This window comes from Buteo buteo, chromosome 7 (genome assembly GCF_964188355.1).
Source record: "Buteo buteo chromosome 7, bButBut1.hap1.1, whole genome shotgun sequence".
Lineage (NCBI taxonomy): Eukaryota > Metazoa > Chordata > Aves > Accipitriformes > Accipitridae > Buteo > Buteo buteo.
Genome location: NC_134177.1, coordinates 15,303,059 through 15,413,663, shown reverse-complemented (window position 1 = coordinate 15,413,663; position 110,605 = coordinate 15,303,059). Strand labels below are relative to the sequence as shown.

Here is a 110,605-nt window from a genome sequence, read left to right as displayed (position 1 = left end):
CAGCATGGTACAAGGCTGTTTAGGAAACAAATAGCACATAGATCTCGTAAGGGCCAGAAGGGATTGAGCAGCAGATAATAGCTACCTGATTAGTAACAGGAGGTGTTACACTCTATCACCTCTTTTGCAGTGGCAGCTTGCTCTCATGAAGATCAGGTCTCTGCTGCACTAGGCAGTGCAGGCAGAAGAGTTGCTGTACAATGCCTTGGTCTTGTGCTCTTTCTGCTCTTGTTGGTACCTGCCAAGGAGCCCACGGGGCCAGCTGAACCTCTGGGCTGTCTCACATCTGTTCTGCAGAAGCAGTCCTGTCCCTGAATGCTGGCAGGGCAAGGAGCAGTAAAGAAGCGACCTGCGAGGCAAAGTGACTTGACCAAGGTCACCTGGCAGATCAACACCAGAGCCACACGCAAGGCTCCACTGAAATGAGTGGCTGTGGTCAGAGCATGGTGCCCTGAGCTCACCATGGGGCAGCCCGTTTGCAGCTGGACACAGAAGTTGCTAGTCTTTCTTTAAAACAGTCCATCAGGTAACACCCTTTAAAATTCTTGCAGAAGAGAAAGAGCTGCAATTCCTCACTTGGAGCCTCTGTTGACCCTGCCAGAAGGACACAGAAGGGGAATGGGATGAGGCCAAGCTCCACCAAAGAAAGAGGCAGGAGACATACGTTGTCTGTGTCCGGTACCCTGGACATATGTTCAGGCAAGCTCTATGGGACACTCTTTCACACCATCTCACGAATGAAGTAATTTGCTATTGCTAAGAGAAAAAACAATACGTCTGTACATGATGCTTGACTTAATTTTCTTATTCTAACACAGCACCAAATAATTGCTTTATATAACACATATTAAAAAGTAGGGTTTGTAACAAATCCATGTTTTACATTACTTTCTTTCATTCAAATGTCACCACGTTGCATATGCATCTCTGCAGTCTGCCTGCCTTCTCACTAAGCTTATATTGCCTCTTCCCAGAGGAATGGGAGCAAGAGCAGCTCTACTGAGCTGCAGATTTCTTTGTGACTGTCCCTGATGGATGATGGTGACATAAGCTGGCTGTCTTGGGGATTTCATGTAAGCTGAAGCTTGGAAGGCTGAGCTACACAGAAGAAGCGTCAAAGCACACCCAGGAGCCCAAAATAGGAAGGAGAAGGAGGCGCATGGACTGAAGTGGCTCAGAAGCACCAGATCTGGATAGCAGATTAAATATAAATTGCTGTGAATGGGGGTTAGTCTAAACCAGCTCCAGCAAGGCAGGGATGAGATGTCCTGCAGCACACCACAGGCACAGAGAGCAGAGCGCTCCTAAGTAAAAATTCTCCCTCCAACCAAAGCAAGAAATCCCGAATCAAAACCTAGTTTTGCTAAAAGCTATCAGTACCAGAAATATTTTGGGGGCAAGTAGAAAAGATAAGTTTTGAAGTAGCAAAACACAGGCAACAGCGATCAGAAAGGAAAGAGAAGTGAGTACAGAGGGTCCCAATGCAGTCTGAAAGCACTGGTTGCTACCTCCTATGCTGTCAAAGGGATCTGGAGTGACATCCAGATCCAAACAAGGCTTGCACAGACTATTTGAGAATTATACAGTTTCAGTCTCAGTTACAGTCATGCTAACATTACTGCAACCAGGAGTGAAGGTGTGTGGCTGCAGAGCCCCATTTAGGGAGGGATCGCCAGCCTGTGTGGGGAGAGTCAGACAGATTATTTGCAAGACTTTTTCCTTATACACTCCTCAAAACACCTATGGCTAGTTCCTCCTTTCATGTAGCCAGGTAACAATGCAGGCAACCAACCTACTGACTACACATTCTAGGTGACATGCAGAAAAATCATAGAAAAATAACAACACCCATACATGAAAATTCATAGCTTTGACTTGCTAATACATCCTCACACAGTGTGAAGCTAGGGCAAGAGCATTCAGGTGTGTTTTACAGATGCTTGTGAAGAGGGCACAGATGTAATCACTGAACTGCAGTCGTCACGTTCAGGGATGACTGGCAGGTTTCAGGAAGAGGAAGTGTTCATCTTCCCTGATGAGCTGTATGTGAACAGCGATGAGAAATGCTGTCACTTCATTGCTAAATCCAAAACAACACATTCACCTTTAATCTAATGCATTTTAAAAAGCATTAGTCAGACTAGGCACATGACACTGGTTACCCCAGAAGGAAAGGTGAGCAAAGCTTAGAGTTTCGTAAGCAGTTTATAGGCTATATGTTATGCTCCAGTGCCTCCTCTAAGTAAAAACCCACAAAATCCTTCATCTCCAAGACCTTCGGGAGCAACAGAACCAAAAACCAGCTGCACAAGAAGCTGACACAAGTTGCAAGGTCAGCACCCAGCACAGTGGTACTACAGTGTCTCCACGAAGCAGAGCAAATTTCCCTGCAGGACGGTCCCACCACCAGCACAGGCACCAAGGCACTTTAATATCTTCCTTGCTGCCTCTGTTTCTACATCAGCATGTGCTGCCTCCCAGACCTCCAGGACTATACATCTGTACCTATTCCACCACAGGCACTCTGCACTCTGTGGTTCAATGTCCCTGAGATCAAGCGAATTTATACCTGGGTGAGATCCTAAGTAACTAGGCAGAAATACATGGTCATGAAAGCATGGTAGAGAAAATAATCCTAGAAGGAATTGGGGGAGCACTCCCAGCAAGGAACCAGTTCCTGCCTGATGCCTCTGTTGGGGATGGCTGGACACAATTCCCTTTGCAGATCAACGTTATTCATATGTAAATCAAAAGCTGGTTCAAAGGCTTCTGTTGAATTCTTGATTCCCCCTGACTCCAGCTTTCAGTTTTCCCCTTTATGCCAACAGCTTAGTCAGAAGTCTTTTAAATCACTGGAAACATCTCAATTATATAATTAACCAGAATGTGAATATCTGCAAGCTTCAACAAGGGAAGGCTTTGGCTGCCCAAGTTTGAGGGTATGGTTGAAGCTTGTATGCTATTAATTTTTAACTAAAGCTGATAGATAGGAAGCTAAAACCAGACATGGTCCTCTCTGCCAGTGCCTCCAAGGACATGGCAGCCACAAACGTTGCACCATGCCTACATAATCACATGCACCCCATGGCTATGTGGGGACGTTTGCATCCCCCTCTGTTAAGGGAAGGAATTGCACAGGAGGTGGCTTTTGCATCCTTAGAGGCAACTTGGCAAGCCCCAAAAATGCTTTGTTCCCCAGGCCAGGCTTTGCAGGAGTGCCCCATCACCTGATCCGCGTGAATAAGCCTTTTCCTATTTAAACTTCTTTCTCAGCTGATGGACCATGAACAACTGAGCCCTAAATGAAAGCGCAGGGCCAATGGAGGCAGGAGAGTGAAGGAGTTAAGCAGTCACCAGCCAAGGGCAGTGAACGGGAGAGCAGGGATTTATCTGCATGGGAAGCAGCGACAAAGATGAGAACAGTTACGAAGGCAGCATAAGTGCAGAGACAGGAGACTGCAGTGCCACAAGATACACATAACCCTTGAGACAGGCACGTGGTGATGGTTGCTCCAGTATATAGTGTCAGTGGCAGAGCTTGTGAAAAGGGAATGGATAAAAATAAATTATTATCCATTTAGCACATATGAATTTAGACCAAACCTCTAAGAAAAATAGGTCTGATTCCAAATTTCCAATTCCAAAAGGCAAATTGATCCACTATAGGAAATGAGAAGTCAGGCTGAGGAATTGAAGGACCAAAAAGTGGAAGCAAAGCGCCTTAACTACTCCAAGATTTGTATCTCATGCAAAAAGGGGTAAGGTCTGGAGCACCACTGCAAGCCCAAGTCCCCACTCCACCACCTTAGAAGAGTAGTTGGAGCACGCAGAGACTCCAACTGGAATGGAATAGGGAATAAAAGCAAAGGTACCAATACATGGCAGGTCAAAAACATTTGGTTATTGCCTCTGGCAATCCTCAGTCCAAACTACACCTCACAGTAGGTATTAAACAAACTGAAAAGTTTAGTCAGCTATACAAGAAAAAGTAGATCAAAGAAAGGAGAAGGGAGGGTCTTTTTTACAGAGAAAATGGGATAAATACTAATCTCAGGATAGCCCCAAGCTAAGTTAACTCTTTGCTTACTTTTCAATAGGAAAAAAATAATGCTGAACATGAGGTAAAAGACAAGATGGGTAATGGGATAAATCTGATAAAGTAATTGGCCATTTTTCCAGCCCAGATAATGAGGAAAAAAGCAGTTTCACATAGTCAGCTGAGTGGACTGGCACACAAAGCTGCAGAAATAGCAGTATTTGAGCACATCTGAGACATTACCATATGACTAGGGAAACGCAAAACAATATCTGTACTTAAGAAAGGAGAAGTGATGAGGTAAGCTTGAGGCCCACTAGTCTAACTGCAGTAGAAAGCTAAGTCTTAAACCAAATTCTGAAATAGTACAAGATAGTGAAAAATACAACAACATTAAATGAGGAGTTTCCAAAGAGAAATTTTGTCAGACTTTGTTCTTCCTTCCTTTGAAACCAAAGGAAGCCCCTTAGCGCTCATCTCTTTGGACTTCAGAGAAGCAGCTGACGTGGCATCAAAGGGGGATTAGCAAACTTAAGATGCTTCTGCTAAAAGACAAGATACAAAGTAGGAAGGAACTGGCTACAAGGGAGGCAATGAAAAATCATGTCAACAGAGACAGGACAAGCCTGAAGAGGAATTACTACCACAGGTCCTTCAGGGTCTGCCATTGAGTTTGATATTTCATTTGTGTCTCCGGCACAAGAAGTGAAGTTTGGTCTTGAGTTTGCTCAAGAGAGCTGGATTAATTTCAACAGACACAAAAGAGGGTACCACCAGGAAACCAGCCTGCTTCAGAAAGGACTAAATGGCTGGATAGTTCAGACTGCAAAAAAGAAAAAAACCCAGAGGAGACCTCGTTCCTCTCTAAAACAGGCCAGGAAAGATGCACAAGATAGGAAATGGCTATTTCAGCCACTGACAGCAGCGGTGCAGGCTGGCCAGGGTACGCCAGGCACGCATCAGCAGCCCTCTCACCACTGGGGCAGCAGGAACAAGCAGCCAAACTCATTTCTAGATCAAAAGGGATTCATCTGTGAAGAGCAGCAGACAGGGCAGGGTAGTGGGTGCAGTTACGCAGAGACACCCACACTAGCAAAGTCATCCCATTCCCTAGAAACACACCACTCCTCTCTCTTGCTGCCTGCTTCTTTCTGCCTGCGTTTGGGCAGGGTTTTACCTCTAAGCGTGCCAAGGCGCTGTGCAAATTGTCCAGGGAGTGCTTGCACGGCTGCGGTACCTGCAGCACTGCCAGGGAGAGGCTGGGAGCTGGCAGAGGTGCTCCGCTGCCCGGTGCTGCCAGGACAGACCCCTCGGTGACAGCGGGTGTCCTGGGAGCGGCTGCTCCCAAGTAATTCAGGAACATTTCTAGCAGCATTAGTCACCACCCTTGTCCTGACATATTCTGGGCTGCCTAGCCAAGTTAATGACACAGACGTTGCTTCACGGTGGTCAAATCTCTTGGCTCATAAAATAGTAGCTTGAGTTTCCTGCCTTTCATAAAAGTCAGGAGCCTTTCAGTATCGAGCTCATTCATGGAAGATAAAAATCTCTTGGCACAGGCTCCTTCCTCACTTGTAGGTTAATTTCATTGTTCAGGCTCTGCAGAGCACTTAATACATCTCTCCCCTGTTAATCTCCAGCAAAGTTTTTGAGTGATGTGGCTGTGTATCAGCCAGGCACTGTCAGTTAAGTTGGAGGGGGAGTTCTTCACCAGTACATTCATTTTCTCCCCCATCTCCACAACCAGCAACACACTGTAGAATTGCACAAACCCAGCCTGTCATTCTGCCCCTTGCATCTCTAATCTGCCTCATCCACCACCAAATACATGTCCAGTGTCTTGTAGCACCAAGAAAGTTAATGACTTGTCCAGCAGGGTGGGAAGCAGCAAAGGGACCCAAAGGTGTAATGGCAGAGTGCAGGAGACAGCAACAGCCATGCATCAGGGAAATGCTCCCAGAAACACCATGTCCCTGTAAGCACTAAAAGTACCCGGGGCTTCTGGTTTTCCTCAGTGACTGCGCACAGCAACGGTTAGAGCCAGACACACCTGATGCTGGCCTTCTGTTCTGCGAGATAATGGCACCACTCCAGCGAAGTCAGTACAGTTCAAAGAAATTAAGCAGCACAATTTTAATTAAAATTATAAACTAATGAACCAGGTTCCCAAGGGACATGGTAAAATATCCATTGCTGAGCTTTCACAGCAAGGCTAATTGCATAGCCAGAAAATTAACACTCCTTGGTCTGGAACAAACATGGGAATGGTGCAGAGATATCTGCATCTCTTTCAGAGACCAAACTTCCCAACATCTTTGCCCACCTAGTCATTCCCTCATGGCTTGCTGTGGATACCTACCAGTTGCTTCCCATCACTACTGAACTAATGTGATCATACAGACTGTCCAGTCCTCATCCTAAAGCTGTATCCCCTTTGTAGCCATCTTCTTATCTCCATGAATCTGCAGAGCTCATTTAAACCTGCTGCTGCCTGCTAGTGGTGTAGTGTTTTGTGTCAGGCTGGTAACTGAAAAGCCTTCTACTATCATAATTTAGCCTTACGTAGAAGTGTAGTTAGTCATGGATGTGCCTTTGCAATTCAGAATTACAGAATTAACCCTAAAAAGCACAGTCCTACAAAGGACATTAATATGCAGAAAGGGGTTTGATCTAAATGGGGCCATTTTGTGTGCCCCAACACGGTCCTGTGTCTGTCCCTGCAGTGCCACAGCAACGGTGAGAGCAGGAGCATTCCCTTTGGTTGTTGCTTCACCAGCACTAGTACCTTTAGAGGCTGAATATTATAATGCAGTGCTAAATAATAATTAAAAAATCAGCACCTCTGCTCTATTAGGCAGCTACAAGGACACCTAGCACTGCTCAACCAGTTTGGTTTTCGTCGAGGTAGCACTGGGCTCTTGCACTGCTCCTGCAGCTGTGAGCTAGCAGTGTCTGGAGCTCAGCAACCTCTCTACAAAGCCTTGCTAATCACACTGGCACCACTGCCACACTCAGGAAGGAGAGCCGAGCTTTCCTCAGCCTCCCCTGGTGTTGCCCACACCAGGTCTCTTAGGTCTTGATTGCACAGGGCAGAAATGGAGAGGCTACATTTGGTTTATGAAGCTGTCGAGGGATCATCTGCAGGGTCTGAGCAGCAGGTCATTTTGCCATTGCACTGGGGCAGCTCACCGTGGGCAGCTCTGGTCTCCAGGCTGTGTGTGCCTGTAGGACCTGACCTTCAGTTATTCCCTGCCTTCAAGCTCTTCAGTCCAAGGATCAGTCCCAAGCTGTGTCCCCCAAGGGCCCCAAGCTGACTATGCCTGTGATAGTACACATAGCTTTAGCTCTCCCAGGCAAAAGAATGAAGTCACACTGAAATACACGGATTAATTCTGCTCCCAATCTATAAACCCAGCAATGTGGGACAAGTTTTGCACCTCCTGAGCCCTGTCTCTTGGTGTTGCCCCAGTTCCTGCTGGTTAATGGTCTCCATCCCTTGTGGTCACAGTGAAACTGTCAAACAGCTCAGGCCTGGGGAAGCAACAGTTTTGGAAAGGACGCAGAAGTGAACAGAAGAACACAAGCTTCCACTGTGACACTACATCCAGACTTGACAAAGTGCTAGCTAGACAGCTAGGGAAGTATGGGAGCAGAGACATTGCTGTCCCAGACATTGCTGCAGAGCAGCACCCACCCTTCAGGAAGAAGAAATGAGCTCGGGAGTGCCAAAAAGCTTCAACAGGGAAAAAATAACACCAAGAAACTCGTGAGATACCACCTCTCTGCATTTCTGTAATGTACTTGCTGCAGCCTATCATGGGACACAGGATGGAGGGTCCCATCTGCTCCAGCTGGGCTCCCTGGGGACAGGACACATGGGGCAGGGAAGATTATCATCACTGCAGTGACAGCAAACACCAGAAGCCAAAGTGAGCTGCCCCCTTCCTCAAACAGGCCTGAACCCTTCTCAGAACCCTAGGGTAGGGGGAAAAATGGAAAGTGCAGCATTGTTTCTAAACTGATGACAAGCTTTCTTTCACTTAGAGCAGCAGTTTACATAAATGCTTCTCGGAAGAGAAATGTTTGCTTCTTTTTCAGGAGCCAGCAGGCAGATACACATGCAGCATTTGGGGCAGAGAAAGGGTTTGTCCAGGGTAATCATGTTGCCCTGCAAGCACAGCAGCATTTTTCTGTTTTGCTGCCCAGCAATCCCTTACATCCCTTGTCTCACACTCAGCAGGAATGGCCTCAGGCAGAGGCCTCTGGAAACATCTGGGTAACAAACTGATACATGTTTGTCCTTTTTGCTAAGGGAACACTCTTGCAAAATAATAAAAACCCACTCCTCTATAGAGAAGTTCACTTTTATATTTATGTCTAGCCACTAGTACTTGTATTCACAGAACTGCACAGTACATCAAGGCACCTTTGTTCTTTTATTTGCCTTCTTGTGTGCTTACTCCAACAATGGTTATAACTCATTGCAGTGCCAGCTGAATTAATACCAAAATATTTGTACAGTGTCAAACTACTAAGTCCCCTGGAGAATCAGAAAAATATTCAAATAGTTGATTTCATCAAGTGACCTATTTCTCTAGAGAGAAGTTTTTAATAACTTTCCACATCACGAAAACAAGTTTTCATATGTAAATTCACATGAACAATTCCTAGCCCAAATTCTCATTTTTATTTTTCTCTGAAGAAGCAATTATTTGCCAAAAGTGTGACTCTACTCTGGTCTGTATTATACGTGAGAAAGTAACAGGTAGAGAAACAGCTTTGATTTAAATCACCAAAGCTTCCTGATGTACTTCCTACTAGAAACACAAAACAAAAATGAGGACCTCATGAATGCATGCAATAGCTTTTCTATCAGCTGACTTTAAAAAAACAGAACAGAAACATATTCGTTCAGTGGAATAAATGTTAGTGTAGCACCTTGAAAGTCCACTTCTGTAAGCACATAGTAATAAAATTTGAAACATGAGGCCCAGTTCTAGCCATAAAAAAAGATCCAAACCCCAAAACCCCACAGAGCTGTTAAAGCTAACATGAGCTGAGGAGTTCATCACCTCTCAAGAGCAATGCTTTTAAAGACCACCAAGTGGGCATACGAAGCCAGCTCAGGAAACTCTGCAGTCGGCGTATTCTCCAAACGGACAGATTTGAGTCAGCCCCTCAAGACCTGGTTTCACTCCGTAGTCCAGCCTAACCTAGTCTTTTTCCACACCAAAACATCATCCCCAGATCCAAACATGGCTCTTCAGGGCCAACGGCAGCAGCACAGATTGTGCATCTGGATTCCTATAGCAATATCTTTTGTTGCCTGTCAGCTTCACACCCCGGTCCCCCCCCTCCATCTGACACTTCCAGGTTAGAGGAATTTCTTCTAAAGTAAAAGTACCTGTGAACAAGGGTGTCCTTTAGTGTAAACCCAGAAACATCAGCCCTGTTCTCCGGTAGCAAAGATGTAGACACAGCTGTTCCAACAAAATGCCCTGGTTACAGGACCATCTTGCTCCTGGAATTTGGTCTGACCATCACATATTTTAAGATTGTTTTGCAGGTGACATGCATTTTCTGAATTGCTGTAGGTAGTCGATAAAACATGCTTACTCAGCTGTTCCAAGCACAGAAGGTAGCTGCAGAATGATCCATTGTTAGAAATGTTCTTCACTGACATGGCTTTTTCATGAAAAATGCCTTTATGTAATCCACAGTAAGGGCTTTTTTCCAATTTATCTGGTTTGTCCAAGCCATGGCCTATAGTATAGCCCTCTGGTTGAAAAATAAGGTCAGCAAAAATTAACATATCCAAAAAGTATATGAATTTTTTTCATATTGAAATTTGTTTGCTGCTATACCTGTGCCTATTTGTGCAGATACCAAGACACTCCTCCAGGTAATGATACACAGAGGAGCAATGCACTGGGATATTTTAAAGTACCACCACAAAAATAAGCCTTTACTGGAAGTCAGGAGGGTTGCCCAGGATTAGGTTTGAACAGAATCCACAAAATAAGGCATTCTCCTGGGCTGCTAGTCAATGAACTTTATTTTTTGCAAGTTTTTCTTGTGTAAGGCAAATGCTGCCTGCAGAACACTCAGCAATGCCCTGGGCACAGCAGCAATTGCTGTGCTGATGGATGGACAGATCTTGATGGTCATCAATGCCTCTGGTCATGCAGCAGGTGAGGACAACCGCTGGGTTATGGGCTGCTCTCTCCAGGTGCCCAGCACGACAGGGCTGCTTCCATCGGCTGTGGCAGGAGACTGATGTCAGAGAATATTTTGAGCCTGGCACCACAAATGGAGGTAATAACTAGTATCATCACGCAGGAGCTAGAATTAGGTAGAAAGAGAAGCTTTGTGTGGGTGGTGAGAGAAAAAAAAAGGCAGATTAAGGAGACAAGGATCAGAATCTGCAAATCACGCAAAACCAGTTCTGTGTCAGGCAGGGGATAATTAACTTGCTCTTTTTTTTCCAGACAAGCAGCACAGGTGTTGATTTAGAAACTCCCTTTCTGACACCAAGTGAAACTGGACACCCTTGAGGATGTTTTGCTTTGGACTGTCGGTGGGTTTAGTGCATAGTTCTGCCATTCACTCGGTATCAATATGGCACTATAGACATATGGTAGATGCTAGCTCCATTGCATATCCAAACCTGCTGGCAAAAACACAAGGCCTTGGTGAGGGGCAGTTCCTGGGGAAATGGTTCAAGACAGTTCTAGTGTCAGACATCAACCCCTATGACAGCCAGGAGGGGTCTCCTGTGAGTGTAAGCAGAAGAGGGAGTTACTCCCAAGAAAATTTTTAGTATAAAAGATTCAGTGGTATTTCTGTTACTTTATTCATTCCTTGCATTTTTCTTCCTCACAAGGTTTTTGCACTATTACATTGGTGCAACCTTGAGGATGGGATTAAGGAAACAGACATGAAGGAGGGAGGATCAGGAACAAATATCTGCCATAGCAAAGCAAAAACAAAACCAGCCTGCTGGCAGGTGAGCTTCCCTTTCATGGCTCAATATAGGCCTGTTATTTCTGTATTACTGCCAAGGGTTTCTTTCTGGTTGGAATGAGACATTTTCTGAAGCTGTAGTTATGTCCCATGTAAGAAAACTGTCAGTGCAGGCTGTACTGTTATGCAAACCTTACCTGCTCTTCATGGGCTTGGCCATCAGCTAGCCATGATCAGGCTGCATTCATCTATTTTCTGCTAGCTACAGCACTGAGCATAGTTAGTTCTGTTCATCAAGTTGTAAAATAAAAGCTCAGTATCAAGAACCAGAAGTCCCTGACCTACACCCTACAAGCATGACACACATCACCAGTATCAGACCCGAACACACACCGCTTCGCTGCCGCGTGCAAACCCATCCTTCCCAGGCACTGAGCCTGTTCCCAGACCAGCACAACAAGAAAGCAGCAGCTGTTTGTTCTTTATACACTTTCAACATAAGAATCCCAGTTTCTGCAGTGCTTATTTTCAGGACACATGTGGGAAGTAGGTAAGTGTCCCAGGCATAAACAGAGGCACAAAAAGGATTAGAGGACTTGACTACCTGACCTCTGCAGAAGTCAACTGCAAACAAAATCCAGGAGCCTTTACACTTTGTCCTCTGTGCTAAGAGCGGAGGTGGAAAGACTCATTGCATGTTTTCACACATCAGAGAGGACAAAATCATCCTGCATTTAAAAAACCAAAGATATGCAAAGGCTGCTGTTTTGAGAAAGAAATTGTTCCAGCTCAGAAAAAAGACACAGGCAGCTATTATTCTGTCTGTACAGGACTTAATAACCCTGTGTCTGCAAACCATAACTTGAAAATTTTCCCTGTCATACAACTTGCCAGACCACAGCTGCATAAAGTAGAGAAAATCTGTTATAAGTGACCAGAGCCATTGGAAAACTGTGGAAATATTGCCTCAGGCTGCAAGGCCCTTTCCTGTGGAAAGAATATTTTGCAATTGTCTATTAATGCTGTTCCTTGCTGACAGCTAGTGCTCATACATTCTGGATTTCATCAAAAAGGCTTACATATAGGCTGTTCAAAATTCTGAATGCAAATAGAGCAAATTTTCTTCCTCATTATTCCAATTTACCCATTTCTCCCCCTTCTCTCCTACCTCATGCATCAGACATTGAAGAGAATCAGAACTCAAAAGCATGGGAATAATGAATGCACAGGAACAGGATGCCACATGGCACAGAGGCACCATCACTAGATTCTCCATGTAATAAGGGACATTGCTGGATTAGGGTATGTAGGAAGATGCTAGAGGAATGCTTTAAAACAATTTTTTCACCATTACATCAATACTTAGTATTATTCTTTAACCAAAGCAGCACTCCACATAAGTTTTTTGCAATACATTCTAAAGACATCAAGTGAGTGAGTGGAAATCTGTGGCTGTCTGAATATTAGAGCTGCAAAATTCACAAAAACCTGCAAAATGCAAGTCTATGTGCAGTGCTCCACTCCCCCCTCCCTCTGCGAGGCTGCTCCCTTCAGGGCTCTAACTCAGCATCCCCTCCAGTGAAAACTGCCCCTTTCCTGCCTCACAGCCCCATCTGTAATGAATTGTCACCCCCCAGGTCTCTGCTCCATTTGTGTGCTGACATTCATCAGCACTCATTGCTTTTGAATGAGAACGAGCCAAGGCCTTTGAGCTGAATAATTCACATGCTGATTTTTGCAATTACTTTTTCTGAGCAATGTACAACTGCAAGCTAACAGATCTGCAAAAGCATTGAAACAATTAAAGCTGCGGTTCAGGGTAAACTGAAAACTGATAAAGGGGCCAGTTAAAGATTTAATATGGACAAAGGTTCTTCAAAAGCTTGAGGATGCTGGTTTGGGCCCTTCCATAGCATCTGGGAGAACACAAGCTCAGCTTGCTTATCACACCACCATCAGCCTTGTCAGATAGTCCTCACTTTTCCACTCACTGGAGAGTTAATAACCTTCTCTAGGTTCGAACATCCACAGACCCTGCCAGGAAATTCTTTACTAAGCTGAAATTATATTGTTAAATTTTTCTGCCAAAACCAAGTTTGCCAGCAGTCCCCTTGCTGGGGCCCATCGGAAGGAGTGACACTTGCTCAAAGGGGTGTAAGCCAGAAGGGTCACAAAAAAACTCAATCCCAGACTGCGAGCCCTCGCAAGTAAAGACAACTCAGTGTATACAACCGGTAAAGACACTTGCAGTCCTTTGGCACCCCACATCCACAGGACAATCACCATCCTGTTTTCTGGTTGCACACCTACCAGCAAATGTGCCAAGGAGCTCATGGGCATACATGGTAAACAATTGCCTTATGGTACGTAATTCCCCTTCATCGTGACTGCAGTCAAAGCAGATGTAGTTTTCCCATTGTGTTCCTAAGTTATACAGCATTGAGGATATAAGCACCAATGGTTTTAATGAGAAGGTTTCTGGCAGCAGATTATAGTAGTCAATATAGGGAAGACTGATCTCACAACTGGACTAAGATAAGCAGAAGTTTTGGGGCATGACCAAATAGAAGATAATTACAAAAGATTTAAAAGAGAAGCATTATTTCCAGAGCATATCCTAGCCACTGTTTCAATGTGCTTTGCTTGTCAGCTCAGAGCAGGATTAAAGCAGCAGAGTGGGAAAAAGCAGCAGGGGACAGGAGCTAATGAGGGCCTGATTCACTGAGCTGGGAGGAGACGAGCAACCTGGAAATAACAGGACATTTTGAAAGGTGAGAGCTGTAGCAAAGCCAGAAGTGTCAGGAAACACAAGGGTCTTCACCAAGGCAGCAAAAAGAGCAAACCCAAAGTTATACAGAAGGCAACACCCATGGCATCTCATAATGGTTGTAAGACAAGCCACCCACTACAGTATACCCCCCCAGACAGCTCTTGTACTGCCATCAGGGACAGGTTCTCCTGCCTGCAGGACAGGATCTACAGCAATGCAGGAGTGTGGAGGCAGAGGTGAAAAAGCATTTGACGGCAACAGATGTCAGTAAAATCTGAGTAAAGTTTCTGTTTTCACAAGTCTGTTGCAGCAACATAGCATAGATTAGCAGATTTCTTCAATTTGCCATTATTTTGAACCCCAGTTCTGTCCTCCAGCATGCTTGCTATCAGCCTAGCACACTCCACACCATCTCCTGGGAGCCAGACTTCTGATGGAGCCACAGTGGAGAAACAGACCTGGGGCAGTCCTCCCTGCTTGCTGGTACAGAGCAGTGCTCCACACCTGGGCAGCAGGAGCATTTGCAACATCTCAAAGCCTTCAAACACTTCAGCAAAAACCAGCTTTATACCACTCATCAGAAGCTGAAGCACAAGTCCACATAGTGCAAAGAAATCAAGAGAGAAGACCTTGAGATCTTGATGAAGAGGGTTAAAAAGGGAACGCTAACTAGTGTGGGCTGCCAAAGGGGCGAGCTCCTGCCCCAGTTCAGGAGCTGCCAGAACCAGCCTGGCTGCTACCCAGCAATCAACCATATCACAGCCCAGACCCCTTCCAACAGCTCCTCACCTATCTCCTCCCAGCAAACATCCACCCACAGACCTGCCCATGTTCAACTAGTTCACAGGTCGCAGTCAACCCATGCCCCAAGCCAGCTCCAGCACAGAGCAGGCTCACTGATGTCCTACCATGCCCTACTCCCTGGGACGAGAGGGGAACCGCTTGCCTTCTCAGGCAAGGCAGGCTCCTGGCAAAACACCAGGAGAAGGGAAAAGTCAGAGTAACACGGATGCAAGGAAACCTCTTACACAGCAGAATCGCAGGCTGCTCCAGACCACAGGGGCAGTTTGCAGCACCGACAGCAGCCAAGCAGCTCTGTGCTGCACAGCCCAGGGAAAACTGAACCCAAAATAAAGAGGAAAACAGACTTGCTGGTAAGACAAGAAAAATCCACACAGCCACTTCCAGCTAGTGGGGGAGGGAGCCCTGTGAAGTTGCACAGCACAGGGCCAGATGGAGAGGTGGAGCAGTGGGCAGTGCTGGGCTTGCAGCAACAGTTAATCAGTAAATAACACCGGGATTTTTGGCCGTGCAAACAAAGGAAAGCAAGGAAAGAAGTGAGGCTGTGCCACACTGATGCTGGGGCAGAACTAGAGGTCTTCCAGGTCCACAGGAAAGAAGCATTTTTAATTACTTTTCTCTAGGACAACAATGGTGGAAATAGGAAAAGGCACAGGCTGCTGGGAATGACCAGGTAAGCAAGGAAATAACCACATTGGAGGCAAAAGGAAAATTCTGAACTTCAGCATACTAGACCAGGGGAGGTCAGGCAACAACAGTCCTGGAGAGCTAGAAGGCAGCATATTGACTCAAGTCTGACAGCAAGGATTTCCAGCAGAGCCATGAACTCACAGCATGACAGATGCCTAGGAGAAGTTTTCCAGGCTAAACACAGGTAGATTCAGCTTTAAAGTCAAGGCCATGGTGGATGAGTGGCTTCCAACAAAAGGTCTGTGCTATCCTGAAGGTTTCAAGATTTGGGGCTATATGGCTGGGGATGAGGGTCTTATTTTCTACTCCCTTAACTCCTCTGCTCCCCCAGCAAGAAGGGGCCAGAGCTGTCACACAGGCAGCCCCCAGTGCAGGGGCTGGACGAGGGGCAGGGGAGGCACAGAGGCACCGCAGAGGTGAGCAGGGTAGGATGGGACCCAGCTGGTCCAGGGAGGTGCAGAAGAGGCTCAGGCAAGGGGGATATCCCTGGCACTACAATACATCACTGCCCACAAACTCCAGCTTTGCATAGATGCGTATGTAACGCAGGTGCTGCCTGCTGGCTGTGAAGGAGCTGTATACCCTGTGCTTTGCTCTCTGGGAGACAAAGGGGCTTTGCCAGAGCTGCTGTGCTACAGCTCCCCGGAGTCCGCTCTGGAGAGAGGTAGCCCTTTCCTAGCAAGGAGCTGAACCTTAACGCTCAAAGTTTTGGGGATGCAGCATGGGGCAGGCACAGAGTCAGAGATGCACTAAGCATCTCCAGACTCATGGCAGTTTGGGAGACCCTGAGGAAACAGATAACACCCACAGCACAAAACAGAGCCAAACCCAGCCCTAGAGATGGAGCAGGGGAAAGACTTCCTAGAGATCCAGCGGGCTTGTTTCGGACTTATCTCAGGACATAATGAAATCTGCTGAATTAGAAAGCAAGACTGGCGTTAAGTACCTTCTATCACCCCCCAGGACATAGCAAGAGGAGATAAATAACAAGGTCTAATCCCAATTCACTCATGCAGAAGATCTGTATTTAGACTGTTCAAAGGGTAACCTTGCTTTGGTTACAGCAAAGCACCATTTTAGGGGTCAGAAACCTTTTGCTGCCTCTCTAATACACAAGATGGGGCAGTTCTACCTCCAGCTATTGCAGAGACCTTTCTCCCACCTTCTATGGTACTTACAGCACTGCACGATGCTGCTGTCACCCCCCATCACGTACTCACCCAGACAGCAAACTAGTAGTCCAGATGAGCTCCCATTAGTCTCACACCTTCACTTATAGAAATGAAATTGAGAGCAGAAGTAATTATATACTAACAGGTACCTGAGCAGCTGGGAATGAGAAGAGCTGTCTAGGCTGGTGTTGCCACAGGAACAAATTGGTATCATCTGGCCACAATTGAAAGTCAGGCTGTGATACTTTTTTTCCTCAAACAAGGTTTCTATCCATCAGAACTGTGGGTCTCTGCAGCAGCTTCCATATAGGAATAGCACAGACCAAGCCCCACTGTTTATGAAAGGGGTTACATCATCTGGTTGCTTGAGATAATAAGCGATCAGATTTGAGGATCCATGAATTTCCTCCTGACCTATTTTCTCAGATCTGAGGAGAGGGTGTTTTTGCCTTCACGTTCAGAGATGGTTAATTCAGAGAACGCCTGCAAAGAGACCAAAGAAATCTCCCCTTCTGCAAAGGCACTCGTGCAGACTCCTAGACTGTAACAAGGTTGTTGTGCAAAAATGGTACAGAAAGTCCTGAGCAGCACCTGGCAGGTGTCAGGTAGGTAGGAAGGGAGAGTTCCATCCTTCCTATGGTTTCTGCACATGGAAAGCATAAAAACTCCATACTCAGCGTGAGTCATTTATTACTGGTCCTGCAAAGCCCTAGACAAAACAGATGAAATCAGCTGGCAGTGGGCAAGCCGACAAAACATCTGCTTGTACCCATGTGGCGTGTGAAAACAGGGCTGCTATGTTCTAACATCTTAATGGTATGAAATTAGAGCAAAACCACATGATGAACAGTTAAATGGTGTTTTTATCTTATAGAGAAATGAAAATGTATTTATGGCTCTTGTTGTGTACAGAAGGAATCTCTTTGTAAGTTGCTAGCAATTAAGGAAAACACACTCGAATTAAAGAGCAATGTTGGTTTTAATTTTGAGATTTTGTTATTAGATTGCAGGTTTAATTGAGAGATAAGTGCTGGCCTGTGCCCTCTGCATCTCACTCTGTCTGTTGGATCTGAGGATGAGCCTGACGCTTTATTTCACACTTGCACAAAGCTATGGCCAAGGCGAACCCAGCTTGGATTTTGGGGTGCTGCTGTCACTGGGGGCTGAACCAGATGGTCAGAAGGGGAGAAATTTCCCTTGCGGGATCTCAGCACTGCCCAAACGAGCTCACCTCCCCTCTCTGCCCAGGCAAATACAGGGACTGCCTTCCTCACGGTTGTTTTGACACAATCAGGCAACAAATTATTTTTATTCTACCAAAATGAAGCCTCTTCCTCAAAGTTATTACAAGGGTGGCTGTGATCAAAGGCGACTGGGAAAGCTGCTGGTGGAAACAGCCGTCAACGGTTTGCATGACCCAGGGATGGTGTAGACTAGGGAGAAGATGAAGAAGGTCCCGTAGCACCTCCTGCGGTCTATTGTTCAGGACTTCAAAGAGCCCAGGGATCTGTAGCCACTGCTAATAGCTGTTATCTTCCGGCAACAGTAATTATGAACCGAAGGAGACTCGGAGACAGCGACTGTAAAGGGCCAATAAAGCTACACCTTTTCTGCTTCATTTACTTGATTGCCCCCATTTTCATTATATCCACCACTCTAGGATGTGCCTTTTAATCCTCCAAGCTGATCTATCCCTATGAATATTCACTGTCAATAATACACTTATTACTGCTGCCTGAATATCCTGAAGCTGCTATCAGTCATGCATTAATCTTACATGCAGCTCCTAGGACTTCATCTAAAATGCAAAATATGTAAAATGTAAAGAACCAGAAGAAAACACTGAAGTAAGTAAATGCTGATTTAAGCTTTCCCTGTTCAGCTTCATGTTCATTTTGCCATTCTGGATTTTGGAGTAGTAACTGATCAGGCAGCATTTGTTGAAATTCCACATATTATATATGCAGAAATCTATAAACTTCACATGTATGTTGAGCAAAGGAATGTGGAAACAGTCACAGTGGGTGGGACCAGTGCTGCATTGCCCCAGTGCGTGCCAAGGGAAGAGTAAGTGTCCAGGGGAGCTTGCAAAAATGACTCCTGAATGTCCTCCCCATGTCTGCTGGCACTGGATTCAGGCACTTCATAGTGGGATTCTATTTGAATTAGTGACCACCAGGTATTTTCTTCCATGAATCCTATGAATCATTTTTTGAATCCTTGTAAAATTTTAGTAGCCTCTATGCCCCAGAGCAAAGAGTTTCACAGCTTAGCTACAGATTTTATAAACGAGTATCACCTCATTTGTTGTTGTGAACAGGCTTCTGCTAGTTTCGCCTGATGCCTCCAAACCTTGTATGAGAAGAGGCAGAGGATAACCATTCCTTATTTGTCACAGCACTCAGTATTTAGTAGAATTCTAGAATATTCTCCCTGGGTCATTTATTTTTGTGGTCTGTAGAACTGTCCTAACCTAACAAACCATTCCTTGCAGGGAAGCCGTTAAAACCCCAGATCACCTTCGCAGCGCATGACTGTGCCATGTCCCTAATAAACCACTTTGTTGGGGTGATGCTGGATGACATTTGCTGGTGCAGTCTGCACGATGAGCTGGTGTGGCACTCCTAGGCTGCCACAGCAGAGCGCTCCTCTGTCTGCATGCACTGAGCTAGCTCCCATCCCTTCTGTGTGCTGAGCTAGCTCCGTCCCTCGAGCCCTGAGCTACCTCCCGTCCCTCGTGGGCACTGAGCTGCTCCTGGGACTGGTCGTGCAGCAACAGCATCCCTGGGCGAGAGAGGGGCTGGCTGTTTGCACAGCACGCTGCCCTGGCATTCAGGGTAGACCAGGAGAGCCAAAGGGTGTTCCGTGAAGCAGGGACTTCACTCATCACCATTTTACACATCACTTTTTGTTCCTATTTCTTCTACAATGAAATGTCATAAGAGGGGCAAGAACGCTTTTGTCATCAGCTGATGGGGAGAAACAATAGCTCTGCTCACTCTGTCACCACCCCGCAGAGGCTGAATCACCATCACAAGGCGAATTATCCTCTTGCCTGTTGCTCAGCTCCTTCATCCCTGTGACTCATTCTGGAACAAGGACGGGAGCGAAAGGCGGATGCTACAACCTCCTCCTCCTATACCAAAACGTGAACCAAATAGTAATCTGTGGTTGGGATCATCTCCGGGCAGGGGACAGTGAGCAGAGCTGGCAAAGGAGAGCCTGGGAGGCAGCGGCAGGGCTCAGAGGCTGGGGATGCTGCACGGCCGGAGGCAGAGCTGACGCAGGGCACGGGGAGCAGCAGTTTTGCTGGTTCCGCGGCCTCTCTCAGGGGTTGGCTTCCTCATTAGCTAACTCCACCAGCCATATACAATCCATAAAAGCTTGTCTTCCCTTGCTCAGCAGAGGTTCCCCACAAGCAATAATATTTCTTCTGGCTTCCTTCGGGGAAGCAATGAAGACTGTTTGGTTTTCTGTACCTGGGGCCAGCAGAGCACCAGCTGCTTTGCAGGTAGCACGGAGAGCTGCTCCTCTCTGCAGACTGTTTTAAATAGATTTAAATGGGCTGTAAGTGCCCACAAGGAGAAATGAGCCTTCTCCTGGTCTAACAAAGCTCTTGTAGCTCATTCTGGAGGGCAGACATACCAGTGAATATCTGACCATGGGCTGAAGGCTTTCCTGAAGGGATGCAAGCCCCATGCGTACCCCCAGGCTGTGGGCAGCCAGGCTGGACCCCGAGCTCTGCCTCACACTTCATCCCCAGGGCACATCCACCCAGCTACAGAGCCATCTCACCTGACACGTGATGCGTTGTAAAACAAGCACTGGTGATTTCATGTTAAGGAAGCTCAAAACAGCCTGACGGGGGAAAATATGTCTCCAGAAAAAGGGTACCATATGTGCCTGCCAAGAAGAGCTGCTCTCGCCGCTGCAGCGAGGCTTCTCGTTACTCATCGGCAGTGAAACGCACTGCCAGGCTGGTGGCGAAGAGACATTGCATTACCAAGATTAGACACAAAATGTATTTTACAGGAGGGCTAAAACTAGTCTGAGGGTAATGAATTTTACAGCATGCTGCCTTTTGGAGCATGCCGGAGGGCAATTCCTTCTTCCTGTGGCTTTGCTGTTACCAAGGGAACTCCAAGATCGAGTTGCTGCAGGGGCCCTGTGAGCACCCGGTCACCCCTGGGGTTCAGGTGAGCAAGAGCATCTCTCGCAACAGGGCGAGGAGGGCGCAGGCAGAGCCCTCGGCTGACCCGTGCTGAGGGGCAGCAGCATCTCCACTCCCTACCCGCCCCCATGGCACCCTGCCAGGGGAACCCTAAAAAACAGCCCACGGGCACTTTTCCGCTCGCTGGGGTAGATCGCTCTGGCTGAAGGATTTGTACTGGCTAAAGTCTTCCTATTTATGTCTCTCCCGTGTCGCCGCTCGCCTTCCTGGTCCCCACAGCCACTCCTCCCCCGGGTTTCCTCACCTCCATCACCACCCACGCCGCAGCTCTGCTGTACGTGCCGTGCCTCGTGGAGGCTCGCAGGAGTGCGGCACAGCTGGCAAATGGCCTTTCCTGAGCACACGGTGCTGAAGGAGGAAGCAGCAGGCGTCACAAGCTGCTATGGGATAAATTAATTGTTGAGGCAAGAAGAAGGTCATTGCGTTATCTCGTTGCTAACAGAAAAGTTCAGGCAATTAAGCTTTAAGACACATTGGAGGTACTAGCAGCGATTACAACTGTCAGACAAATATTTTGTGGCAATAAATAACAAATGAACACAGATTCTTACCAGGCTTTTTAAGCTTGGGAGAAAAGGTCTTTTATTTATTTTTTCTTACCAACCTCCCCTCCACAAAGGCAGTCAGTAAATCCAATGTACAAGCCTTTGCTGGGAAGGAGAATCTCTTCAATTTGCAGCCCCAGTGTAAGCTCATCTGTGTATCATCGTACCTTTAATTGTGCCTATTATGCTCAGAAATCACCTATGTTTTCATACAAACCATGTAATATAAGGCACAGAAGTGTCAGAGTGTTGCTGAGGAGCAGAGGGAGCTCTGCAGGCAGCATTTCCATTACAAACCGACTACTCCACGGCCCGTGCCAGCTTGTGTTGTGCATGTTGGACCAGCCGGAGCAGAACGGCCTGGTGCAGGACCCAGCTGCTGTAGCCGGGATGCCCCATGGCCGCACGGGCAGAGAGTGAGCATCCCCAACCGGCCAGCCATTGCCCCCAGCAAAGCCCAGCAGCCAGCATAGGGGCTGTGATGCGGCCAGTGCTGCTGTTGGGGGAGGACTTGAGATGCTTTGTCCATTAGGGCTAGCTGTGATCCCTCCTGTGGTGGCCACAGAGGGTCTAGGAGCTTCCTGAACACCTAAAAGGCGAGTGAATGTGCTGAGCTTCTCGCCTGACTCTGCATGGCACAGCTGTCGCTGCAGGGAAAAGCTCAATGGCAAAGACCCTGCCAGGCAAGTAAGGATTCCCATCGCAGGGTATGAGGTATTGTTGAAAAAGCCCAAAGCATGGTCCAGCTCAAGTGCCAGCCCCCTGTGAGCTGCAGAGCAGCCCTGTGCCCTCTCAGAGTATTTTCTGAGACACCCAGAGCAGGGGAGAACCTCTCCACAGCATCACCAGCATCGCTGCAAGGCTTGAGCGGGGAATAGTGTGTTCATGAGGCCAGCTGCCTCCACTCCCTTGGGGATTAATGGCAATCACACGTGCTAGTGAATCATTAAGCTCAGGAGAAACAGTTCTCCCACAGTAATTGTCTTCCTGTTGCGCAGTAGTATCTGCTAATAGTACTGACAGCCTTCACCTTTGGGAGGCTTATAGTGTCAGAATTAGAAAAAGGGTATTCATGTTCCTCCTGACCCCGTGCAGACTTCAGCCTCTCTGGATAGCCAATTTTATCCCAGTAAATAACGGGCTTGCTTAGAGATATTATAAATAGACTGATAAGTAAGCATAAATGACAGGGCTGCTATTATAACAGAGGGTTATGTTGATATTACAAACCGATGCTGAAGCTGGAGAAGTGATGTTGGGGTCACTGGGCTCCCAGGCAGGATGTCGGTGATGCCCGTTGCAGAGGTTCACCTTGAGATACTTCACATTGCTTCAGGATGTATTTCCATAGCTATTCACTGACAGCAGTTTCCAAGCTATTTTTAGTACAAACAAAATAAAATAATAATGTTTTACATAAAAGACAGTTCCCACAGTTTACAACTGCTGCAAGCCTCTTTAAGCCTTTAAGTACTAAGCATTTTTGAAAGCTGGGAACAGTCTTGGAGGATGCGGAGGCCTTGGTGACAGTGGCAGGACTTGGAGCAGGGAGCTTGGGAGAGCCAGCTGAGCCCGAGGCGCCCATCCCGGGGAGGAGGCTCACGACGGGGTGATGGGCAGAGGAAAGACAGGGAGGGATGGGGGGGACATCTGAACTCCTGCATGGTCACTGTCCGCTGCAGAGCTGGAAGATGCTGCAAACACTGCGGGGCCCAGACAGAGCGGTACCCGAGCAAACCGCGTGGGAGAGCCCACCCAGTGCAGCTGGTCTGCAGGAGCACCAGGACCTGGCCCAGCCTCAAACTGTGTGGCTGGCTGGGTCGTGGGCTTAGGAGACCGGGGAGCGGAGGACACATCTGGCAGCAGTGCCTTTGTGCCGGGGGACCGAGCTGCAGGTCCCCGCCTTGGCACAGCACCGCGCTCTCCCCAAACACAGCACACCACATAAAAGGCAGCGGCACGTATCGCGCAGATAAGACATTTCCTTTCTGAAGCGCTTTATGACTGTAGCCCGGTCAGGCTTCCTCTCACCTCCCAGATGTTACGTGACCTCTGGGGCGACACTCTGCATACCAGAACTGCCGCTTCTGTCCCCAATGGCGTGAGACAACGCTTGCCGGGAGACCTGAGGTCCTGCGCTGGCCTGGCAGACGAAAGGAAGGGTTTGCCTACCCGAGCGCTTGTCTGTGTCCCCCAGCTGTAACAGTCTGCTTAATTAAAAACCCGCCTCTCCCTGCAATCCCGGCATGGCAGGAACTCCTGCTGGTGGAGGGGAGCGAGTTTGGCAGGTCTCTGCGCTCCCCGGGAGAGACAAGCGGCTCTGCCCACCTTGGGGCCGGGAGAGGGAGCACAGCAGGCGCCAAGCGCGGGACCCCGGGAGCAGATGCCCCCGTACCGGGGGTCCCTGGGAAGCCCAGCCTCCCCACCCCCCACCTCAGGGGGCTCTTTACGCAAAAAAAAGAGGAAAGGTCTTCAAAATAACACTTGAGACTCTTACTTGCTCCCCCTGAGCCTGCTCAGAACACATCCCAACTTCTCTCCACGCATCCAAGGGCTGCAGATCTGCTTCCTCCGGGCGAGGAGCCCGACGCTGCCAGCTAACCGCTTCAGCCCGGAGAGCCTGGAGTTGCAAGGAGAGAAAAGCCACCAAACCTTCTGTGACTCACACCGAAACCATGAGTTGTCTGCATTTCCAGCCAGGCCTGTAATCAGGCTGGAAAAGGGCTGATGCTGAAAGGGTGGGAGGGTGCCAAGGACCCGGCTGTCAGGGGGGTGACAGCCCGAGCTAGGTGACCCACAGTCCGTCCCCAAGGGTGCAGACCCCCAGGCTGGGGGGAGCATCTCCAAGCAGCCATGCCTGCATTTCCCCCTGCCTGCTCAGGGGCTACTGCTGCTGCAGAAGCTTCAGTAGGTGTTGCTGCTGACAACACTCCTACCACCTTCAAAATTAGGTATTTTAAGGAATGTGATGTTTTAAAAATTCTGCCATGGGGGTGCAATGTGCGCTGGTGTGGTTACAGCTTAAGACACATCCACCGCGTGGTTACCAGCTGGCTAAAAATCCAGCCCTGCTCCTCTGCTGCCTTTGCTTACAGAAGTCCTCCAAAACAGTTGCGATTGCTTTGGGAACGCTGTTACTAGCTCAGAATCTCCTGTCTGCCCACTGCTCGCCGCTGCAGCGCTACAGCAGCTCCTGCGAGCTCTCCCACCGCACTCCACTGGGGATCAAAGCCAGCGGCTCAGCTCAAAGCACTGCTGAGAGTAGGTCTTAAAGAGTGTTTCAGCCGAGCCCTAAAAAAAGCTCATCTGCTTTCATCCTCGCTGTGGTCTAGCCGACATCTACAGGCCCCCGGGTAATTCCTTGCAGATTCCCTTTCTCTCTGCTGTATCAAACCAGAATGAATCCTGTCGAAAAGCACATTTCAAAGGTCTTGGTGATCTCAGCAGTCCCATCTCCACTGGCTGGGAGCTGGGTGGCTGGGAGGGAGGCAGCGCTGGAGCAGTGTTCTCCAGGAGCAGGAGCCCAGCCTGGCAGGCATGCCCTGGAGATGCCAAGCACAAGGGCTGTATTGTGTGTCCTGCCTCCTCGGAGAGCTGGCTGTCAGCTGGGCTGGGAATTCAGGTGTATTGTTTCCATCTCTGGGATGGAATTAGCATGCTTGGTTTTTTTCTAAAGAATTACAGAAGAGGGGAAACAGCAGTCAGAAGATGCAGTCCTTCAGGGTGCCAGCATTTCCCTGGAATGGGAAAGAAAAATGCCCAGTGTTATTTTCAGATACCAGGACATCTGTCCCACTTCTGCTTCCCTGGTATGATCCCCTGCACATGCCAGGCACAAACCACCACTGAGCCCAGCCTAAGACCACCTAAGCCCTGTTTACACACAAGTAACAGCATTAGTAGCAAATCCTCCATCCCACGGAAGGCCAAACAGAGCAGCAAAGAAAAGCCCCAATGCTGCTGGGCAGAGCTGTGTACAAGCATGCACCCAGGGTCAGGTTAGCTCCTGGACACAGACCTCAGGGCAATATGAGCAGTTCTGGCATAGGTCTGGTGACCTTCAGCGCCATGTGGGACGTGACGTTCGGATGGGATGCATGTCCTGGGAGAGCATCACACCCCAGACACCGGCACATGAGGTCTTCTGCCCAGCACAGCTTGAAAGTGGCCACATCTAGAGCAAACCCCCCAAATCACATGTTGCTGGTGCTCTTCTCTTCACTCTGAGGGATTTCTGGAGGATTTTGGCATGGCTTTCAGTTACGGTGCAAACCAGAGCATGACTGCAGCGGGTCAGAAAGTCACAGAAGCATCCGTGTGCAGGATCCTGCCACGAGTGGGGGACCAGGAGTGGAGACGAGCGGTGCAGGGTCCAGCCGCAGCAGCCAGGGCCACAAAGAGCCTTTCAGGGTGGCAGGCGGTGGCTGGGGCTCAGCCCGGTGCTGCAGTACCAGCCTGTGCATGGGCAGCAGCACCGGCGCGCTGCTTGGCTCTGTCTGCGCTTTGTGCTGGCTGCTGAATCGTCTCTGGCGGATGCGTCGCCCCTTGTTCTCATCTCCCAGGGCTGAAAGGGACCTTTTCAGGACCTGGGGACAGTTGCTCACCTCTGCCCAGTGTTCAGGACACCCAGTGCTTGTGGCACCCGGCTGGGCCACAGCACCAACGCCCATTGCATCTGGGGGGGGACTGCAGGGAGCAGCACAACTGTAAAGCACCACGTACTGGGGCTCCACCGTGTGCCTGGGCTCGCAGACAAGCTAAAAACCCCCTTGGGCTGCATGGGGGGAGGGACGAGCAATGGCTTAACACTTAGAGCCAAGGAGCCTGGGTATTTATCTACCGCATTCCCACAACCTCCTCCACACAGGAGAGCTGAGCTGATGCACAAGAGAGCCTTTGCTACACGCTCGTCCCAGGAGCCAGGGATGCCCTGCCAGCTCCCCTCTGCGTGCAGGCAGCAGGTGGATGGAAGGGCCCCGGGGGTTTCAATCCACACCAGCACCCTGGGGACAGCCCGTCCTCCCACCCACCACCCCACGGCCCTCCCGTGGCAGCCAGGGTGGGAGCTGGCTGGAGGCGGTGGGGCAAATCTACTCAGGTCGCAGTGCTGTGTTGTTTTCAGTAGCGGATTAGAGCTAGGTGAGTTCTGGCAGTGCTGGCGTGGGAGGCTCTGGTGTCAGCAGGGCATGGGGCCGGAGCTTTTCAGGGCTGCTCCAGCCAGGGGGAAACACTGCAAATGAGAAAGCTGTTCTCAGGGGGAGCCTGCTCCCTGCCACCGCTAGCAGGGCTGCTTCAGATTTCCAAACACCTTGGGAGCACACAGCGACTCACTCTTCAGCCACGCACACCCACACCCACCCTGCGGCAGGCTGCCCTGTGCCCCTGTAGCCTCCCCAAGATGCCACATTGTCTCTCGTGGCACTCCTGCCACATCCCTGTGTGCCTGTCTCACCCCGCAGCATCCCTGTACCATGCTGTCCCCACGGCACCCGCACCTCCCACCAGCACCGTGGTCCCAGGCCAGCCGAGTCTGCGAGGGAAACCTACTTTAAAGAACAACATGGGAAAAAAAAGTCTGCCAACCTCTTGAGGTGCTCTTGATGTCCCTGCCAGCAGCTCACCTTCCCCAGTGTAGGGGCCACCAGCTGCGTCTGTGGGTGCATCCCTGGGTTTTGGTGCAGAGCGCTCAGAGAGCTCAGCCAGGGATGGTCACTGTCCCCCAGGCACAGAAACGATTTTGGATGGCAAACTACACCTGAGCAAAATCTTTTAAAAGACCCTGTGCACCTGCCTGTGCATTTCTGTCTTCTCTTCAGCAACAAAATGCAGACTGGGGACCCCCAGAGCCATGGGGTGCTGCAACACACAGGGGCATCCCTGCACCTGCAGTCACCCCCCAGCCCCCCAAATCCCCAAGTCCTGAACATGTCACCCTGCACAGAGGAGCTGGCCTCTCCCCTGTGCCCACCAGGGCTTCCCACACACCAGTTACCCCCTGCACTGGTGAGCCCCTTGACGCAGACGGATGTCAGCCTGGCACAGCACAAAACCGCGTGTACTGTGACAAAACACGGCCACTGCCGAGAGGAGCCTGGGAGCCACTTGCTGCCCCCCGGGACATTCACCCCTCCGAGCCCCTCACTGATGAGTGCCAGAGCACAGCTGGAAGTGAATTATCTGGCCAAGCAATTAACCTGAAGGATCTTGCAGGAGCTGAGAAACAAAGGAAGGGTTCAGAAGGAAGCAAGGGACGAGGAGGAGGAAGAGGAGGAAGAGGAGGAAGAGGAGGAAGAGGAGGAAGAGGAGGAAGAGGAGGAAGAGGAGGAAGAGGAGGAAGAGGAGGAAGAGGAGGAAGAGGAGGAAGAGGAGGAAGAGGAGGAAGAGTTGCATCCCTGGGGGACGCTGCCTGGCCAGCAGCAGTACAAGCAGGGCTGGCCTGTGCCATGCTGGGGGTTTGGGCCCCTCTCTCCTGCGCAGAACCCTGCTTTCCATGCGTGCCAGTGGCGTTGCTCGTGACAAAGTGCTTCTCCACAGCAGGTGAGCTGGAAGAACAGCACGTTGCTCCTTGCTGAGGGATTCAGTGCTACAGAAAACTCAAAAGTAACACAGAGAGGCAGAGCTGGCCCACAGCATCAGCGAAGGGAATGCAAATCCCTGTCTCCGTGAGATGGAGGCCAATTCCCTCATCTGCAAAGGTCCCTGCCAAGCATGGCTAATCCCCACCAAGCAGGCTCAGAGAGGCAGGGAGCAGGGTAGCATCCAGAGGGGCTTCAGGGAAAGCACTGGTGAGCCAGAGGAAAGCAGCTCCCTCTGCTCTTGCTGATCCAGCACCCTCTGCTGCATGCCAGCACCCAGCCAGAGGCACATCGGCCAGCTACAGGGGACAGCAGGGACCGCTCAGCAGTGAGAAGCGGCAGCAGGGTCAAGAAGCGGAGGCAGGATAAGGAGGGAGGGGGTGAACTCCAGGCACCACCGGGACCACTCCCAAGCACAGCATGTTGAGCAAGAGCAGTGTCAGGGCTGCCAGGAGCACCCTCATCAAAATAGATCCATCCTTTGCCCCTGACCACTGCTCCTGCCCTGAGCAGGATCACAGGCTCTGCCCACTAGAAACAGGGATACGGGGCGGGAGGTAGGGGCTCAATCCAGCCCAGTGGCTGAAGACCAGCACCCTCTACCCCAACCCCAGTGGGGACAAACAGCCACAGGCGGGGCTGAAATGGGATCCTGGGCCATGGGCAGGGCAGGGGATCGCAGCTGGGGCTGATCAGGTCCTGATGATCCATCAGGGAGTAAGATCCTTCTCAGTGGTTTTAAACTCATTGCAGGTCCAGAGGTGACACACCAACAATAACTCAAAGCTTCTGTTGAACCAACTGGTAAGTTTTCTGGGTCTCTCCTTCAGACCGTACTTTCAGTCTCACGACAGCAAATACCTTAATTTCATCGTGTGGTGGATTGGATCTTGGTAAGGTTTCCCACAATACCTCCAAGATCTCACGGTAGGGGAAGCAGCAAATACTTACCCTGTTTTCATGGGTACAACAGAAACCTGCTGCTTTCTGCACTAGCAATGCCTAGCCCTGGGTGGGCTGCTTCAGATGCACCAGCAGCATTCAGACTCCTAAGGCGTGAAAAACTGACTGGAAGTCTCTGTGGCAACATGTTATCTCGCAAGATTTATGGTCCATCCTGCTCCAGGCGAAGTAAGAAATACCATTGCAGTGATAGCTCTGGATATTACCGCATTTTTATGCTAGTGCTCTGATGTTCACAGCTGAAGGATAAATGAGGATGGGAACATTTACACTTTCACCCCTGCCTACAGCAAGGAGCTTTCTGGGGGTTTGGTGTGTGGGTATTCAGGGAGGGGGAGAGCAGGCTCCTGTTACTTCCCAACTTGTGAGTCTGGCTGGAAAATAAAGTAAGGTTGTGCTCTAGGATGAATATCTGTGCAAGCACAGGAGGGAGATTTTAATCTTCTATGTCCTCCTTTCCCTTGGGGAAGGCATGACCGCTCCTCAGTGCCCGGCCCCATATGCTGATGGAGAGGTAAGCAGCGAGGGGAGCAAATGCCTCAGGGACCAGCACATTGAAGCTTGTCAGAAATGCAAAGGGAGAACGGGCCGAAGTCCCTGCTGAGGGCTGCATGCGTCTGGGGTGGCTGCAGTGAGGCCGTGGTCCCAGGGTACAGCTCCTCAGCACCATCCATAGTCAGATCACAACCGGTTTGCAGGAGGGATGACCTGCTTGCTGCATGGCTGTGAAACTGGAGCACCCCCACTTTGGGAGAGCTCTGTTTCCCCAGGACACGTGTGGGAGGTGAGGACAGGTCTCCCAAGCTTTTCTGCTAAAGATGTCCCACATCACACAGATAATTACACCATCTTGTGCTAGAGAAGGGAGGGGAGAGGATGACTGAAGGAGCCTGCAGACGGGTCCAGTTCCTCTTCCAGTTCTTTATGGTGGTAGAGCCCCAGAAAGACAGACTCATTTGTGATTGGGGACAGATGCTGACAAAAAGGCATCTTTGAATAACCACACTGTAGAGAAATTCTATGCGGGGACAGACGACAGGACACTAATATGATGATCAAAGTTGCCAGTTTATTGAGCCTAGCTGATCATTTTTATACAATTCTCTAAGTTCCTAAGAAGCTTTGATTGGCTGCTGCACGCAAGCATTTGGTGTCCACGTGCACAAGCATAAAATGTGATTGGTTATATCGACACTGTACACGCATATAAACATAAGATATAGTTAGTTATACTCACTCTGTACACGCGCATAAACACAGGACATAATTGGCTATATTAACTAGAGCATGTGAAACTTGTCTCAGTCTAATTGGTCAAGATAAGCCCCCGAATTGAGGTTGGTTGTGCCAAGTTCCTTTTATCGTGGAATGCGCACCTGTGTTTTTCTAATTGGGATCTTTCTTTTTCTGTCTTCTTGTTTATTCTGTTCAAGGCCTTCTAAAGGCATCTGGAATGCTCTTGCGACCATGAGCTACTTTCAGGCCCAGTAACTATGTTCCATATAATTGACCCCTACATCTCCCCCTTTTTTGTTTTTTGTCAATTAACACAGCCTTACTTGATCTATCAATTAATTTTTAAACACATTGCAACATACAAGGATGGACCATCTGTACATTCTTGTGCCGTCTTGCTCCGCAAACTCAGCCCAGCAATTGGTAGGTGTCAGCTTTATGCGGGCGTCCCCACGGAGGCAACGATGGCCTTGCCGTACACCAGCCCGATGCTCTTTGGAAAATCCCGGTATTTATACATTTGCAGAGGAATGGGTTTCAGCACACGTAGCCAGCGGGTGCCAAAATCCGCCTCAGTTGCAACCTATGACGCATGTGCTCGCTGGCCAGGCGCGCTGCACAAGTCATAGCCATCCTGTCTATTGGTTCATGGGCTTTGTGATGCGGTTGCGATGCACAGAGAATCTTGACCTGTTATGTTAGCCAAGGTGACCTACACGTTAGTTTTTGGCTGAGGTGGTATTCATATTGCCGCACCATCTAGGATGTTCCAGATGATGATGGTCGTACAAATCGAACGGGAGTCCATTGTGGGCCTGCACCTGTGGAAACACAAGCATAATCTCGCCCCCAGGTTATTAATGAAAATGGACCTTCCCATTGCCCTGTTTCTAGATTCTTAACTAAGACCATGACCTTACCTCTAATTTTGGCTTTAGCTAACTTTTCTTGTGGAGAGAGATTCCCTACTCTTTTTTTTTTTTTAGAGAGCATTAACAGATCTAGTCATCATCATTCACGAGCATTGAAACATACATAGGATAATAGCTAAGAGTATGAATATAGGAGCCACCAAGAAAATCAACCACTTTAATATTTGCCGTATCCAAGGCCCAAACCCCAATGGTTCTAACCAGTCACTAAACGGGTCAGTATAGTATCCAATCCTGTTTAGGTTCTCTTGTAATTGATTTAATTGTTTGTGAATGCTTATAGAATGGTCCGGCAGGTTCATGCAACACATTCCTTCAAACTCTTCACACCCATGTCCTATCTCCACAAATCAAAAACACTCCTAGGGGCAACAACTTTCCCCCCACGGTATTTACTTCCAAACTTGCAGTATCACCGTCAGGCCATAAAGGTAACCCTGTTATGTTCTGCCATCCTATAAAGTCTGACCCTGATCGCTCTTTCTCCTTCTTTACCAAAACAGTGTCCCCCCCCAAAATAACACTCCTATACCATTATATGGCTGTACCATGAGCTGTAAAATTTAGGGTTAAAGTCTTGTCGTGGTTTAACCCCAGCCAGCAACTAAGCACCACGCAGCCACTCACTCACTCCCCACCATCCAGTGGGATGGGGGAGAAAATTGGGAAAAAGAAGTAAAACTTGTGGGTTGAGATAAGAATGGTTTAATAGAACAGAAAAGAAGAAACTAATAATGATAATGATAACACTAATAAAATGACAACAGTAGTAATAAAAGGATTGGAATGTACAAATGATGCGCAGGGCAATTGCTCACCACCCGCTGACCGACACCCAGCTAGTCCCTGAGCGGCGATTCCCCCCCCACACTTCCCAGTTCCTATACTAGATGGGACGTCCCATGGTATGGAATACCCTGTTGGCCACTTTGGGTCAGCTGCCCTGGCTGTGTCCTGTGCCAACTTCTTGTGCCCCTCCAGCTTTCTGCTGGCTAGGCATGAGAAGCTGAAAAATCCTTAACTTTAGACTAAACACTACTTAGCAACAACTGAAAACATCAGTGTTATCAACATTCGTCACATACTGACGAACAGCATAGCACTGTACCAGCCACTAGGAAGACAGTTAACTCTATCCCAGCTGAAACCAGGACAAGTCTGGATACCCAATTAGACATATGCAAAAAGGATCCCCTGGTGTAGCTAAGGACAGACAAAATTCAGTCAATTTTAAATACAGATCCCGTGACTAATGTCATCGCAATCATTATCACTGCCATTTGCTTTTCCAAATCCCTTTTTTTTTTTTTTTTTGTCTTTATCATAAATGACTACATATTGGGGTATCTTAATACTACTTCCACACTTGGCTTTTATGAGTAATGTTTCGCAGGATGCCGATCAACATTAAATCATATATATTTGCTGCAATAGCTCTAAGCTGCTTATTCTCTATACAATTAGTTATCGGTTAGTTGGTTAGTTAAATTTCTATCACAATGATCACACAAAAAATTTTCTATCCCTTTCACCCACTCACACTAAGATGCATATCCAGGGCCGGCACCGTACTCCGTGTTTTTCACACGCGTTCTTAATTTCCGCATTGACTGCCCGTCTCCGTCGTGATTTGTCTAGGCAGTCTATCTAGGGCTTCAGGACCTGCTGAAGTCTCCACTGCCTCTTGTTCTCGATCTTCTGAGTTGTTTGTGACATCTGATTGCTCAATCCATGGCTTGACCCATTTCGCCGGTATCCAATGGGGCTGTTCGTTACCTGTGGAAACACAAGCATACCCTCTTCCCCACATGAATAACTTGCAAGGTCCCTGCCATTGTTGTAAAACTGGATTGAATATTGAAACTTGCGGCTGGTTTTTATCAACATTTTTGCTCCCACACATATGCCTAGTAATTGGGATCTGATCCTCAGTACCACGTGGCTGTAGCCAATTCAAAACATAGAGTGCTTTGCTTATTAACTCTTGGGGGGTATAATGCCGCATGTCTTCCCCTGTTTTTAAAATGTTTAAACGATCCTTTAAGGTCCAATGTGCACGTTCAACAATAGCTTGACCAGTAGAATTATGGGGTACCCCAAAATTATGAGTTACCCCCCATAGCTGTAAAAATGTTTCTAATGACTGTGCACAATTTCCTGGGCCATTGTCTGTTTTAATTTCTGTTGGCACTCCCACGGCATCAAATGCTGCCAAAAGGTGCTTAATTACGGATCTGGCATTAGTTGATACATGAACAGTAGCCCACACAAGGTTCAAATATGTGTCAATAGATACATGAACGTGTTTATATTTCCCAAAACTGGGATACTCCGTAACATCTGTTTGCCAAATTTGTAATGGTGATAGTCCCCGGGGGTTCACCCCTTGTGGTTGTAAGTTTGGAATGTTCGCACAGTCAGGGCAAGCAGCAATAATAGTTCTGGCTTGCTGCAATGGGAGATCAAATTGCTTACTCAGCGCTTTTGCTGACTGATGATAAAATTTATGGGATAGCAGTGCTTGTCCAGACAAATCAGGTTTGGGTGTATTAAAATAGATGTCTGCATTGGCTACTACCAGTCAATCCGCGCGCGCATTACTTTCCACAATAAATCCCATCAACGTTGTATGGCTATGAATATGATCGATAAAAAATAAGTCTGTTCATCTTTCTAATAACGTCCATAATTTCAAAAGTGCCATAAACAGCTGCTTATTACTTACAATTTTTAGCAAGGATCTATGCATACGTTTGACTATCCCAACAACATATTGAGAATCCGAAACAATGTTGACAGGTGTTTTATCCCATTTTTTGAAAACAGAGCATACGGCTAATAGCTCAAGCACCTGTACTGACCCCTCTGACAGAACGACTTTGGATTTCCAGGATCCATCCTGAAGATATACAAATCCCGCTTCACCTGTTCTGCTGCTAGCATCAGTAAAAACGGTAATTGCTTCCAGTGGGCTTTCACTGTAAATAGAGCATGGTTCCATTGTTAACATTGTTTTAAACAGTGGGTGAGGGGGATAGTGATTGTCCACTTCCCCCTTAAAACACATCAGAGCTACTGCAAGGCAGTCATTTTTCATCATGGCATTATTCACAATATCAAGCGACATAGGCAAAATAATTTTGTCCATTTGCTTCCCTGAAATTTGCGTCGCCCTTGCCCCTGCTTTTTGAATGCACATTCCCAGGGCTTCAATTCTAGTGACTACCATTTTTGACATGCTAGCAGGCAAGAATATCCATTCTATTATTATCAATGGGTTTTGTTCCCGTCGCTGATCCCACTGACCCAAAATTCCCGCAACTTCCTTATCTGAGTTATATACATATAAATTTATGGACAAATCAGGAACGTATCTGCCAGACACGGATGATGTGATTTTCTGCTCAATTGCTGTCAAGGCTTGTCGCCCCGATACACTTAGTTGTCTTGTAGAAGTTAAGCTCTCGCTGCCCCACAATAAATCCAGCAGCGGCTGTAAGTCTGTATTTGTAATACCACAATAAGGTCGAATCCACTGTAGGTCTCCAAAAAGTTTTTGTACACCATGTATATTTCATATGTCTTTGTGTAGCAACAGCTTTTGTGGACAAACAGAGGCTTCCGCAACTTGCAAACCCAGATATTTCCAGGGTGCCGTTAGCTGAACTTTTTCTGGGGCTAAGCCATACGCCCCAAGGTATAATTTGAGGTCAAATAATACCTGTTCATGTAAAAGTTGTTGTGCACAGACCAGCAGGTCGTCCATGTAATGATAAATCAGAGCCTCTTTCCATTTTTTGCGAAATGGTTCGAGAGCGATGTCAACAAACCATTGACATATAGTTGGTGAATTTTTCATGCCCTGTGGTAAAACGACCCAGTGATACCTTTTAGCCGGCCCATGTCGATTTATTGTTGGAACGGTAAAAGCAAATTTCTCACAGTCATCTGGATGTAAAGGAATTGTAAAGAAACAGTCTTTAAGGTCAACAACAATCAAAGGCCAGTCTCTGGGGAGCATAGTAGGGGTTGGAATACCAGGCTGCAAGGATCCCATATCTTGCATTACTTTATTCACTGCACGCAAATCCTGCAGTAAATGCCACTTCCCAGACTTTTTCAAGATGGTAAATACAGGAGTGTTCCATGGGCTTGTAGAAGGAACCAAATGCCCTGCTTCCACTTGTTCAGCCACGAGTTGCTCCAAAGCAGCGACCTTTTCTGTTGGAAGCGGCCATTGATCAACCCAAACGGGGCTGTCCGTTAGCCATTTTAGTCTCAGGGTTGGTCACTTGTCAATGGCCACTGCTAAAAATGCGTGGTCAATCTAACTCCCCATTGCACTAAAGCGTCCCGACCTAAAAGCCATACAGTAGTATTTAACACATAAGGCCTTACATGTGCTGTCCTTTTGTCTTCAGAGTCTTCAACTGTTATAAAATTCACGCTGATTTGTGTGGATTTCTGGCCTCCAATACCGGTTACCACAGTGTCAATATTTTGTAATTCCCAATCCCCGAACCATTCTTCCTTTGGAATTATGGTCACATCAGACCCTGTGTCAAGGAGCATACGTTTATGGCGTAGAGATTTTCCCGAAGGTCCATATAAATTAAAATGATGAACAGGTTTGGAAGATCCAATTATTTCTGTGAAGGCCACTAATGGTGTGTCAGTAGATCCGAATCCCCCGTCCCTTCGTTCAATGTTTCCTACACAGGGGACGCTAGCCTTGAAGGGTACCAGTTGAGCAATCCGGGTTCCAGCCATAATTGTTACAGGAGGAACAAATACTTTCACCCTGATTGAAATGTTTCCCGTGAAATCAGCATCGATAACTCCAGGTAAAACAAATATTCCTTGTTTAGAAACAGTAGAGCGTCCTAAAAGCAATGCACTTAGTCCAAGACCCAAAGGCCTGGTAGCATTCGAGGGAACAACATGAACTTTATCATCAGTTATTGTTGTGTCAGCGGCTACGGCCAGGTCAACTCCTGCACTTCCTTTTGTGGCTGCCCTGAGTCTTGAAAGACAGCCGGGCATGCCGTCACCCCTGTTTGAGAGGCACTTGATATCTTGGCGCCCCTCATCCTGGCGCTCATCATTCCGTTTCCCTGGTTGTTGAATGTTAACGGCGTTCCGTCTTTTTTAAACCTTGATCGACAGTCGCTGGCTTTGTGTCCGAACTTGTCGCACTTGTAACAGACCCCAGGAAAGTTTGACTGACTGCCGTTAGTTAGTGCTGGCATAGATCGAGGCTGTGTTGCTATGCGTTGAGGGCACATACGTCTCAAATGCCCCGGTTGACCACACCGATAACATGCTAAGGGGCCTTTGTGTGGGCTGCGGTCTCCTTTTCCCTGTTGCACCATCAGTCGTAACACTACAGCGAGTGCTGCAGCATAAGCTTCAGCATGTATTTTAGCTTTCTCTTGTTCTCGTATTACAGTAGCCAAATCCTCGTTTGCATTATTGGAATCAGGACATAGCTGATTTTGAGCTTCCTCAGTATTTTCTAAGTCCCGTTGGGCCCCCCAATCATCAGAGTCCATGGGCAGGGGAATGTCTTCCGCTCGTAATAGCGGCTGACTTGTCTTTTTCGCAGAAGGATTTATCATTGCCTGTTCCTTGGGTGTTAATGGGGCCATGGGAACATTGGCGTTATTTCCCCTCCCCCAAAAATTCAGCTCTTATACAGGGAAAGCCGCAACCAGTGTTTTTTCTTCTAATGGCGGCGCCGTTGGCGGCAGGGGGGGTTCCTGTGCTCTGCATACTGTCTCTGCTGCCGAACAATACGTCGGGGGAGCAGGAGCATTAATAGTTTGATTTTCTGCCGCTAAAGCATGTTTTAGTGCATCCTGAACAGCAGTTTCTGATGTTATTTGCCGCATCATTTGGAGACACTTTTTCCAATGTGCTGCCAGACGCGCAGCTATTTTATTTCCTTCTTGGACAGACTCCCATATTTCCCTTCCTAAGTTCTCCCAAACAGACAACGAAAAGAGAGCCTCAGAGTCCTTAAAAAATCCTCTTCTTTGTCCCCACTGTAACAAATCCTCTAACTGATCCTTTTTAATATCCACCTCTGTTTCTTCAACCAGCCTCATAAGTGTCTTTACAGCTGCCTTTTCCTTCGCAGATGCTGCGATACCCATGCCACCTTTTATCACGTAAGCTTATGATTCCTGCCTCTCTCGAGCAGCCCGGCGCTTCTCTTCTAAGACCACTGGCATCCACGGCAATTTCCCCCACCTTTTCAGTTGTTAGCGTTCCCCTATTGTTCCTTACCGGATCACGTCGGAGGTCGCCAGATGTAGGGTTATTCCATGCGGGGACGGACGACAGGACACCAATATGATGATCGAAGTCGCCAGTTTATTGAGCCTAGCTGATCATTCTTATACAATTCTCTAAGTTCCTAAGAAGCTTTGATTGGCTGCTGCACGCAAGCATTTGGTGTCCACGTGCACAAGCATAAAATGTGATTGGTTATATCGACACTGTACATGCGTATAAACATAAGATATAGTTAGTTATACTCACTCTGTACACGTGCATAAACACAGGACATAATTGGCTATATTAACTAGAGCATGTGAAACTTGTCTCAGTCTAATTGGTCAAGATAAGCCCCCGAATTGAGGTTGGTTGTGCCAAGTTCCCTTTATTGTGGAATGCGCACCTGTGTTTTTCTAATTGGGATCTTTCTTTTTCTGTCTTCTTGTTTATTCTGTTCAAGGCCTTCTAAAGGCGTCTGGAATGCTCTTGCGACCATGAGCTACCTTCAGGCCCAGTAACTACGTTCCATATAATTGACCCCTACACCACACTCAGTAGCAAACAAAACACTGTGATAGCAAAAATTATTTTAAGACAGCAACCTACATCTTAGCCAGACTCCTCGCCCCTACGCTTCCCACAGACCACCATGAGCTGCCTTCTGGCTATGGAAGCAGAGCAGCCTGATCTGCAGTCTTCCAGGCAGTCCTGAACTCCTGGGGCCTTTTAGAAGGTAGAAGGTGGTACACCACTACCTCTGCCTGTCCCTCACCGGTTGCAGGGGAGCTGCAGAATGGCATCTGTGCCACCACATGTTCCTCTCTGCATGGTTGTGGGTGGAAGTCCCCAGTAACGCAAGCCAAGCTGGGACCCCCGTGTTTGCCACAGCCACCCTCACTGCTCTGCTGACAGGGGGTGACGGTGAGCCCATTCCAGGCACTCAGTCTTTCCAGCTGACAGAGCGTGTGCTACCCCAGCTGACTGCCAAAATTAGGGCACATTCACAGCATCCCTTTCACCCACCATCCTGTGCGGGTTGTGACGCCCAGGTGATGGGTGGTGTCGAGCAGGGGGTGGCACTGCCAGCGCTACCTGCCATCTGTGTGACGGGTGTACGGGCTGCCTCTGGCCCTGGCATCTCCCGCTGCTTGTATTCATGCACGGCGAGGAAGAACTCGCTGCTCATTGCTTTGGTGGTACCAGGCTGGCACTTCATCTCACAGAGGGAAGCACCAGTTTAAGTCTGCAGCACCCCAAGGCTGCATCCCAAGCCTTACATCGCTGTTGGGAAAGAGGGAAGAGAAACTGGTGCTGTGCTCCTGAGTGGTATCTCCCCAGGGAGGTGTCATCAGATCTTCTGTGAGTTATACTTGCGACTCCCTTCTTGTTTGCTGGGAAGATACTTTCTTTTCAAAGCCATAGTCCACAAAGTGCCAGCAGATGCACATATGCTTTGCAGCAAGGCCCCTTGGCTTCAGTCCAATCTCAGGACAGACAGGGATTTGACTTTGTAGCTCAGCAACTGAGCCACTCATATATTTAATAGAGTACCTACTTAGTTGTTATATTTAATTAAATTGGGGAAGGCGCCCTGCACTTAGCTATTTAACACTGCCTGAACAGGAGTGGTCCTTTCCTCTTTTCTGTTTCCAGAGCAGTCCTGTTCCCAAACTGCCAGCCCAGGACCATGAGTCTCAGCCAGACTCACAGGGCTGAGGCCTGGGAGGGAGCCTGGGCCAGACCTCTGCCAGGATGTGGGAGCTGAGGCACAGGCTTGGGACCAGCTCTCCCAAGCTGTCTGACTTCCTGGCTGTGAAATTATGTTCTGTCTAACTGGGAAATCCCTGCACTTCACCCAGATAATGTGGCAGTAAGGGGTCACTAAATGCTGGTCTCAAATGCAGCATTCATCACCCTCATGACTAGGAGCAAAAACTTCTGAAGTGGGCAGGACTTCACGATTTCCTTATTAAGGCTCAGAACAAGATGTAACAGCTGTAGTTAAAATTACCCCATCATCTCTGCTGCCTCCCACCACACAAGGGAAAGTTATTTTTAACTCCAGGTTGCCCAAGGGATGCTGCATGGTGAGATCTGTTGCATCCTCGCCAACAGTCTTTGCCTGGCAAGCAATGTGGGGAGAGCTCTCCCTCCAACCAGCTGGGATCAGACTAGAGAGCCCAGGGGTGGGCACCTCTGCAGACTGACCCCTCCAGGCTCCCCAGCTGCTCCCGAGGGGGCAGAAGCTCCCACTGAGGCAGCTTTGGGAGTGCAGAGGACCAGGTGCCCAACTAAGTCCTCCTTTGCTATGCTTTCGTTCTTTTTAGTTTGCAAATAAACTTGGTGGGCTGAACCTATTCCAGATGCCGCAGGGGCACCATGAAGGCAGGACCTAGAATGCACTGAGTCGCAAGGACAGTCAGGCAAAACCAGAGGGGATTAGCTTTTAATGTGTTTCTCAGGGCAAACCCTGAAATTGTGGGATTGCCAAGATCCCAGCAGGAAAACTAGCCAGCTTGCTGCCCTCCTGGCCACGTATCAGCTTCCAAACTCTCACACTATCAGGAAAACTTGCACAGAAACCTAGGAACAGCCGTGATGCACAGGAGCACCCTAGCCATCACCTTCCTATTGTATGTGGCCACACAGTCCCCTGTGAATCACACTGCAGGGCACAGCTACCATCACATCTCCTCCAGCCCCAGAGTGGTGGCACGGCTTCAGGGCTCCCTGTGGGCACCTAATGTGAAAGAGTTCAGAAGCCTCCAGAAGAGATGCTGTGTAGATGTGAGTGCAGTTATCACTGTTCAGCTTTATCTTTCTGGCTGGGAATGAATGTGGTACTGCTAAATATCTGCTGCATTTGCTCTCAGGGGTCTCTGAGCTAAACTGAGATAACTCAGCTGCGCACTCAGTCTTTTCCATACCTAACTTCATTGATGTCTGTATTAAAACCCAGCAGTGTGTAAAATTGGGAGCTAGGATCCCAAGCAGAATTACATGATTTTTTATGTTACTTAGCATCTTGGGGTTAAATTTTTGGACTACAAGAACTTTTCTTGTAAAGTCTTTTCTCTGTTGTGTCATCTGCAGTAAACATCATTATCCAGGTGTTTTGCTCTGCCTTGTGAGTTAGTCCTTGTGCCTGCCGGGTCTCCTGTGGTTCATATTGCTACATTTTGTCCCAGAGAGAAGTCGACTTACTGGAAAATGAGACAATACTCCTCCCTGTACCAGAAGATGCAGCTACCACTGCTAGGACTCTGGAGAAGATCACAAAGCCAACAAGTCTGTCCCAGGGTTTTATTTTGGGTCTGTCAGTGACCTGCTGTGTGCCTGCCTTGCTGAATCACCACCATCCCCCTCCCCTCTTCAGAGCTCAGTTTCTCTTCCTGCTCCCTGGGAATAATCCATAATAATCCTTTGTAAACTGTGGGAGTCCGGTACAGATGCAGGTTTAAGAGCTGTGAATACACAGAGTCCAGGGGTTAGACATATTTGGCACAAGGTGCAGGATACATCTAGTACTCCTATAGAAGCCTTGCACTCTCCAACACAGACATGTAAGATGCAGGACTGCAAATCGGCCGCTGAATGCAGTGTGTATGCAGGATGGGCATGAACCTCAACAAATTAAAAAAACCACCACTAACAAATATGAGCTTTTCACCTTAAATATTAAAAAATAAAGAGAAGGAGCCTCTGAACTTTATTACCATTCATGTATACATTTATTAAGCCAAAGGAGTTTGATCATACCACCGTATGTTACTAGAGCATGTGAGATCCCTTCTCTTTAACTTTGCTAACAATGGTATTTTAAGTACTTGTTTGCTTTTTGCCCTTCAAGCTTAAAAAATTAATCCTTTCCACATTTTCCCATGAAAGGATCTTTTTTTTTTTTCTTTTCTTACTGTACAAAACAAATGTTTCTCAGACATGTAAACAACCATCACAGAAATGAAACTGCTGTTAAAGTTAACTTTATAGTTATGGACGTTCTGTTAGATTTGTATCATGTTAGATGTATTTCAGCTCAGTGACTCCTTCAGTGAAAGTTATTATTGTTATCACCACCTGCACTGCCATAGTGCCTAGAGGCCCTGGCCAGGGTTAAGGCCCTTCTGTGCAAAGTGCTGTACAAATACTTCAGTGTAACTCTGAGGTCCCTGGTAAGAACGGCATTCACTCTGCCTCCCTCTGCTCAGTGGCGATCCTCGCAATTAATAGGAGCTGGAGTGAAACTCTTTCCAGACTAAGTCTGGAGTTGATGTTCAATTACTGTTGAAGAGAAGAGAAATGTTACTACAGGCCAATCCTGACGCCTGCAGTCCTGTGCGTAAAGCTGCTCACACTCATGGGAATGCTCATATGAGTAAGAAACTCCTGTGGGAAAGGTCTGCAGAGTTGAGTCCCTGGATCATTGAACTCTTTTGCAAGAAAGCATGCAAGAAAAGCAGACTGATTCCTTTTCTCTAAGGTTTCATCAGTATAATTCTAAGAGAGAAACGGACAGGGTCAGTTGCTCAGTTTCAGCACCTCAAGCATTTTGAGTTCTGATCCCCAAATTAAAGAAGCCTCTGCTCTGCCTTGGGCTATTGTGGCCAGGCCTGGAAAAGTCTCTTGGATGCTCTTTGTCATCAGGAGGCAGCAGTTTGCCGTTACAGAATGGAGGGCCTCTGTTTTATGGTGTGAAGGCTGCATCCTAGGCAGGAATTGTGAAGATTGTGTTTGGCCATCAGTAGAAATTATTCTGAAAACACTCCAGAGCAATTGCAGCTTAAATAATGATTATAACTTGGTATTTGAGGTGAAAAAAAAAAAAGGATTACATGAAATAAATAGCAAAGAATCAATGTCCCTGCACAAACAGTGTATTCCTGCCTATGAAGCATCCCTTGCAAATTACCGCCCTTTAGGTTATGTCAGATGTTTAAATGAACCCTTTAGAGCTAAAATACAGTACTCTGAAATGAGGTTAGAAAATTTTCAAAAGGACTAATGGGAAGTGTGTACAATGCTCTCTTTAAAACAAATTTCCCACCTGGGTAGCCTAGGAGTGCGAGGCCTCAATAGACATAGAGCCGATCTGAAATGGCAGCAGGCATGTGTGTCATGATCTGCATGCGCAGCCACCAGTAGTAATCCATGGGGTGGTAGCGGGTGTAGGGGGTTGTGGAGGTCAGTGCGTGGGCCACGCTTTCGATGACCGGCGAGGTGTCTGTTGAGCCGCTGTTGCAGTATGTCTCCATCTTGCTGACCTGCTCATCGAAGTACTTCCTGCCATAGTCTTTGCGCACTATCTCAGGGAGCTCGTCCCACATTTTGTCGGCTATGGCTTTGATTCGCTCAGGACTGTACAGGTTGGTGGCAGCTATGAAGTTGCCAGGCTCCACGATGCTGACCATCACCCCCTGGGGCTGCATTTCGTACCGCAGGCAGTCGGAGAAGGCTTCCACGCCAAACTTGGTGATGCAGTATGGTGACCGGGCAGGACTGCCCATCCGACCCATCATGCTACTGATGTTCACCACACGACCTAGACAGAGGCCAGGCAAAGCACAGCTGAGCTGCGGTACCTGATCCAGAGCAGATACCTGACACACACCACCCAACAGATTCCTGAACATGCATCCACCCGCCCACCGCACATCTGTAAGGTCTGCCTGGCAGACCTGCTCGCGGCTCTATCTGACCTTTGCTGTCCTACACAACAGCCTTCAGGCAAAAGAACAGGCCCATTGCTTGTGCTCCTTGGCTCATTATACCTGAGGGAACAGGCACATGATAACACACAAAGCTCAGTGCTACAGGGAACACAGAAGAGGCCGGACACAGCCTGCATGGTGGGAAACAGGATTGCTCAGCAACAAATCAGGGCTGAGCCCAGACAAGAGGAAGCAGCAGCAAAGAAAGCCTCTGGCACCAAGGCTGAGCTCATTTATTTGCAAGTCAAAGGCACAAAAACCAGGAGCCCAACGGTGGCTTACAGTGTCTGCACCACAAAAGGTCAGAGCAGTCTAAGTGCATTGCACCCTTTCCTGTGTGACAGCTGGATTATAGCTCCAGGCACAGAGCAGGGGCCTTTCTCCTCTCCAGAAGCCATCCATTGTGGCTGGAGAGAACGCTGCTGGGAGACTGTGGATGCTGCAGTCTAATTAGAGGTTGCAGTTCTCTGCACTTTCTATCGGTGCTCATTGCTGAGTTGTGTTAGAAAGAGAAACTTTGACCACAGAAGTGGATATCCTTCCATGGTGGAAGAAATGCTGCCTGGGCCACATACGGCCCAGGTCTGCAGCACAGGACAACAATGTTAATGTTTGTGGATGACTCAAGAGTAAAAAATATTCTCATTTAGTCAGGTAGTTGGCCGCAGTACATGAAAGCTTTTGCCCTTTTATGCCGAGACCCACGCAAGCTCCACGTCTGCATTCCTTTGCTGTACAAACCCCACCTCGCATCTGTTACAAGCTCCCAAAGTAACACAGCGCACAGCTGACAAGTTCCCTGCAAGAAGCATGTCATAATACACTGCTGCTGCCCACCCTGCCAGCACTGGCACTGCTGGTTTTTGTATAGAGGGGAGGATTGCTCCTGACACTGGAATTTATGGTGAGCTGCAGCTTCTGAATAGGTAAAAGAAGGTATGACGGATTACTTCTTGCGTGGGATGTTGCAGAAGAAGGCAGCACAGATGGGAAAGAGAAATAATAACGGGTTTTCAGGACTGCTGCCTTGCTGTATAACTCAGAGCGGTTAAGAAATCTGTCATTTGTGTGTATGCTGTGGGCCACATTCTGTCTGTACAGGTATGAAGGTGGCCAATGGTGCAGAGATAAACATAATAGACCTTTTAGCCTCTAACACAGCAAGACATGGGGCAGGATGAGGGACCTGCTCCAGGGAGTGCCAGTCAGGAGGAGATCACTCACCCTTTGACCTCCGGATGAGAGGAAGGAAAGCCTTGGTGGTTCGCACAGTCCCCCATAGGTTCACTTCAGCTACCTCCATGTAGGTGTCCATGCTGGTGAACTCGACTTCCCCAAATGTGGAGATGCCAGCATTGTTAACCAGCCCCCAGAGCCCTAAAAGACAAAATCAAGCAGAAAGCTTTCCCTCTGTGAGACTAATGAGAGCAGCTTGGAAAAGGCCTTGCCAATAGATTACTGAACTATACAACAGAGCTTTTCATTACGACTTGTAATGATGGAAGCCAGACAGAAGAGAGTCTACAGCGAACTTCAGTCTCCTGAGCAAATATAACCACAGTCAGGATCTGCCTGTACTGCCCAACACTGCAGCCACAAAGTATTGTGTATAAGGCTTCCCAGGAAGTTCTGAGCCTGCTAGAAGAGAATTTCAGCCTTGTTTAAGCTGTTCTCCTTACCATTCTCTTTTTATCCATCATGATTTTTTAAAAAAAGCAAAATATAGTCTCTAAATGCAAATAATAAGAATAGGAAAGACCTTGTAAGAAACAAAAGAGCCATTATTTCAAAGTAAAATCCCTTGTGTCACCATAAGAACTAGAATGTGTGCAATGCTGGGAAGGGGGATGTGGGCATGGGTGGACATGGGTGGGCACGCATGCCACAGCCTCTCCCTTTTATTCTGCTGCAACCAAGATAGCAACAACTGAAGCTACCAACTCATTTGGCAATGAAAAGAAAGATTAAAAAGGAATTTGGAATAAAATGAACTCACTTCATATAATATTCTAATTGCACAGGAAACAGACTGAGAAAGGTCTGGGATGGCTTCTCTCTGCTGTTTAGAAAAATTCACTGTTATCTGTTGACTGACTGTGTCCACATCTGTGTTCTAAGAAGCAGCCCAGAAAAGGCAACTTCACCCTGGCGTATGCTTGAGAATACAGGGCTAGAAAACTTAATTTATATAGAAGATCCACATATAAAAATTAAACATAAAATAAAAGAAATACGTTTATGCAAAATCCAAAATAAAACATCACCAGTTGTTCTGCTTTTAAACAACCTTCGTGTGTTGAAGTATGGATGTTCTTCAGGGAAAAAAATGTAGTTCTCGAAAGGGTGGAAAGGTTTCAGGAATGCACGAGCAACTGGGATTTTCACAGTACTGGAGCAGAATTTGCTGTCATCACCTCAGTAGAATGAGGTAGGCAGGCTAAGAAAGTCAGTTACAGCTACACCCTGAACTCTGAAATCTGTAGTGTATGGTAATATCCACAATGTCATTAATGATACTCAGCTGGCTTCATGGGAAATCCTTTGGAAAACCTCTCCACTTTCTTAGCCTTTTGAAAGTTTTGGGGAGACATTTCCTTTGCTAATGCCCAATCTTCGGGCACTGGCCAGGTTTTACAACATAAAGGGAGTCAACTTCAGGTCACAGGAATAAAGCACTAATCCCAGGGCCTTGAACACCACCCTGATTTCTGCTAATGTCCCTATAGGAGCTAGTGCAGAAAAAAGCAGTTGTCTTTGTAGATGTTGTCTTAAGTGGGAAGCTGCTTTCTGATACAGCACAACATTTAAACAGGCCGTTTCCTGTGCACTGCGGCTCCTCAAAGCTTTGTGCGCCCTTCAATCATATGCTCAGCTTTTGAAATATGCCCTGTAAATGCTCTCAGAGCCCAGTTGAGGGAGCTCCTGCCACCTATGTGACCTTAGAGCCCATTGCATGCACCTACCTTTCTCTGGGTCCTCCAGGCTGCTATTCACGTGCTCCACCGCTCTGTCCACTTCTTTGCTGTCACAGACGTTGAGCTGGACAGTTCTCATTCTGTCACTGTTCATGTTGTCCAGTTCCTTGGAGCCACCATCTCCCTTGTCCTAGAGGGAAAGAAAGCGCTGGTCTGAATCTGGCCAAAGACCTTGTGTAGAATATAAAATGCATAGCAACCATCAAATTGAGCAAAAGAGAGTGCATAGGGCAGTCACAGAATAATCAGGACAGTCCTGCAGCTCTAAGAGGAAGGGGAACAGACAAGGATGCTCCTGCAGAACACCATTCCTCGAGCATCTCCATCTGACCATGAGCCCTGCCACCACGTCAGTTGGTACAAACTGCTTCGGCCACCAAGAAAGCAGCCAGAACTGGATCTGCCCCGGCAAGGCAACTCCTGCCCAGTACAAGCTCCTGAGATCAAGCTATACCCCACTGTAGCGGTGGTGGGAATGGGCTGCCATCCTCACTTTGGCTTGCATAAGGGGCACAGCAAATAGCTTGGCAGGGGTATGGTATAAAATAGCCGGTGAGTGGCTGCACATGTACGTTGCATGTGCTTCTCAGTCACGTTGCCAGCTCTGGAAGCGACAGTCCTAGAAGAGGGACTGCCTGCCCACTGCTCTCTCCCTTCAGCTGATTTACGCACACAGCTCCCACTGTCTGGAAACCTACCTACTGCCTCCGACATACTCCTACAGAGTCCACTCATCAAGTGCCTGGCCAGCTTCCCTGCGAGCAATTCCCCCCAGCGCCTTTTCCAGCATCTTGCTCTCTTCTTTGCCTCCCCCCATGAGCTTTTTCTCACTCCCATTTCCCATCTCCACTCCTTTTTTCTCAGCTCAGAACAACAGATTCCCCCAGTATACACATATCCACTCACAGCCCAGACAATTAACTGCAGCCAACCCCTGAGATACCTTTCACATGGGCCAGACGCTGCTACCAACATGGCTGCGGCACCCAGACCTAGTCCCTTCACAGTGGTGAAGCCTGCCTATGGTGCTTCCAGGACAGAGACATGGGATATTAATATGAGTTTGGGACTATCCCTGAATCGCTCCTATGTTTGTAAGCTACTGGACTCTGCTGGCCACTCCAGGGTACTTCTGTAGATGATGGTGAGGTCTAGCTCTGAAAATAATGACTTTTGGGAATTTCCCTGTCTTTACTGTAAGAAACTCCCTCTGTCCCCCCAGTATCATCCCTCACTAGAAGTCTTTTACTCTCCACTAACAGGCTAGATATGAAGCATGTCCCACAGGACCATCTGATAGCTGCTCAGCATTTCTTCCCCCTCCGCTCAACCCTCCAGGTAGCCCGCTCACTGTGTCAGCATCAGCAGGCAAGCATGGGAGTGCTCTTCACTCCTGACAGACGAGGCTTTTTTGGACAGATAGCTTTTTTTTCCTCTGACCTGAAACAGGCCAGGTCTTCATAGCAGGGCTCCTTCCTGACTGCTGAATGACATTAGATTGTTCTAAACATCTTGAGCCACAGGCGCTCCCTGTCAGAGACTGCCAGCAGTCAGTTCTCAACGAGATGCTGCTCATCTCCGCAGTCTGAACCCCAGCTGCCCATTTGCCCACCCTGGAGCGACAGTTCCCTTTAGACACCATGCTTTAGATACCACAAGAAGGTGGCCATACGTCCCTGTCTCCGTGCCACCTGTCCTCCAAAACAACCTTCTCCTGGCTCCTCTCATTCCTGGGCTTAACCACTGTGCTCACAGACAGCTTACTAAAGTTAAGTACCTGACATCTCCTCTGTCTTCTCCACCCTTCCTTATTCCACCACAGACTGTTAATACTGGTTAGTGTTTGTCCTTAAGAGAAGGCATCTACTACACTCTCTTCACATGGAAGCATACTGCATACAAAATGGAGCAGTTAAAGTCCCATGCACAGCTTAGTGGTACTTTTTTTTTTTTTACAGTGACTGAAAGTAGAGTTTCATGCTAAGTTTGCGACTCACTCAAAAGCACTGTGGTGCTGAAGCCAGTGTGTATGGCAAAGCATTGAAAAGCATACAAATGGCACATGTGGGAATGCCAATAGGGAATCAGCAAACACAAGCATGCAGGTCCCTTGGAAATAGCAGATACGGCTAAAGGGAAGAGGAAGAACAATAAGGCCAAGGTGCATCTTTCCCCGATCCTAGGTCTACAAGGTGCTACAAGATCTCTGGGCCACAGCAACATGCCAGCCTCAGAGGCCTCGTAAGCTCTACTGGGACCTTCACAGTGTCCTCTCCTTCCTCCCTTACAGGGTTGGCTCAGCAAGCCAATATCCCTCCCGCTCCCCCACCCACATGCAGTTTGGTGCTTGGACAGGGACCCTTGGGGCTGGGATCCTGGCTAAGAGTTGGACTCTGGGCATTAACCCAGACCCACAGGGCTATTCCCTTGGCTCTTCAGAAAGGACAGATGGGTGGTGTTTAAGTCAGGCACCCTGTGACTGTGTCATGCTCTCCCGGCACGGGACGCAGCCTGTCCCACAACCCCAGGGCCCATATGCAGCAGAGGAAGGACCTTCTCATGCTACACCGAGAGACCAGCACATCTCTCCTGTCAGCCCCAGAGTCCACTGTCCCATGGCAAGAGGACCGAGCTCTTGCATATGGAAAAAGTGCACCACTGCCTCATTTTCCTGTTTCCATGGTCACCCTCTGGGGCCCATAGCTTCAGCTTGTATCTTTATCAGTGTGTCCTTGAAGTGGTATGTAACACCCTATTGCTCTGAGTACCCTTGCTGAGTCCTACAGTGACTGGCCTGCATGTTAGCTTGCTCAGATAAACTCTGCCTTCTCATCCCCCTGCAAGCCCCAACAGGCCTGAGCACACAAAGCAAAGCAAACAGGGCTTCCACCACACGCCTGACAGCTGTGGCAAACATCACATATGTCCACGGGTAACAGGTACTGATGGAAAAATACCTTCTTCATCTTGTGTCAGCTGGCTCCTCCAGCTATTAACCAAAGAAGAAAAAATAAGACAGCTGCAGCGTGATCGTTCATTGGATCCAGACTACCACTGTCTTTTGGCAATGAAGCATCAACATAACTCTCACAGGAATATATTTGCCAGTGAAAATGTTATGAAGAAACCGTGTGTGAAATAGCACACTGTTAGCACAGATCCATCCTTGGGCTCCCCTCAGTCGTGACCCTAACACCTCTCTCAGGTTTCCTTCAGTAAAAATACAGTCAGGCGCTCAGGATCTGGCCGCTCTAGGAAACCTTTCCTGATGAAGAGTCAGTGCTGCACACACTTTTAATCTGCAATAAGGACGTGGCATTCCTAAGAACAGTGCATACCCTGAGGATACAATGGCTCCCCAAGCTGGAGTACGCTTCTGATGTGCAGGTGTGCTGTGAAAAATAGTCCCATGAAAATAACACTGAAGTTTCATAGTCATTTCCTCTCTGTCAGGGCTAGGACAAATATACCCAAGAAAAGCTGATGCTTCTTATTTCTACCTCCACTTCTATCTAGCATCTAAAAACACACCAGGCTTTTTCTGCCCCTAAAATCAGCACCAGCAATAATTACACTCTGATCAGAATTCTGCTTATGGTTCTGCTCATGAAACCTGTGGCACAATGAGAAATCAGCTCAGTCTCCTGGACTCGTTTTAGTTCTAAAGAGCAGTTCGACATAAAGTATACGGCCTGAAGACACATAGGAGGCCAACCTGTTAACCAAGGAGCTTTCACATTGTACATTGGTTTTCTGATGACAACTGCTGTTACCGGTCTTGCTATAATCACATAGATTTTCGAACATGGGATGTGAGTCCAGCTAAAGAAGCAGTATTTATTTACACAGTGCTACAGCAAAGCTTTCTGCTGATTTTTGGCGAGGAAATACATATCGATCAAAGCCTAAAAGAGTTCTGGCATGCTGCTGCACGTTAGCTTATGCTAAAATTGTCAGAAGCCAAGATTTTCCACTAACATGCATTCAGTAGAACGAGTACTGAAGACATCAAAATGGAAGGGAGGTTTCAGTGACAGTTAAAAGACACGCTCACTGAAAATGTGGTCTTTCTGGCAGCTCAGACAGAAGAAGTGAAACCCAGAAGTAACTCTGCAGCTCTGAAATTTTTGGCTCCTGTCAACAAAGAGGCAGGCTATTATTCTAAACAGTGGGTTTTAAGTCTGCAACGTTCTTATATTCTCTAATGTTGATCTTCGGTTACAAAAGCTGAGTGGAAACATCTGCCAAAAAAGTACTCATCCACCATCTCTCTCTGCTTGACACCTTTTGAAAAGTAGCAGTTTATAAGAAGTGTCTTGTTCTGTGAAGCCTGTAGAGGGAGCCGAGGTTAACAAATAAACCCTTGACTCAAAGCTGAGACACCAAAAGGGACAGAGCTATTGAAACACACACTTCTCTTTTGAAAAAATGCAGCAGAAACACTAATAATTTAAATTTAAAACAAATCATTTAAGCAAAACTTAGTAATAATGGAAAAATTAACAGCAGAAAGAGTATTGATAACATTAAAAAAGACCTGGCAAATTCTCTTTAAATAACTATTCAAGAAACATTTATAGTGATGAGTGAGCTAAAAGATTAGAATCAAAATAACTGACCCACCACAAGATATCCTGAGGAGTAAGTTTGTTTCTGTTGGGAAATGGCCACGCAGCTAAAAAAGTGCAGTGCTTCATAAGGAAAGAGGCTAAAGCTCTCTCCTATTTTCCATGACCAGGCATCTCTGACTGCCATACAGAGCGCTCCTGGAGAGTATATCAAGACTGCGTCACTAAGCTATTTGTGGCCTGATTCTGCCCTCATTGCACTAGTGGAACTCTATCACCTTCACAGAGATTTCAGGAAACCCTCAATACACACTGAGGCATGGCTGTACTCATGAATATAGAAAAATATGCTCATACCACGTGCCATAAGATCACTGGTGGCTTGGTGTCTGTCACAATTAATCAAAATAAACCCTGCATAAATATGTATTGTCTGAGAGCAGGGCCAAAGGTCCAGACTGAAACTCATCCCAAAAATTGCTTATGGATAGGCCTATAAAATTAGATTTGGGGTTCCAGTCCATCAGATACTGAACAGACCACAATGTTGTGATTCAAGTAAGAACCGCCCTAGATACTATTCAGTCCTGGTTCTGGTCTAGACCAGGTTATGCTCTATGAAATTCAAGTACCCTTATCTTTCCCTTTGGGCTACCAACCACCCTCCCTCTCCTTGGCAGAAAGCTGTGCAGAGTGGAGACGGAAGACTGGACTTGCTATGTGTTTGTGCACGTGCCACAGGTGAAGAATACAGTTTTTGTTTTCCCTACCTTTTGCAGGCAGCCAGCGTAAACAATGAAGCCTTTGCCATGCAGGTGCTTGGCCAAGGCAAATCCAAACCCTGAGTCACAACCTGTTATAAGCACAGCTCTGCTGCCAATCTGCAAAACAAAACAGAACAAAACACACTGGAATTGAGTATTTGAAATCAGTGATTTGCAGTGCACAGAACAAAACCGTGTCCTTGGCCAAGAGCAGTCTGTTCCAGGGACATTCTCTACACTCGTTGCCAGCTACTGCCACCCAGTGCCTCCTGAAGACAGGAAACAAAGGTTTCATACCGAGTTCACTGCAGTGAGGCAGGATCACTGTCCTCCCAACACAAAGAGAAGTCTGGCACCTCTGGCAACAGGCTCCCAAGGCAGAGCCCAAGCAAACCACCATTCTCTGGCAGTTCACATCCATCTTGTAATCTGAAAATATACCAGACAGTTCCCAAGACACATTTTCCCTTCAGTAGGAACTGTTTCACTCTTCTGTGCCATGCATCCTGTAAGGCATGGGGAAGATGGCTTGACTGAAGAAAGGATATGGGTTAACCTTACTGACTGCTCACTCCTCTTTCTCTAGCACGTAATACCTCTAGTGCTGGGTTTTAAGAGCTACACAGAATCAAGTGGGTTTAATATTTGAAATTAAGACCAGTTGGTCATCAGTCTTTTTGTTAATTCGTTTGTTTTTTGGTCTTCTTATTCTTCCAACTCCCAATTTAAATAGAAGTATACCTCCTTCCTTCTCCAAACCCCTTCTTCTAACCCAAAGAGAGGCAGCAGTTAAATGACATGTTAAAAATTGCATGGTGGATCAGACATTCCAGCAGCAACAAGTACACATGCAGCAAGGTGCTGCTGTGGGTGGGATTAGGTAATAATTACTTGCAATTCATTCCAATTAATCTCTTAACAAACTAGAAATTTGGCTTTCCCCAGCATACAAAGGGACTGATCAGGGTCACACTGGAAGCCCAGCAGTGATGCAGGGGCCGTATCTGAATTCCTCTGAGACTCTGTCCCAGGGTTATGAAGCAAGATGTGCGTGCTCTAGCACTGCTACAGTGCCGAGTTCTGCGCTACGAGACAGGCAAGAGGGCAAACCATACCCCTTCCTTTTGCCTGGCACTGCTCCTGCCAAGCTAGCACTTTCAAAGAGAGGGCTGTTAAAGAAGAGGGCCACTCTCCAGATCAAGAGGTGAGGATTTATTTATGTCTCTTTACACAGCCATAATCCAGAAAGAGTGCTTTATTAAGAATTTGTCATGCAAATTCCCTCCACTTTAAGATGGAAGATTTAATCTGCTGAGTGGGTTCCAAAAATAGAAAAAACCCACTAGTCTGATTGTTTATTTCCATCCTTAGCAGCACGTACCATGCTACGTCAATGGAAGATCTGTGCTAGGAAAGAATGTGGAGTATGTTGGAGAGGTCCAGCTTGTAGTCCTTCTGGCAAATCAGGAACAAGAATTTGGTCACCAGGCTTCAGGGACTTTAAAACCCCAGCTCAGCAGAACTAGTTCCTGGAAACCACAATGACACTCACCTGATCGACTTCACTTGCATAAGAGCGGCTGCCACATGAGGACAAGAGAGGGAAGCAAAATCTTTGCACAGGCCTGTTAAAACAACAAAACCAACAGAACCATCAGGCATGGAATATCTTGTCCGTACCCTGGTGCTGCAGCATATATATGAAAAGGAATGTAGTGTTGCCTATATACATGATGTAGACTGTCATTTGAGAAGACAGAATCCAGTCTACTGTTCTCCTTAGTCTGAGCCTGTGTGTTTCCTACAGTATGAAACATTTGTTTCTCAAAAGACCTTGATGCTATTTCCAGCTGCAGAAGCTGTCTGGATATTACCAAGAATTCTAAAATAGCTCTTGCTCTGGAGGCACAGAGCTCCTTCAACCCGCAAAGTGGGCAGTACAGTGTTTTCCTTTCCAACAGCAACAAGACTCTCACTTAAGAGTTGCACAAAGTTGGGGTAGAGGAAGTTATTAATTTGTCTGATGAAAGTATTCTGCTGTGGCATTGCCTCTGATACCCAGCGTAAGGTTGAATTTGCTTGGATCTATCTCACTGCTTTTACACACAGCTCCACCCTTCTGCCATCTTGGATGACACTTCTTCCTCTGCAGTGGCTACCCATTAGGTACTCTTAGATTTTATATTCCCTCTTTTCAACTGTTTAAGCTAAGAGACACTATGTGTTTGAGTAATACCTGCCAAGCAGATCTGACACTCCTCTGCATAGTATGTCTGACTCCCAGGAAGATAAACCATGTTCACAAAGACAGACCAGAGCAAAGCAACAAGGCCTTCCAGGGAGTGAGATTCTATTTAGAAAAGCTATGCTACCAGTAGCATCACACCATCTTACATCTTGCCATCATTCATCAAAACTGGGCCTAGAAAACAAACCAGAGTGACTCTAGCTTCTGTCCTTGCCAGCCACCTCTCTGGACTATATCAGCTTTTTCATTTTTGCTCTGGGCACTGACGTTGCCCTCTCAGAGCCTTCTGGCCTTCCCCTAGACTTGCTGTACTTCATCTACCCTCTGGCCCCTCTAACAACATCTATCCTTCAGCAGAGCTTATCCTCCAGGCTGCTCTTCTGTCTTCTAAGAGAATTTGCATAATCATTCACAATTATCTCCCGCTTAGACATCACAGGCTCCCAGGGTGACCTGTGCTACACCAAACAGCAATCTGCAGACACTCTGGCCACTGAGCTGCACCATGGGAACACAAGGCTAGAAAAAGGGTCTGCTAGGGCAGAAGCTTTGAACCAGATGGGAAAGGAGCTGATTTATATTCAGGCAATGGTGTGCGCTCACCTTTCTGCAACAGTTCAGCACTTTTTCTAACTTTGAGTGTCACAAGCCCAATCAGCTCTTGAAATAGCTACAGCCAATTTAAGTGCCGCAAAGGTCAGTCCCCAAGCAAAGTCAGTGTTAACATCACTGACCTGCAATCCTGGCTTGGAACTTTATCTCAACAACAAGCTCCTTGGGGTGTCTCAAAGTTCCCAGAAATGTTCATAACATTTCTTTTAATTGCATGAAGTTGATTTTTATTTTACAGTGTCATGCCTGGTCCTGTTACTTCACTGCAGAGCACTGATTTGCTGCACTCTATTCACAATAACCTGTAGACAATAACTACTTGACATACTGTCTACCTTGACCTGAAGGCAGGGGCTTAAAATAGATGCCGGCTGCTGATCAGCAGGAATGTCATCAGAGGAAACAGCTACGATGCATATGGGATGTTAGCCCCCACACAGTACGCTAATGTACCATGAGCCATTTTTGTCATTCTGCATGACTGAATTCTAGAGACCACAACTGAGACTTTTAAAATGCACAGATGGTCCTCGAATTGAATCTGTGCTTGTAACCATGCATTCGCTTTTGTTCAGTTACACCAAAAAAGGCAGTCCTCAGCTTGAAGAGTCAAGTATATAAATGCTACCTCAATGCATTAAGATACCGGTATAGTGACAACACTGCCTTTCAGATGAACAGTTGGATTTCCATTTCAGGTTTAGCAGCTTGTGGGTACTTAAAAAAATGCAACACATTTTTGCCCTGAGTACAAGATGCACAAAGCACAAATACAGAGTAAGCAAAACAAAAGAAGAGGAAAAAGAAAAAAAAAAGAATATGCTGAAAATTCTTTTCTGAAGTTAATAAAGCATTAATTTGTATTTTTAAGGCCATGGCAGATTCCTGCTGGGGCAGCTTTTGTGAGTGTGGAGTAAATAGGAGATAAAAAGCCTATGTCTGTTTGCATAGGAAATCCCTAACAGCTCGGCTATCTTTGGTCTATACCACTGCCTATTACAGGAGCCGTCCTTGACAGTGATGGTACTGGACATCACTATCAACAGCAGTAGAACAACACTGGAGGCGGCAGTTCTTGCTTAGTAGGCCATGAGCCACTTATAAATGGCTTATGTACAATTAGTGGTACACACACGATTGTTTGGGAACCTTGCTCTAAAGCAAAGCCAGTGAAAGCACTCAACTTGCTCTGAATTTGGACTAGTAGGGTTCCCATTATGTATCAATACAAAAGGTATTTTTTTCAGAGCTAGCAATTAGAATTAGATAGGCAGTTTTCTGTTCACATTCAGAAAAAAACAGCTTCATTACTCAGCCCACCTCCATTTCTCACTAAAACCCTCCCTCTGAACTTTTTCTCTCATTTCATGTGATTCATTGCCTCTTTAATGAAGTCATAGAAATATATGTCAGTTCCCTGCATTGCAGCAAGGCCTACTTGCTGATATTCAGGAATAAATCCTTGCTTGACACTGACTTAATGCTCTACTCAACCCCCTTTTGACTACAGATGACTGTCCGAGTGTAAAAAAACAAAAAAAAACAACCCCAAAAAACCAGTTTGCCAACCCCTCCTTGCATACAGAGTCCATCTCCTCTGTGCTCAGCTCAGTGACTGAGCACTGGCACAGGTTGCCCAGGCAGGTTGTGGAGTCTCCATCCTTGGAGACATTCAAAAGCCGTGTGGACACAGTCCTGGGCAACCAGCTCTAGGAGGCCCAGCTTGAGCAGGGGGATTGGACCAGATGACCTCCGGAGGTCCCTTCCAACCTCAACCATCTTGTCAGTCTGTAAATAAACTGTCCTGCTGAAATCAAATGAGCCCTCGATGTGTGCTTTACTCAGGATCTTACTCTTTCTTCTTCTCCACCAGGTTACTTACCTGAAGGCACTCCCTGGGTCCTTGAAATTCAGGGCTTTCACAGAGAAGTTCAGAAGAGGCCGGGACAGCTTGGTAGCCAACATGCTTTCAATTAACACACTCTACCAACAGCAAGACTGTTCTCCCTCAGCTCTGCAATACAAGATAGCACCTCTGTTTCAGTTGCTCAACGATTTTGTAGTCATGCTGACTCCATGTATTTCAACAAGAAAATAAAGTCCAAAGGAACTCATCCTTCCCCCTTCCAGTCCCTCACATGGAGATAAACAGCTCAACCTTCAACCACTTCAAGATGCTTTTAAGTAAGGAAAAAGATTATAAGTAAACTGACAAGCAGGGAGGCATTTAAAGAAAATGTCCATTTCTCCTTCTTTAACACATCTTTTAAGCATATTCTCTGAAACAGCTAAAAACTAAGGTACTTACGTGGAATATATTATTTCAAGTGAGCTACATGAAATAATTTTAAAATAAAATATAACTTCAAGTCACAGGTGATGTTATATGTTCCCCAAAGCAATCCTTGGGCTTTACAGCTAGTGCAGCCATGTGGTTAAAAATACATTTCTTTGTAATTAAGTAGCTGGCGATGCTGGACTATGCACAGGGAAGCACCATTAGACTCACTATGAGGTGAAAACAGCTCAAAACCAAGAGTTAAGCACATAAAGTTAATTTAAATCATACTCATCTCGGATAAAACCGATCCAGCACACAAAAAAACATCTCTGCAGCTTAATGCACAGCTTCCTTTATTAAAGCAGAAAACCGGTATCTAACTGTTGGGGCTTATCTGCACCTCCGCCGAAGGCTGGGCTGCTGCCGCGGCAGCTTCAGGGCCTGCTCGGAAACAGGCCTCAACTAAAAAAAGAGGGCAACTACCACGAAAAGAGCAGTGGTGGGCCACCGCGCTCGGAAGGGAGAGGTCCAGCCTCAGGAGGACTGGCTGGCTCCGGCAATCCTCCGGAATGCAGGGGTTCTGATCCCATTGGAGAGCTCGGTTGCTAGCCCCGCCATTTTTTTGTGAGGAATTCCGCAAGGATCGGGCGAGGGGACGGGCCGTCGGCGGGCAGCGCCGGAGGGCCCTGCCTCACGCAGGGGCGCGGCGGCCGCGGCCGCGAAGGGGCTCGCGGCGGTCGCCAGGGGCGCGCAGCGGAGGGCCGCGGAGCGGGGGGCGCCCTCCCACGCGCGAGCGGCGGGGGGCGGCCGCGCGGGGGCGAGAGGGGGGAAGATGCCGGCGCCCCCCGCTTCCCGCCGCGGCCTGCCCCGCCCGGCTCGCCCCCTCCCCCCGGGCGGGCAAGGCCACCGGGCGGCCCGGCAGCCAAGGGGCCGGCCCGCCGCGACCCCTCCCGGCCCGCCCGACCCCCCTCCCGCGGAGACCCCGAGGCGGTGGCGGCGGCGGCGGGCCACCCACACGTTACCTGGAGCCGCCGGCGGGCCGGGCGCTGCTGCCGTTTGAATGAGGCTGGGCCGGTGCCCCGGCTGCCGGGGCGCGGCGGGGGGCGGGTCGGGGGAAGGGCCGGGGCGGCGGCGGCGATAGGCTGCGGCCGTGCGGGGCGCCGCGATGCTGCTGCTGGCGCTGGGCGCGGCGTTGCTGCTGGCGGGCGGCGGACGGTGCCTGGCCCGCCGCCTCCTCCTCCTCCTCTTCCTCCTGCCGCGGCGGGCCCGCCGCGCCCTGCCCGTGAGTACCGCGGCGAGGGGCCGGGGGGGGCGCTTCGGCCCCTTCTGGGGCTCGCCAGGGGCAAGGCCTCCGCAGGCGCTCCCCCCCCCACCGGGGCCCAAAATGGCGCCGCGCCTTCGAGCCCGCCTCTGCCGCCGGCTGCCGTTTAACCGGGCCGGGGCTGAGGCGTCGCGCCCGCGGCAGTTGCAGGCAGCCGAAACGGCGCCGCCCCAGCGGTCGGCTGGGCCGGTGGAGGCTGAGCACGGGCACTGCCAGGGGAGGCGGAACGCCGAGCTGGGAAGAGCCTCGGGCGGGCTGCCGGCCCCTCGCAGGGGGCTCGGCCGGGGCCGCGGTGCGGCTGCCAGCCGCCGGCCTGACCCCCGCGCTGCTGCGGAACCCCCTGTTACTTCAGGGGCTTCGTGAAGCAGTGGGTGCGTGGATTTTGTTCCAGTACTCTGAGTTTGGAAATGAGCGTGAGGGAGGAAAAACAGCCCTGCGAATGGAGCAGAATTGCATAACCACTCTCTTTTACATGTTTTTTAAAAAACACACGAAATGTCTGGGGTTCTTTAACTGGATTGGAGTTGACTTAGCTCTTGCTTTCGCTCCGGACAGCCCTCCTGCAGGCACCGGGGAGAACCTGCAAGTGAACCCGTTTCTGCCTCCCCGCCTCCAGCTCCGTCCTGCCTCTCTGAAAGGGCCAGATAACAGTCTTGGCCCGTTTGCGGCCTCCCATTTCACTCTTCTTCCATGTGCTCTGCTCCTCTGACATTCCCCATCCCTGTCTGACCTGAGAAAATACCTCCCCTTCAGTGAATATTTTCAGTTCCCTTTCCTGGGATTGAAAACCTCAACTTGCTGACTCTGGAAACAAGGGAACAAGCGAGTTTACTGTGTAACTGCTCTCGTCTTCAAATTAATCTGTTTGATAATAAGTGGATAGTTGGGGAGGGCATAAAAGGGAACAGGATGCAGGAAACAAGCGACACAGTAGAAGAAGATAAAGTCTAGGCAAGCATGGTGGGTTCCCTCATTGTCCAGAGAGACTGAGGCTGACAAGGTAGCTTCACTTTCCTTACCCTCTTTTCCAATAAATGTGTATAATTTTGAAAGATCATCTGCATGAGTAAAATAAATTCTACTATTTAACAAAGCGATCGTATCTCAGCAAGAAAACTAGTGAGGTGTGCGCACCTGAGCTGGCTGCAGGTTAAAGTTGGGCTGCCTCACTGGGGTTGTTTGAATGGTGTGGAAGGTGTATTACAGTGCTGTGGATCACACGGCAAGGATACAGACAGCGTTACCCTGCCCAGATCCCACAACAGCACCTCCAGAACAAGAAGTTATTCTGCACCCTTAGCAGGTCTCAGGTGCCCTGGCAGCAGTGTACGCGAGTGCCTCTCCTGTGCAGTATTTCCTGAGAGCACAGTGTGACTGTTAGTGAGTGAGGCACCTGAAATTCCTCAGAACGATGATTAAGGTCACCGTGCTGCCTGCTAGAGAGGTGATAGCTAGTCCTCTCTGCCTGTCTCAGCATTGTGTCAAACTCTAAGCTGCAGACTGACCTTATCAGACTCTGGGAATGAGGCCCATTAGGCCTTAATCTTGGGACTTCCGAAAGATAAGGAAGATCAGGCTTTTCCCTGTTCAGAGGATTTCTGGGAATAGGATCTTTTTGGCTGGGAATGGGATCACTCCCTGTTCTCATCCCTGGGAGCTCTTTGTCGACCAGGCATGGCACAAAAATGGGGGCAGCTACAGATGTGAGATCTGATACATACCTTGGGTTTTTGCATGCTTAGCACTGCTGGGGCCTCAGTCTGTTGTGAACCATGCTGCTGTAGTCACATGTTTTATTACCAGCAATTAGGGCAATAGCAAACAGTTAGCAAATAATCACAGGAACTTTCTCATATTGTAAGTTGTTCCTCACTTTTCTCCCCATTATAGACAGCTGAGAGGATTTTTAAACCTCTTCCTTTCTGTCTACATTTTGGTGGGATTTTTTTTAACCAGAGAAAGCAAAACAGCTGCTGAGAGCTAAAACTAGATGCACACAGGAAGGCAGCCCAGCCATTTGCTTTTATTTCCTGCAGCTGAGCTCTGTCCTCATCAGACTGGCTGATGAAGGAGCTAATGATGGTTGAGGATGGGGTATCTTCTTTGCCTGCCACGGATTCTGGAAGTGATTGCAAGTCCTTATCTCCTGCGCAGTTCCTGCTCTTTTGGGAAGTCCTCTGTTTTCAGGATATAGAGGCAAAGGGTCTAGGGGGGTGAGGCAGAGAAAAAAAGTCAAATCTTTCTTTTCTATGGGCCAGCTTGCTGAATTATTCTGGGAGGTAACTGTGGCAAATTCTGTGATCTGGTTCTTACTTGATCTTCATCTTTCTTGGATTCGTGCCATTGTAAATTAAGACTGAGCACTGTATATTTAATTCTCACTTATCTTTTGTCCTTTAGCTGTAGCTGCCTTCAGAGCTTTCGTAGAGCTAGTCTGTAGCTGGGTGCTCTTTGAGTGTAGGAATCAGTGTTAATGTGAGTGTTTGTATGATAAATGCAAGATAGACTTTTGATCAGTTTTCATTTCAACTTCAGATCATGACTCCTCTTTGAAAGCAATAACTTCAACATGAGTTACAGGACAGGACAGGGTGTAGCTTATTTGCCTGTTGCTCTCTGCTTAGAGTCATCTTGTGTTTGTACAGTAATGCTCTGATCACTATCACCCTGCAATTATTCCTTGTTGCCATTTCCCTACCGTGCGTGTCAGCAAAACGAGATCAGAGAGCATTGGTGATTGCCCCATTTCTGTCTGGAAAAAGTGGCTGGACAAGCCAGTGCAATTCATACATAAGTAGTATAAAATACAAATGTTCATATTCCAGCTATTGTTAATACAGGAACAGGGAGTATTAGTTGCAGATATCTCCACAGAGATGGAAGTGACCTCACTTCCTTATTGCATTCTCTAGATCTTTATTACTATATGGCGTTATTGCCTCACAGATATGGTTTCAGTTTGGAGCAGTGTGCAGCGCTGCAGCTGGGTGCCTGCTAGTTGGGTTAAGCATTAGGAGTTCATTGCTGCACAGCTGTGGTGAGGAGAGCAGGGGAGAGATGGCTTTCAAGCAAAGAAAGAAGGTGAATGGGCAGTGTTTCGCTACAGACTTCTCTTCAGGGTTTGGTATTCTGTTTTCAGATCTGTCACAAGCCTGTTGTGTCATACCAGATGGAGTATCAAATCTTCTCTCTCAATTTTTCTGTCAGTCAAAAGATAATAATAATGTAGGAGAGAACTGTAGGATTTGATAAGTTGTTCCTGTTAAGACTGCAGTGTTTCAGAAGGAAACCCTAACCTGTAGTCACATTCCTCCGTGCTAAAATACAGCACGGAAAGTACTGCATAGAGTGGGAGTAGGTGGGGAACAGACAATAGAGAGTCACTCTGCAGTTAAAAGAGCTGCTGTACAGGTCAAGCTGGTGACATACTATCATTTGGATGTTTTCTATGCTGCTTTTTCTACAATGCCTGTGAGCTGGAGGATCACTAACTTCTTTTGAAATGTTTTTGTTCTGCTTTGGCCATTGATCCTTGAAAGAAAGCGTTACTGTTCTAGCTCAGGTATCAAGGCAACACAAATCATTACAGACCAGCAATTGAATAAATTTAGGGTTTCGCAGTAGTTGGGAGCTGGTTGTGTTTCTATACAGGAATCTTGTCACCTCATTTACGCTGGTTGACCCAGCAGAAGCTCCACTGAAATTGATGGGTTTAGGCTGCGGTCGGGTTAATGTGCAGACAGGTACATGGCCACTGTGACTTTCAGCTGGAATCGTACCTCCTAAACACTGGCTGGCCCTGACTGCAGGGCTGCAAGCTGCTCCTGTGCTATGTTGCTGGGTGCTGGTGGTGCATGCAGCATTGCAATATCTGATACCGTATTACTGCCTTTCCCCACACAGGCTGAAGGGAAGGCAGTGCTAATAACAGGCTGCGACAAAGGTTTTGGACATGCCTTGGCAAAACGGCTTCACGCAAAGGGATTTACTGTTTTTGCTGGATGCTTGCTCATGGTGAGTAGTAATATTGATCAAAATTCTTCTCCGGTTGGAGGAAAATGCTTCTCAATTGACAGCATCTTCATCTGCAGCCTTCATTTACCCTAGTCCAAGACCCGAGGGAAGTGCAGTGGGCAGGGATCGTTACATCTTCCATTGCTTCATCTGCCTGTTGCATCTTGTCATTCCTGTAATTCTGAGCTCTTTAGGGCAGGGACTGTCTGTCAACTGCATGTCTGTACAGCACCTTGCACAGTAGTGCACTGTTCACTGCTGGAAACCTCTCAGCAATACCGCAACACACTGAAAAAATCTGATAGTCCAGGATTACTGTGGCACTGTGACTTTTTGTCTTCCTTGGCATGTCTGTTACTGTCTTTTGTTTTGTCGCTTTCCTTTGAGGACACTTTCCTCAAACATCTCCAAGCTGCCTCTCCTGCCTTGTTCAGGTTCTGTTTCCAAAGTGTCTTCTAACTGCACTTGTACAGCTTCTGTGGAAGCTATTCAGTTTCTGGATAGCTGAATAAACAAGTTTAATGTACCTTTCTGATATCTGTAGGTCTCACCCTCTGTCACCTGTGTTTGGCAGATGGAATTACTTGTTGTAAGAGATCAGTTTAGGCACACTGAATCAGAAGGGGTTGCAGACCCATCACACCAGTCCCTGCTCTTGTAGGTAACAGTGTTGTGTAATCCTCTTTATAAACTGGGCCAGCTCCACTTCCAGCTCAGCTGGGGTTTACCCTTACAATGCTTTTCTGCTGTTTTGATAGTCAAAACTCATGTAATTTCTGACCTGAATTGTTCAAAATCAGTTCATACCCACTTGTTTCTCTGTTTGAAGATGGCCATTTTAGCATAGGTGCTCAGTGAGTGATGACTACAGATTCTTGAGTAGTGTGGAGAACAAACAAAAAAAGGTGGGCCTCGTTGCCTGTGTGATCTCAGCGGAGGTTACGTTCTTCCACCACACCAGAAGGGAAGGTTATTATCAGCTGACATATTGTGTAACTTGAGAACAAGAGAGTCCTGTTGGAAAATTGCCACTATTTGGAAATTTCCATGTGGAGGCTCTAAATCCTTCAGTAATCATGTCATACACTGCTTTGGGATGCTTGTCTCTGTGGTGATAGCAAGTCAGGCACTCACTTTGCAGGAGCAGCAGGTGTAGGGAATAGAAAGGAGAGGGGAGATAGGGTGGTCTGAGAGGCTGTTCAGAAGGCAGCACGCTAGTGCTGAGCAGAGGGGGCCAGACTCTATTTGAAGCCACATGAAGAAACTAAATGCTCCTGAAGTGAGCCCTGCTTGCTTGTATTATTGATGAAAAAACTATATATTACTTTTCAATCACAGATTATATTACCTGTCCCAGAATGGTTGGGCAGCTCCCAGCATCCCCTCTGATCTGGCTCAGCAACTTCTTACTCTGAGCCAAAACTTTTGTGTTTCCATACTTGTACTCTGTGTGGAAGTGGAAAATGCATTGGCAGTCATAGTTGATCTGCAGGTGCCTTTCAGGAGATTAACTGAGCACTTGAGCATGAAGGGCTAGAGTGGGAGAATGTGACTTTTTTTTTCTTGTTCTGTGTGCTAATAAATTTTCAGGAGACCCAGACACAGAGCCCCAGGATTTTACTTGGGGTTCCTTCCCCCCAGGTTGTTAGTGTTGTCTTATCTGCTGTTAGGTGCATCTGAAGGATAGAGTCTGGTGGTAACACAGTTACCTGGATAGCTGTTGCAAAAATGTTACAGCCAAATGCTTTCTAGGATTCTTGGGACAGCCAGCATCCACATGTTGAACAGCCTCGTGTTTTAGACAGTTGAGGGAGATAATAGCCTAGTAATTTAGAATTTGATGAGCAGGAGCTTACTGAAATCCTAATGGTAGTAATGGACATGGGATGAAAATGGTTATAAATCTAGAGCTGACTGCTCCGAGAAAAGGAAGCATATAGTGACTACAGAAAAGGATGATGGATCCAAAAGAAGCAGGAAACACCAGTGAAGGCAGGGAGCTGTTAGGTCAGATCACTTGTGAAGAACAAAATATGAGCATATAAGTGATTATTGCTGATAGGTGAAGGAGTGCACAGGCAGTGTGCCTAAGGATGCAGCTACCCTCTGGTAACTGGCAATGTGCATTAAATGCTCATGACAAATGCAAGGAAACTTACCCTGTCAAGAGAGAAGTGTGAGCTGCTGTAGGGTCACTGCAGGGTCAGAGCAGGTATGGGGACAGTTGTCATAGAGCAGATGCCAGGCTATTAGTTCACACATAGTTACACCATCATCACTTACTTGCATGCTTTTATACAGAGAATTAAAGGATCCCTGATGTACTAACCACCACTGAAAGCTCTTGCATTAAATACAAGATGGTACACTGTCAGGTGCATCAGGAGCTTCTTAAGGATCAGACAGTCAAAAATAAAGTTACAAGAATAACAAGAATACTGCAGACAGGCTGGGATAGAACTGGAGAGGATCAAGTGCAAAAGGGATTTCATTTAGCAAGGACATGTGAGTCCACAGAGAAAGTTTCTGTTAATATATTAGGGTTAAGATGGAAAGACACACAGAAATTGATTACAAAATAACCTGAGAAGTAGAAAGTACAGAAAAAGTTGAAATAATAATTGTCTTATTTTCTTTGATCTTACTGAAAAAAAAGCATAAATTATTTTCAGATGCCTACTGCCAGCAGTTTTCGTGAGGACTGCAGGCAAGAAAAGAGAAGGAACAGGGAACGTTTACATAAATGGGTATGTTCAAGTTCACCAGGGCTGACATAAATGTACTGAAGAGCATTTAAAGGATGAGCCATTGTGATTTCTGCCCCATGGGCGATATTTTCAGGAGCACTTGGAGGCCGGGGGATTTCCATAAGGCTGGAAGAGAGCAGATATTGTACATCCCTTCCCAAAGCAGACAGACCTCTGGAACTGACAGCCAGGCAGCTCGCCTTTGGTGCGCTAGATGAAATTGCAACACACTGATATGTCAATTTTACAAATGTCTAGATCATAGCGTGATAGACACTGTATAAGTTTACATGGAACAGACTGTGCCATATCAGTCTAATCTCATTCTGGCTGAGCAGCAGAGTGGTTAAAGGGGAAGGAATAAATGCATCCTGAATAAGGGTTTTGACACAAGCCCTCATGATAGTCTCATGAGCAAATTTGTGCTCTAAGCCTGTGACTCCTCTTCAGTCCCAGGGAAATTTTCTTGGAAGTGGCCCCTGGAATAGAGAGTTCACTTGGAAAGAAATGTGTATGGTGCCAAGCAGGGAGGATTGCAGGCCATTTGGGGAATAGGGTTCAAAATGATCCTGGTAGATAGGATGGAGTCTGAAATCAATTGGGTGGAACCCAGTAATGACGAGTATGATGTGACGTGTTCTGCCCAGGAAGCGCAGGAAGGGAGTGGGTGGATAGGCAGCAGCGGGGTTGGGGGGAACTGGTGCAGATGGAGTAAGCCAGCCAGATCCACGGGTGTTCAGCATTGTGTTCATGGCTTCCTGATTCCCACTGACATCTCACTGCAGGTGCCCAAGCGCTTGCCAGGACCTAATCCTGAATCCCACGAACTTCCCTGGGAAGAAGCTGTGGCTCGGTCCATTATAGGAGAGCTCTTTGCTAACAAGCCCCTGTGTGACCTGCCTGTCCTTCAGCACCAGCTGCATTGGGATCCTCCAAACCAGAGCAGGGGAGTGGAGCAAGGAAAGCTCCTCTGCTCGGTGGAGAGGGCTCGTGTGGCTGTTGGGCTCCCTGCCCAGAAGCAGCCCCTGCTAGGCAGAGGGTGGGGTGGGCAGCCAGAGCCGCGCAGGGCTGCGAGGGCAGGATAACCGGGGGAAGTGAGATAGCTGGGAGGAAACAGCAAAGTCCCACTGAGGGCCTCTCTGGAGAGTACTTGGGCAGCAGGCTGGGCTGGAGCAGGGCAGCTTTCAATGCTGATGAAACTGGGAAAAGGAAGCTGGGAGAGTCTCTTGAGAGGACAAAGATCAGACAAAAAAAAAAAAGTGATAGCAAAGGGAGGGGGAGAGAGGTTTTGCAGGAGCAGTTGGACCATTGCTGCCAGGACCTCTCTTGACTCACGCTGCTGTATGGCTCCTGCTGGTGAGTCCCAAGGCCATGAAGGCCATCCCAGAGAGGACAGCCTGGCTGCTGCCATGGGAACGCCTCCAGGTATTTTCCCAGCCAGCAAATCTACCATTTAAAAAACAAGGGGGAAGTACCATGTGGGTATCTGAACAGGGAACGTGCTTACAGCCCCTGAAGACCACAGAACATAAGATGATGTTCACTTCTTTCTATAAAAATACATGGCTGCTTCATTTGTGAAGAGGTTTTCTGGGCATAAGAGTTAAGCAATTTGTTTTACAGTTAAATAGTGGCTGAGGTGGTGTCTGCAACTGTGAAAAGTGGTTCCAGTTGATACTGCACGTTGAAGTCAGTCTTCCAAAATCAATATGTTTTGTCTACAGTGAATAAATTGTAGCTGGGAAGGTAACTTTGCAGATTGAGTTGCATTGATGATAGGGTACAATTCATATCAATATGAATAATACAAACCATTTATACTGGAATTTTAAGTTGCTGGCCTATGACTTTGTTTCTCAAAAAAACAGTGGAAATATTTCTTACTTAGTTTATGAGGATTATGAAAGATTAAAAAACATGAGGGAAAAGCGTTTTCAGTGCTCTGAAATGACAGCTGGTACTTGAGTACAGATATAGTTAAGTTTTTGTTTCTATACAGATACAGTAAATCTCTCTCTTTACAAGCTGAATTAGCTCCACTTTAGTCACTGTTAAGTAGCTGAAAGTTGCTTTGTATAACTCGCAAGAGCATCTGCCAGAAACATAGTGAGGCATTGCACAACCCTCACCTGTTTCAAAGGGAATATAGTGTTTTGGTGACTATGTTATTAACTACTTGTAACGCCACATTCAGAGATTCTTTTTGTGGCTAGATAAGAGGGCTAGACACAGCATGTCACTGTGTTTGATGTGCATTAGAAAAGCTTCAAGTCTTTATTTGCTGTTTTTGTGATACCTGGAAATAAGTCAGTGGTGAAATGATATGCAGCCATGGGGCCAGCAACTCATTCCTAGTATTGTCATAATGCTGGTGTAACTATATATTGATTTTTAAGAGAACTACCTTGTTTTGCTCATGGCTGTGATGAACATTTCAATTCTTTTCCTTCATTACATGTCATTGTTCACTGGGCTGAAGGTGGAGGTAAAATGTTGTATACTATATTAATTAAATAGCTTGAGATATGTATAGAAAAACTAAGTGGTTACATGTTTTTTACCTCAGCCTGGCTACAGAGGCAGCTGAGCAGGTGACTGTGGGAGGGTTGCTCACCTTGTTTGCCCTTGGGCTGTGGGAGTTGGTATCAAGTGCTAAAGGAAGAGTGGCAGCCAGGCATGGTGACTCACTAATTCATAACTTCTTCCTCCCTAAGGAGGCAGAGCCTGTGATTCAGGGAGTAGTTTGGTGAATTAAATCTTGAGCCTGCTGTGTGCATGGCAAATCTGTGCTCTTTTCACTTTTATTTTTTATTTACCACCTGAACAAGGCTGTAAGGCTTAGGCAGCAATCTTGTCTGGAAGTAACCAGGTAAAATTTGGAATTTGAGCTGTGTTTATGTTTGACTACACAAAAAACCCCACAACAGTAACAGAATCTCTAATGATAGCAGGGAGGCGGGGGGAGAAAGGAAAAGGGTGGAAAGGAAAGCAGAGCCATCGTGTTCTTATTACCTATAGTGTGGAAGAAAAACAAAACCAAAAACTTGTTCTTGCTTCCTTAGCCAGAATCTCCTCCTTTCATGCCTTATGTCTGTAATCTTGTCGTTGTGTGGCAGACCTCCGCTGTACACGTATTCCTGTGCATGCTGTTCCGCTGTGTAGCAAGAGCAAAATATTATTATATAGGTTCAGCTGTAAATGTTTCCTACTGTATCTTGTAGTGTCAGACTATTTGTTGTTAGGCATGCCAAAGGTGTCCCTGCTGTCTTGTTTTCAAAGTGGTCTGACAATACTATTTCATTAGAAGCCAGGTGATATTTTGGGATGATGTGAGTACAGTGCCTAATTAGCCTTTTGGTTTTAAGTCTGGAAAATCTGATTCTGTTTTCTGCAGAAGTGTTTGCTATGTTACCTGCAGATTATGGAGACTGAGGCAGCGGAGAGTCACCCACGGTTATCCCAGGCTGGCACAGTATTTCACAGTGTTACAGATGTGAAACCCTTCATCCGAGGAGCTAATAGCAGGGGCTTTGTGGCCCTTCAGAGCAGTGGGTCACTGATGCAGATATAGGAGCTGTGCTGGAGGGAATAGGAAGACGGCTGTGGATTGCATGCTGGTTTGTGTGGCTCGTGCATATTTGTGCACCAGGTTTACACTTCTGTGTGCAATTTCAATAGATTCTATTTCCTGTCCATGTGAACGTGCCTGGCCCCAAGCTGCATTACTGTTCCTTGTCCGTCTTAGCGGGACATCTTTCTTTGCTGCTGAACAGGACGAGAATGGAGACGGAGCCAGGGAGCTGAAGAACATGAAGTCAGATCGCATGAAAGTGCTACAGATGGATGTGTGCAGTGACCAGGAGGTGGCTCAGGCTGTGGATTTTGTGAAGAGGACACTGAAGGAGCCAGAGGAAGGTATGTGGGGATCTTTGCATTTCCAGCAGAGCTGGCTCTTTGCATTTCCAGCAGAGCTGGCTCTTTGCTCACAGAATCCCTCCTACAGAGCAGGCCATGCTCTTGGCCCTCTCTGCACCACCAAAAGAGGGTTAACAAGCCTGGAGGCCTGTGATAGTGTGTGGCTGGCAGTCAGGCAGTGCTGTGAGGAGAATTGAGGACAATTGTCTTGCTGTTGATGTGCCAGCCACATGGAAAGAGACCAAGACTGGCTGGAGGATTAGGCTCTAACTCTACATCCCGTAAAAAGGGATGAGTGGCAGCAAGCCCACAAGAGCCTGTGTTTTTCTCCTGGAGTGTCTGTGAAGGGCATAGGATGGCCGGAGCCTGATCCCCTCCTGGTGCTCCTGCTGCAGCCTGGCTCACACAGACCTTTCTGTAGCGACCCTGCTAGTAAAGAGGTGACGGGCCCTGTCTGCTTACTGCTGTCCCCTCTGCTGTGCTGGTACAACCTGTTTGTGTAACTGAGTAGTGAGCTGGAGCACAAAACTGACCTGCCCCCAAACCTGGATTATTCTTCAGCCAGGTTGATCCATGCTTTCAGTTTGCCATGCAGCGTCCCAGAGGTGGTGTGAGGCAGGATCCAGGGTGGGCTTGGCATAGACCACCTTAACCCACATGCCACCTTAAGTGCAAGTCCAATTCATGGATCCTAAGAGCATGTGAAAGAAGATAGGATTCTCTTCTGCGTGCTTCTTTCCTTCTTGGCAGTGGTTTGACAGTGGGATGTGAGCTTACAGTTGGAGCCTGGTGTGACACCACCTAACCTCTTCCCATGTGGTGAGGTTGTGAGGCTTCTTGCCCTCTGTAGGTTTCTCTGCAGCCTCTGTGCAAGTAGCAAGCTGGACAGCTGTAGACCCAGGCTGAGGGTGGACTGAAGTTTCACATCTGTGGCTCCAGGACTTAAGGGTTGTGTGGCTGGAGGGTGGTAGCTCCTCTTGAAGCTTGGATGAGACTGTCATGGGCCTGTCTTTGTTCACAGCAAGTATAAAGCTAGTAAATAACAATAGCTCTAATCTTCATGCAAATTACATGAGCACACCCTTCCTCCTAAAACAAGCATATGAAGTGCGACAGAGTTACGTACAAGCTCTGATCCCACACATGTTCTCTCTGCATGATTTTTCTTCCTACATAATCGCCCAGCCCTCATCACATTTCACAGCTTCTCAAGCCTTTCCTGAAGAGCCCAGCAACAGCAGTGGTGGCACGGAGCCATTTTCCACTGAGTGAAAGCTTGTAAGGGAGAAGCTCTGTTGCTTCTATAAATGCAGCAGTGTTTGCAAAACCGTGTGTGTAGCAGGGACAGAGAAGTCTTGCATCCTTGATCAGCAAGTTGGACTGGTTCCTCCTGCTCTTGAGCCTTATTCTGTAGTTGTTTGCTCCAGCACAGTGTGCAAAGCAGCAAAGGCTTCTTTTTAGGTCCATCAGTGTGACTGAGGTTTGGGGCTTGTGATTAAATAGTACTCAGTAAATAAGTGCTGGAAAGTAGAGACCATTGAGACTGAGGAGCCTCGCACAGAGGTGCTTATTGCACACTGAGTGTGGCTCCAGAGGAGCTAGTGCAGAACAGTTCTTGCACTGCACATTTATACCTCTTCTCCCTGTGCTGTGTACATAAGGCTAAACTCATTTCGATAGGAGTGCCCCTGTTTGTTTTCAAGCAGTTCCCACTGTACTGTTGACACTAAACAAATAATAGTGATAAGGCTGTTCTCAATAAACACACCGCTGTCCAGCAAACAAACAGCCTGTGACCAGGTACCTATCAGCACTTTGTTCTGTATGTAACTGACCTGATCAGTGAGCAATGAAATTCCAAGAATGAATGATTGTAAATAATGTGTTCATAAACACCCCTGAATCTAACCTCGTAACCCAAGAAATGGGAAGTTGTTGTAGAGAAATTTAGGATCAGGAATACTCTGTAGAGGTTAGTTTGGGACTGACAGTTTAAGTCTTTTGTGGTCTTTGGTAAATCCCTTCCAAATTTGCTCTGCATAGCTTCATGTTACTGGTGAAATTACACCATCAGATGCCCTGTTTCCTTGGTCCTTTTGTTGGCGATTAGAGCCAGCTTTGCAGCAGCACAGGGGACCCCATTCAGGCTGAGATGCTGTGCTGGCTGCCAGTTGAGTGTGAATTTCAGAGTTATCTTGATTCATTAAAGCTGGCAGCTTCAGTAAGCGCAGAAGTGACAGGCAGGGGATCTTGGGCAGAGGAGGAGTAGAACTACCTGACTGCAGCATTTAGAAACTTGAATTAATAAAAACAGAAGTAAGGATAGGTGAGCAAGATGTTTTCTTGGCTTTTGCTTCAGGGCATGGTTTAGCTGTTATTCCAGTGACCTGGTGGGGGTCGGGAAAGGGTTGTTCTGGAGGAGGATAGAGCTGCAGGCCAGTGAACTGGAGCAATGTTCACCACTGTCTGTCCGAGACAGGTGTGCAGGGCAAAAGGGGTGTTGGGATCACTGTGTGAGAGCTGTGAGATGCGGGAATGGTGGCAGCTGTAATAGGCAAATCCATTCTGGGACAGACCATGAGGGAATGGTTAATGAACTGTTATCACAGGGTAGGATGTGACCTTCTCTGGTCTGCTATACATGGCTGGTCAACAGCCTTCAGGAAGGATGAACTTAGCTGGGAATGGGGCAGTGTTACTAGGGCTGGTGTGAGTAGAGAGCCAGTCTAGCAAGGGTGTGTTGGTGTTTTTAAGTGCACCAGGAGTATAAATTCCATTGGTATTTATTGGGCAATGGTAGAATATTGCAATTTGCTTAGGGGGCTGTGTTTGGTACAATATGTGGTTACTATCCAACCATGAATAAATATAGGCTGGAAATTATTACAAGACTCATACATCAGGGCAGGGAAGCTATGGAGCAGAGGGAGGGCAAACAGCCCAAAGAGTTTAGAGAAAGAGCTTGATAAGTTTTATCAACAGGGTGGCATGACGTGGGTGCTTTTGATAAGCAATGTCAGAGCTCCCTGCACGTGAATACTTCTCCTTAGCCCCATGTGTGTTCTTGGTGGTAAGAGGAAGGTGAGGGCGTTGAAAGGGGCCCCAACTCCAACTGGGTACTTACACAGCGAAAAATAACCATGGCTATGGCAGGATGTCTAATGAGGAGCAACTCTGTTACCTTGTTTCAGCTCTTCTGTTTGTTCCTCCTGCAGTTTATGGCTGCATAGTCCTATGCTTCAACAAATTCACAAAGTATGGACTCAGTCCTACAAATGTTTGCCACTGGGACTCCTGCGGTAATTGCTTCAAAGGGTCAAGTCCTCAGTGACATGTAAGGGGCTCAGTGCAGAAGCTGTTGGTAAGCACAGTCAGTTTAATTTTGACAGGACTGCAGGCATAGAAGACGTTCATTTTTAAATTCTAGTAGTTTTAAAGGTTGTTTGTAAGTTTGCCATCTTCTGCTAGAGTTAGGATTGAGGGAAACAAAATACCTGAACTAAAATACAGCAGCTGTTAACTGGGCCATGAACCTGCAGATCAACACCATGCACTCTCCAAAACAGGGAATCAGAATTGTGAAGGGGATTTAGAACTCCAAGGTAATAATTTTCCTTCTTTTTTTTTTTTTTTTGAAATTGAGGGAAAGTCCAGCCCTCTCCAAATTGCAAAAGCCATGATAAAGTCACTGAGTGAATAGAAACCTGGGACCAACAGGAATCACAAAAAAGGGTCAGCCAGATCCAGCCATACAAAGCCTCAGGACAGCATTTGACCTTAGAGGAGACATTCAGGGAGACAATGCTTGTGTGACCCCATCACTCTCCCTGGTGCTCCAAACAAGCCCCACTGGCTTCGCTTCTGGTATGCCAAGAGTGTATTTCATCTGCTTGCTGTGCTTTTCTCTACAACTTTTTTCTACAAAAGCGCCCAGTTCTTTGTCAAGGGGTTGGGTTACTTTGAACAATGAGGAAAGCCGCTTCTCTGCGACACTCTTCCTCCTTCCACTCTTTAACCATGTGTTTGTTGGCAGGTCTGTGGGGCCTGGTGAACAATGCTGGCATCTCGACCTTTGGAGAGGTGGAATTTTCAAGTTTAGACAACTACAAGAAGGTGGCAGATATCAACCTGTGGGGCACAGTGAGGGTGACGAAGGCTTTTCTGCCCCTCATTCGCAGAGCTAAAGGTACATGCTGGGCAGTGTAGCAAGACTTGGAGCTTTTGCAGCACAGCAAAGAGATGTAGCTAAAAATCATGACTTGGACTGTGCTTCAAGGAATGCCTGTGCAGTTCAACGAGGGTGTCTGAGGCATGCAGACAAACTAGACAGCAGGGTTCAACATGCTGTGTAAGCATTTGGTAGTACAGGCCACCCTTGGGGCAGTCCAGGCACCTACACAGTAGGTGCTATCTTAAACATCCCAGGATATCAGAGACCTTTGTGCAGTGCTGGCAGATATGACCCAGGACTCCAGGCCACCTTTAGAAAAAGTGACCGGAGCCCAGACAAGATAATCCTGGCTTCCAGAGTCCACCAAGTGCTTATGTTTGGATAACTGAATCTTCTCCCTTCATGTTATTCAATTCACAGATGATTGCAGAGTGGTAGTGGTGGAATAAATGAGAGTCAATAACAGCCATTTTAGATATCTTACAAGACAACATTATTATCAAAAGTCTTTCTATTATATTAAAAATAAAAAAAAAGATATGTATTAGCAGAACTCTGAAGAGCTTTCTTTAGCACGTGTGGGAGAATGTTGGCACAGCTGTGTGTTCTGTGAGGACAGAAAGGGGTTATATTGAGAAGATTGCTCAGATACCATTTCCAGAAAGCAAGTACCCACTAAACAAGCCCCATCTCACTACAAAAGGTAGCTTACCCATCAGGTTAGCAGGTGGTTCTCACAGTCCCTCCAAGCTGCGCTTAGGTCTGTAATGAGAGAGCAGAGCCACCCACTTGTTTCTCAGCTAAAATTTCAAGCTGCAGAAGGGTGTCATGCTCCACGGCTGTGAAAATCCTCACTGTAAAAATAGCTGGTGAGATTTCAAGGACCTGTTTGTAAGTGCATCTGAAAACGTAACTGCATACATCTTGTCTTGGGGAAGGACAGAACCACCCACAGAGGAGTGACCACTGCTGTCACTGCCCCTAGGCAGTGCATGATCTAACACAAGCTGCCAGAGCTCTGCAATTGGGCTGGGCTGCTGGTGGAAGTTAGGACAATTGCTCTTCGCTGCCCCATAGGCCACAGCACATCAAGTCTCCTCCCTGTTTGTCCTAGGCATGTAGCACTCCAGGCACTCCTGGCCAGCCAGGAGTGAGCAGGCTGTGCTGCTTATGCTGCAGGTTCAGAGAAACCTCTACTGGTTCTCTGCCATCCAGCTCAGGTCTAGAAGCATGTAGCTGTGTTAGGCAGAGTGGATGCAGATGAGCTGTTGTGCTTACAGAAAGAACCAGAAAGCTTGTATGGCATCACGCTGCGTTTGTTGTGTGCTTTCCAACTCATAACTGCTAACTGGGAGCTTGAACGCTTCTCTAGCAAGATGCAGGAGTAGGGCACACTGATGTGAGAGCGCACAGCTGGTCATCTCAGAAGATCTGGGTACTTTTCTACTTGGAAATTAGGAGAGGAATGTCTTGTATGATTTGTAAATCCTTTTTAATACAGATGCAGGTGTGTGTACCATCCATGGAGGAGGTCAGAGCAGGGGCTAGCCTTGCTTGGTCAGGAGAGAAAGGCTCCTCGACAGGGGATTTGGGTGCCTCTTCAAGATTCAGATTTTACAAATCAACAAGGCACCTTTTTACTGGGATGTTCTGGCTGCTGCTTCTGTGGCCCACCGTCTCTCCCTGCTCTTTTCTCTCTAGGCCGTGTGGTGAATATCACAAGCATGTTGGGACGGATGGCGAGTCCATCTCGCTCCTGCTATTGCGTTTCCAAGTTTGGGGTGGCAGCCTTCTCCGACTGCCTACGACAGGAGATGTACCGCTGGGGTGTCAGAGTCATCCTCATTGAGCCCAGTAACTTTGTGGCAGCAACAGGCATCCTGACAGCAGACAGCATCGACAAACAGGCTGACGCACTGTGGAGAGGAGCCAGCGACACTGTGCAAGAGGACTATGGTAGGGAGTATTTCGCTCGCCATGTGGCCCTGATGAAGTCCTTCATTAACAGTGGCCTGAAGGACATGTCTCTGGTCTTGAATGACATCACCGATGCGCTCACTTCCCCAAGCCCAAACAACCGTTACAATCCCATGGAGACCTACTGGTGGGTGAGGCTGCAAGTCATGACTCACCTGCCCACTGCCATTGCCGACTGGCTTTACATCCCTGGAGCCACTCTGTAAATGGCTGTCCTTCAGGCATCCGTCCAGTGCTCGTATATATGCACAGGTTAGAGTTGACTTATTCAGGGCTGTCTGCACCCATTGCTGATGCATCTCCCCTGTAGATGCATGTGCTTTCACTGTGGGTTATGGCTTCAAGTCTTGTATTGTGGGATGCTGAGAACAACATGGCTTTTTTCTTTTTTTTTTTTCAAATTCTTGCTCTTTGTATTCCCTGCTGTCCTGATTAAAGTTAAAAGGTGTTTTCCTTTTAACTGTGGAGGAGGCAGAGGAAGGTTAACATAATGGGTCAGATATGTGGCTAGTGTAATTAGGTCAGCAGAGTTCCCCCAGTGATAAATTTGGCTCATTAATGGTCTCTTGCTTTTCCTTACAAGGACAGGCTGCTAATAGCAGAGCAAAGCTGTTGCTATGAGATATCTCAAGGGGAGAAACTAAAATAGGAAACAAAAGCAGAGTTTTCCATTTGATTGAAAAATGGGTCAGTCACAGCCTTCCATTGTTTTCATGATACTGCTAGGAAGCTCTGCTGTGCTGTGACTGTCTGCTCTTTTCAGGAAAACACCAACACTGCCTCTAAACAGCCTCATTACCTAACTTGGGGGCTCAGATCCCTGCAAAGAAGGGTTCTTCTCTCCCAGCTCTGTGGCCAGGAGGTGTCAGAGCCAGCAACTGTGGAAAGGCTGGGCAGGGAAAAGCCCTTCTAATAATGAGTGAGGTCTGAGCCATCCCTCAGTTGGTCCCTGTGGATGCTGGGACTTGTAGCCTCTCCACCCACTGCTAATGAGTTTTGTGGGACAGTTGAATCTGATGTAGCAAACAAATTTGGCTCCTCTGACTGCTACCTTAGGCACTGGTGCCTGAACTACTCAGCTGTGGTACAGACACTGTCCAGCTGTCCCCCTGATTCCCTCATGTCACTGCCCCATGCTAGGGTCCCTCTTGCAGGTGAGGGAGCTGCTTTTGCTTTCCCAAATCAGTTTTTTGGTTTCATCTTCTCCGCACTTGAACAGTGATGGGGCACTGTGCAGCCAACGTGGCCTGACTATGAGCTCTGGAAGGGTGCTTTAAGTGACGCGTTTGTTTTCTTTTTAATATTGCACAATGAAATTTCCATGTCACACATGATTGACTCCTCAGAGAATCTCCTGATGACTGGTATGAGCTACTTTTGCACAGTATCCCCATGGGTCTTTCCTGTTGGCCGTATACAGGGATTTCAGTCATTTTTCCAAGTGCTGGTGCTGCCTGGCTTCATGCCCCGTTCCCTCTGTCCCAGTGGTGACCGCTCGCAAAGCAGCCAGTGGGCTGTGAGTGCTGCTGGCCAGGCTGGGACCCTATTGTCTTGCTCTAGGGACCAGCTTTCCCTTTCACTGCTAAACTTTTTTCTGTTTTGTCCTATGTGAGATTAAGTGGCTATGAAAAGAGCTTATCGTTTGCTCTTTCCTCATCTGTCTCTGCTAGCTCTGACTTGGAAACGGTGCCTTAAACTTTTTATATGCCACTGGCTGTAGATGCTTGGAGTCTGCATGCAGCTGTGAATGCTGTGATGCCTGAGGAGCAAAGCAGGCTTCCCTTGGAGATGCTGTGAAGGTAGATTGTATTACAAGTAACAACTATTGGAAATGCTGGCTGTGCAGTTCTTTTCTATTCCAGATCATCGTCACATGGAGATTGCCTGGGATCCAGGACCCAGAACAATCCCACTGAACTGCAGCTTAAGCAGTATTGTAATCACTTCTGCCCCCTGCACTGTGAAATGCGAGTAACGTTAAGTAGCGCTGATTTGCACAGAGAGAAAAATAAACTGTGACATTTGTAAAGCACATGTCTGTGTCTCCAGTGCTCATTTCTACATTGGTTTTCCCATCCCCTTTGAATCTGAGGTTGGGATTTAACTGGGCTCAGTAATTAAGGAGGTAACAGTGGTTCAGCAGGTAGTGGGACTGTGGAGGATCAGTGAGAACTGCCTGGAGTGGAATGGGCGGCATGACCCATTTCATCAGCAGAAGACAGCTGGAGAAGCCTCTCTGCAAACATGCACACCGTCAGTGTTTGTGTTTTATGTGGTTTCCCTCAAGTGACAGTGTTGAGAGAGTGATGCTGTGCGTTGTTCATTGCCTCAGCGCTCTGCATGTAACTAATCCAAATGCCACAGCTGCCTGGTAATAAGGATCAGCTCTTCTCACAGACAGAACAGAGGCTTTCAAGCCAAGAAGTGTCTAAGGCCATGCAAGGACCTCATGGCCAAGTCGGGGTTAGGATTTCACAGCATATGAGCCCCAGTCTCCTCATCTGACCCCTGAGAAGTGCTCAGGTGGGCTCTCAGTGCCTGATCTGGTTTCTGCCTAGGTGGGGAGCTCTGGATGGATGTCTGGGAGCGAGAAGAGCAGAGTGCTGGTGTGCGAAGAGCAACTATCAAGTGTTTCTGTATGGTGCAGATGATCATGTGAACTCTGAGCCAGCGGAGCAAAGCCAAGATGACCAAGCAGGTCCCTTCCCAGCCTGAGCTTCTAGCTGCCATTCAGTGTCTGGTGAAAACTTGGTTCTGAAGTCTGTTCCCTGAGGCAGTCGGACCCTTTTTCACATCATAGTGTTGCATTAATGCAGGAATTGAGGGCAGGTTGTTGTCTTGCTGGTAACAGAGGGAAGAAAACTCAATTCCATTTGACAGTGACCTTCAAAGCCAGAGGACGGAGGAGACAGAAGGAAGTTCAGTGAAATCCCCTGGAAGTCTATGCTCATTGCTGCTGTGGTATCCTATGAGGAGTTAGGCTGCCAAATGGGGCTGTGGCTTTTTTCAAGGCCAACTGCTGAGTCCATGGCAGCGTTCTACCTTTTTCTGCATGTTTCTCACAATGCTTTGGAAGACAGTGATGGTACAGCTCCTTGGTGTATCCTTTAGCCTTTGTAAAGTGTTTCAGTTTTCCCTTTCAGATCAGCATGATTCTCTACTGTTGTGGTTTAACCCCAGCCAGCAACTAAGCACTACGCAGCCGCTCACTCACTCCCCCCCATCCAGTGGGATGGGGGAGAAAATGGGGAAAAGAAGTAAAACTCGTGGGTTGAGATAAGAACGGTTTAATAGAACAGAAAAGAAGAAACTAATAATGATAATGATAACACTAATAAAATGACAACAGTAGTAATAAAAGGATTGGAATGTACAAATGATGCGCAGGGCAATTGCTCACCACCCGCCGACTGACACCAGCCAGTCCCCGAGTGGCAATTCCCTGCCCCCCCCTTCCCAGTTCCTAAACTAGATGGGACGTTACATGGTATGGAATACACTGTTGGCCAGTTTGGGTCATGCCCTGGCTGGGCATGAGAAGCTGAAAAATCCTTGACTATAGTCTAAACACTACTAAACAACAACTGAAAACATCAGTGTTACCAACATTCTGCACATACTGAACTCAAAACATAGCACCGTACCAGCTACTAGGAAGACAGTTAACTCTATCCCAGCTGAAACCAGGACATCTACGATGACACTGGGAACCAAGAGGTGGTTCTCTGCATGTCATGTTTTCTCTGATTCAGCTTAACACAGCAAGGGGCCTCCTGGGGTCTCCCAGGCAAGCACTGTGAGTCAGGATACTCCAGATTGCTTCAGGTTCTTTCTGTCTTGACCAAAACCCAAGTCCTGAACCAGTGGCAAGTCCCAGTGTGTGTCCCAGACCTCACGGCACCTGTGGTTTCTGGTTTAGCCCCAACATGAAACCTCCACTAGCAGCAAAGGGAGAGTTTAGAAGCCAAAAAGTTTTTTTGTGGGTGAAGTGAATAAAAATCACCTCTAAAAGCCAAGAGAAACCAGAAGTCTCTTCTGAATGGCAAGAGCTCCAGAGGAAGTGGTTCATTTCAGGCAGAGGCAAGAAACCACAAGTTGCTATGGAGACCCCCTCATTGATAGTCCTGTATGTGTTTATCTCTACAATGAGCTACACAGAGGATGGGAATGTATGCTTCTTCCTCTGTGCTTCAAGTCTTTACCACTGTCACAAGTGGCTGACATCCCAGGTTTGCTGTTCCAATGTGGCTGAAGATCTCAAACAGTTGCAGAGCTGGCCAGGAGGTGTGCTGTACCAAATGTGAGCTGCGTAGTGCTGCTGGGAAGTATGCTCAACACTGCTGGGCTGATGGGGCAAGACTTAGCATTTGGAGGAATGTTTGTAGGCAGTGAGATGTGATTTCTCTTAGATAATGTTGACCATCAGGATATTTCCATGTGCCACCTTCCTCCCAAGCAGTGGCCCTGTAGGTTCTGTCTGGTTACCGAGCCCTTGCGAAAAAGAAAATGCGCAAGGGATGCTGGAGTGTTAGCAAAGTGGCTGCTCTCCTCTGCCTCGTGAGCCCAATGGATACTCCTGTTTCTGGCCAGATGATGCATATGACTGACTCGTGGCATGTTGGCACTGTCTGCTGGGTAACATGTTGCTTTGACAACTGGGATGGAGTCAGTAGGTGTTAGGGGAAAGTTTAGAATTTGAGAAGTACTTCTTGTATGTCTGGCTTTGAACCTGCAGCTGAGGAACTGCCTACTGCCAGAAATGTTATTGGGCAAAGGAGGCCAGTGATGGCAGTGCTCTCACACGCAGCGATAGCCCTGAAAACAGGATGGGAGATAATGCAGGGCAGCTTTTCTCTGCCCTGGGTCAAGGCCTTACTTCTGCTTCCCTGGTGGCACTTTCCCTGCTCCCAAAGGTCTCCTAAGTGTTAAACATGTCAAACGAAGATTAGGAAGCTGTGCTGAAGATCTCTATAACAGCCACAACGGGTCAGAAAGGCTGCTGAGGTCCTGCCTTGCACAGAGAGATGCTGGTCCAGCGGCTCTGCCAGCAGCCAGGGCAGAGTGTGGGAGCAGGACGCCTTTTTGCTGCTTCTGCAGGGAGTTCTGCTCGTCGGCACCCAGCTCTGCAACAGTGCCACCCAGCGCACCCTGAAATAGGAGTCTTGCTTAGCATTTTAGAAACTTTAAGACCTAGGAAACCCAGGATGGGTTTATCGTTCTAGCTTGGAGAGCCCCCCGAACGCCATGGTGCTGTGTAAATAGCAACGGCAGCACCTGTCCTTCTGGCTGGGGTTTTGAAACATGAGTTTTCAGCTTCTCGTGCAACCACAATGCTGAGAAATGTCTTAGAAACAAACCAAAACTGATACCAGCAGGTTTCTCAGCCAGCAGCCTAAGCCCTGGGGATTGGAGAGATGCTACAAATAGCATAAGAATTTGTAAGGGAGCCAGCTCCACCTCCGGGGCCTGATCTGGAGCCAGATACAGTTAATTCATTCTCAGCAGCACTGGAAGGGCCACAGGGATGCTACTGATACAGCCGTATCATCCTCTCCCCTGGCGCTCTTTGAGGAAGGGAGCAGACCTGTGTCTTCACCTCAGAACAGTGATGTGAAATAATACTTTTGCCCTGACAGAAGCTTATCAGGAGGCACAAAGCGACCATGTGCGCAGGTCTCCTGCAGCATGCAGTGCCTTCCCTTGCGGTGTCTCGATAGTGAAGCAGCTCTTCAGAGCACTCAGCAGGGTGTAGGGAGAGGTGTGCCCTGACCTGAGGAGCTGTGCTGTGAGCACATCTCCTGCTCCAGGCATGTGGGCAGCAGGGCTGGCTGGCTGGCAGCATCGGCTTGCTGGTGCAGAAGGCAGCTCCGGGCACAGTGCTTGGCTGAGTCAGTGTTCAGGTGCAGTTATCACACACAGGGTGCAGTGAACGTGCAGTAATTCGCTTCCCTCAGGGCGGTTTAATTTGGTTCCCTGAGGGTGGTTTGCCTCACAGCAGTTTCTGCCGACAGAGCAGTAATGGAGTGGGTCTCTGCCCACCCCCTTGCCTGTGCATGTGCAGTATTGCTATCTTCTGCCCTTAACAGAGAAGCTGTTTGTATTTTGGTCCCATAGGTATGGTCAAGGAGGGATTTTTCTGGTCTCTTCTGATAAAGCACATCATTATCAGGTTATCCTTAATGAAGGAACCCCTGCCATCAGGCAGCTTCGAGCCCCAAGGAATTGACCTGGAGAAAGAGTCTGAACTTTCCTGGCTTTTCAAAAAAATATGTGTATTTTTAAGAGTGAGGGCTCCTAAGGCTCAATCGTACTGCTATGCCATTACCAGCTTTACAGTTTCATAGCCTTTGCATCGTGAAATTGTCCCCAATACCATGAGTTTTATGGGTTTGCTTTGAAGAGCACATGGTGACATTTGGTCTGCCTCCCAGTTCCTCACTCTTGCCTTCCCCTGTGCCCGCCTGTTGCTAGCCAGCATGGCACAAGGTTGTCCACCACCCAAGAATGGCCCCTTGTATGAAAGCTCTTTCTCGTACAGGACCTGGCAGATGATGTTGTGAAGAGCAGTGAAGCTTCCCAGTCTTTGCCAGCTCCAGTGCACAGATGGAGCACCTCTGGTCACCTGAAAGTCTAGCAGATCTTCCTTCACTGTGTTTGCCAGGACATCAATAGTGGTAGAAACAGGTAAAATGAAAGAAAGAATTTCTGCTTTGATTGTAGAGAGGGCATTTGGCAGAGTAACAAGGTAAGAGCTGATCTGTTTTAATGGTATAATGGAAAGACTTCTGCCTAGGACCGAGATCCAGCACTTCTGGTCCTGGCATTGCCACTGGCTCGCTAAGTGTCCTGAACAAATCGCTCTGCCCGCACTGAGCTCCCTCACCATCCCAGCCATCTTTGCTATCACCCTGCCCATGCTGGAAAGCGGAAAACGAAAAAGTATACATTGCAATGCAATGCAGTGCTGTTTGACCCATTTTGTGGTTATAACTGATGCCAGAACAGGTGTTATCCCCCTTTCCATAGGCTGAATTACTTTTTGTGGCAGAATAAAAAACGTGGTGTCTCCAGTCTTCTGCATGAAAGCTGCTACAAGTGGTTTATAAAGTCCTCTGAGCTTTAATAGCTTCAGGGAGGAAGGTGCCAGGGTTGTGAGGGCAGACATTAACACTGTTATGCTGCTTTTAAATGGGCACCAAGGTTAACCATCATCCCACAGGCACCTTGCCCAGGGACCTTGAACCACAGCTTGGGGGAAAGCTCTACTTCGTCTTTTGCTGCATAACTCCAGGGCCTCCCTGCCAGAGCGATCGTGCTCCCAGGGGTGCTGGTGGTACCTGTCACCTTGTGGGGTCAAGTGCTGTGGGAGAAGTCGTTTTCCTGGTGGGACTTTAACCAGGGTTTCCATGACAATCAGTCAGCAGGCTGCCAGCACCGTGTCCTTGCATCTCCTTCCTGGTTTCTGCCTGCTCAGGGGTGTTGAAGCATTCAGAGTACAGCAAAGCACCTTCCCTTCCCAACTCTAATGAGATGCAACTTTTGCTCCAGGGAGCATGACTAACGAGGGAGCCGAAGGGAGAGGGAATGCACCCTGATAAGGCCCCTCGGCTCCATCACCTACTGCAGGGAGGGATGTGGCAGTCCCTGCGTCCCACTGGAGACATCCAGTGGGTGTCTGGAGTATGGCTACAGGGCTTCTCTTCCTATAGAAAGCAGTGCGCGAGTGCTTGCACAGGTACTTATCCTGGCAGCCCTCCAGAGAAGAAGATGGGGATAAAGTGCTCCAATACAGCCAAGGTGCACTTTGATAATGGGAAAGTGCCTGCAGAAAATCTGCCTGGGGACTTGGGAAAGGCTTCGAGGTGGCAATGGCCATCTTTAAAGAGGATGAGAGTGCGGTGGCTTGGCTCCGTGGCATGAAGTGGCTTAGAGGAGGTGCAGGGTGGAGTCATCTGGTGGGTGCAGTGGTCTGTCCATCCCAACAAGGGACTCAGCACTGATGTGGGTATGGTCCTGATGCTTTTGCCAGGAGCTGCTGCCACACCAGCTGCACACGCAGAAAGCACCTCTCCTCCCTGTCTTCCTCACATACTCTCAGCCCCCACGCTAAGTCCCAACCTCATCCCCTCCCTGCGCTTACTCTTCTGCTGCGTGCTTTTATCGACAAGCAAGTCCCTAAGACTGTACCCCCAAGAGCACATCTGGACCTTCTTTTTGCACCTCTGGCACTTTTTCCACCCCCGAGCCACACGTGAGCTGCCTGGTTCCCTCAAGCTTTAGGGCCACCCGTACCAGGTGGCCCCTGCCCACCAGCAGCACCATCAGGAGCAGGAGCCCCCAGCTCACTGCGGGCAGCCACAGCACTTAGTACAGCGGGTCCGGCTCCCGGTGCAGGCAGCTCTCCCTGCCTGCAGGCATGGGCCAGGGGCCGGCTTCCAGCTCTGCGCGTGCATGGGCGCTTACCAACTCAAAATCAGTCCCAGGTTGATCCGTTGCATCCCGAGGAAATTCCTACACTCCTGTACATCTGTCCTGGTGTGAGAAGCTTTTGCTCTATTCCATGGGCAACAACCATTTTTCAAGAATAATTATGTCTGGGAACGCAAGGAATGACATCTCTTGTCAGAAAAATTCAAGATGATTGGATAACACATCCGTTGTCTCACCCCACCCCACAGTGTCTCTTTACACTGAAATACATGCCTGGTCAGTATCCCTGGGGTGCAGCACAGATAAAAGCATTTTTAACACTGTCTAAACTAATCGTTCCTAAAATCTCCCAACTTGTTTGAATGAGACTCACTATGAATGATATATCTGTGCTGTTTCAGACTGTAACTATGTATTGAATCAAGGTCAGGGCATTGACTGCTGAATTATGTTATTTATTTTCTGTATAACATAAACTCCAGCCTAGCTAACACTCAGGCCTGTGTTTCAATGCAAGGCATGTGTACTCAGGCTGAGTGCAGCTATTCATGGGCAAAGCCAAACACATATGCCAGTGTCTTTATGCTTTGCAGCCTGTGTGGAGGGATGCAACTTGCTCTTTCAGAAAGGGGATTCTTAAAATTCTCCTCTGACCTGTGGTGTGAGATTGGGGGGCTTAGAGAGGGGGGTTGGAAACGTTGTGCTGGCCAGTGGAGAAGTCCATCAGGGCCCAAGTGCCACCCTCAGGTCTTCCTGGTGCATATAGAAAGCATACACAAAACAGCCTTGAGGCTTAGGAATGGGGGATATCTGAGGGTCTGAGGCCACCCTCTAACTCCATGCATGATTCCTGCACTCCCGATATCTGATGCAAGTTGCTGACTTGAAGCCGGCTCCGAAGTGCTCCTGCAGCAGAAGAGTCCACGTCCCTGCTGAAGGGCTCCTTGCTTGGCTGGCAGGACAGCATAATCTGCAGATTTCTTAATGCAATAGAGTCTGTTCTCTCTTTCCATGAGCAGAGCTGCAGTTACCTGCGCGTTACAGATCTATGTCGCAAGGAAGATGTAGGTTGTATATGGGTCATAGAAAATACAATTGTGTAATGGCATTAATGCATTCATGAGCTAAGGTGCTGAAATAAGGTTTAGCTGCAAAAAATAGGGCTGTGGGCTTTAAATAGCCTTACTCAGGCATTGCTTGGACAGAGCTGGCGATGCCATGAACTGATCACTGTGCCTTCTCCGGGAGACCAGAAATTCCGTTTGCAGAAGGCACTCTTAAGTACATTTAATGACATTTTTTAAAGCATTTAAAATATCTTTCAGTATGCTGGGGGCTGCTGAAGGAGTCCAGAAAAAAGGATCGTGAATCCACAGGGGAATGTGGGAGCCATCCTCCGAGAAGTGGGACGCAGAGCACGGCAGCAAGCGCCGGGGTGCCCGTTTGGGCTCGGCTCGGCAGGGTGCAGACGCACCGGTGCGAGGGGGGAGCAGCAGCCTGAACCGAGCCCCGGCAGCAGGGCGCTTCCACCTGAGCAGGCACCCACAGAGAAGGGCCCACGGGAGTCTGGTATCAGACCGCGGGATCTGCTCCCGCACCCACTGGAGAAGTCCTGCTCTGCCCCCTTCTGCTGTGCGCTTCCTCGCTCCTCTCGGTGAGAATGAAATCTGGCTGCACGCCTGCCCTGCCCAGTACCTAGCATATGCTGTGATAACCCGGCAGCAAAATGCAACAACAAAAAAAATTTTACTTTATTTAGCAGGATAAGGCTGACCCTGGTGCAGGGCATTCCTGGAATATACTGAAAAGCCAGAATTAAGTGCACTGCTTGAAGTCTGTTTTTTATGGTGAGCACATCCACAGGGGTCAGATGCCGCCAGGCCAAAGCTTTATCACCGGTCCAGCTCTGCAATGTAGTTCTGTCTGCAGAGGCTTGCCCGCTGTCTCTTTTGTACCTCTTTGTCCCTGTTTTTCTTTGGTCTGTTTTGTTTTTTTACTTTCCGAAAAGTAGGGATCCCTCTGGCTCCTCTCTCCAGGGACTTGGTCGGGGAGTCCTCCTCGGAGCCCAGCCAGAGCTGCTGCTGGTCCTGCACAAGGGGGTTTGTCCCTTAAATAATAATATCTTTTTTAGTTCTCCAACTTCTTAAATCTCTCTCTTTGGTTTCTTGTGTTTTGAATACATAATTGGATAATTTCCAGGGTGGAGAGCTACTCACTAGTTGTATATACATGAATCACAACATCTTTCATGCACTTGCCTTGGACTGAGTTCCCATACCCCAGAGGCCAGTTCATGCTTCCAGAGTCTGTTTACTTCCTTTGGTGCCATAACTGTAATTTGAAATTTTACACCATTTTGCATGAACAGATTTCAAAGCACTTTCTTGCCACTCCTAGAAACAGAGGAAAATTCCCACCTGCCTTCCCTTTCTCTGTCTTATCTCCTGCAAGTTCATTTTTGTTTCTGTATACATGTGGCAGCTTGTCTGGCCAGCCCAAACCCCATTTCCTGTAGAGTAGTGAGAAAAACAACAGAAATGAACTTGCAGGAGAAAAGAGAGAAAGGAGGGAAGGCACGTCCTGAGGCAGGAAGGGCTGTCCATGCAAAGAATGGTGTCTCCGTGGTGGCAGTCTCAGGACCCCAAGGATATCCTACGTCCCAGGATATGGTGCCCTGACACCCCAGGTCCCACAGAGAGGCTTCAGCACTGGGGCTTCAAAGGCAGCAGGCCTGAAGACAAGATCTGTTCATGCAAAATGGTGCAAAACAGCCACGACAGTGGCAGCTTTCCAGCCCCCATGCGTTTAGGTTGCTTAGTCACCACCTGGAGATGAAACCTTCCTCACAAGGACAGGCATGGAGCCCTGGGCTGCTGACTCCCAGGGCTGGAGCTGGTGGTGTTCCATAATCAAAGGGTATGCCCAGAACTTCTGGTCCCTCCAGTGCCTCCGCTGGAGGCTTTTCCTGCTGGTAAGAGCTTGGGCAGCTTCTTGGCTGTCCTAAGTAATGTCAAGGATCTCATCACAGGGTTGAGAGGACAATGTCACTCTGGCTGCTCTCCCATATCATGGCAGGTGGAAAGCTGCTGGGGGCTTCTCTGCAGCTGCTGAAATCCCAGCTGGGGACACAGTGTGGTAAGACAGCCTTTCCCCGGGGAGCCAGGTCCCCACCAGGCCTGGCCACCTAAAGCTTCTCTGTTACTTAGGAGCCGATTTCAGGGTGGCCTGGGGTGTGCAATGGGACAATCTCACTTCTGCACTAAGCCAGGCTGGCTGCAGGTAGAACTTCATGGGTGGTGTGGCACTGCCCTGTCCCAGCCCTCAGCTGGCAGGATTTTATCTGCAGCTCCAACTTATTCTAACAAGGGGGTTTTGTTTGCTGGCAGCGCTCAGTGCCGTTGCCTCCTCTCCCTAGGGCCAGCCGAGCCTCGTCTCAGAAACAGACAACCAAGTAACATGAGACAATCCCGGCCAACGTAGCCCATCCATATGTGCCCCGCACGCAGCGCTGCCTTACACCATGCCCAGCGTGTGCCCAGTGCTGCCTCGTCCCATGCACACCCTGCATGTGCCCAGCACTACCTCGTCCCATGCACACCCTGCATGTGCCCTGCACCCCGGGCAGCCTCACCCGCCCACCCCCGGACATGCTGTGTAGCTCGTGCCACCTCTCCCCGTGTGTGCTTTGCATCCGCTCCTGCCTCCCCACGCGTGCACGCTGCCCATGCACTCCATCTGCGCTGCCATGTCCTCCAACCCCTGCAGCGCTTCGCCCTCTGTGCGCTGTGCACGCACCCCGTACGCCTGCCTTGCAGCTGCCTCATCACCCAGAAATGTGGGGGAGGCTTCATTCTTGCATGAAGCGTTCAGAGCGTGCCTGGTGCCCCCCCCCCCCCCCGCTTCGCCCTGGTTTCCCCCCAGCTCTCCTCCTTCCTGTCCTCCCACCCCTGCTCCAGCTTCCCGCCCTTTGATGTGCCTCCCCTCCTCTGCTCCAGGGTACGAACTGCTTACCAGGTGGAGATGACTTCTCCCCACCCCACAATTAGGTGCAATTATAAGGTTACGCTTTTCCCAAACCCTTGCTCTGGCGTGCGTTGAAGGTGCAGGGGCTCACGAGCAGAGTCCTGCTCCGGGCGAACGGCAGGCGGGACGTGGAGCAGGGCCCTGGTCTGCGCGGGCGAGCAGTCCCAGGGGGTGCTGGACGCGGGACGACAGGAGAGTCCTGGCAGTGCTGGGGATGGGGTGGCCGCCAAACACGGCCTGGCCTGGTGGCCCCGAGCAGGGACTCAGCTGCAGGAGCCCGAGCCTGCTCCATTCCAACACAGGAGTAGCAGATAGATACCTGGGTGCTTCCCGCCGTGGTCAGGCAGAGCCCAGAAATGTGCCCCTGGGGAAGGCGCAGCCAGCGCTCCCGTGGAGACAGGTCCCAGCCGCCAGCAGCGAGCTGGGCTGTCAGCTCTCGTCATCTGTGCTTCAAGGCATGCGGTGCCTCAGCACCCATGGGATGCCCCTTGGAGGAGTGGGGCTCCACGCACTGCCGCCCCTGGGCTTCCGAAGGTGCTGCCTTTGGCTGGAGGTGGGACGCCTGTGTGTCCTACCAAGACAGAGGTTTGCTTCCACTGCTGTTGGTGCTGGCTATGAGGGAGCTGATGGCTACAGCAAAGCCCGCCCCACATGTCATCCCCGCTCTCGCTGGGGCTTAAGGAGTGTTGGCTCCTGGTGGCTCCTCGCTCCTCATCGTCTCCTGGCCACGTCCCAGGTGAATGCACGCTCCTGCAGCAGGTTTCGTGGAGCATGGCTGCGTGAACGCCTCGCTGCTCTGGTGTGACTTTGGCTGCAGGGTGCTGGGAGCCAAAACCGCAGTGCCCAGTCACCTGGGCACATCTCTGGCAGGGCCAGCACTGCAGGGCAGCCCTGGGGTGCCGGGCAGTGCCTGGAGGCCAGAGCGAGCACGAGGCCCTCCTGCTGCAGCAGGGTGAAAAGCTTCATCAAAACCTCTCCATTCAAGGGCAAAATGCTGCCACCACAGCCAGGGAGTCCTCGCTCCATCCCATGGGAGAGTGCTCCATGCGCAGATGTGGATACGCACACCGACACGCCTCCCCATGTCCTCACACACACAGGGCAAATGCTCTGCTGTGGCCAAGGCTGGCCATTCTGCAGTGCTTTCTCCTCTGGTTGCTCTGCAGGATGCAGGCAGCCAAGCTCAGGAGAAAAACTGAGCCTGCTGGTCTGCTGGGGGGTGGGGGGGTGGATCTCACCTCTGCAGTGCCCTACGGCATGGCAGTGCTCATACCATTCAGGTCAGGGCGTCTGTCCAGGGGTTTTCTGATTTCTAACCTGTTTGTATCACAAGAGGTGCAGATGAACATGGGGCTTGCAGAGGGTCTGCAGGACACCTCTGACTTTGACATGGGCAGCCAGAGCAACCCCATCAGGGACACGCACATGGTGGCTGCCAAACCACGGAGGGGGCTGTGTGGAGGCAGGGAGAGCCCCTGCAGGCTCCCCTGCCCCATGCCAAGCACTGCTGGCAGGGTGGTGGAGTGGCAGCTCTCCCGGTGCTGCTGGGTCTGCGTTGGATGAGCCATGCTGAGCCGTGATGGCCATCGAGGTCCTGGGAGCACCTCGGCTGTGGCCGTGTTTCAGGGCACACCTCAGCAGCAAGGCCCCAGTAAGGGAGAGGACTGAGCTCTTTGTGGCTCTTGGGGTGGCATGTGGGCAGCCAGGGGCTCCAGAGTGTGTGTGTGCATGTGTGAGTAAAGCACGCGGTGCAGCGTGTAAAAACACACCTAGAGAAAAAGTCTCAACAGAGATTAGATTAAAAGAAAATGTAATTAAACACAGAGAGCATCCTGTCTATTACTCAACCTTCCTTGCATAACTCTCGGGACTCGCTGCCTTCACAGATGGCTGCTCTGCTGTCAAAGTCATTTGCTGGGCACCTGTTGGAAAAACTGCCAGGTCAGCACAGAACTAATTGCACCAGCATCTTTCCTAGTAGTGAGATTTAAAAATCTAGAGGAAAAACTGCTGAGAGGTCTTGCAGCTCCCCAGGTGAGCCTGCAATATCTCCCGCTACTTAATTCTCCCCATGTACTCCTGTGAGCGACTGTGATGGGGACCACAACGTTGAGGTGGCCCAGAGGGTCTCCAGGGCTCAAGTGGCCCCTGGCAGTGGAGGTTGCACGTCCCCCCCCGGAGCATGGTGATGGCTGCTGCCGGGCCAGAGGGAGCAGGACAGGAGCCGCTGCCGCCCCCAGCCCCTCTCAAAGGCTGCGGCAGTTCTCCCTTTCCCCTGCTGTTTGCACCCAGGGCTGAGGCTCTTGTGAGCAGCCAAATGGCAGAGAGCTTCACAGCTGCAGAGCGATACCCAGACACGTAGGGTGCCTTTGTTTGCCTGGGTGAGCAGCCAAGTTGCAGCCCATCTCCAGCTTCGTACCAGCTGCAGATCGAAGGCAGCTGACTGGCCTGCCAAAAAAACAAAACACGTCGAGGACCAGGGAGTGGTTTGTGCTAGTGCTGAATAATGATGATCCCAGCACGCTTATAAAACGACGAGGCAGAGAGCTCACCACAGAGCTGTTTCTTGCAGCCCTGGTCCTCTGCAGAGCATCACTCCACCTTATCAGCCAAGGTACGTTTCTGAATTAAGAGATTCAAAATGGGACCTGTGTTTGTGTCCGCAGTGGGGCCCATGCCCTGCGGCTGGAGACAGACTGGGCTTTTCTTTTAAACTTGGGGAAAATGTTACTGCTGCTCCTGTGGAGGAGTTTCTGGCCAGGGAAGCAGAGCAGCCCCATGCTGCAGGGTCTGTAGGTGCCAACCTGCCCCAAGCAGACCTCAAAGCATATGGGCAGCATCCTGGCTCCAGGGGCTGCTTGGGGGTGAGCAGCACAGCTCCCGCCTCTGCTCCGCAGGAAAGCATGTCCTTTCCCTCCTCGCAGCATGCTTTTGGGGGTTGGCTCATGTTTTATTTGGTGCTGATTTGAGTCTCGACCAACTTGCCCACCCTGCAGTGCTGTGTACATCCTGGCACACGGAGACCCCCCAGAGGCAGCTGTACTGTCCCTTCACTGCCTTGCAGGGCCAGGCAGCCCTGGCACATGTGGGGATGTCCCTCTCGCCATGCAGGCTCTTGCATGTGTACACTGCTTGCTTCCATGTCCCAGGGCCCTGGCTCTGCCCCGGCCCTGGAGCATGTTCCTTGTGCTCCAGCATTTTATAGCAAACATCTCTGCATTTCCCCTTACCTCAGCTTTGCACAGATGATGATGCTCCTGCGTGTCCTTGGGGGTTTATCACCCCTGCATCTTGCTAGGTGTCAGGTGTGGGTGATGGATAGAGGTGCTCTCACCAGGCATTGCCTTGCTTCCCGCAGAGCTGCTGGGCAGAGCTTGAGCACAGCTGAGGCCATTTTGGGCTGGGGACTTATTTGGCACAGTGGCTTTGTGCTCTTCTCATGATCCTTTTCTCCTTGCCGTGTCCCTGAGGTGCCCTGCTGCAGCTGTCCTGTCCTTGCTGTATTTCACACAAAGTTCTGCTCCAGGGAAGTCCCAGCTCAGCTATTTTCCTCCTCCCCAGGTCCATCTGCCTGCATCCCAGCGCAGCCATGCTGGGCACAGCAGTGCGGCTCTCAGTCCTGCTTGGCTTCCTCGGCGTTGGGAAAGGCCAGATGTTTCACATGGGACCATGCCCAGACCCACCAGTCCAAGAAAACTTCGATATCAACAAGGTGTGAAAAGCTTTCTGAAAATCTCACAGCGGGTAGCGAGTTAGGCTAAGGGGGCATGGGACCGATGGCAAACTGCCTGGGTGCATGGGTGGGGGGGGCCTGGCAGATCTGGTCTCAATGCCTTGTGCTGGAGCTGCCAGCACGGGTCTGCAACCCCGCTAACCCCCTGCAGCCTCCTGCACCATGGAGGTGGATGCTTGAACGAACCGAGCAGTCAAAACGGTGCCAGCAAACACGCTGTGCTGCTCTGCCTCAGCCCTCTTGTGCTAAAAGTGTCTCTCTGGACTTTCTTCTACCAGTATTTGGGGAAATGGTACGAGATAGAGAAGCTGCCATCAAGTTTCGAGAAAGGAAGCTGCATCCAGGCAAATTACTCGTTGAGGGAGAACGGGAAGTTCAAGGTGATCAACAAGGAGATGCTGTAAGTGTTTGTGTTCAGGCCGTGTCCTTGCCGCAGGGGTGGCACTCCTGTCACCTCTCTTGCCATCCTGGGTGGTCAATTTTTTCCAAATTGCCTGTTTCTGGATCTGGGGGTGCTGGGGAAGGCACCATGTGGTTGCAGTAGCTCTGCTGGGGTAATGGGCTTTGCTGTGGTTTCGGCAGAGATGTGGGTCTCTGGTTTCTGCTGGTGCTTCCCTGGGGCTCACCAGCTGTCTGTCTCATTGTCCAAGGTGAGTAGTGAGAAAATAGATCAAATGCACATGGTGACTCCACTGTGAAATAGCCTGGGTTTCTCCCCTGGCTGGTTTGTGATCCCCAGTAATGGCTGAGAAGCCAGATGCCCCAGGTCCTGTCCAGGGAGGGTCACAGGGCTGGTTATGGGACGGCAGCCACCAGCTTGTGCCCCTGTGTGCTGAGAGGTGCCTGTGCTTTGTCGTCCTCTCTGCTTCGGAGTAAAGGGACGCAATGCAAAGGGTCAGGGAAGGTAAAGCACGTGGGTCATTTTTACTTAAGCAAATATTTGTCAGCCTTTTTCTGGAGCATTCACCTTGCACTGGTAGTAACCGCTGTGTAAGGGGATCAGCAACCATTGCCAGTTTAAATCAGTGAGCAAAGTGAATGCACTGATTGTTCCCTTTATTGTACTTGGTAGTTGGCAATTATGCCAAGCCCTCCTGGCTTTTTGCATGGACAGATGCAGATATTAATTCATCTGTTTCCATCACCAGCCCCGGCTGTTGTGGGGTGCTGCTGTGAGTGGCTGAATGAATAAGAGGGATCGAGCAGTGAACGCAGCGCTGTCCCCTGCGCTCCCTGGCATGGCATGGGGACTTTGTTCTGGCTCACAATAACAACAACGTAGCAACACATCCCTCGTGTCCGGCAGAGAGGAGCGTCCATGCCGCTTGCTGACCGTGCAGCACTGTCTCTGCAGCTCCACTGCTAGGGCAGCGCCTGGTAAACAGCTGGCCATTTATCTGCGCCTGCATTAATCTGCAGAGATTAATCTGACAGTTGGTGTCACCATTTCAGCAGCTCAGGACCCTGAAATGTCAGGAATATTTTGGGTCAGGTGTGCACTATGCATGGCTCCAGCATCAGCCCCTTGACCTCTCTCTGCTGCTGGCAGCATTAGCTTCTGCCTCCTTGGGTGTTCCTGTTTCACAGGGAAGCACGAAACTTTCCTGCCCCACAGGCAGCGTCCAGGTCTTGAGGCATCTGGGGAAAAATGCAATTATAAGACGGGCAGCCCGAGTAGTAGGGCTTGCTGCCAGCACGGCAGTGCTCTGAACCAGCAGCGAAACAAGCCCTGGCTCACCAAGCAGCAACAGGTAATTTGTGTGTGGAGGAATGTGCCGTGACCTGGAAAAAATGCAGGTGATTAAACAGATGTGAACACAGGCCTTCCACAACTAGCAGAAGTTGAGCTGCTCCCTGGCACATCCAAGATCAGTGCTGGGATCCTCCTGCCCCGTGCAGAGGGGTCTTGCTCTCCCTATTCTCTGTCACTGTTCCTCTGGCACCGAAGTACACCCTGCTGGCAGGGGCACTTGGAGAGAGGCACCCTGGGGCGCTGGGGTCGTTTAACCTGGGAGAGTACTTGCCCCGCTGCGCCTGGCTCAGGACCTGGTGTGCCCTGGGTGCTGCTGAAACCGTCCCCAGGGGCAAGCTGTCCCTCTGGGGATGCTGTGGTTAGCTGGTACATGTTACAGCCAACTCTTGGCAGGTGGATGTGTCAGGAAGGATGATTTATTGGAAGGAAAAAAAAAAAAGATTTCAAAATCACCTGATTTTATTTCTTGCCTTCTTGTTCTCCCCTTAGTTCCAGTGGAAAAGTCAATGAAGTTGAAGGAGAAATGATGCACATGGATGTAAAGGAGCCGGCCAAGCTGGGCGTCCGCTTTAACTGGTGTAAGTGTGTGGCTGGGAGGCTTGCAGCCTCCACCGGCTCCCTGGTTCCCACTGGCCTCAGCAGCGCAGGAGGGCAGCGCCTGCATGAAGCAGGCACCCCTGCCATGTCATCAGGGGTGCAAGACTAGCAAAGTGAGAGGCAAAGCTGCCCCGGTGACTTCAGCGCAGCATGACGGGGCAATGGCAAAACATTAGGACAGATGTGACCAGCAGGCAGTGGTTTGGTGATATTTATACATCATTTACAGCAACAGCCCCCACAGTGGTGGTGCATTCTTCACCAACCGATCTCAAAGCGAGAGAAAGATCAGCAGCATTTCCATCCCTCCAGGCCATTTCATAGATGGGGACAGGGAGGTAGGAGAGGCAGCCCCACAGCCGCTGCAAGGGCCAGGAGTAGGCTTGTTTTTCTGAACGCAGCAGTAGAGCTACCAGTCCACCCTGCCTCTGCTTACAAGCACCTTTTAATAACCTTTAATAATGTGGTTTTATTTGCGTTTTCTTCCCTTGTCAATGTAACACACGACAGGGGCCTGCCGAGGTGCAGTGCATTTTACTTAAGTTGCAGAGCACTTTCCTCTGTCTGCAGCAACACTTGGAAAGTGAGCAGACGTCTCCTCTTGGCTCCCTTTTTATTCTGCTCCCTCACACCTTTTCCTTGGCTGTTTCATAGCACTCACACAGAGGAGTTATTTGGAGAAATGGGTGGAGCAGAGGTACTTGCAAAGGACACTTACTGTTCATGAGCACAGCCAGACTTAATTATGTGCTGCTAAGGCATCACCCGCAGAGTGTGCAAGCCCTGTCATCCTCACTGGACACAAGCCCCAGAGAACAGCACCCAGCATTCCTGAGTGCATCAGAAATAAATCCCAGGGCACTTATGCCTGCCCGCTGGACCCACCTCTGCTTTCTGCCTGACAGTTTGAAGCTGGAGTGGCTGTCCCTCATCAGAGCAGATGCTCTGGGCATAGCAGCCTGAAGGAGAACAGAATTTGACTCACGTGGCTGGTGCTGGTGGGATGGGCTGAGCCATACCGATTCCCACCGCCCGGGCTCCCGCTGGCTGTGTGGGGCAGTGGGTGGTGGGGAGGGAGGTGGTGGTTCAGGCTCCTCAGATCACCGGTGTCAGCTCCCAGCCCTAGGGCTCCTTCCTGCCAGCAAGCACCCTCACACGGGTGTGAGCTGGGCTGGTTGTCGGTGGCCCATCCGAGCTATTCAGGTCACAGTCTTAACTTTCCAGCAAGACCTCTGTGGCTTTCTTGAGTCCCTCTGGGCAGAACAAGGACACCTGATAGGCTTTTATAAATTACAGCTCCCTGTACTGACCACAATTATGTGGCTCAGGAGCAGCAAAAGTGGGAACAGCACCAGGAGCCGTGGCTCTAGTGCTGCAGAGCAGTCCAGAGTTGGTTACCCATGGCATTCACTGTGCCTTTCTTTCTCCTAGTCATGCCTTCTGCCCCTTACTGGGTCATCTCCACCGACTATGAGAACTATTCACTGGTTTACTCCTGCACCAACATCCTCTGGCTCTTCCATGTTGACTACGCCTGGATTATGTCAAGATCTCCCGACATGCACCCAGAAACCGTGGAGCACCTGAAGAGCGTTCTCCAGTCCTACAAGATTGACACCGAGAAAATGATGCCCACGGATCAAGTTAACTGCCCTCCTGAGATGTAACTCCCGGCACACAGCGACACAGCGCCAGGCCAGCGATGAACTTTGTTGCTTTCTTTATTATCCATTAGAATTTCTCTATGTAATAGAGAAATGTAATAATTCTTTCGCTAACGGTAGTTTGCCAGCCCTGAGTTACTCCTTGCTGTTGTTCCCTCTATCGCTCTCCCTGCTTTTTTGTCTCGCCCTGACTTTCGCAGTGTAACTGACTGATTCAAAGCTAATGGGTGAAGAAGAGAAACCGTGAAGTGCAGATGCCCACGGACCAATATAACTGCCCTCCCGAGACGTAACTCACGGCACGCAGTGACACAGCGCCAGGCCAGATCTCCTGTTGCTGTGAGTCCTCCAGTATGTGGATGGGAAAGATGTCGTGCAAGTATTAGTCCTGGGGAAAAACCTTTCATCACACAGCTCCAGGTTTATTTCCCATTTTAGTCTTATGCTTCTGGGCCTGCTAGGAGTCTATGGTGTCTGAGCTACATTGCGGGCACTGCCTTCCCAACAGCAATGCCCAGACACGGTGGGTCGGTCCTACAGCCTGGGAACTGAGACTGGGGGTCTTGAATGTTTTCTGGTGCAGAATGTTGCTGCCAAGTCAGAGGACCTCCTCACTAGAAATCAGATCTGGCCCTTTGTATTTAAAGTCTAAAAATGTCCAGAAATTCAGCATCCCTCCACCCCCAGTGCCTGTATGTGTCCTGTCTTGCCTCTAGTGAGGCTAGTCCTGCGCTCCCAAGGGGTCAGCTCTGAGAGTACCTGTAAGCAGACAGAAGGAGACAGGGCTGCTCCCTTGCCCTCTCCTCTGGAGGCTTTTCCCTGAACACCGAGAGACGGCAGGCTCTACCTGACATCCTGCTCACCGCTTTTGTACGTGCCAAGTGCCTGCTGGCATTGCATCTGCCCAGGCAGGTGTTCACCAGGCACCGCGACAACTCTGCTTGAATAGCATTGATGCAACTCATTAAAAATTAAATCAAAGTATCTTGCTTCGTGGAAGCTTTTGTACCTTCCCAGCTGCGTGACCCTTTCGAGCAGGCCAGGGGCTTGGCGTGTGCGGTTTGCCTCTCCTCTGAGGCCAGGGCACCGCCAGAGCGGGAATGCAATGCAACATAAGCAACCACGTCTGAAGTTAAACGGTTTGCTCCAGGAGCCTGAAGGTCTTTCCAGCTCCCTGGGGTCCGATGTGCGGGCTTCCCCCATTGCCAGAGCCATGCCAGGAAACCCACATCATGGCTTTGGCTGGCAGCGCCCCCCATCTCCTGCTGCTTTCACTGACATGAAGAAATAATGATGTGGGCATAGCATACTGTAAATCTGCAGGACGTGTTCTACACCTGCTGTGGTGGGACCTCGGTTGGGGTTTGTGTGCAGCAAAGCGCTTTCTTGCCCTGGGAGGGCTGCAGGAGCTGGGCAGGGAGCCAGCATTCCACTCATCTTGAGCAGTCAGAGGAGGCTGAGATGGGAGGGAGGCCTTGCAGGGATCGGAAACAACCGCCACGTTTAAGCCACCAGCAAGTTCGAAAAGTTCGAAAATCCTAAAGTTCGAAAAAAATCCTAAAGAAGTTCGAGACCCTAATGCCAGAGTTCCTGCGACACAGAATCTCACACCCCACCCGCACACCCTCAGGCTGTACGGATGACGAGGACACGCCAGCCCGCTGCCAGCTGCGCGCTGGCTCCCGCGTGTGCCAGGTTTTGGGGTCGGGCCGTTCCACGGCTGCTCCGTCAGGTTCCCCTTTCCCCCCCACGCCGACGGCCCTGCCGCAGCCCACCGCCCCTCGCGGCCGCGCTGCCAGCCCACGTGACAAGCTCGGCCCGGGGCCGCCCGCCCCTCCCGCCCCTCCCCACACACGCACCTGCGCGCGCGGGGCGCCCCCCAGCGGGCGCGCAGCGGGCGGGGATTTGCCGGTCCGCCGGCCGCCAGGGGGCGCGGGCGCGGCGGGCCGAGGGGGGCGGCGGCGGCGCGGGCTCCCCTCTCCTCCCTTCTTCTCTCCTCTCCTCCCCGGGCCGGCGGTTCTGACGCGCGGCGGGGCGGGGCCGGCCGAGGCGGCGGCGGAGGCCGGAAGCGGGCGGGAGGGCGGGCGGCGCGGCGATGGAGGCGCCTTCGGTGCCGGCCGCCTCGACGTCGGGCGCGGCGGGGCGCGGGCCCATCAAGGGCATCCTGAAGAAGGGCGGCGGCAAGGTGTCGGGGGGGGCAGCGGCCCCCGGGGCGCGGCGGGCCAGCCCGGCCCGCGACGAGGATGAGCACGGGTGAGGGCCGCGACGACCCCGGCCGGGGCCCCGGTGGTAGTGGTGGTGGTGGTAAGGCGGCGGCGGGTCTCAGCAGGGCCTCGCCGCCGGCCCCGCTCGTCCGGGGCCTCCGCGGAGCGGGGTGTGCCGGGCGGCGTCCCCAGCTGGGGGTTCGTGGGCTGTCCCGTGTTTTGGGGGTGATGTGCAGCGGGGCAGGCGGGTCGTGCCCGTGTGCTTCCCGCGCCGTGGCGGCCGCGGAGCACGGTTCCCCCCGTCGGTGGCGGCCAGGCAGCGGAAGCAGCCGGCTGAGGCAGGAGTACTGCTCGGGGCAGGGTGGTCTGTGTGAGGGAAGGGGGTGGCGGGGCTGTGGCCCTGGGTGGAGAACGCGAGGGCTGCCCGAATGGGGAGAACCGAGGAACTGTAGTCGTGATTCTTCCCAGGAGCGCAGTGTGGCATCTGAAGGAGCTGATGTGATTCTTTGCTGTTTAGGTCGTGCTAGCAGAAGCAGTATTCGCTTTAAATGCTGGCTCGGAAAGACAAACAGAAGGGTTTTACAGTATCTGCGAGGATAGTTTACAGTGTGGGAAATACACTTTGCCATGGGACACTTATTCGCAGCCTTCTCAAAGGTAGCTTATTTCTCTGTAACCAGAAGCGTGTCCCTGGGGAGGGGACCTCTCCTGGGTTGGAAATATAAGTAAGATGTATTCTTGCTTGTGCAAGATTCATCTGTGAAGATCTCACACTTGAGAATATGCACTGGCCATGTGGTTTCTGTTTTGAATGACAAGAAAATCTTGGTTTCATTGTAACATGATGAGTTAGTCCAAATATGCAAGAAGTGGTCGTTAGCCAGCCAGCAGCTGTCCCTGACCAGTAAGAATTCTTGCGCTTTTCCTGATGTTAGTTAGCACCCGGTACGTGCTGCCTGACGTTGCTCTGAGACTCCATCACGTTACGATGACCAGGGTTTGACCTGAACTCTACGTTTATGAAATTGCTTTTGACTGTTTTCTTCATTTGGGACCTCACTCAATATTGCAAGGAGAGAAATAATGATAAAATAAAATGGACATGCAATTATTTTTTTGTATTGTAATATTTCTTTCCTCTTTGCCTAGTTAAGTCATGAATATAGTCTAAAGTCAGCAAGGTAAGACTGAAATTTTTTGGCTTGCTGTGTTGCCTGTGTTAGCTGCTCCTGCTTTCCAGGAAGAAATTATTGCAACTGAAGAAATGAGATGATGTTTTTGAAGGGGGTGAATGTAAGTAGCCATATGCTACACAAATGTTGAGATTTTTTTCCTGTTCTTTAGTTTTAATGTAAGGTAGCACAAGGTCTTTACTACCACACCAGACTTAAAGTAAAACTGGCTGTTGGTAGCCTCTGTTTTATTTTCTGCAGTCTCTTGCGTACCATCTTGAAGAAACTGATGAGCTGAGTATATGGTGTATTGGTTATAGTACACAGTAATTTCTTGCGGAGCAGTTAAGTGCGCAGGAGTCCAGCTTCTGTTTCCTGTTTACCAATGTGAATCAATAAAGTCAATTAGATTAATTCTGAAATTGCCTCGCAAGTTAAAGGATATTGGCTAAACCTGGTAGGCTGCATTAGAAGATCTCCTGGAAAGATCAGTATAGGGTATTTAAAGCTGGTTTGTGTGCAGGTATTGTTTGTGGTTGGCAGCACTTCATTAAATGAGTGTTATTTCTGACTTCAGCAAAATAATTTTGTACTTAAAAGAATGATAAATAGTATAGCTATGATTTTCTTTGAAGATTAAAAATTAGTTTATAAATTCAGGTATCTTCATGTGCCTCTTAGCAGCAGCCTCCCTGCTTATTTCTAATATTGAAATTCAGGTCTGAATACCTTTAAAATAGCTGCAGATGAAAGAGCTCATTGTGTGAGCTGTCATCTTTCAAAGCACCGTGTTCAGTAGAGCTCTTGTGTATTTGCATCATTGTTGACCTTGCACTGTTGTCAGTGATGGTAAAATTCTTCGGAAAACTTCCTCAATGAAAATATGATGCAAGAGGGAAGTTTGTGAAATTGGCACACCACTGGAACTGGATCCTGAGAGCTGAGATCATGGTTTAATGGTAGACACGTTCTTGGCATTCCTGGTATACAGTATTTTTTGCCTTAAGGCTCCTGTAAGAGCCCCTGAGTGAGCTGATGTGATATTTTACGAAGTAACTAAGTAAGTCTGTGCATGTGTGTGCAATCACCTGTGTTGGAACAGGCAAGAGAAGTCTGCTATGGTAGGAGCAAGTGAGGTGTGAGGGTGTTCCTTTCAGTAATACTGCTGCAGAAACTTCTTGCCTGTCAAGGTGTGGTGTCAAAATAAATTATTATATATGTTTAAAGAAATGAAAGAATGCAACTGAGCACTTATGAGATTTTTTCAAATCTGATTTTCCTAAGGAAGATTAGATTTCCTGTTTCTATATCTGAGGGGTGTCAGGAAGCATTTTTCTGTGATGGTCCTAAGCTCTATCATTAACGTTACGCTGCTCAGGCATGCCTAAGCATGCTAAATTGGAGACGGTCAAAGGAGGTGTGGGTTTTTAGAGCACTTAGTCACTCTCCTGTGATGGCTTTTTTACATGGAGAGGTGAAATGACATGTTTGTCTGTTTGCCACTAATGATAATTTTTTTCCCCTAGCTGAATTCTAAATTGTGCTCTGGGAGGTGTTCCACAGCCAAGGCTTTTAGTGTTGGAATATGAGTTTAAAGAAATGAGTGAGAAAAACTAAACCACTAAAAGCTTCCTCAATTTTCTATTTATAACTTACTGAATTGCTAGTTGTAGGCTGTCTAACTTCGAGAGCAGTGTATGCCAAAAAGATTCTTCTAAGGTTGCCAATATTATTATTAGGTATTGAGTTATGAGCCCAGGCAATAAACCTTGATGCACTCTGGGCAAGTGTGGTGAACACAAAGCATGTGATGGGAGTTTCTCCCATCTGTTACATTTCCCCTTCAACTAAGCTCTGTCTCTTTGCAGGGGCTGCGTACCATTGTCCAACTGCTATGGCTAGTAAAAATTCTCATGCACTCACTATGTAACCATACGATCATCTTATGTTAGTCATAGGTGAACTTTAAGCAGGTGTTTAGCTGATGTTTAACTGGTGATTTTTTGACTCCTAAATAGATAGGTTTGAATAACTGCCATTCCTAGACTAGAGCTCTTGCTTTGTCATCATGAAGCTCATGACTCTCCACCCTGCCAGAGCAGGCAGTCTGACTGACGTGTTGTCCGCTTAGGTTGCAATCCTTGTGTTACAGTTCCAACAAAATGATTAAATAGATCTGAAGCCTCAAACATGAGAGTTTGGCATTGGTTACTATATGCTAAGGGGATTAAGCTCACTTAATTTGTATTCATTTCTGGAGTATAAGTCTGTGGCATGTAGGATTCTGCATCAACTCCCGCATCTGGTTTTTTTTATCCCTTTAGGGTTTTTTTCCCATTGTGTTATATACAGTGCTCTCCGTAAATGTGAAATTTAGTTTGTGCTTGGAATTTTGCTTTATCAGTTTTGTTTTACTTCTGCTCAAGAGCAGTTGCATTATTGAGATTGAATACATTTTTCAAATTTGTTATTGGAAGGGACTGTGTTTAAATAAGAGTAGTTACATTAAAGTCTTCCAGCCAACTAGCCCCCCTCAACCTCCCCCCCTGCTCCCAAACAAAAAAACCCAACAAAGCTCTGTAACATTTGCTTCCTTACATAGTAATTTGCAACAGGACTATGTTAATGCATAAGGTAATATTAAATAGTGGAATTAATTTACTATTGTAAAGTTAAATTTCTTGGTTTAGTTGAAGGGAAAGACCACCTCGTATGAAGCTTGCAATACCCTTTATAGAGAAAATGTGGAACCTGGTAGTTTCTGTTGGTTAAACATTTCTGTGGCTTTTAGATCGGTGGAGGGGTGAGTCTTCCTCTGGCCACAAGGCAACTGCTTTCCCTGTGGCTTGTATATTTTGTCAGTCTGGGTAGGCTTTTGTTTCTGCAAATATACATAAAATGGTACATTATCTGATTGAGGAAATTCTAAATAATGTAATATCACTGGTGCCTGTCTGTGTAAAATGTGAAACTTCCTCAGCTTAATTACAGCAGTGAATCGGTTCTGGTTTATGATTCCAATTTAGTATTACAAAAGCAGTATTAATAACCAGCTTGCTCAGTGCTGTTTATTTTACTGCAGGAAGTTATTTGTTTGTTGGTATTGTTCATGTAACAGTTTTGCCAATAATCATAGCAGCTCACTGAGCAGAGGTGAGGTGGAAGTTATGTGGTTTTGTTGAAGTGTTGTGGGTTGTGATAAGAGGAAGAATGATTTTACAGTAACTTGTAACAAAAGTGGACAGTTAATGGGACAGTGATTGAACAAGACTGGTAGTCTCTTGAGAAAAACATAAGTATGTATATGAATAAGAATACAGTTATAGATGACTGAGTTTATTTAGCTATGGTGAATTGTTAGGGAAATTAAATTGCACTGATAATTTGTCATGACTTCACTAAAGTATGTATAGAACAGTATTTATTTAATAGCCATGCTTTGAACATGCCTGTGTGTCATAACAATATTTTTTGTGCTTAGTATGTAGCAGAGGTCAAAAGATGTTCTAAACGTTCCTTCTGTGGCCAAACAGAACTAATTGTTTTTAGAATATAAGAAAATTTAACTTTGTTTTCTTATTTCAGTAAGAAATCCCAGAAGTGGGATGAAATGAACATCATAGCTACATACCACCCAGCAGGCAAAGATTATGGCTTGATGAAAATAGATGAGCCAAGTACTCCTTATCACAGGTAGGCTTGCTGAACTGCTGTCCTAAATGATGCCAGGTGACATAGTAGTTTTACAGCAAAATTGACTTTGTGGATGATGTAGTGTTTACTATAGCTGATTGCCTGACAGACTGTGCAGACCTACTGGATATATGCAACATATTCAGATTTACAAAGTTTCTAAATAAAAGCTTATAGCTATCAAGGAGAACTGTCAAAAAGGACAAAGTAAATTTTTAGAAGGTTTATGTCTAGCAGGTTTTAGGCGTTAGGCTTTGAATGGAATAAATAAGTCTGACTTGTATTGATTTTGGTTTTTTTCAGTTAACATCTGTGTACTAGAATATAAAGTTGTCATATCAATATTTAAATTAGATTTGGAAAGTTTTTAAAGTATTAAAGGAGTCTTTTAATTGAGTGTTGTAATGTTTTGACTGTTTTATCAAGCAAATTTTAAGCAGCAAATTATTGATAAAGGCTACTTTTTGTTTGCTCTCCAAGCATGGTAGGAGAAGATGATGAGGATGCAGTGAGTGATTCAGAATCAAATGAGCCCTTAAAAGCAGATGTGTTGAGTAAAAAGTAAGTATTGTCATAGAAAATTGACTAAATGTTAAGATAATTTGCTCTTTCCTGGAGTAGTTTTTCTTTATGGAAAGGTGTTGCTGTTTTCTCTAGAAGTCAGACTTTTGCTATTGTCAAATTAAGTTGTTTTCAGTGTTTGATAGGGCCACTGGTACTTAAAACCTCTTGCAGGTTGTTTCTACACATAAATATGGCAAAAAATAATGAACAAAGCAGTTTGTATGAGTGTTCTGAAATTTAATGTATTTTAAATAAGTGAAAAACTTGCTGTTTCAGCATTTTGTATTGCATGATTTATGTAGACTGGCAGCTGCAGCTGAAGGTAAAGGACCCAAGATCATAGCAAAGCTAGAGGAAAGCAGTGAGGAGGAGGAAGAGGATGAAGAATTAACACCTGAAGAACGAGGTAGGCATAAGTTGTTTTCTTTGTTTTGTTGTTTTTCCTACAAATGGTTTCAGATTTTCAGTAAGAAATACTTGGGAAGAAGAAGTACTATCAGAAAAATGTTGTGATTTGAAAATGGTGATAAATAGTCTTTGAAGGGTAAGTAAAAGATTGAACAAATACACTGTTTGTTTCTGATCAGGACTGTTTGCTCTGGGGTCTACATACAAACAGGAATTTGCTGTTACTGGCTGCCTGCTTGTATACAAGCCTAAGGTGTGGGAATTCCTCTTAAGAAACCTAGACTTCTCAAATAAGAAGCTCTTCCAGTTTTGGGGTGAGGGAGTAGTTCTTAATCTGAACATATTTCAGGTAGACTTAACAATTCAATGAGTACTGCTGCAGTCAAGATGCTACTAATTGCTTGCAGACCTACAGGTGATATTTCTGTTGTTTTCAAAGCAACTGGTAGATGGATCCAGCAGGAAATCTACATTTATTCCAAAGCAATTTGCATCTTCAACAGAGATATTGTTTTGTGTTAGCTTGGGCTAGAACATTTTGAGGAAACAGTCAAACAACAATACTTCTAAGGTTTCAGGCTTGCATTATCTAGCTGTTCCTTCTCATCTTTCCTGGCCCCAGCTTTGAGCATCTAGCCTTACTATTCTAAAGGAGGAAAAAAACCAGCATTGGGGCTACCAATAAGAAAAGTTTAATCTAATTATAGTGCGTTACTGCTAGACCTACTAGTGTTTAATATGTTGAGCGAAGTTAGGCCTCAGGCCGTGGGGAAAGTGGAAAATATTTTCTTCTACATGTGGTAAATATATCTCTTATAACAGGCCTTTGGTAGTTAGCCAGGAGTCAAGTCAGACATCTGCAAAAGTTCATCTTCTATCCCACCAGTACGTCTCAATTTGTCCTTAAGTTTACTTAGAAACAAGGCTTGCGAAACTTTGGAATTTTGTATGCTGTTACTAGATGCTGCTCTTGGTTCAGACTTGCTCTTACTTGCAGACAGGTTCTTTTAAAAGTGCTTCAGCCATTCCAGTCCATTAATTACTAGCCTTTTTGTAAGTCAGGCTCATTTAAAAGAACGCTCCACTGCTTGAAGAAAATAATTTTAATTCAGTGATTGCTTGATCATATAATCAATGCACTTTCAAGGTAGGAATAAATTTGACATAGGAAGCAGTTAGTGCCTCTCTGAAGAGGAAATAAGTTGATTTTTTTTTTTAAAAGAGAAGAAAGAACTATTCGCATTTGTTTGTCCGCAGAGAAAAAGAAACAGTTTGAAATGAAGAGAAAAATGCACTACAATGAAGGACGAAACATCAAACTGGCAAGACAGCTCATTGCAAAGGAACTACATGGTGAAGAAGAGGATGATGAGGATGAGGATGAAGAGATGCATGATGCTGCAGATGTAGAAACAATGAATACAGAAGCTACTGAACATGGTGAGCTGCTGATTAATCAAAAAGCATGTTTGAGTGCTGGTGGTCCGTTCAGCTGTTGGGGAATGAGTACACTCAAGTATGAGAATAAATAGAAAGGGCACAGTATGTATGTAATGCTCAATGTGCAATACTGCATGCTGTGTTGATAGGTAGCTTTGTAGCATGGTACCAAAACCATCAGTATTGCTAAGTAGCATGTGGGCTTTTGTTTGTTGTGACATAACAGAAAAGCAAACACCTCTGCTTCATACTGTTTCCCCAGCATAACTGACTCTTGGTAGTGAAGTTGCCAGCATCCTTTTTAAAGGAAGAGTTGTCCTGTACAGAACACTTAAAGCTGTGGCCACATGGGAGAGCCTGGCCTTACGTTGTGGTTCAGTTTCCGTTCTGCTCCCAAACTATCATGTAGCCAGCAATGGGAAACTAGCATGCGTGCTTCCTCCCTGTTGAGAGGAGTGCATCTAACTTCCGAAGTAAGAATTTCTGCCTTTCTTACTGTAACGTAGAACTGCTGTTAGGACTTCAGTACGCGCTTGTCCTTAAGCAGTAATGTTCATTTCTATAGTATGGGATAAGACCCTCTGCTTTGCTTTTAGTGCAGCTACTGGAAGAAAGTCTGGGACTTTTAGCTGGGAGCTGTTTCTGGAACCTGCTTCAGGGCTGTATTTTGATAGGAAACTCATAAAACTATAGAGGCTGACACCTTCTCTTTTATCTTTAAGTTTCTCCCTGGGTGAAAGGGGTAGACTGTATAATAAAAGTCTTTGGTTTTTGTGGTGGCCTTCTGGTGAATAATTACAGCTGTTCACTACCCACCTCTGTGTGTAACAGCGCTTCAAACAAGTTTTTGTCATTAAAAAAATTCTCATTTGTTGCTTATGAGACTAGTGGCAATGAAGTCTAAGCCACATTCATCTGTTGCTTGGCAAAACTATGAAATGTTAGCACAGTCTGCAGACTTGGGAAGATGCTGCATGGGTTTAACTTGGTTCACATTTGCTTTTCACAACCATGTGAACTAGAAACTCTTCTAAAATTAGTTTAAATTCCACACAATAAAAAGGTGATTTGCAAAGTTGTGTGTTTTTAAGTTCTGTGGATTGCACACTTTAGTCCCATTATCTATTACAGGAGGACTAATGCCTTCATAATTGCTCCAAAAGGGTCATTTGGTATGTGTCTGAGACCCATTGATGGACTGACTTTATCCAGTAACTTAACATACGCCTTATAATGGCTATTTACTAGAACTTCACTCTCCAGGGGAAAGGAGGGCTCCAATAGGCAACCTTATGACCTTTCTCCATGGCTTGAAGCTGCCATCTCTCTGCACTCTGCTGTAAAACAGAGGCAACTCCGCTCCCCAGCTGCATTCGCCAGTGGAAAGAAGGCACACCTTTGCAGCATTTTTCCATCTCTATTGTTGAAGTCCATTCCACCTTGCCTCATAACCAGCTTCAGAGCCACAACTGGTAATTATCAATTTTGGACTGCTCATGGCCAATAGATTCCATAAACGTAACTGTTTGCCAGTTTATCAACCCATTAACTAACTGGTTCACTTCCACACCATGGCATATAGAAATACTTTCCATTAACTTGATGTAGTTCTCAATTCTTCACTTTTGTTTTGTATCATTCTGCTTAAACCTTGATATTTCGTTATCTCCTAATCTCTGTATCAACTATCATAGCTTTTGGTCTGTGTACGTGATCAGTTTTTCTGAGGTTAAGTACTGGTCTCACTTTTGTAGCAGCTGGTGAATTGAATACCCTGAGACTGATCATGTGTGATTCTTTGTGTCAGGGTTGGTCAAAGGACGATGGAATATGGACAAAACAATTAATAAACCTCTCTGTCTTCTGCCACTGCCTGTCTTTTAAGAAATTTCTACATTGAGGTGATAAATGTTCAGCAACAAAGCTGTGTTAAAGTAATGTCAAAGTTTTACTGAAGTAACTTTTTTGAGAGGACAACTCTTTATCACACTCTCATCTGTATTCTGAGGGCACAGAAGAATCTCCTTATTCATAAATGTTGATTAAACAGATATTAGGGCTACAGAATGTTTCTTAAATAGCTAGTTTTAACAGTAGCTACTTGGGTTTTTTGCTAGTCTGCTTTGGGCCATGCCATGCTTTTGGTCATATTAAGCAATTGGGTATTTAAAACAGTATTTCAATTTGGTTGTTTCCTTCATGGAAGTGGATTAACATGCTATTAATATTCTTGTTCCTGAGGCTCCCCTGTTAGGACTGTAAGCGTGTGGAAAGATTTTTTCATCTGGATAGCTTTTGAAGAGCTCTTTGACTTCACATCGTTGTATTTTAAAGTGCTTTTTTATAGAGCAGAAAAGGAGGGTTTTTACTCGGTGTATTGGGTGATGCAGGAGCTGATTTTTGTGATGGCTTATTTTGGCTTCACTCCGTTAAACTGACTAACAGCTCTGACACTTGCCTTTAACTGCAAAGGAAATGTCTGTCTTTTTCTGCATGTTGTATTGTAGATATATTTTGATAGTTTCTTCCATTTGACTTCAGTTCTTCTGAAGTTACTGAGATCATCTGGTGATGTTGCTACCACTCACCTACTATGTCTGAGACTGTAAATCTACCTAAATGAGAGCAGTGTCTTTTTATTCCAGTGGAATAACATTATTTCTATAGTACTGATGATCATTCCAGGTAAAGATGTGACATAAGAGGTATTTCTTAGTGGTCTGTTGTGACTCTAGGGCTCCACTGGCTCCTGGATTGTTTTTCAGGCAATTTGAGACCCTCTTCTCACTTGGAATTTTATTTGTCTGTGAAGATCCCTTAAAGGTTCTGTCCTCTCTTACCTGATGTTCCTTTCTACCCTCTAATCCTGTCTGTTTTGTATTTGAGTAAAACTAACAGTCTTCTTCTAATCCCTACATTCTCCTTTTGAAGAAGGGGCTAAAGACTTAGGACAGCTTTTTAAGAAAGTTTCTGTCAGATACCACCAGGTCCGCTAATGAGTTGCACTTCTTGGTTACAGACTGAGATTTCTTGCTGATTGAAATGAAGATGGCCAGTCCAGTCAGTAATGGTGAGAACTGTTTGTATGTTTTTGCCCGTGTCTTCATCGTGGGCTACCGGGTGTTTTAAATGGATAGGCGATTCTTTGCTTGCCTCAAGTAGCTGTACCTTTATCCCATGCACATGGATTCTAGCAGCCAAGCCTTTTGGTCGAAGAGAAAGTTAAAGTTGTTATAGACTGCATTAGGATCACTTGCTTTAGTGTTTTAGCTTCTCTGGATTTTCTCTGGCTACTCATTATTTATGACTCCACAAATGACATAAATAGACTTTGCCAGCAAAAGTGACCTTTGTTCCTTTCCATAAACACTTTTCTTTTAGAAATTCTCTTTGAAATCACTGAAGGAGAGATTCCTGATGTAGGTAGATTTAAGCATGATGATTTCAGCGCAGACCTGTTTTTACTTCTGCTACACAAAAGTATCAGCTACAGTGGTGTGATCTACAGCAGTTCAATTGACAAGCAGCAAAACTATTGTTCTCTCTTTATGGTTCATTTAGCATTCATTGCTATGATAACTGCTCATCAGTTTAGCTGTCATCTGACTGGGTGTGCCCTTTTGGCCTTTGGTAGACACAGATTACATTGTGTTTTCTTAACCACGGTGAGCATCACCCTAAAGATGATTTAAGTGAGAAGGCTGGGAGTATACACAAATTGGTTCTGCTTGTTAGCTATGCTATTCACTTGTTATACTGTGCTTGTTACCAAGTCTAACTCATGCCTGAGCCTAACTGGCCTTTTTTAAAGATTATTATCATCTGGACGTGGTTTTCTTTGATCTTTGCTTTATGCCACTGAATATAAATATATATATAGTGGGCTTTTTCATATGAAAAGCACTGATGAGAGAGAGCTTTTTCTGATTTATTGCTGTTCTTTGGCTCAAAACCATGAGTTTAACGACTTCCTGAAAAACACAACAGACTGTGCTCCTTCATTTATAAGCTTGTTTTATTTTAAAATGTCTCATCTGGAATTGAAATTTGACCTGAAAAGTACTATGCTTGCTTGTGTTTCAGGAACCTCATATGTTAGTTCTGCAAATTGATCTCTCTCAACTCCTGGGTTAAATCCTCCCAGTTCCAGGGGTGGTGAGCATTGAGTGCTTGGTATGCTGAACAATGGTGCTAGCCATTTCTTCAGAACATGAAGGTGAAATAACTGTTTTAGACGTTTCCACACTCTCAAACTAAAAGCTTGTGCATTGCTACGATGGGTTGGCAAACATTACCTTTGGAGAAGCAAAGATGATTTCAGGAGGATATTTGTGTGCGTTTTGAAAATATTCAATGAGTGTGAAGAATTACCTATTTTTTGTAATCTTTCTTATGCAGCACATGCTACTCGTGACCAGCTGGAAAGTAGAGCACACAGCATAGAAGAAATCTGTCCAGAACTGTAACTGCTTGTCAAAGTCACAAATATAAACATCGCTTCATGATTTTTGCAATTAAGGCTCTTAAATATTGAGAAGCATATCAGTTACAATGTTGTATTGCCAAGAATGTTAATTTTAGACTTGTCCATTAGGCAGAAAAAACTGTCTAATTGATTTATTCTTGTGCCTAGTATTTCATGGAGAATACTGCTTCATAATCTGTTCAACCAGAATGGCATTCCCTGTATGTATAACACTGATTATCTTGCGTAATATACTGTTACTCTTCATGCTTCGAAACAGACAGTATCTTTTGGTTTTTCACTATTTATTTGACAGTGTTCTAGGTCTGGTATCTGTTATGGAAAGGTTTGGGATTTAAGAGCCAAACGGTACAGCATATATCAGATTGACATGCAAGCTATTTATCAGATGTGTTGAGCAGTTTAAAAAGGGATTATTTAAGTCTTACAACTTCTTTGTAAAGTGTTGACCTGTTAATCTAGATTTCAGTACGTTATTACCTGTACTTCCCCAGTCTTTAGAAGAGCTGTATTATTTTTTAAGAGTGGTGTTCGGAATCAGTTGTTAGTTTCTGACTAAGGCAATACTAACATCTGGTGGAGGGAATATTTTTACACTGGAAATGTGTTAACTTGAACTTTGCATTTAACTGTCATTATCTCTTCCATCGGGACTGGATGGTTTGTGGAGCTCTCTTTTGACTTATCCTGAGAACATGGAAGTTCCCTCCAACTTTTCTCTTAAAACCACATCCACTGTCACTCTTCCAGCTCTTGTTTCAAACTTTTGGTCCTTTCCAGTTGCATGAAGAGTGCTTGTGCTACTAGCACTTGAGGAAAAGTGCCCAACCATGAGCAAATCCACATCAGGACTGTGAAGATGAGCTGAGTTTAGGCTCTGGCTGTTCTTTATGTAGAGATAACTGCTGATGATCTCCTACTCATTTGGGGTTGGCAACCTGCGTACTGAAAACCACTGGTCTAGATCTTGCTGTACCCATTGCAACTTACAGCAGCTGCTTTTGTAAAATGAAGGCTGTTTGGAAGAATAGAAGGGAAACTGCCTAATTCAAATACTTGTTTACAGTGTGGTTGTACAGCCCCTGTAAAGAGGGATTCTGAACCTCCAAATTGCTGTAAACAACTTCCCATTTGGTGGAATTTGACTGGTGAATGTTCCAGTATTCAGAGTAGTTCCTGGGTTTTATTACACAAATGAAGTATACACTTAAGCTTTAGTTTGGTTATGGAATACAGTGTATATCTTAATTTTGATCTGAATTTGATATGTTGCAAAAATCCATATAATTATATGGATCTATTTTAAAATGTCTTTTTGTCCACTGTATATGTGAAGTTTGAATAAAGGAATGAAAGTTATTTTACAGTTATATGCATTCTGAAGTGTGAGCTTTCATGAAATCCCAGAGAGACTGAGAGTGAATAAAGCAATAAGATGCTGTCCTTTGAGAGATTTATACAGAAATAATTCATTAGAATGGATGCATCGCCAAAGATACCTGTGAATTGTGCTAATTGGGTGTTGTTGTGTGCCTTTCCCAACTATTTCTTCCCTTTACCAGGTAACGGGGTTGTCAGTTGTGGGATATTTAGTCTTCTAAGGGCCTGAATCAAGTTTAATAGCATCTTTTCACAAGAAAGAGTTGAACTCTTCATTCAGTCCAGTGTGGTGATGCTAATTTTTCAATATGGAGAATGCTATTTCTTCCTGTATCAAACATGGTCACTTCTGTAGAATAAACAGGGGCAAAGAGTAAGCATTTAGATACTTCTGATTCCTGAAGTCACTTACCATAGCTTTAAATTTGGCTCCCAAGAATAGGACGTCAAAACTTAAAGTTTGCACCCTTTATATATCAGCTTGCAGTGTTCAGACTGTTGGAATGTCTGCACCAACCTGTATTTCAAAGTGACCAGCTGATGGCCTGGTCTGCCCCAGCTAGG

At 47.7% G+C, this 110,605-nt stretch overlaps 4 protein-coding genes across 21 annotated transcripts; 3 read left to right on the top strand and 1 right to left on the bottom strand.

Annotated features, from left to right (window-relative positions):
* Positions 1-37,295: 37,295 nt before the first annotated feature.
* Positions 37,296-57,509, bottom strand: BDH1 (3-hydroxybutyrate dehydrogenase 1). Of its 3 annotated transcripts, none has more exons than XM_075031676.1 (8): positions 57,372-57,509; positions 55,951-56,082; positions 52,761-52,833; positions 51,215-51,325; positions 45,865-46,006; positions 44,126-44,278; positions 42,238-42,732; positions 37,296-40,657 (listed from the first exon to the last, which is right to left on the bottom strand). In XM_075031676.1, exons 2-7 carry the CDS (start codon positions 56,031-56,033, stop codon positions 42,263-42,265), a joined length of 1,032 nt encoding a protein of 343 aa, XP_074887777.1. In that variant the 5' UTR covers positions 56,034-56,082; positions 57,372-57,509; the 3' UTR covers positions 37,296-40,657; positions 42,238-42,262. The 3 variants fall into 3 exon arrangements, with proteins under 3 accessions (XP_074887777.1, XP_074887776.1, XP_074887775.1); XM_075031675.1 differs by lacking the exon at positions 37,296-40,657 and adding an exon at positions 40,902-41,474; XM_075031674.1 differs by lacking the exon at positions 37,296-40,657 and having other exon boundaries at positions 40,902-42,732.
* On the top strand, positions 57,384-77,851 carry LOC142032716 (D-beta-hydroxybutyrate dehydrogenase, mitochondrial-like). Of its 9 annotated transcripts, none has more exons than XM_075031683.1 (6): positions 57,384-57,631; positions 61,574-61,684; positions 68,205-68,346; positions 72,380-72,532; positions 74,219-74,473; positions 77,053-77,851. In XM_075031683.1, exons 1-6 carry the CDS (start codon positions 57,515-57,517, stop codon positions 77,151-77,153), a joined length of 879 nt encoding a protein of 292 aa, XP_074887784.1. In that variant the 5' UTR covers positions 57,384-57,514; the 3' UTR covers positions 77,154-77,851. The 9 variants fall into 9 exon arrangements, with proteins under 9 accessions (XP_074887784.1, XP_074887780.1, XP_074887783.1 ...); XM_075031679.1 differs by having other exon boundaries at positions 74,219-74,746; XM_075031682.1 differs by lacking the exon at positions 77,053-77,851 and adding an exon at positions 76,357-76,528.
* Positions 77,852-89,437: 11,586 nt separating this feature from the next.
* APOD (apolipoprotein D) lies at positions 89,438-95,669 on the top strand. The gene is made up of 5 exons (XM_075033248.1): positions 89,438-89,561; positions 90,509-90,659; positions 90,959-91,080; positions 92,923-93,011; positions 94,462-95,669. The coding sequence occupies exons 2-5, from the start codon at positions 90,537-90,539 to the stop codon at positions 94,695-94,697; spliced, it is 570 nt and encodes a 189-aa protein (XP_074889349.1). The 5' UTR covers positions 89,438-89,561; positions 90,509-90,536; the 3' UTR covers positions 94,698-95,669.
* A 1,081-nt stretch (positions 95,670-96,750) lies between these two features.
* Positions 96,751-110,031, top strand: PPP1R2 (protein phosphatase 1 regulatory inhibitor subunit 2). 8 transcript variants are annotated; one of them, XR_012650959.1, is made up of 8 exons: positions 96,751-96,947; positions 101,656-101,763; positions 102,244-102,324; positions 102,630-102,733; positions 103,993-104,175; positions 105,439-105,647; positions 107,195-107,245; positions 108,574-110,031. XR_012650959.1 is itself a non-coding variant. In XM_075031671.1 (7 exons), exons 1-6 carry the CDS (start codon positions 96,790-96,792, stop codon positions 107,197-107,199), a joined length of 639 nt encoding a protein of 212 aa, XP_074887772.1. In that variant the 5' UTR covers positions 96,751-96,789; the 3' UTR covers positions 107,200-107,245; positions 108,574-110,031. The 8 variants fall into 8 exon arrangements, 5 of the variants coding, with proteins under 5 accessions (XP_074887772.1, XP_074887773.1, XP_074887770.1 ...); XR_012650957.1 differs by having other exon boundaries at positions 105,424-105,647; XR_012650958.1 differs by lacking the exon at positions 108,574-110,031 and adding an exon at positions 108,259-108,567 and having other exon boundaries at positions 105,424-105,647.
* Positions 110,032-110,605: the final 574 nt, after the last annotated feature.

What these genes read in the sequence shown, in the direction of transcription:
- BDH1 (XM_075031676.1), bottom strand. Translation starts at nt 56,033, where the DNA reads ATGTTGGCTACCAAGCTGTCCCGGCCTCTTCTGAACTTCTCTGTGAAA. An exon ending in ACGCTGGCTGCCTGCAAAAG is followed by an intron (nt 46,007 to 51,214) that starts GTAGGGAAAACA and finishes CTTTCCCTCTAG; the next exon opens with GACAAGGGAGATGGTGGCTC. An exon ending in CCTGGAGGACCCAGAGAAAG is followed by an intron (nt 44,279 to 45,864) that starts GTAGGTGCATGC and finishes TTTGTCTTTTAG; the next exon opens with GGCTCTGGGGGCTGGTTAAC.
- LOC142032716 (XM_075031679.1), top strand. Translation starts at nt 57,515, where the DNA reads ATGCTGCTGCTGGCGCTGGGCGCGGCGTTGCTGCTGGCGGGCGGCGGA. An exon ending in TTGCTGGATGCTTGCTCATG is followed by an intron (nt 61,685 to 68,204) that starts GTGAGTAGTAAT and finishes GCTGCTGAACAG; the next exon opens with GACGAGAATGGAGACGGAGC. An exon ending in ACTGAAGGAGCCAGAGGAAG is followed by an intron (nt 68,347 to 72,379) that starts GTATGTGGGGAT and finishes GTTTGTTGGCAG; the next exon opens with GTCTGTGGGGCCTGGTGAAC.
- APOD (XM_075033248.1), top strand. Translation starts at nt 90,537, where the DNA reads ATGCTGGGCACAGCAGTGCGGCTCTCAGTCCTGCTTGGCTTCCTCGGC. An exon ending in GTGATCAACAAGGAGATGCT is followed by an intron (nt 91,081 to 92,922) that starts GTAAGTGTTTGT and finishes TTCTCCCCTTAG; the next exon opens with TTCCAGTGGAAAAGTCAATG. An exon ending in GGGCGTCCGCTTTAACTGGT is followed by an intron (nt 93,012 to 94,461) that starts GTAAGTGTGTGG and finishes TCTTTCTCCTAG; the next exon opens with TCATGCCTTCTGCCCCTTAC.
- PPP1R2 (XM_075031669.1), top strand. Translation starts at nt 96,790, where the DNA reads ATGGAGGCGCCTTCGGTGCCGGCCGCCTCGACGTCGGGCGCGGCGGGG. An exon ending in CGCGACGAGGATGAGCACGG is followed by an intron (nt 96,948 to 101,655) that starts GTGAGGGCCGCG and finishes TTCTTATTTCAG; the next exon opens with TAAGAAATCCCAGAAGTGGG. An exon ending in CCAAGTACTCCTTATCACAG is followed by an intron (nt 101,764 to 102,243) that starts GTAGGCTTGCTG and finishes TTGCTCTCCAAG; the next exon opens with CATGGTAGGAGAAGATGATG.